Raw genomic sequence first — 144,179 nt, forward strand, 5'->3', positions numbered from 1 at the left:
AAATTGAGGACGACACAACGAGCTATGGAAAGAAGAATGATAGGTGTAACGTTAAGGGATAAGAAAAGAGCAGATTGGGTGAGGGAACAATCGCGAGTTAATGACATCTTAGTTGAAATCAAGAAAAAGAAATGGGCATGGGCAGGACATGTAATGAGGAGGGAAGATAACCGATGGTCATTAAGGGTTACCGACTGGATCCCAAGGGAAGGGAAGCGTAGCAGGGGGCGGCAGAAAGTTAGGTGGGCGGATGAGATTAAGAAGTTTGCAGCGACGGCATGGCCGCAATTAGTACATGACCGGGGTTGTTGGAGAAGTATGGGAGAGGCCTTTTCCCTGCAGTGGGCGTAACCAGGCTGATGATGATGATGATGACTTCGGCTCTACCGTCCTCCTGAAGGACGAAGCCCAGTATTTTGATGTTAGATTGCTGCGGTATTTGGGTGTTTGCCAAGAGTGCCACGATGTTCCCAGTGCCGGAGGTTCGGGCATGTCGACGCCCAGTGCGTCGGCTCGTATGCCAGGGTAACGGGGAGCGCGTCTAGGGAGACGCTGAGCGAGTACTTCATGGACGCCAGTGAGTCGTAAGACGCAGCTGATGGCATTGAAAACGTGACGGTGTCAGTGATAACGGCAGTGGTGTCTTCTCCATTAGAACAACAGCACCCGGTAACCGAAGAGCACATTGAATTAGCACATCAGGGCGGAGTAGTTAACTCTTTGAAAAACAGTGAAGTTGTCATGTAGCAGATATCTCTGCGGAGGCCGAGACCATGAACGAAGGCACGCTGGCTGATGGTGCCGCTGGCAGTGCCGGCGTTGTCGTGCAGCCTCGAGACGTTCCGGCAAGTGCGGGAGACGGGACAGTCGTAAAGGAGCTTGAGGGACTGCTAGCCAAGGCACCTTCAGGCAGGTGCGCTGTCTTCAAGACAAACCCTCATGCCCCACTTGTAAGGAGGCGTGGACAGGCTACCCCCGCGGAGCTCCTAAGGCTGTCCATCGGACGGCACTCGAGGCGTCCAGCAGCTTGCTAGGCGCGGAAGGTGAGCGCCATGCTTCGGGCCTGCTTATTCCTTTGGTTAGAATTGCGTCCACTTTCTCAATTATCGTGGGTACACTAAACGTTCGATTTAAATTCGCCAGGAAAAAACAGGCTGAGGTGCATCCGTTATAGGGCGAGCGTGACCTCGATGTCATGACAGTCCAGGAAACGAAGACTGAAAACGAGGAGCAGGTCGCTGGCATGGTGATCAGGTTCACTCCCCGGTACTATGCTGTAGGGAGTCAGTCATGCCATTGGGGAATCATGGGGGTGTCTTTTAATTATCAGAAAGGGTGAGGGCCTTGCTGTTGAGAACGTGATTTCTTGTAGTTTAGGAAGATTGTTTTGTATGTAACGGTGTGTTCTGTGGTAAAATTTACCGCATCACTCTATACGCGCCAAATGTTGCCAACGAAAGAGTAAGTTTCTTTTTCTTTCGAGTGCTCAACAATATACAGTGATATCATATTAATCAGACGACAAAATAAAAGCTATAGAAAGAACTACTATGCTAGCGTATGACAAAGAAGAAATATGGCTCAAACAACGCTAGGAAAGTTGACTGTCTACAATGAAAAAAGCCGGGGATTTAGTTGAGAATATGGTAAAAATAATGCAGAAGCTTGAACTGCAGAATAAATTTTTCGAGGTGCGCTAGCGCGAGCAAGACCAGAAGCTTTGGCAGGTGGAAAGACACCCACTAAAATAGTTCTGAGTCTCCAACGAAATCACGCTTAGCGGAACAACATTAAATTTATCATCTATGACGGAGTCGAAATCACAGTATCGAGGATATTAGAAATGCGTTCCCTCCACATTACCAATTACTCCTAAGGTGAATGCCTTAGATCTCTATGTTTCAAGGTTGCGCCATGACAGACAGACATACAGACAGACAGACAGACAAAGAATTTCAATTAGAAGCGCCGCACTTGGGGCAGCACCGCGGGGCGCTCCCACGTGGGGACGGGGAGGCCTAGCCTCACCGAAGCTTCGTGGGCTCTCTGGACAGCCCGCAGTTGTGGGAGAAGCTCGGAACTCTTGATGGCAGAGCTTCATTCTTCCTCAGTGACTTGATTGGGTCCCCGTAACGATGGGCCCCGCGAGACTATGTGGTCTAAGCTGCTTACCAACCCGCAGACTTGGCAGGTAGACTCGAAAGCGTCCGGAGCAGTGATGCTGAGGAAAGCTAAACTGGGATATGACCTAGTCTGCAACATTCTAAGCGTGATTGCCCGAGACCTGGAGAGTTTACCGCGCGGAGGCGGAAAAGCACGCCTTCCCATTTTATAGTGCTTTTTTACTTCGCCAAAGGCGAATAAAATGTATTTAAATTCCCCAAATGCACCCTGCAGACTTGCGTCCTCCACGGCGAGGAGGGTAAGAGCGCAGCGCCCCAAAGTGAGCAGCAGCATTGAGGTTGCTGATGGAACCTAGTCAGAATCCAAGCACCAAATGTGCCGGAAAACAAGAAATGGTGTGCGGGGATATAATCATACTGCCGATAATTTTGGAGGCTTCGACGGAAATGGAGCAAGAAGAAAGGGCCCTAGCCGCCTATCTAGAGTCTGTGTTGACTAGCGATCTACTATCGTCCAGGAGGGCGAAAACTATAGCCGCCTTCTCGGCCTCCGAGGGAGTGGAATCTTTGAAAGATGCGGAATTGAGGATCGAATCCTTCTGATCGATGAATACGCTGATCGATGAATACGGCAGCGAACCTAGTCGATCGGCCCTACTGGGCGGAATCTACGAAGCAAGCCGAGCGAGGTTTGTCGGTAACGTGTCTGAGAAGCGCGACGGCCCTGGGCTTGCGCCTGCCGACGTTGTGCTGTCAATGAACGTTGCAAGGAAAATGAGACGCCTGAATGCTGCCCTCTTGGGCGTCAGAGAGATGATGGGGGGGGGGGGGGGGCATTCGGTAAGAGTCCACCTAGTGACTGTCTATTTCGGCCGCTGCTGATTGGCTAGGCCGCTTGTCGCCTCCTCTCTCGTACAGCTGCATCCAATCAGCAGCAGCCCAAACGGACAGTCCAACAGGTGGATTCTTACAGAACCCCCCCCTTATGTCGCCGCTCCGCAACGAGCGTGGCGTTGAGGCCGCGTGCGGCCAAAATCTTTCTTCCGGCTGGCGTAATCGACAGCCGAGCTACCTGGACCGATTCCTGCGCATCGATGATCTGTGAACCATTAGCTGCATGAGTTACTCGGTTCTGGCTTGCATAGGATTGCAGATACAGAAAATTGGAGCGCTCGTGCCGCTGCTCCCGCGTTGTCGTCGTATTATTAAACATCGCGGCCACATCGACTTTGCGCGGTCGCTGCCTCTGTAAAGCTGTTGTGGCCTGCTGGACGGCCTTGAGTTGTGTCTCTTTGTCATAGCTCCTCGTTGCAGCCTCTAGCTCCGGCGGGATCGTCGTCTTCTCGCTGGCTTCTCGTGGATTTATGAGAAGGGGGGCAGCACCCCGTGGAAGGGGGCGGCGGGCCTCTCGGACCCGCGGAAATAGCGAGGAACCAAGACCTCGAGGAGCACAGCGCACGAGACTGACGTAGTGGCCGCGTCGTGGTAAAAGCTTGTCTTCCCTGCGTGGAGGGAGCCTAACCAACTCTGCAAGCATTTTCAATAAAGTTGTTCTCTCTCTCTCTCTCTCTGGCACATCGATCGATGCCGCTAATCAAGCAAAGAAACGCATAGTTAATAAGGCACTCGAACCCACGACATTCGCTGAGAGTCGAACGCTCGACTTGTGGTGGGAGTCAAACCTACGATTTCTGGTGTTAATTAGGGCGAAGTTTATGAAGACGCAGGTAATTAAGGTAGCTTTAATTAAGGCACTCGAACCGACGACCTGTAGTGGGACAAAACAAGTAATAAGAAGAAACAACCTATTTGAATGAGTATCTCAAATCATTTAATATATGTATCTTGAGCGGGCAGGCTTTCCTTCGCCCTCTTTTACGTATGCCAAAGTGGCTGTCATTTTTTTCAGCTTGTCAAATGTGAAAGATATAATAGACTGTTTCTTTATAGCATTCCGAGGATTCCAGAGGAAGTGAAAACTGTACTTTAGGCAGAAGAAAAAAAATGAAGTGGAACAGACGATCAAAGACTTGAATCCCGGAAAGTATCCCGGTCCGGATGTCCCTTCTGATGTCCACAACAAAAGGGTGGCGCTGCATTGTCACGAACATTCACAAAAAGCGGTTGCTGTGACGCCATGCAAGCTGCAGTTGCTGCCCCTCCACCCCTCTACTAAACCTCGTAAACGGCCTTTGACTGAGTATATCATGATAGTGTTGAATTATGTTAATCCACGTACTATCATAATTGAGGGGTTGTGCATGGTGTATCGTAATAGTAGCACGAGAACAATAGTCGACCAGACATTGACAGCCCCCATAATTGTAAACCCTGCTGTATGCCAGGAATGTCCTCTCAACCCACTATGGCTTAGCATATATATATATATATATATATATATATATATATATACGTGTTGTATGTTGCACGGATAAAGAGAGCATCCAAACAACGATCAGTATCGTCGACAGCTTTTCGGAGGTCACGGGCAACTATGCAAACTGGGCGAAGTGCCTGGGATCCGAGCACGGTGAATGGCAGTGAATCCCTGACACCTTCGCCAGCGTAAAGTTGGCCAGAATGCTAGGTGTTGCTCTCGAGCCTTACAGAGAAAATGAAGAATACTTGCAAAAGGAAACAGGAGCAACAAAAGAAGCGGGTAAGTTGATGTCAGGCCATCTGTACACATATTCTGGCCCCATTATATGTGGGCTGTTCATTGTATCGAAGCTATGGTACACATTGCAAGTGCTGCGCTGCTCTCGGATTAATGCGGGGAAGATGCATCGCGTCTCCGCCACGTGTGCGTGGGTTTCTATCTTGGAGCTCTGTAGTCGCACGAATTGATTTAATAGTGGGAAGGACGGGACTGGGCTTGCGACACACTTGTTTTCGCGATAGGTGGTAAACCGTTTTTTTTTCCGAGGTGTAGCTGAGATTGAAATGATTAAATGATTAAAATGATTAAAGATTCAAATGAGGCTCAAATGTGCGCTAACCGCGTTTGTAACGGGCGTGGATGCCAGATGTGGTCCCCCCTCCCCCATTCCCGGTAATTTAAAATCAGTGGTAACAAGTGTACCGTTTTCGGATGCAAGGTTTGTGAACGAATATTTGTTTAGTGCTACTAAAAAAAAGATGTATGGGATGTATGTGATCCATGTATGACTGTCCCTATGTATATGACTATTGGGAGCGCAGGCCAAGATATGGATGCGTTAAAGCGAGTGAAAAGCATTCACGTTCGCACCGACCAAAGGCTGCTTACTTTATCTTGCACACAGATACATTGTCAGGGAGAACATTTTCAAAAGAACGCCGTTCTTTTTTCTACCGTGGAGCTCACATTGTCTTATCTGTAAGAAACAGGAGACTGATGGGTGGAATTCACCAAGGGAACTTACGAACAAATATACTCATTACAGGCTTAGAAGAAGTATTCATGCTATTAGTCTGGGAAGGTTTAAAAACAATTATCAACGGCGAATATCTCAAAAACCTTGACGTTCCCGGTGGCATTGTCCTGTTCAGCAACGCTGTTGACACATCGCAACAATTGAATAAGAACCTTAAAAGGTAAAATGTAAGAGTAGGCTGAAGAATTCTATGCAAAAATAAAGGCAATGTTGCATAACGTTTCAAGCGAACAAGAATTCATGATCTGCAATCAGCCTCTAGAGCTTGTAGAAGACTAAGATCACCGAGGTCAGTTAGACACACGGAGCCCTGATCATACGACGTAAATTTACAGAAGAACGAATATGGGTCGTAGTGCATACCGTGGGCATCACCAAATACTCACCGGCAGCTCACAACAGTAGTTGGAAAGAAGAGTACAATCACTCCATTCTTCAAGTACTATAATACGGGGCAGGAACTTAAATGTCGGCAGTGAAGCTTGGGAATAAGTGAAAGACCGCTCAGACAAGCGCTGGTATAAAAAAACCTTAAGCCCAACCTTAAGAGAGAGGAAGAGACCGGTGTGGATCAGAGAGCAAGCGGGCGTAGCATGTATTTGAAATCAAGAGGAAGAACAGGAGCTGGGCAGGCCACGTAACTCATAGGACAGACATCATCATCCTCGGTGGCGGCAGCGGCGGCAGCGACGGCAGCAGCAGCAGCCTGACTACGTTCACTGCAGGGCAAAGGCCTCTCCCATACTTCTCCAACTACTACCCTGCGCATGTGCTAATTGTGGCCATGTTGTCCCTGCACACTTCTTAATCTCATGTGTCCACCTAACTTTCTGCCACCCCCTGCTACCCTTCCATTCACTTGGAATTCACCGGTTATCTTCCCTCCTCATTACATGCCCTGCCCTTGCCCATTTATTTTTCAGTCGTGTACTACAATTACAGAGTGGGGCAAGGAAAAGAAAGCTCAGTCGTGGACGGCTGTAAATTACTTGGAGTAATGAAATCTCGAAACTGGCACTCAATAGATGTAATAAGCTAGCGAAGGTTATGGGTAACTAGAGATCACTGGGAGCGAAATTCGTGCTGCAGTGAATGCAAGAGGGCGCTGATGACGTTTTACAGCACGCGAAATTCCTCCAGAATTTAATGGGACGGTGGCTCTTCAGTGGCAGTTCGCTTTGAATTACGAAGCCGCATTCGCATTGTTACAGAACGGCGTCAAGCGGCGCTTGGATAACACCATACCCACCTTGGCCGCGTACTATACGTGCAGCGATGCTCCTGAACAAATTGCGTCGCTGTCACAAGATCTACGACTTGAATCGATTTAATCCAAAATCAGCTATAACGCTGAACTGTTGTGTGTTTCTTCTACGTTGCTGGGCCGTATTCTGACATGCACTTGAGCGCGTGTTCTTACGAGTCTGGTAAATTTATGGCAACGTTGACGCTGAGAATCGTGGTGATGTTGACAGATGAGCTTGATTTCCCTGAGGTGCCATTTGGGCTATGGCAGACAGTGTAGTTAGGATCTTCAGACACTGACATCACCAACCTGCGATTTATTACCGGTATACAAAATTGATGTGCACGGGCCTTTGTGCATTTGGCCTCTGTCTTAATGCGGCCTCCTGAACCTGCAAAACAAACTCCTAACTTGGTGCCAGGCACCGTCGTGCTTTATCAGCTGTGGAGAAGCCAAGAAGGAGCAATGGACGCTGATACGATGTCAAAGCGTGATTGGCAGCGAAACTCGCAAGTCTGGATGCTGCGTAGGGAAGTTTTCTGTAATAAATCGTAAGTGTAGGTATTCACGGATTATTTCTGGATTTCTCTTTAGGGCTGCCTAAATAGTTCTGCGTGCACTCGACAGTCATCCTATGCGAACGGAGCGCGTCCTTCTTCCTCGGTTGGCGCTCGACCACATGGTTGACCAGCACCCTATACGGTAGCGGCTGCTGACGGAGCTGATATTCAGCATATGCGCGGCGTTCGAACCGCTGCTGCAACTCTGTGCAGCGTGATCCCATACCATGTCATTGAACACACGGGTGCTGGGCTCCTTGCGTTGAAGCCATGCCGACTATATTGTCACGTGGTGGTGACGTTGAATAACACAGTAGGAAATACTGTGAAAGACAGAACTAACATTTATTGGGCGAACCTGTGCCCACAAAAACAGGCTACACTTACAGCACAACGATAGCGGCGAACATGGTCGGCGATCGTCGAAAATCTGATCAGTGGGTCAAGTGCGTCGGCTTTTATACAGCAGTCATCGAATGTTCCAGATTAATCGTTGGGACCCGCATGCCTTCCACAAAGTTCTACAACATTCGAGTCACGCGATGAAATCAGATAACACAAGGTTCGGCGACAACAGACAGCGGATAGAAGCATCGATAACTTTCCAGAAACTTCAGATACATGCAGGCGCGTCCCGCACTGTGCGATAACATTTGTTAGGCGGCGAAACGTGGTTTCCCGATAAATATAAGTACACGTGTCAATACCCCCCTCTTAAGAAGCATCGACCCGATGCTGCAAACAAACTAAAGAAATAAAGAAGCACTCGTAGCAAAGAAAACAACAAAATAAGGAAAGTTCGTCAGCGTCCAAAAAAGGGTTTAAGACGAACCACGTGGACCACTTCAGATCGTGCGCGGCGCCGCAGTGAATGCGAAATGCCGTCTGGCACGACCTCATAGTCCAGTGCGCCAATACGTCGGATGACTTTGTAAGGACTGAAATGGCGTCGCAATAGTTTCTCACTCAGTCCTCGTCGGCGTATCGGGGTCCATACGCAAACAGGGTCGCCGGGCTGGTACTCGATGAAGCGTCGTCGGAGGTTGTAGTGTCGGCTGTCGGTACGCTGCTGGTTCTTGATACGTAGGCGGGCGAGCTGTCGGGCTTCTTCGGCGTGCTGGAGATAGGTAGCGACGTCAAGATTCTCCTCGTCAGTGACGTGCGGCAGCATGGCGTCGAGCGTCGTCGTCGGGTTCCAGCCGTAAACCAACTTGAACGGTGTGATCTGTGTTGTTTCTTGCACCGCCGTGTTGTAAGCGAATGTTGCGTACGGCAGGATGGCATCCAAGGTCTTGTGTTCGACGTCGACGTCGTACATCGCTAGCATGTCGGCTAGGGTCTTATTCAGCCGCTCCATAAGACCATTCGTCTGCGGGTGGTAGGCCGTTGTCCTCCTGTGCCTTCACTGACTGTTTTTCAGAATTGCTTGGATGAGCTCCACTGTAAAGGCTGTTCCTCTGTCGGTGATGAGGACTTCTGGGGCGCCATGTCGCAGCAGGATGTTTTCGACAAAGAATTTCGTCACTTCGGCTGCGCTACCTTTCGGCAGTGCTTTTGTTTCAGCGAAGCGGGTGAGGTAGTTCGTCGCCACGACGATCCACTTATTTCCGGTTATTGACGTCGGAAAGGGTCCCAGCAATTCCATCCCGATCTGCTGTACTGGTCGGCAAGGAGGCTCGATTGGCTGTAGTAATCCGGCTGGCCTTGTCGGCGGTATCTTGCGTCGCTGACAGCCTCGGCATGTTCTGACATAACGGGCGACGTCGGCGGTCAGGCGCGGCCAATAATACTTTTCTTGTATCCTCGATAGTGTCCGGGAAAATCCGAGGTGTCCAGCGGTCGGATAGTCATGTAGGGCATGCAATACTTCTGGACGAAGTCCTGACGGGACAACAAGAAGGTAATTGGCGCGGACTGGTGAGAAGTTCTTCTTCACGAGTAGATTGTTTTGTAGCGTGAGGGAAGATAATCCGCGCTTAAATGCTCTGGGGACAAGGTCGGTGTGCCCTTCCAAATATTCGACGAGGCCTTTTAGCTCCGGGTCTGCCCGTTGCTGTTCAGCGAAGTCTTCCGCGCTTATAATTCCAAGGAAGGCGTCGTCATTCTCGTCATCTTGCGGCGGCGGGTCAATGGGTGCGGGTGATAGGCAATCGGCATCGGAGTGTTTTCGTCCGGACTTGTAGGTTACAGTGATGTCGTATTCTTGTAGTCTGAGGCTCAACCGCGCCAGTCGTCCTGAAGGATCCTTTATATTCGCTAGCCAACACAACGCGTGATGGTCACTGACGACTTTGAATGGCCTGCCATAAAGATAAGGGCGAAATTTAGCTGTAGCCCGAACGATGGCGAGGCATTCCTTTTCGGTGGTAGAGTAGTTGCCTTCCGCTTTTGACAGCGACCGGCTAGCGTAAGCTATCACCTGTTCGACTCCGTTTCTTCTCTGGACTAGAACGGCACCGAGGCCTAGGCTACTGGCGTCAGTATGGATTTCTGTATCGGCGTACTCGTCGAAGTGCGCAAGTACCGGCGGCGACTGCATGCGTCGTTTGAGTTCTTCAAATGCGTCGGCCTGCGGCGTTTCCCGCTTGAAGTCAACATCACATTTAGTTAGACGTGTCAAAGCCTCGGCGATGCGTGAAAAGTTCTTGACAAAGCGCCTTTAATAGGCACACATGCCAAGGAATCTACGCACTGCCTTCTTGTTGATGGGTTGCGGGAACTGTGCGATGGCAGCTGTATTTTGCGGGTCGGGACGGACACCAGATTTGCTGATTACGTGACCTAGGAACAGAAGCTCATCGTAAGCGAAGCGGCATTTTCCGGCTTCAGAGTAAGCCCTGACGACTTGATGGCCTCTAGTACTGTCGCAAGCCGCCTGAGGTGATCGTCGAAATTTCCAGCGAAGACGACAACGTCATCCAAATAAACGACACAGGTCTGCCACTTCAATCCTGCTAACACCGTGTCTCTGACGTGCTGGAACGTTGCAGGCGCCGACCACAGTCCGAATGGCATAACCTTGAACTCGTAGAGGCCGTCTGGGGTGATGAAGGCCGTCTTTTCGCGATCTCTTTCGTCGATTTCTATTTGCCAATAGCCAGACTTGAGGTCCATCGACTAGAAGTACTTAGCGTTGCAGAGCTGATCCAATGCGTCGTCTATTCGTGGGAGAGGGTATACGTCCTTCTTCGTGATCTTGTTCAGACGACGATAATCGACGCAGAAACGTAGGGTTCCGTCCTTTTTCTTTACCAGGACAACAGGGGATGCCCACGGGCTTTTCGACGGCTGGATGATGTCGTTGCGCAGCATTTCGTCGACTTGTTTTCTTATAGCTGCACGTTCTCGCGGCGAAACTCTGTAAGGGCTCTGGCGGAGTGGTCGAGCGCACTCCTCGGTGATAATGCGATGCTTGGCGACTAGTGTTTGTTGAATCCTCGATGTCGTCGAAAAGCAGCCTTTGTATCGTCGGAGCAGACTTCTGAGCTGCTGTTGCTTAATCACGGGGAGACTTGTATTAATGTCGTAGTCTGGTTCGGGAACCATCGTCGTCAGGGTAGATGCGGCGGAATCCGAGAGGACAAACGATTACTAGTTTCCAGAATTTCCTCGATGTACGCGATCGTCGCGCCCTGTTGATGTGCTTGAACTCTTGGCTGAAGTTTGTCAGCAACACTTCGGTTTTCCCTCCATTCAGTCGAGCGATCTCTCTTGCGACGCAAATTTCATGGTCTAGCAGTCGACCTTGGTCGCCTTCGATGACGCCTTCTACGTCAGCGTGTTCGGTGCCAACCGAAATAACAATGCTCGAGAGAGGCGGGATGCTCACTTGATCTTCGAGAACACGCAAGGCGTGGTGACTGCGAAAACTCTCCGGCGGTATCGCTTGATCTTCCCACAGCGTTATCGATTTTGACTTCAGGACTATGATTGCGCCGTGATGGTTCAGGAAGTCCATGCCGAAAATGACGTCTCGTGAACACTGTTGGAGGATAACGAAGGTGGCAGGGTAAATCCTGTCATGAACTGTTATTCTTGCCGTGCAGATTCCAGACGGCGTAATGAGGTGTCCTCCAGCGGTCCGAATTTGGGGGCCCTCCCATGCAGTCTTAACCTTCCTCAACTGGGCGGCGATGTGTCCACTCATTACGGAGTAATCGGCCCCTGTGTCGGCTAAGGCCGGGACTGCGTGGCCGTCGAGAAGTACGTCGAGGTCGGTGGTTCTTTGTCTGGCATTGCAGTTGGGTCTTGGCGTCGGATCACGCCTGCGTCGTGTTGGACTGAAGCTGGAACGTCGCGCCGTCAAGCAGTCTTTCATCGGTGTAGTCTTGGCTTCCTGACTTCGTCGGGACGGCGGCGTGTCGTCATTAGGTCGTCGAGATGGTTTCTTTGTCGTCTTCGTCGGCGGCGGAGGATCTTCGTCAGTTCGACGAACAGCAACCGCACCACCATCGGTTCCTGCTTTTAGTTTTCCGGATATGGGTTCGCTGACCGGGCCCGGGCTGGGCCAGTGTATGGTGGGCGCTGCGCCGAGAGGTAGCGGCCTGGTGATGGCGAACGCGACGGTCGTCGAGAGCTCCACTGAGTAGCGGCGAGGTAGTCGGCGATATCGCGAGGGCGTTCACCTTGCTGCGGGCGCGGAGCGTTGACGGCGAAACCTCGCAGTCCCATCTCCCGGTATGAGCATCGGCGATACACATGGCCGGCTTCTCTGCAGTGATAGCAGGGCGGGCGGTGGTCGGGGGCTCGCCAAATGGCTGTCTTCCTCGCGTAGGTGCGCTGGGCGACGGGTGGGCGTGCTGGCGGCGGCGGCAGCGGACGACAGATTTGCGTCGTTGCAGGGCCCTGGCGTGGTCGCGGAGGGGGACTTTGACGGCGTGCGACGGCGGCGTATGTCATCGCTTCTGGTTGGGGCTGCGGTAATTGTGGTTGCAGCTGGGCAACTCCAAGCGATCGGTGCACCTCTTCTCTCACCATGTCGGCGATCGCAGCCACTTGGGGCTGCGACGAAGGCAGGACATTGCGCAGTTCTTCGCGCACAATGGCCCTGATGGTCTCCTGAAGGTCGCCAGAATCCAGTCCTTGGATGGTGTACTGCGGCGTGAGCCCCTGGCGGTTATATTGCCGGGTGCGCATCTCCAGAGTTTTCTCGATCGTTGATGCCTCTGCAGAAAACTCAGCTACGGTCTTCGGCGGGTTGCGAATAAGTCCTGCGAAAAGTTCTTGCTTGACGCCCCGCATCAGGAAGCGGACTTTTTTCTCCTCTGACATTTCCGGGTCGGCGTGCCGGAAAAGACGGGCTATTTCCTCCGTGAAGATCGCGATCGTCTCGTTTGGCAGCTGCACTCTGGTTTCTAGTAGTGCTTGGGCTCGCTCTTTTCGCATGACGCTTGGAAACGTTTGCAAGAAGCCGCTTCGGAACAGGTCCCAAGTCGTTAAGGTGGCTTCTCGGTTCTCGAACCAGGTCCTGGCGGCGTCTTCCAGTGCGAAATAGACATGCCGCAGCTTGTCGTCGCTGTCCCAACTGTTAAACGTAGCGACCCTCTCATACGTCTCGAGCCAGGTTTCCGGGTCCTCGAATGTTGATCCGCGGAACGTCGGAGGTTCCCTGGGCTGCTGCAGCACGATGGGGGACGCTGGGGCTGCCATTGGGGTTGCCTTGTCCACAATCTTCTTGATCTTCTCAGGTAGAAGTCCGTGCTCCGGGGGCAGCTGTTGAAGACGGCGGCTTGCTCGATGCTCCGGGACTACGTTGGTGTTCTCTTTGCGGTCCGGGCTTGGATCAGGGCTTGTCGGGGGCGTCCGGTACATGAGCGAAAAGCACCTCCACCAGATGTCAGGTGGTGGTGCCGTTGAAGAACACAGTAGCAAATACTGTGAAAGACAAAACTAACTTTTATTGGGCGAACCTGTGCCCAGAAAAACAGGCTACACTTATAGCACAACGATAGCGGCGAACACGGTCGGCGATCGTCGAAAATCTGATCAGCGGGTCAAGTGCGTCGGCTTTTATACAGCAGTCATCGAATGTTCCAGATTCATCGTTGGGACCCGCATGCCTTCCACAAAGTTCTACAACATTCGAGTCACGCGATGAAATCAGATAACAAAAGGTTCGGCGAGAACAGACAGCGGATAGCAGCATCGATAACTTTCCAGAAACTTCGGATGCATGCAGGCGCGTCCCGCACTGTGTGATAACATTTGTTAGGCGGCGAAACGTGGTTTCCCGATAGATATAAGTACACGTGTCAATATTTTGTGCAGCTTTCTTTTTGATTTGCGTAATTAGTATCGAAATACAGGCATTTAGTCGCGTTCTATCACCGCTTTCTAATACGGTGCGGTCAACGGGCGAGCGCGGTTGCGCTTGTCGGTGCTGTAGCAGACACCCGGAAAAGGAAGCTGTCCAATAGGGTTGTGCAGTTAATTTGACGTAGGAATATAGCCTCAACTACATATGCATGATGTGCGATCATGCATCAGTTGACCGCGCTTATTTGTTGTTTCTGACCAAACATTTCGGACCATTATAGAGTAATAGCATAGCGTATTGTATAGTTGCGTACGCTATACACTGTAGTACAGCGCACGCTAAGCAGCGCACGTTAATGACAGTTTCACTTGACCTGTTAGATCTAACGATCTCAGAGGCCATATGTCATCGCTGCGGCTATTTCCGGACTTTACCGATACGTGTCGCTGACATCTCGAAGCCATAGAGTTACTATACTCGTAGAGTTTCCTACAAAATTACTAGAGGGAACTCTGGCGCTGCAGTCGTTGTCCTACCATGGGAATGATGGGAAGTACATGGATTTGTCTGATCTTCGTGCTTGTGGCTTTAAACGTACTTGTGGCTTCGTTTATAGCTCTTTCTGGGCTTTTCATCGTAGAGTTACCATACTGACTATACTACTCTATGCTCTAGACGCCGGTAGCGTCTGCATAGACCTGTGGTAGCGTCTGCGCTTCCATGCAGACGCTACCGCGGGTTACATTCAAAACGTCACACCGGACACAGTTTCCAATACAATTAAAGACATTACAAAGATATTTCATTTGGAAATTATTTTTTTAATGCAAGCTGCTTTGTGCAACGGGACACGCTGGTTAACGAATGACATACACGCAAAGAGCATGTTAACATATAGGGCGCAATCGCACGCGCTTGTATAGTGTTTTAAGCGTGGACAAAAAATAAAACATGGACACATGTAATTTTTCGCGTAATTGCAGCTTATTGCGCTAACTGATTCCTTACTCTGTCAGATGCTACAGTAGAATTTTTTGTAGGAAACTCTATGACAGTAGACGCAACGGCACGTAGCACGACGCACGGCCTATGCGGTAGCAGACGATGTTTGTAGCAGACGAAGTCGTTTTTTTCCCCCGCTCTGACGGCACAAGAAATAGTTGGCAGAATTCGTATGCGTTATTTTAACGCGTAGTAGCTGTAGTCGCAACCTACACATAATGCCATTTATCGGTGTGTCCTGTTGTGCATGCTACATATCAAAGTATTTCTAAACCGACAGACATTATAAAATTGGGAGTGGGGGGGAGGGAAAGACTATTGCACTTCACGCAGCCTTTCAGCATAATTTATTAAATGCATCTCGTGTGACTCACACCACTGCATAATAGCAGAGGTGCTCACTTCACAACTTTATTAGCACAATCTTTTATACGTCGAACTAAACTAGAGAAACGGAAATATTGCCTATTCCCATTATTTCCATCGTCCCTTTCCACCCCTCCTTTACCCCAAAGCTGTGAGCCATAGTCCATAAATATGTAGTAGCCCACTTGGCCTGCGCAAAAATAAGCAAACGCGTACTCATTAGTTACTAATGATGTGTTTATGCTCTCTTACCTGCTTAAGCACACTAGTACGGCACCATCACTTACAAAAATGAAGCGTCATATCTGAAAAATAATTTCTATCTGGCACTGCATTTTTCAAATTCTTGCTAAATCTAGTTACCAGTCACAAAGGCAACACTGGTACTACAAGCTTTTTTTCTCCTAATCTTTTGGCGTTCGCATTTTTCTAAGCGCGTGCTGTCAATTAATTTCAGTATTTTTACATAATAATTGTGAATTGTCGCATTCACTAAGCAATATGTTGCTCAATACGATCAATTTGCAAAGCTACAAAGCCGTTTGAAGCCGGAAGGACGAAGTTTAGGCAAATCCATGCACTTCCCATAATTCCCATGCTAGGACAACCGCTCCCATTGTAGCTCACGTAGACACTAGCGCCACAGTTCCCTCTAGTAATTTTGTAGGAAACTCGATGACTATACTAGCTCTAAAGCACAAGCTACCCATAGGGTCCATGCATTGAAATCGGGAACCGCAAGAGCGCCGCCATGTTGCTACGCGCCGAGGTTGCCAGCTCCTGAGACGCGCGCTAGACTTGGTGACAGTAGTCAGTTTTATTCCGGCAACAGTAGCAGCGTAGCAGCTCGGCGTCTCACTTGTAGTGTCGTGATGTGTGCGTGCAGCCGTGTGTTTGGGCTTTATAAGTTGGTTCTTTATTCTATGTTGCGGGACGGTGTGGGTATGGTCCATGTTGGCCGTACAGGTGGCAGTTATGCAACCGAGGGATGATCCTGTTGAAGTGTACGGCGGTATGAGGTTTTCAGCGGTCACGCCTGTTGCAGGAGTGTCACTCGACGAGGTTACGAGCTCGAAGCTGTGGTCAGATTCCTCGCGGGCGTTCCGTAATTCTCTTCGCACGGGCGCGGTATGTTGCAAAAGCCGCTTTCGCGATCTATCGTCGCGACGCTAGAAAGGGTTTTTTTTATTATTATTATTACTGATCCAGCTGTATGGCACATGTAACCGACAAACGGAAGTCTCAAGAGAGCACCTGAGATTATAATAAAGCAGGCGGCACAGGAACTCCACAGGGCACCAAAGGGACAGTGGGGAGATCAATGCTCGAAGCAGAACGGTACGTAGGTTGGGGCCGCCGAGGCAAGTGTGTACCAGGGAGTGTTCGCACGGACAGCTCCCCTGGCACGCGCAGCAGTGCCTCGCAAGGCCGAGATACTTTAAAGGTACCTGCGCCCATGATCTTTCTTTTGCCTCGGTGCAGTGAGCACGATTAACGAGAATAATATGGAGGGCATCCGGTGCAGTCGCGAATCCGTCATGACAAATGTAGCTCGCGTCGCCTGGCGTGTGTAGTAATATCAGAGTTGGTTGTATGAACTTTATGCATAATACGCTTTGTTACAGTACCTTAACGGAATGGGTCTAGAGGACGGTGTTGGTACATTTTTTCGTACCGCCCTAATCCTATACCCCCCACTACAAACACACACATATCCCCTTTTTTTATGTATGCATACAATTCCTTGCCATGACGGATCATAGCCTCCTTTATTTCTGAAAAATAGAGGAGGCTATCGACCGATTGTCCAGTTCAAGTTGTCAACTTGTCAGTAACCGTCATAGGAATCACTGTAATAAACACAATTCCACGATCCGATTGTTTACTTTCATTTTTTTGTTGTAACACTGAGAACTACATAGAACTTTGTTTTGTATATGTGAGAGAAGTATGTGGATATCACGAGCTTAAGCCAATGTGCGATACACAGACAAAGCAGCTGCTACAACATGAACTGCATTGAGGGCCACACAACACATACGTAATTAAAGGTACAAAATATAGGGGGAAGCTTCAAAATACGCTCTGTAGCACTGCAAAGTATAACATATATTGTATGTGTACAATAAATGTTGAAAAATACAATGCATCAATGTCCCATTTGCCTTCAAGTTTATTATCAAGTTCAAGTTTACTGAAGTTTATTATGAGCATATGTACAACAGGAATCTACTGACACACCCGCAGTCAAGGTGGCTGTTCGAGGTGTGCTGGCTGCCTCAGTGTAAGAAAAAGAAATTGGGTGAATGTCGACACCAGTGCCACTGCTTCTTTCCTCTGACCTGCACGTGCCTCCGTGGCATCTTTGTGCACAAGTGTGCTGGCTTGGCGAGGCGTAGGAGTCATCCGAGAGAAAGAGTATCGTTTACATGGAGAAGTGGTCGTTCACGTTGCCTGTCGCTTTCCCTCAAATGTTTCCTTGGCGACTAGGGTGACACACCTGCAGTCAAGGTTGCTGTTCGAGGTGTGCTGTCTGCCTAAACGAAAGAAAAAGCAAGAAATTAGATGAATGTCGATACCAGTGCTATTGCTTCTTGCCTCTTACCTGCAATTGCCTCCACGGCCTCTTGGCTTGCGGATTCTGTATGAGGGAGATGCTGTTGCTAGGCGTAGGCATTGTCTAAGCAAAAAGAAAAGGCCATTCAAATGGGGAATTATGGAAATAAATGCAGTTATATCTGCTTCTTGCACTCTTCTTGCCTAAATGTTTTCAAACATAGTGTCCAGTATGCACCAGCACTTTGACTGCTTCTGCTTTTTACCTGCAGGTGTTGCTGTGAGATCCTTAGTATGGCTGCGTGCAGCATTGTAACACTTGGTGGAGGCATTTGAAGTGGTAGCCAAAAATATAAAGAATCATCCTTGTCTGCACGAATGCTTTCAATTACTAAATGCAGTGGTAACTATCACTATTAGTGCAAGGCCCCCCACATCTATGCGGCAAGTGCCATAGCTCGAAACTGAATTTTTCCTTTAGTGTTTCACAAGGCATCTGATATGTCCACATTAGATGTGATGTGTTTGTTTTTATTTATCCCAGTGTGGAGAGAGCATCATTAAATTGTTTTTTATTTTTGCGTGTCTTGTGTTTTGGTTTATTTCTCAATTTATCAAGCAGAAGTCTCACGATGCTAAAGTGACTTATGTAATGGCAATCAGCTTTTGTTTTGCAGAAAAACAACGCATTTTCTGACCCATTGTTTGACATCCCCTCGCTCGCATAATATTGCAGTGTATTCTACCTATATTGACTTGCTTGACGTCAACTAAAGAGTCTTGCATTCGACACTTCTCATAATTTCTGTACCTTGGGCTTCTGATACTCTGCATTCACCATTTTTGCTTGTTTCTGACTAGAAATGTCTTCTTTAATTTAGAGCTTAAATTTTACCTTTGGAACACACGGAAGGGCTTGCCATTGCATATCTGCATAAAAGGGAAACATGTTTCATTAAACATTTGCAAAATACAATTGAAGATTGATGAATGCAGCTTGCACTGTGATTTGACTGAATGAGTCATAAAAGTAACTCATCTCACTTGGTAAATTAAAGCACATCTTAGTGTGACGTACAAGATACGTTACACTAACGTGGTGGGTTCTCTTGCTTATACAGCAAAATAATCGGTATGCGAGAAAAAAATTATTTTTGCATACCCTTTGTACACACTGATTTAAGGAAAATGAGCTGGAGCTGTCCACATGATGTACTTATTTTACCTGCGAGTATGGTCAACAAAATGTGTCCCAGCCGCTTAGTGGTATTCGGGATTATGCGAGTATTGCATATGTGCCTGTTGTCTAAAATAATTGAATTTTGAAAATGCTCGCAGGGATCTGATGTGCATATCTGCAGTTTATGGATACATGTAAAATACTCAGCATCAAGTGCAAGTGAACGCTCCCACAGGCCCGGCTCGATCATGCAAATAGATTCGCTGCACAAATTTGTGACCAGAAAAGACATTCCACTTGAAATGACATGCAAGGAAGTGTTGAAAATATTGCACAGTTAATAAAACGCCTACGCTATTAATATGTGGGTTGATGCACTCGTTATGCTAAACGGAGGTGAGGCGTGCCGACAGGACACAAGAGTAGAGTATTTACAAGCAAACAACACGAGCGCCGGCCACTTCTCTACTCTTGTGTCCTGTCTGCACGCCTCACCTCTGTTTTGCATAATGAATCCTTACCAACTAGCTCAGCTTTCTGTCGTTCTAAGTCTCGATGCACTAGATTTCGTCCGCATTAGGCACTTGCCTCTTTATTACTTCGTGGCACAGAAATACTCGGCATCAGGCTGTTTTTCTGCTGTGGCCTTTCTAGAAGCATGATTGTTCAAAGTGCAACAATTAAACAGATTCTTTGAGTTGCTTGTGGCTTCGCCAGTACAATTCCGGTGCGCTGGTCCGCCTGTCCAGCAATTTCCTACTGAAGGGAAACCTGCAAATAAAAACACCGCTCCGCATGCAGAAAAATGCTCTACTGTGACGCTTCTCAAACGATTGTGATGCACCACAAGTGCTGCCTACTCGCGTGATATTCTCAACAAGGAGATACATTCGTTTACTTACATGTGAAGGTATATGCCAGAGCACTTCGGGGCTTCGGTGGCACATAAGGCACGAGTTTGCCATAGCGTCCGATGTCAACGCGCGATCGCATGTCAAACCTAAACTGTACGAAACTGCTGCGCATCCAAAAAATAGATTCGAAACCGAAATTCGCGTCATCCTTTATTGCATGAATGCGTACATTGTGATTTACATAAGTCACGGACTTAACGATCGCTTTGTGTAAACTTAATATTAATGTACCACCTTCATAAAGCCATCAGGTATGCGTTTTTAGATGACAAAGCATAAGGTGACCTGTACTCCTTTTCAGCTCTTTCAATAGTAATTGCGCTGGCCACATTGACCAGTAGCAACAGGGCGGCGCCCTAGAGGTTCCAACTTTTCCGGCCCAGCTTTTCCTCTAGAGTTGTTCTAGTAACTCTATGCTCGAAGCTTTCTTTCTTTAGGCTTCGAGCCATTCGAAACGATAAGCGATCTCGAAAACTCCACAGGGCTATCCATAAAACTCAGTCGCCGAAAAGAAGTGAAACGAAGCGAAAGCCGTTTAGACAGTCATCTGCTACAAACGAAGTGCATTTTACAGAAGCAACGACGAATACATTTCGAAGCGTTCAGCAAGGACCGCCGCCATGTTTTACGCAAACTACGTAAAGAACGCAAGTATGCTTACGCTAAATCTGTGAAATAGCGTGCGTACGCTACACGCTATGAGTTGTTTAGCGTTCTGCGCATGCACAGTGACGATCCGCTACGTTATACTGTATGCAATGGCATAGCGTACGATAAAATAAAATTGTCTATTAGCAGCGACGAAGGAGTACCCTACGACTTCTTGACTGGCATGCACTGTCTACATCCTTAGGCAAAGTTACACCCTTTGAGGTGTATCTCTGCCAAACAGCGATAATCGTCATCTGCCTTGCTTGCGTTTCCTTTCTTGAAAGCGCCGCGCCCGCTATTCTCCTGTCGGAAATGCTATGTCATGCTGACAACGTGCATGCAGTTCGTTACTGGAAAGTACCGGGCTCGCCGTGCTAAAGAAAATAAATGCGGACAAGACAGATGATGATTATTCTTTTGTTACAAAAGGGTCTAATTTTGCTTAAGCGTGTATGGCGCGCATACATGGTGGGGTTCCACTGTCAGTCCGAGCACACGACCTGCCAGGCTGTCGTTCCGCGAGTGGGTGATAGTTTTTGTTGAGATTCAAAGGCTGCATACGTATGTTCCTGAGTGGATGTCGAGGGTAGAGTCCTCGGAGAATTTTGACGGACAATACCAGCCTAGCTGTACTAATGGTTCACATTGTCATCTGGTGTCATATTCTTCACCATACAATTTTCGTTTTGCATGTTTTGTTACACGTGTTTGAATGTGACCGTCGATAAAATAGAGCGACCGTGGCCTAATGGTTTTGACATCGGTAACAATTTTATTAGTGTTCATTGAACTACTAACATTATATATATATATATATATATATATATATATATATATATACTGAATATTATGATGTGATGAAATAGGTAGCGCACCTGCCGAGTTGGCACCATAAACGGTACCCAGTGTCAAGGCGTGCTGGCGGGAGTGAACCTTGCACGTTGTTGTGCACTCGCTCGACCGTGGAATTGCGAAATGACCAGTGCCGCACGTGAAGTGAAGAAAAAGAAGCAAAACGCCGACGAATCTGCAAGTATATTTCAAGCAGAATTATTAGCGATTATATTAGCGTTACGAAAACTTCCCCAAAACGACCCATTAGCTGTTATTGTGACCGACTCGCTATCTGTATGTGCAGCACTGACTGCATCTTTAGGTACAAGAATTCAAAGAACCTTTCGTTCGATGGTACCTCCGTACTTACGGAAAGTATGTTTGCTTTGGGTACCGGGACATCATGGGTTACACTTGAATGAAATGGCCGACTTACTCGCACGAGCATCCCTCAACGGCCCTATCATATCTGTTTTGCCGTCATCAGCTTATGTCACCGCGGCTAGGTACAGAAATTTCGCTATATCTCAAAACTCTGCAACATCCATACTAACACCGTCCTCTGATTTCCACCATCCTGGCTTCCCATGGAATAACAATTGGCGTCCTTCAAGACAATTGGAAGTTTCCTTTACAAAATTGAGATGTCGTATACCTCCTCTAAATTTTTACTTACACAGGTCTGGTCTCGCTATGTCCCCCCTATGTTCTTTTTGCAGTGCACCTGAAACTATCGAACATAATTTTCTCTCCTGCCGCCGCTTTATAAGACAAAGAAAATTATTAGTACACTCATTCACCAAACTTGGGCTATTGCCAACCTCACCAACCATTCTTTCTTTTGGTGCGACCTCACTGGGATCAAGCCACAGGGATGCTTTTCTTGCAATTTACAATTTCATTACAGATACAAAAAGAGTACCTTGCTGACTTTCTAAAATTATAAATATTGTCTATTATGTCACTTATTTACGTTAACTTATTTTATCAAAATTCTTCACAATATTTTCATCATACGTCTAAATTACAGTTCTAGTCTCACAATCCACAATTTAAATCTAGTTTGGCTTTACTACTAAGCATACGAAAAATCGCCTGCTTCTTGGCCAAGACCCAAGACTCTCTCTCTCTTGGCCAATCCCCCATAGTGGGTATGCGCCACTGTCTGGGACAAAAGACAAGACAAGACAAGTGCACGAACATAGCGCTCAGTGAATCGACAAGGAATGCGTGGCTCAGGCAGCCTAGAGAAGGCGAAGCGTCCCCGTCGGCGGGGAGACGGAGCTGAGAGGAGGAGCCAGGAAGACGCGTTGGCTTGTGCCGGACGTCTAAGTTCTGGAGGCCAACCGCTGTCGGAGGGTCCCGGTCGAGTGGCCACGCACGAGGGGTCCTCTAATCGACAGGTCTTCCGCTCCCGTTAACCAGCCCACCAACCTGCCCTCAAGAGCCCACCTGCCGCCTCGGCTCTTACCGTTCGTCGAGCGACGCAACGTCAACCAAGCTCTGACTGCGCAGAGGTAGTTGCTATAAACGCTGTGTAGGGACGGTTGATCTTGCTTGCCTCCATGCCCTGGGCCTGTGTTTTGTCTTTTGGATGTTTGAATATATGTTTATGTGTGGTGATTTGTTGCCGTTCGTCCCTTGCTGCCTTAGGAAGTGTTTCTGACTCAGAATTTTAAACCTGCTCCCCGAGCCACATCTTAACAAATATATATTGTATATAACCATTACAACATGATAAAGGCACAACACTGTACACGCAGCAACTTCCGCAGCGTGCTGCCGTAATGTGCTTGCTTAAGGGATGGCAAAAAATTGTCGCGCACAAGAAAGGGAGAAAAATGACGAGAAGGTTTGCGGAATCCCGCAAATATAAGGAATTAAAGTTACGTAGCGTCACCAGTAAAATTCACATACGGATTTTTATCGTCAGAAGCAGTCGTCGTCTGCGTCCATTTTTTTTCTACATTTGCACTTATATTCGATTTTGCGTATTTTCGTTTGTGTCCCTAGATCACGAACGTGTATTCACGACTGCTATATTGCAAGTATTGCAAGTGTGGCGGCAGTCCGCCAATATATACCTCCGCTTAATATATTATATGAATATATTAGGTTATATGGTGGCATTTATATGATGTTTGTAAAAGATTTAGCTTGTACATGACTTGTAAGAATGAACAGAACTAAAAACGGTGCCAGACAAAAACAAGCCGGCGCACTATCGCCTTCTTGTTCGCAGGCCAGATTTGTTCTAGCCCATGTAACATGCAGACAACCGTTTTCCAGCCAGACCTTCTAGTGAGTGGTATGGCCACGGCTACCTACGAAAGAGGGCGGGCACTATTTTGCCTGTCACTTATCACTTAATCACGCTTTCGGCATTGTGGGCATGCTTTAATATTCCATATTTCTAAATACAGGAGCTAAGTTTGAACTAGAACTTCAATAGTATCAGATGATGCAAGTTTCATTCACGTTAGGAGGCCTGCTGTCCGGCTTGTTTGTTTGAAGAAATCTGTGGAAGTAACTTGCGATCGTGGTACTGTAGTGATCGCGCGACACATATTGTCTCGTTGTAGTTACCACCAAGAACACAGCTGGAAAACTTTGAATGGCGAAAGTAACTTTTATTAGGCGAACTTGTGCCCACAAAAGCAAGTGACAGTGAAGCCACAACCAAACCGGTAAACGCAGTCGGTGATCGTCGGAAATCTTATAGGGTCGAGCGCGTCGGCTTTTATGTATCGACTCATCGAAGGTTCCAGAGAAAGTGCTGGTGCCCGCGCTTCTTACAGAAAGTACCACACTACTTGCGTCCCGCTTATATGCAAATCAGATTACACAAGGTTCGGTGATGACAGCCGATAGAATCATTGATAGTACTCAAGAAACTTCCGATACATGCAGGCGCGTCCTGCGCTGAGCAATAACATCTGTTAAACCGCGAAACGCGGTCACCCAAAGAAAGAAACAAGTACACGTGCCAATACCCCCCCCCCCCCCCCTCTTCAAAAGCATCGTCCCGATGCTGGAAACAAATGCAAACGCGAATAACGAAAATACCACCGCCCAAACACTCCGTACAGATGGTTAACCAGCGAAGCTGAAGCATGCGGCCCCGGTATTTATCTCTGGGTTGATCCTGACGACTCAATTAACGACTGCTTGGTAGGCTGCTGGATCCTCAGTACGCAGTTGCGGTTTGCGCTGGGCTGCCCGAGCCTATTCTTGTGCCACAGCTGCCGCATCGGCACCGCGTAGACGAGCTCGCTCTCTTTCCGGCTCGCAGCGTGGCTGGTCGAAAGCTGCCTGGCCCTCAGGCGTACGTATGACGCGTGACCTACCCATATCGGAGCCGGAGTGAAACTGCTGCGCGCGCGATCGGCTACGTTGGAGAGCAACGACTTCACTACTGGCGCAGCTAATCCAACACCACCTAAATAGCACAAGGTCTCTTCACTCCGATACTTGACGTCATGTTATCTGGCAGGACTTCCATAGAATCTAATGGAGATGCTCCCGAGCAGGCAACAGTGATTTTGACGTACGTATGGAAATTCCGGCCTAGGTAGCGTGACGTTATGGTTGGCAGTAAACAGACCTTGTGCTGTCTAGGTGGTGATGGCTAATCGCGCACCTCTCTTTTTTTCGCGCATGCGCATGAGGTTGTGCGGACGGACGGACGGACGAATCGGCTAGGCATATACAGCTTCGCCGTAAAAACTCTTCCCGACTAGGTATCTGTCATTTCCATACAGGCGTGTCTGTAATTTCCATTAGAAGCACGGTATGTTGTGTTGGTGTCGCAGAACACACGGGAAGCAAGACATTAAAACATTGTAAAAGCAACTCTTGCGTTTTTTTTTACTACATAACGTCCAGGTGTGACATCCAGGTGCAGGACAAAACCGTGTCGGTTCAGTTGCATCTTCTAACGCCTTTGAACTCCTGGCAGATCCATTTTATCAGGGTGAAAGCGTCGGCCCCGCACTTCTTCTTTACGTCCCCAAGGTGCACGTTGAACAGCATCAGTGCCGCTCGTCTACGCAGGGAGCCAAGCTTCTTCAGTGCCAGGGCGATCTGCGGGTGAACGCCAACCGCTCGGTTAGGTCTAAAATTTGCCACAAATGAGCGCCGACTTCATTCGAAACGTAGGCAGTGCACTACCATTTAGCTCTCGGTTTAAATAGAATGACAGCTCCTTATTCCAGCGAAGCTGTTAAAGGCTAGTTCCCCAAAGATCGTGTCCATATGTAGACACAAAACTATCATCAGCATTAGATCGTCTTCGTCTTCCAGAGCTGGCTCGTTAGCGCCTCTCGGCGCTACCGCGCGAATGCGCTCTTGCAACTGCACCCAGGTTCGTCTTCGTAATTAATTAATGATTTAATTAATTAGATACCACCATGGACGTAGCCCATTTTACAACGAAGCTGTTAAGGACTCGTTCCCACAGGATCGTGTCCGCGTGTAGACACAAAACTCCTCATACATGAGCCGGTCCCCAATATAGTGCAATACTGGGCCCACCCTCATCGGAGGGGAAGTAGGTGTAAGCATTCTCCATACGTGCGCCGACCGCGAAGATACCGGGCCGACCGGCTGCGGAGGTTCAGTTCGCCATTAATGGACCCCATACCAGGTCTGGTCATTTTGAACTGAGAAGCGCAGAGAATACATAGCGCGATCACGATCGTGTCTGCAAAGTATTACATCGCTACGCGCCGCGGAAAGATCTGAAATTCAAACTGAATGCCGTTTTCCCTTCTCCACGCGGCCGCCGCACTCCAAGCCAGACGGTGACGTAGTCGTGCCTACGTAGTCGTGTCCGCAGTGTGATGTCGCTCATGGTGACACGTGACTTTGAGAATTCTTCAAGACAACATCTGTTATCGGTGCGATCTGTTGCATGAATGGACGAATTGAATATTAGTGAAATAATAAAATACACAAACGAAATGTCTGCCTGCTTTATGTTTTACTTCGCACCGAATTATGAGAGATGTACTTGCGCTTCGTCTGCTTGTACCTGCGGTCGTGCGGTGACGTGCGCAGGTGCCGAAACTATGCCACTTTCTGCCGCATTCCAGCGCCGTGATCATGCTCTGCGATCCGCTTGTTCTGCCTCAGTTTTCGTGTAGCACTGAATCATACCCCTAGCCACCTTTCCTTGTGTACAGCGAGCAGAATCGTGCGCAGCGCGAACGAGACAACGGAAGTGCGTAGCGTTGAAAAGAAAAGCAAGGAGAAAAAAGAAAATGAAGGTGGGGCCTGTGACGTATGCGTCACGCGATCCTCGAGGTCCGGTATGAGAGAACGCAGGGAAGGAGTTTGACTTGCGTACGCTAGACGGAGTGAGGGGCGAGAGTGTCTTGCTTGGCAGTGGAGCCCGCCTGCTGAAATCATGGGTTCGCGGCACTGAAATATTTCTACCTCGGCTATTAATGAGCCGATTTGAAACATTTTTGCAGCAGAACGCTCTCTAGAGGACATGTAACAACTTGCAGCATATAACTAAAATTGGCTTTGGGACCTGGCGAGGGGTCTTTTAAAGGGCCCACATACAGCGATTCGCTGGTTAGTCAAAGTCAAAATGGAGTTTTTTTACATCGCCAATAATTAACGATGCGGGTAGGCCCGGGAAGAAAGTGAACAAAATCACGTGAGGGACGCCTGAGCCCCCCCTTGTACAAGGCATACAGCGAAAACGCACAGCGTAAATGATGTGGTATTGTTCTGGCTAATTAACGAGATCAAAAACATCTCGTATTCACATGAGTTTGTGAACAAAGCATAAAAACAAAGAAAGAGCAAAGCATAATACACGAAAAACAAAAAAATACAGTAATTCATCGCAGCAAGATAAGAAAAAATACATAATCGCGGCTTTCAAGAAGAAGATATGAGTCAAACAATGCACTTCTCAGGTCAACTAGTGAACATGTTTCCGGAATAATACCCCTTGACAATAATTTATTCAAAACAGCGGGCAGGGTGAGTCGAGCATCTGTTGCCCGTACATTATACGGGAGAATGGAATGTGCCAAATTTCTTTCTTGCGGAAGGAGTATTCTGAAATATTTCGTCTGAGGCAGGGTAATTGATGAAAACTAACCTGGTTATTTTGGGTACATCGCTTAAATTTAATGCTAAGTAATATTCGTACATGGTATTGATTGGCACTATTCGGCAACGAGCAAACTGTTCCTGGGTGTGAGCAAAGTAGTCTACATTTCCAAGGTAGCGTACAGCCTTCTTTTGAAGCATATATAGTTTATTAATGTTTTTTTAGTGGTGGTACCCCGAAAGAAGAAACGATAATTTAGGTGGGATACAAAAAGCACATTGTAAGAGATTAATTTTATATGTTCGGCAGGAAATGCCTAAATTTTGCGTGAATTCCGGTGCACTTTGCCAGTTTAATCAGAATGAACTGAGCTTCAGTGTCCGAGCTCATTGTCTTGTTAAAGATTGCTCCTAAAATGTTGACAGTGTCTACAAACTTTACCTGTGAACTGCCTATGTACATATGTATATCCGGTTGAGTGGAAAACTGTCTTGTACTGAATAGAACAGCTTTAGTTTTTTTGTGTGTGTTGACGAGTAATCAGTTTGCGCCATGTTCGTTCGTCTTCAGCCGTCTTCACAGACCGGAAAGGCATTGAGTTTTTCAAAAATATCTGTCTTTGCACGCCTAGCTCTATTTAAGGAAACCGTTAGAGCTCCCTGCCCGATGAGCGCGCACTCTGCCCGGGACATTGATGACTTTGTTCGAATCTGTACTATTCCGTTAAGTGAAACTACTGTTGCAACACAGATCCCACCTAAATGCACAACTTCTAATTTAGCGTTCACTTTGTTCGCTCTGTTATAACTGTTGTAGTGCTGACATCTTTTTCAAAATGCGGCTGCCTCGCTATATTTAATTCCGTTTTGGAGAGTTCTAGTACGCCTTCAAGAATGTAAATTGACTCAGCTCAGGCGCAAGCAAAGGAAACGTTAGAGTGCACAGTAACACTTAAAACAGAATGATTAAAATGACGAAAAGTACTTGCTGTAAGGGGAAGTTATAGGAGTGCCTTTACTATCTGTGCGTATGCCGAGATGTAGCTGAGAAATTAGAGCTTCAAGGTATTCGGAACGTCTTGCTGCTAAATGCAAGCTAGGATGGCATATTTTCGAGAGTGAGCAAGCTCTTTTTTTTATTGCGTTGTCATTTCTATGTTTACTCAACGAGAAAACTGTCCGTCTGGCCCGTAATACGATCATTTCCGAGATAGCGCCCGCAGCAGCAAGACAATCACCTTCGTGTGGCCTCTCGCTTAAACACGACCTACTAAGGCGTGAACACAGAGCGCACTAAGTGGTCAGCACTCGCCGCACTGAGCCCCCATTGCAGATCGCTTTCGAGATTGGCGCCCGCACGTCTCTCTGCAACGCGAGCTCAGCGGCGCGAACACAGATCACACGAGGCTCTCAGCTATCGGCGCTCTCTGTCGCCATTACATATCACTTTCGAGATTGGCCCCTGCGCTCTTTCTGCAACGCGAGCTCAGCGGCGCGAACACAGAATACACTAGGCTCTCAGCTATCGGCGCTCTCTGTCGCCATTACAGATCACTTTCGAGATTGGCCCCTGCGCTCTTTTTGCAACGCGAGCGCAGCGGCGAGAACACAGATTACACGAGGCTCTCAGCTATCCGCGCTCTCTGTCGCCATTACAGATCGCCTTCGAGATTGGCACCCGCGCGTCTCTGCAACGCGAGCTCAGCGGCGAGAATACAGATTACATGAGCCTGTCAGCTATCGGCGCTCTCTATCGGCATTGGAGATCGCTTTCAAGATACGGCTCTCGCGACCGCGCCAGACGCTGCCACCACCGGAATGCGGTTTATTACAGCTCATAATGGTCTAACGCCCATGGATAAGGTTTTCAAGAGCGATAACGGCTTATAACGATCGGGACATAATCAGCACACCTGGCGCCGCCACCTGCAGTAGTTTGCTTGCGTCATCAATTCACCTTGCGTCGCCGTCGGCAGCAGTTCGTGTCGGCGTAGCGCTGTCGTTTGTACTGTTCGGATCAAGTTTCATACCATTGATAATGAGACCGGGTTGGGTGGAGGAGAGTAAGTGGCGCAATGCTTACGCATACTTAGACAACTCCCAGAGGAGTTTCTCCGTATTCTTTTTCTTACTTTGAATGGGTGTGCAAAGTCAGTAGCCAGAAAACAAAACTGATAATGCGTAAGTGCTGAAATTTGAGCCGTTCTGTTGGGGGTGATAGCAGTAAGTGCAGCACCCTGGAGTTGAGACCGACCGTAAAGCAAACTCGCGATATGCTATGACTCTATATCCCTACCAGGTAAAGCCAAGAAACATAGAAACCAAACACTTGAAATATGAGGAAAATGTAACGTCAATGGCATGTGTACCAACACCAGGCATGTTTCCGTCGTTGTCCACAGATACTGAGTAGGCACGTGCTAAAAGATAAAATGCAATGGGCAGAAACGCTCACAAATGGAGGCAAGGTCATGCCGCCTAACCGATCATTCACAATATGTGGATGTACACCATATTATTTAACGACATCGAGCGAAACTATCGGGAGAAATCATCGATGCCTTTAGATTAAAGAGGAAGGATGGGTCACCCAACCGTACATTGTACATTCCTATAGTGTCCGAGTACTGGGTCAGCAAGTGCTGCAGAGCTGGATACACAGGTCTGGCTTTCAAATGCATGTCCTTAGTCGGTGTCTGAATTAATATGAAACGTATTTGGATAATACTTCTGTTTTGGTTAGCCACTGCAAGTGTAGGTGTCTTTTAGCTGTACTTTGCAATGATAGTCAGTTGGGAGCTAATTTATGTCCCATGTCGTTCCTTCTGACCACCGTCTCTTCTGCGAGCGTTGCACAGATAACTGAATTGTCACGTGGGGACGACGTTCAGCAATGAGACTGGTATTGAACGCCAACTGTGAACAGTTATCCGGTGATCTTATGCCCTCTAAACAAAAATGCCACTCAGCGGTGGCGCTGGCACCCCGCAGTCCGTGGCCATAGAAAGGAATGACGCGTCATCGTACTCTTCCCTATCTTTGCGTCCCTGTGCCATCTGGGACGTCGTGCTCCTCTATATTCGCCTCAAGATTGAACTATGGGTGGCAGTATCATCGCCGCGTTAGTGCCCATGGACATTCGGCGGCAAGAATACGGATGTACACGGCGGCGCTCCACTGCGAGCGCTTTGGGCTAATTGTGCGCTAATGAGGCATGCTCACTGCCGTGAATTTATATATATTGCCCTGAAATGCCCATTTTCCTCCGAATTTCACAGAAAATTTCTGTGAGTCCTTCAAGACGCGCCAAATGTCATTCAACAACAGGCGGAGGCGGTGCGGAGGAAGGAGGTTGACAGTTCTCCATCGCGGCCTGTGTTTTCCTAGCTTATTAGTGCTTTTTATGTGAGTTTTTCTGCTTGGCTTAATATAGCATTGTCTAAAAACATTACGCTGTCGATTATCCAAGCTAGCGTGTGCTCTACTTCGACGCTTCCCTGCGACTTCTGGCTTTGTATTTTTTTACTGTCCGCAGTGGTGTTGTACCTTTCGCGTTGCGTCGTTAAGCTCGAGGGCGTAGGAGCAAATTCCGGCTGCGACGGCTCGCACTTAGACATGATCGATATACATAAACGCCCATGTGCCGAGCATTCAGGCTCGTTACCGAAATTCATGTGGTCAAAATAAATTCGGAACCGCCCCTTTACGGCATGCCTCATAATTTTATTGCTGATTACGAAGGTAAGACCGCAAAATGTATTTTATTTCCTTTTTGTTTAAATTTTTATTATGTGCAACATGGCAACTGAGATAGGTTAAACAAGCGACGTCACTATTAGTGACGGTGCATTCTCACGATCACGATGTTTCTTTAAAAATGGCTATTTTGAACGCACTAAAAGTAAAAATTTTGCCGGCGCAAACCTGCGTTTGTACGATTACGCGTAAGACGGTGCACCGAATAAGTTGTAATTATTTGAAGGAGCAAAATTATTTTTACCACGAAAGTGTTTTATGCGGGCGCCCACGATTAGCTTCCTGTAACGGAAGTGATATCGGCGCGATTGCGTAACATGTGATTTTTCTTAATAGGGATCGCGCCGCCGTCTAGGAGACGTGAAGCGAAGAACTACACCACGGCACTAACGAACACCGCAGGGAGCGCTTCGGTAGTGTCAATGTAGTGGAGGCTCCAACGCTGTGTAGCCTAGTGTGGGCGGTGTGTGCCTTCTGATGAGGTGACGATGCACTTCCCCCACATGCTTAGTTTTTCGCGCCCCATTCATCAGTGAGAGACAGCAATCTACAGAATGAAATAACGCTTGATTCTGCAGCCCCTAAGGGAGCACAGCGAAGCGCGTAGCCTGTGACACCTCGCAGCTTACGGAGTACAGCTTCAACACGCTTCAGCAGTGCTTACACACCGCCTACTGCTGCCCTTGCGATGGCACCAGCTAACAAAACTGCTGTACTAAGCGGCGCGGGAAGGCAACGACGTCGGCTGGCGAGTCTCATTTTGAACCGGCGAGACACGCAAGCATAAACTAAAGCTCATCGCGCGTTCCCGGCGCAAGGTACGAACTGTGCCACTCGCATTCCTAATGCTGAGCGCGTCGTAACTCAACTGGCGGCTCAAGAAACTACGGAGCCGGACGAAAATGTTCGTGCTTTTCCGAAGCGACTCAGCGGCAGGACGCCGCGCGCCAAACAAGCCTGCAACACTGTCGCCGGCCCTCAAATCATTCGCCTTTCGCTGGAGCGGACCGCGAGTTCACGAGCCAAACATGCAACAGCTCCTGTGAAGACACGTTTCACTTTCGTGTTTTACTGATTCCTATGAAAGAGGCATCGACAGTATATATACTTTTTTTTTAATTTGTAGGCATTCCTATAGCCATCCAACGAGGAAGCCCGTCCATCCGTCAGGTAAGACAACCGCTTTCAAAATAGGGCCCGCAGCTGGGAGCTGATTGGCCTTCATGCCGACTCTTGCTTCAACGCGAGGCAAGCGGTGAGAACGCAGCGCACACGAAGCTATCAGAACTCAGCGCACCCTGTCCCCATTGCAGTACGTTTTCAAGGCCCCGCGCAGCCGCGCCATACGCGGCCGCCGCCGGAGTACGTTTGATAATGGTTCGCATCGAGAGCAGGCAGCGTCGTCGACCACGTCTGCGTACGAGGTCTACCGAAGGTGATACTGTTCAGTTACCTCACGTACTACAGCAGGCATCTGACATTGCTCATCTTTGACGAAGCAGGGGCATTATCCAAACGCATCATCATCAAATTTCAAGTAAAGAAGAAACGCAACAAAAAGAACCAAAGAAGCGACGGTGTCATAATAAATGTATATCTTTTCTTTATTTATAAAATCTTGCTCGACATCTTATCCCACGTGCACATTCTCTGGAAGTCATCTATCACCTGAGTAAACATTGCTACTACTCGCGTCTTCTTCGTCGTCTCATGCTGCCCCCACTTAACATTTTGGTGTTCCAACCGCGCTTCTCCGTTTCACGATTGTTATACCAAGCATTATTATGCCAAACACAGCAGTATATGACTACGAAACAGCAGCGGATAAGTAGCAAATGCTTACTTCATTTATACAACTACCACAGGATATTCTGCGTGTAATTTCTTTCCTTGTTTCTTTTTGTCAAAATACCTAAGCGTTATTATGTTTTCTTTCATTACTTGAGATAATGGTGGACTCTAGCTTCCCGTATTTCTTCGGGTATGAAATGTAAACGTCTGTGTACCATGCATTAGGTGCACCTAATGAACCCCTTGGGGTAAAAAAATAATTCACAGTCCTGAAATACGGTCTTACTCTCATACCGTGGTTTAGGCACTTGGAATCCCAACATTTTTTTTTCCTTCCTACGAATAGACATGGAATTCATGCAGAAAGTCATCTGGGAGTTGTCTAAGTGTCCATGAACACTGTGCCACTTCCTTATCTCCATGTAGCCCGTTGTCATTGTTAATGTTATGAAACCTGATTCCATAAGTATAAAGCTTATGAACCCGTATCAGTTCTTATCAACCTTATCGAACTAGATACCGACCCTTATGAACCCTTATCAGTTGTTGCCAACTTTTATCAGACATGATGCGACCCTTATCATCTCTTATCGGTTCTTATCAATATTATAGGATTGATCCGACCATTATCAACCATTAAGAGTGCTTGTTAACATTACCAGAATTGCTCTGACCACTATAAGCCCTTATCGCTCTCTATCACCTTATCCATCCACGTCGAACTGCTATCAGCCATGATTAAATCCATGTTACCCCTCAGAGCTCCTTATCCTCCTTATCTAGTGATTGAATGCTTATATGTATGTTGCACGACGTGAAGCCCATGAGCCCTCATAGATCGGTGGCATCGGAAGGTGCATCCAACGGAACGCACATCCTGCGACCACCGAAATGCAACGGGTAGTGGTGCGTTCGGAATTTTCGCAAAATAAAGCCTTTGTGGGTGTGGAGATGGCTTTTTCAACAATCACCAAACATTTTACCAGAACATTGACTGAAACAATGCTCATTATTTTCTTTAAAGTGATTCATCTCATGTAACGGACAGGTTTCCTCGTTGGGTAGGCATAGAAATTCTTAGCCATTCAAAATTATAGTTTACGACAGATTAGGTTTGACGAACTTTGACTAGACAAGCAGTGCCACATTGTACATCATTAGGTGACGCACGCCTAATGATGAATTCCGTGAGCTTATCGAATTTCTAAGCTGGTAGTGGTGCGTGGTAGGGCAATAAACGTTCTCGCTGTCAATTACAAGTTGTCTAAGCACACACATGGACAACTAATGTCCCATCTTTGTTTTCATTTTCTGCCAGCAACCACAAGCAGCATCGCCTGTTACTTCATGCGTCGTCATCCGCATGCTGGTGAGCTCTTTTTAATAAAAACAAATATTGTGCCATACCAAAATGCTAAGGTGGCATCCACGAAGCTTTAGTAGTCAGCAACAAAAATAATCATTAGAGGGAAAGTGATGGTGATAGTTTACATCCCTTGAAGAATTCCCGTAACTACGGATGTGTGCTGTGGAGGAAACATAGATGATTTCCGTGTTGGTTTTCTTTTTCTGGCAGTCAGCTGGTGGCCAAATTTCCCTTAGGCTTTATATGGAAGCGTTGGCACATTAGAGAGTTTTAGAATAGGGGCCCCAATAGTTTGGGGCCCCAAAATGCTTTGCGGGTGTTAGCGTTGGGGCACGCAGGCGTGAAAAGTTTTAGAACAGGGTTTTACGTTTGCGGATAGCGTCTTGCGCTAAAAGCGCTACTACGGCGTCAAGTAAAAGCTATTAGAAATAATTAAATAAAATATACCATTTTATGATAGGAATAGTAATTTTCACTTGCGTGTCTTCGCGTTTAATTAGAATTCAGAGGTTATTCTGTAAGCAGCAAACAATTGGTTGCGCTTAGTTTTGAGCAAACAAACTTTACGTGCCTTCACCAGCCAAGCTTAGCCTTGTTATGCCTACGAGCCATAAAATCCACAATCGAATTCGGAATCAGCGGCATCTAATGAATCTATCTTCATAACACACGCTAGTTGAGAGAAAGCGATACCCGCAGTCACTCCTAGCTTGCGAAATTCACGCGTTACCACGAATCGAACCCAGTTTAGTACTAGGTTAGAGCCGTTGCTACGATTGGTGCCACCACGTTTGCTGACGCAAAGCCTTTGGGGCCGCTATTTGGGCTCTCGCCAAATAGAAGAAATAGCGTTCCCAACGCAAAACCCAAACGCACTTTGCGTCTCACGCATGCGCAGTCGCTTCGACGCTGTTTCTTTGGGGCTCCAAAACGTTTGGGGCCTCTATACTAAAGCTCTCTATTGTTCTGATGCGTGGCAGCAGATCTCTAAGTAGGTTCGTCTATCTCAAATATCACCCTTCTCTTCCCAGCTCCTCCCCACCCGGAAGCAAATCTCCTTGCACAGCGAATGATAACGGATTTAAGATGTACATACGATTATACCCGAGTTCAAAGGCGGCTGGAAATGCAACATTGAAGCAGCCATTGCACATCACAACTAACAGGTCACATACAGCAGGCCTGGGATGCAGCCTACATTTTACAGCACTTGGCACGCGCTCATGGCTGCCAGCGGATCATGAATTCGGCTTAGTGAAACAAACTGATCTAAAGGAACATGCCAGCACTTTTCATCAGCGACAAAAATATAGAGCGACCGTGAACGAAAATTTTGATCGCAGACACTGCACAAAGATGCCAGAAATTGAAGCAGATTCGTTGATTCGGGTCCGGAGCGGACATGATTCGAAAACGTCGTTTAGAGGACCTTGCTATCTCGTCAACACAGCTAGACAGTAGGGACTGCTCTAGACAATACACTACCATCTTCATCATCACTCTGGCTACGCCCACTGCAGGGCAAAGGTATCTCCCATACTTCTCCAACCACCCTGGTCATGTGCTAATTGTGGTCATATTGTCCCTGCAAACTTCTTAATCTCATCCGCCCACTTAACTTTCTGCCGTCCACTGCTACAATTCCGTTCTCTTAAAATCCAGTCCGTAATCCTAATTGACCATCGGCTATCTTCCCTCCTCATTACATGTCCTGCCCATGCCCATTTCTTTTTCTTGATTTAAACTAAGATGTCATTAACTCACGTTTGTTCCCTCACCCAATCTTCTTTTTTATTATCCCTTAACGTTGCACCCATCATTCTTCTTTCCATAGCTCGTTGCGTCGTCCTCAATTTAAGTAGAACCCTTTTCACTAGCCTCCAGGTTCCTGCCCCATAGGTGAGTACTGGTAAGATACAGCTGTTCAGCACTTTTCTATTGAGTATAATGGCAACCTGCTGTTCATGATCCGAGAATGCCTGCCAAACGCACCCAAGCCCATTCTTATTCTTCTGATGATTTGTCTCATGATCCGCATCCGCGGTCACTAAGTGCTCTAAGTAGATGTATTCCCTTACCACTTCCAGCGCCTCGCTACCTTTCGTAAACTGCCGTTCTATTCCGAGACTGTTAAACATTACTTTAGTTTTCTGTAGATTAATTTTAGACCCACCCTTCTGCTTTGCCTCTCCAGGTCAGTGAGCATGCATTGCAATTGGTCCCCTGAGGTATTAAGGAAGGCAATACCATCAACGAATCGCCAGTTACTTCGGTATTCTCCATTAACTCTTATCCCCAATTCTTCCTAATCCAGGTCTCTGAATGTCTCCCGTAAACACGTGTGATTAGATTGGAGAGATCGTATTTCCCTGCCTGACACCTTTCTTTATTGGGATTTTGTTGCTTTCTTTATGGAGGACTACGGTGGCTGTGGAGCCGCTATAGGTATGTTTCAGTATTTTTACATACGCCTTGTCTACAGCCTCATTCCGTAATGCCTCCATGACTGCTGAGGTTTCGACTGAATCAAGCGCTGTCTCGTAATCAATGAAAGCTATATGTGAGGGATCGTTATATTCCGCCCATTTCTCTATCACCTCATTGATAGTGTGAATATGGTCTATTGTTGAAGAGCCTTTACGAAATCCTGCTTGGTCCTTTGGTTGACAAAAGTCTAAGGTACCCTTATTCTATTTGCGATTACCTTAGTAAATACTTTGTAGGCGACGGACAGTAAACTGATCAGTCTATAATTTTTCAAGTCTCGGCGTCCCCTTTCTTATGGATTAGGATTATGTTAGCGTTCTTCCAACATTCGGGTACGCTCGAAGCCATGAGGCATTGCGTATACAGGGTAGCCAGTTTTTCTAGAACAATCTGTCCACCATCCTTCAACAAATCTGCTCTTACCTGATCCTCCCCAGCTGCCTTCCCCCTTTGCATATCTCCCAAGGCTTTCGTTAATTCTTTCGGCCTTACTTGTGGGATTTCAATATCCTCTAGGCTATCCTCTCTACCATTATCGTCGTGGGTTCCACTGGCACTCTATAATCTCAATAGAACTCCTCATCCACTTGAACTACCTCATCCATATTTGTAATGATATTCCCGGCATTGTCTCTTAACGCATACATTTGATTCTTGCCTATTCCTAGTTTTTTACTTCGCTGCTTTTAAGCTTCCTCCGTTCCTTAGAGCGTGTTAAATTCCATCCATATTATACTTCCTTATGTCAACTGTCTGACGATTGTTGAATAACTTGGAAAGTTCTGGCACTTCTATACTAGCTGTAGGGCTAGACGCTTTCATACATTGGCGTTTCTTGATCAGATCTTTCGTCTCCTGCGATAGCTTATTGGCATCCTGTCTAACCAAGTTACCACCGACTTCTATGGTACACTCCTTAATGGTGCCCATAAGATTGTCGTGCATTACTTCAACACTAAGGTCCTCTTCTTGAGTTAAATCCGAATACCTGGTCTGTAGCTTGATCCAGAATTCCTCTATTGTCCCTCTTACTGCTAACTCATTGACCGGCTTCTTATGTACCAGTTTCTTCCGTTCCCTGCTTAATTCTAGGCTAATTGGAGTTCTTACGATCCTATGGTCACTACAGCGCACCTTGCCGAGCACGTCCACATCTTGTATGAGGCTAGGGTATGAGGTCTATTTCATTTCTTGTCTCGCCATTCCGGCTGCTCCACGTCCACTTTCAGCTATCCCGCTTGCGGAAGAAGGTATCCACTATCCCCATATGATTCCGTTCTTCAAACTCTACTAATAACTATCCCCTGCTATTCCTAGGACCTATTCTATATTCCCCTACTGGCTTGTGTCCAGCCTGCTCCTTGCCTACCCTGGCATTGCAGTCGCCCATCAGTATGGTGTATTTTGTTTTGACTTTACCCATTGCCGATTCCACGTCTTCATAGAAGCTTTCGACTTCCTGGTCATCATGACAGGATGTTGGGGCGTAGGCCTGTACGACCTTCAATTTGTACCTCTTATTAGGTTTCATAACAACATCTGCCAGCCTCTCGTTAATGCTATAGAATTCTTTTATGCTACCACTTCTTCTAGCTATATCCTTATTTATCAGGAATCCGACTTCTAGTCCTCGTCTCTCCGCTAAGCCCAGGCAGCACAGGACGTGCCCGCTTTTTAGAATTGTATATGCTTCTTTTGTCCTCCTAACTTCGCTGAGCCCTATTATATCTCATGTACTGCCCGCTAATTCCTCCAACAGCACTGCTAGACTCGCCTCAGTAGATAACATTCTAGCGGTAAACGTTGCCAGGTTCAAATTCCAATGGCGGCCTGTCCGAACCCAAAGATTCTTAGCACCCTCTGCTGTATCACAGGTCTGACCGCCGCCGTGGCCAGTTGCTTCGCAGCTGCTGGGGACTGAGGGCCGGTGTTTGATTGTTGTATTCATATAACAGGTTCTGGCGAAGTACTGCGCCAGGGTGGGCAATTCTGTTCTGGTGAGAGAGTGCGTAACCGGTTCTGGTCACCGGGTTCAGGCCGCACTCCAGGCCTGTTTGGGCAATTTTATCAAAACGCGGATTCCTTTTTATCCGGTGGAAAATGCTCAACTCTACACCACCACTGCCCCTTACTGTACCAAGCACTTAAGTTTACTTCAGTGTACCAGGCCCATTGAAATAGTTGAGAAGGCTTCAATTGGGAACGTGCTACGATATTATCATCGTGGGGGCCAAGGCAGCCGCTTGAGAGTGTGTGGCGGTAATGAGGAAGAAAAGAAGGCGAGGTTAGCCGGAAGAATGTAGGTATAAATGGGTTCTACCTACAGGACCCTAGTGAAATATTTACACAAGTATAGCTAGCAATATTTGTTTGCCATGAAGTTGTAAAAATTATCGATGACGCAACGTGGGCAGCCAAACGCATAGCTCGAGCGACTGCCGTAACACGCGCCGGTTGCGTAGATTGTAACGGGACGGCTGAACGCTCAAGGAGAGTGGTGCCGCTGTGATCGGTGAAGGCGAAAATTTTTAGAACATTATAATAAATTACAGGCTTTGCATTCAGTGGTTCAATGTGTCACTTAATGACCAGAACGAGTCTGCACATTATCACAATATCCTCAAAATCGTTTCAGGGTTTATTTGGATGTGCGATTTGCATAAGGAATTGATTCGATGGAAACACTGATCACGGATAAGCACAATGTCGGTCCACTGACCTTCTCTCGAGCGCTGGTGTAGTACTCGGCAAAGGCGACGTGCCGCTTCGTGCTTTCGGTGATGAATGTGCCATATATAATATACGGTTCCTGCAGGAACTGCTCCTCTTGGCTAAGAGATTTTCTTGGACCGCAAATCTGTAACGAATATACAGTATGTATAACTATTTATCTACGAGATCCACAGTAACTATCAAATGCAGAGCCCATTCTCTTGACAGAGTCGAAACAAAATACATCACAAAACTCCGCAAGTTTGTGCAGTCTACATGCTGCACGTACTACAATTTATAAATGCCTTCAGCAATTTTTAAGCTCTTTTATATGTATTTTCAGTGAACGAGTTAACATGTACTCTGCAATATCACTATAATAAATACAGAGGTGGTTTGAGCGATGATTGGAAGTGACTGTTTGGGTAACAGTGCAATACAAATAATTTTTTTTTCGCCGACACACAATTTCTTACTAAGTGTTTTAATATATTACTTTATGCAACATCTCAAATCTGTGAAACTGTTGCCTCTTAGTACTCAGGCACGTATATTGCGTTTTGCATTACGTGATTACGCGAAGTTCGGATAAACACTCGCAAACTTAGAGCAGGATGCATTGGCGAGCTTAGAGGACCCCTCACCAATCTTGGGCCACTTGGCTTGAGTGGGCAGGGAGGGGTAGGTGGATAAAGGCAGGAGTGTGTGACGCAAATGTGAAGGGGTCCATCGTCTGTGCTATGGCAGAAAGCAGGCGAGGAACGTCGCGTGCGAAAACTCGCGGAGGAAAATGTGCAAATGCACATTGCGTTTATCTAGGCAACGAAGCTGACGTCCTCGCAGCAATGAGAGGCGAAATTTAAATGTCTGCTTGCCGTTCTGACAACGAACCAATTCGATAAATTTTTGGGGTAGAGAACGTTCTAGTGGCCGCTTCACAACTACCAGTGTACAACTAGAAGTTACAATAGGCAAGCTAGTTTAATATATATTCTAATTATTTCAATACATTATCGCAGAATTCGAGAGAACAGACTGTTGGACTTGTTGGTGCTGCATAACTTGAGGCAAAGCGCGAAATAGCACGTAGGACAACAGGAGGGTTCGTTCCCATCGTGCGTCTTCGTTCCCATCTGTTGTCCTACGTGCCATTTTGCGCTTTGCATCAAGTTATCACAAAATTATACAGCCGAAAATAAGTGTGTGCCTCGTTGCCGCATTCAGAGACGCTTAAGGATTCCACCCTTGTGAATTGTAACGCACTTTGCCAAGGTTAAATCGTGAAATTGGTTTAGTCGTGAAAATTATTTCTAAGTTAAGATGCGGCGCCAACTCACCCGCTGCAATTCGCAATGTATAGGTAACGCATTATGAATTCTATACAATGAAGTAATTATTTAGCAAGTTGAAAAGCAAAATTGGTAATTATTTGAATATGTTCCTCAATTTGTCCCACAAATTATGTCCACCTCGTTGAATAATCCAGCTCAAGGGGTACATTGAGATAGCTGCAACATGAGATTTCTAATAATTATGCTCAAGTTAATCACGTGGTATACGCACACGCGCGCCACGCGGTGACCTTACTGCGCCGTCGCTAGATGGCCTAGCGTGCCCAGAGCGATAGAGGATCCCGGCTGCATTCACGCCGAAAGGCACTACGTATAACATGGCACCTTTCGGTGGCTCCAATATTGCAGAATCTGAAAGATTTTCCTGCCATGCGTTGCTATAGGTTAAATATTCAGTCGAAGTTTCCTGCCTCACCTATGTCGGCGTCAGTGTTGCCGGACGGTTTAAGAAACCCAAGCCGCGCACAAAAAGAAATAGAAATAGAAAATAGAAAACGCTAACCGATTCAATCACTGTTGGTTCATCGTACGCGGGCCTTTAAACCGGGGTTTCATATGCACGAAGAAGTAGACGCAGCCCTATGCGCGAGCCAATCACAGGCGTCCCCTCCCTGTGGAGGAGGGACGTTCCCGGACACTCGAAGCGAGCGGTCGCATCGCCCCTCGCTCCGACGACTACGGCTCGCCCGCCACTACTCGCGCGCGCACGTCTCCGCCTTCGACCGCGCTCATGAGTGCAGCCCTTTTCAGGGCTCGCACGGCAGCTGGCACGACCTACTGAGCCACGCTTCCGCACGGAGGCCCCATCTCTTATGGGTGACCCTCCGAAGAAGCAGCAGAGGAAGAGGCCGAAGAAGCCATCTCCTGGCTTCGACGACTCGGAGTCCCGACGAGCCCTGCAGCACCAACTGCGTGGACGGCAGCCGAGCACCGGCAGATCGCCTCCTGCCTTGCGATGGAAGCGCGGGCTGAAGGCACGTACGCTGCGTGCACTGTCGGCCGACTCGGCGAGCTCCACGCCGTCGTGCCCACCTTCGCAGGGGAGTGCGACGCCATCCGCGCGCGTTCCAATACCCCCGGATACTTCCTTCCACGCGTTTCCTTTTGATGCGCCGAAGACTGCTCCTAGCGGCCACCACGCCGCACAGTCCGCCTCAACGGACACCACCTCAAGGCCCCCACTTCGGCTGCCTCCACCGACGACGGTGCCAGCTGCCCGTCGACCGGCGACACCGACGAGAGTGCCGGCACCTTCTTCATGCCAACCGCAAGCATGATTGGTGACACTATACGTCCTCCCGCACGGATGCGACCACCTCGCCCGAGGCAAGTCCTGTCCGGCCGGATATTTTCCATCATTGTCGTCGCCGACGGCCTACTCGTCGCCCCCGCTCACCAACACCAAGCCCACCGCACCTGCGGCGGACGCGGGAGCGCTCCCGGCGGCGGTGGCCGCTCCTGTCGATGACGACCCAGCTGACGGCCCCTCGTCCAGCAAGAGCCGGCCGAGAGCGCCTACCCCTGCCCCAGTACCTGAGGGAACAGGGGAGCTCAACCCGCGGAACTCCCCGCAGCTGCTCGAGGCAGCCAAAAACGCCCAACCCTGCCAACCCGCAGCGTTACAGCCGGAGACGCCCGGAAGAAGGAGACGCCGTTTTCGACGGTTCGTCGACTTCGAGCCGCATTCCCCACCCGCTGACGGCGGTGTCGCTCACGATACCTCAGTCACGGTTCTATACCGTCCCACCGGGAGCAAAGCAACCTTCCTGGCACTCTCGCGGGATACTACCGCGTCCCAACTCTCCTGTGTTCCAGGTGTGAGATGCGTTCGCGTGAACTTTCGTCGCAATGTGGTGGCTGCGGATGTGACGCGCGGTGCCGACTTGGCGCCCCTCCTCGCAGTGTGCGACATCAGTGACGTGGCGGTGCGCTCGAAGGCACTGCACAGCAACTCCTGTGTAGGTGTCATTTATGGGGTCGACCCATCCTTCGACGCCCGCACTGTGAAAGAAAACATCGAAGGCCCCGTCACGGTGCTGTCATGTTCACGGAGTGGCGCTAGCGTCACTGTTAAGGCCAAGATATAGTCCGGCGTTCCCGGCGCGCCAGGCCGCGGCAGGCGAAGTCGGATACGCTGCGCTAGCGACGCCAGGGGTGCAAGAACTTTGCTTCCTCTAGAGTTCGGCGTGCGCGCGCAGCTCGAGGCTGGCGCCATCTGTGCCTCCGGGAGCGCAACTTCACCGCCGCGGCGAACAGCTGTTTACATGGCGCATGCGCGTCTTGCATATACCCTCGCCGTTCGGGTAGCGCGCGCGCTTCTCTTTCCGCGCGGTTTGTGCGCTAAAATGAAAACTTTTGCGGGATGGCGTTAACTTGTCCTCACAGCCAGAAAAAAACAACATAAGATTTTACGTGCGAAAACCACTTTCTTTCTGACCTGGGGTTCTTTAACGTGTACCTAAATCTAAGCACACGGGTGTTTTCCGCATTTCGCCCCCATCGAAATGCGGCCGCCGTGCCTGACAGCCAGAACATCGCACTCATATTGCTAGTATTTCGGCTACGTCAAAAACGGAAGCGGACCATGCATGTACATGCGAAAGCTATTCGACAAGCGCCCTCAACTCGGCGACTACCACCAGCTAGTACAGGAGCTGCGAAATGCAGCTTACCTGTGGCGAGACCACACTGCTTTCGTATAGCTTCCCACGCGTTGTTCTTGCGCTCTGTGTCGCGGTAGCCCATGCGTTTCACATCGTATACACATGGAAGGTTGCAAATCGCTTCAAGCAGGCGTCCTCACTCGCGCTGTCATCCCGCACGGATGTTGAAAAAAACACAGCCGCACTGTCAGTACGCGCACCGCAGGCCGCCATTCTGCCTTCTGCTCGCTGCCGCTGCAGCGCGCAGTGCATTCTGGTCTAGCGGCAGCCGCGTGAAATAGAACACGCTCTATGTCCGCGCCGGCGGCGTTGTGCTCGCCAAGCGCGCCTGGGCACGCCGGCTACGCCGTGACGCCGGACTGTAGAGTGCGCGCTTTTCACCGACGTCGCTTAACCGCGCCGCGCGTGGCCGCGCGCGCGCGTTACGCGCTTTACCTTCGCCGGGAGCGTCGTACCCACAAACGTGCAACTCTTCAAGCAGCTCCGCGCGGTTCGTGCCCATCTGCCTCGACCACTACAATGTGACCGCTGCGGCGTTTTCGGCCACGCTGGCGCCACCTGCTTCCGCGACGCCCGCTGCCTTCGCTGCGGTGAGTCGCACGCCGCAGGAGACTGCCCCGCCGAAAAGCCACGCTGCGTAAATTGCGGTGGCCGTCACCCCTCAACCGAACCGAGCTGTCCTGAGTGGCAGCGCGAGAGAAGGGCGGCCGTGTTGCTTTCTTCCTCTCAGCGGCCCCTATCGCGCAAAAAAGCGCTTGAACTAGCCGGTGCCGCACCGACCGAGCCGCGTACGGCCGCTCCGTCTACGTCAGCTAGCTCCCCGCAGGGCCGATCGTACAGTGACGCCCTGCGCGGCCGCAACAACCAGAAAGCCGCAGCTGAGCCGTCATGCAGCCCTCCAACCGCTGCGAACAGCGACCCCAGAGACGCGCTAATAGCCGCTCTCGCTGTTGCACTCCGGGCCCTGCTCGTCCAGTGCCCAGCCATCGACGGCAACGTTCGTCAAATGTGTGACGCGGCTCTCGCTGCGCACGAAGCACTGCTCCGTCACGACTAGGCGCGTCACCGCGCCTCATAGGCGAAGGCCACCGACTTGCCCGCGCACGGCGTTCTAGCCGCCGCCGCCCCTCTTTCACCCCTCTATCTATTCCCCTTCCTCCCTGTGCAGCGCGGTTAAGGTGCCCTCAACTGAGAGGCACTTACTGCGCTGCACTTTGCCCCAATTTTCTCCTTCCTTAAACAAGAATCTCTATCTCTCTCTCTAGAGAAGGAGACGTTCTCGGACACTGGAAGCGAGCGGTCGCATCGCCCCTCGCTCCGACGACCACGGCTCGCCCGCCACCTCTCGCGCGCGCAGGCCTCCTCCTTCGGCCGCGCTCATGAGCGCAGCCCTTTTCAGGGCTCGCACGGCAGCTGGCACTATCTCCTGAGCCACGCTAGCGCACGGAGACCCCATCTCATGGGTGACCCTCCGAAGAAGCAGCATAGGAAGAGGCCGAAGTTCCGGGCTCCAACGACGGCTCGGAGTACCAACGAGCCCTGCAGCACCACGCACGTGGACGGCAACCACTCACCGGCAGACCGCCTCCTGCCTTGCGATGGAAGCGCAGGCTGCAAGCACGTTCGCTACGGGCACTGTCGGCTGACTCAACGAGCTCCATGCCGTCATGCCCGCCTACGCAAGTGAGTGCGACGCCATCCGCGCGCGCCCCATTTGCCCTGGATACCTCCTTCCGCGCATTTCTCTTTGATGCGCCGACGACAGATTCCAGCGGCCACCACGCCGCACCGTCCGCTTCAACGGACACAACCTCAGAGGCCCCACTTCGGCTGCCTCCACCGACGATGGTGCCAGCTGCTCGTCGACCGGCGACACCGACGAGAGTGCCGGCACCTTCTTCTTGCCAACCGCAAGCATGATTGGTGCCGACACTACGTCCTCCCGCACGGACGCGAGCACCTCGCCCGAGGCAATTCCTGTCCGGCCGGTTTCTCCATCACTGTCGTCGCCGGCGGCCTGCTCGTCGCCCCCGCTCACCAACACCGAACCCACTGCACCTGCGGCGGAGAAGGGCTCGGGCTCGGCGGCGGTGGCTGCTCCCGTCGACGACGATGACCCAGCTGACGGCCCCTCGTACAACGAGAGCCAGCCGAGAGCGCCCACCCCTGCCCCAACTGCTGAGGGAACAGGGGTGCTCATCCAGAGAAACTCTCCGCTGCTGCTCGCGGCCGTCGAGGAGTAGTAGTAGTGATTTTTAAGATGAAAGGAAGAGAAAAGTGCAGTGCCGTAACTGTCTCTAAAGGGAGGGAACCTCAACAGCACTGCACGGGGTAAGGGGAGTGGGGAGAAAAAGATTAGAGAGAGAATGAAAGAGAGCGAAAAAAAAAACCAAGAAGGTTAAAGAAGAAGCAAAGCGGGGCTTACAACCGCGCTCTCAGCTGAGTCTCGTCACAAAAGCCAAGGAGGGCAGCAAGCGGTCTCTTGGCGATGGAGGCGGGGGCTGCGGGAAATAGGAGATCACCCTCCGTGCTGCACGGTAGTCCTACTCGGCGATATGAAGCACAGCGCGGTGCGCCAACGTCGAAGGATGGGCAACGCAGGAGAAGGTGTTCCAGTGTCTCATCCTCGGCGCATTCCGCACACGCGGGGCTGCCTGTTCCGTGCAGTTCTGTAGCAGCCGACGTGCAGCCGCAGGAGAAAACAGCGATCCCAGCGGGAGAGGCCGGCGCGGGGGAGGAGGCGAGGGGGCGTCCCCGCAGCAACACGTGAGTCAGCGTGATGCGCGCGGAGGGTGCGCAGTTTGGCCGTCTTGGCCACGTCGAAGCGAGTGACGGAGATGGCGAGGGGGAAGCGAGCCGCGAGAGCTTGCTTCGCAAGGGCGTCGGCGGCTTCGTTTCCGGGCAGGCCAATGTGCGCAGGGACCCACTGCAAAACCAAGGCGCAGCCCTGATTTACGACGTGGCGCAGTTTCGATCCCACGCGCTGCACAAGTGGGACACCGGCATAGTCTTTCCGCAGCATGCACAGAGCCGCGCGCGAGTCACTCAGGATCGCAGCAGACGAGACACCGCACTGGTAAAGAAGGTCAGCCGCAAGGTCGATGGCCGCGAGTTCGGCGACTGTCGATGTGGCAGGGAAACGGAGACGGCACTGCCGGGACGCAGAAATGTCCGGTGCCGTGCACGCAGCAGCAGCGGAGCCGTCACTGGAGACAGAGCCGTCAGTGTAGACTAGGAGGCGGTCGCGTAGGTGTTCGTGAAGCAGTGCAGCCGTCTCCTGCTGCATGGCACATAGTGCTGTTCGGCGCTTGCTCGTGACGCCCGGGACGCTGATGTTAACGTCAAGCAGCGGGGAAGCGTGCGGTGATGGCGGCAAGGGAAGGAGTTGCGGCAGAGACGCGATGCGGGCGCTGAAGTCGGTGGCATGCTGACCCATGCCCGAGCCCTCGAGGGTGTGGAGGCGGCACACGAGAGACTGGCCCTGTGGCGACCGTTGCAGGCGCTCGATGTGGTGAAGCGCCTGTTTCCTCACACGAAGTGAGGGCGGCCAGTTTCCCGCTTCGGCGAGAGTTGCCCCCACTTGCGAGAAGCGGGGAAGCGCGTACATCTGGCGAACTGCAGTGCGGTGTTCGACGTCAACGGCCCTCCAGTTGGCTGCACTGGCGTTGGTGAGCGGGAGTGCGTAGAGCGCTCGCGAAGTAGCGATCGAGTTATAAACTCGGAGCGCAAGATGCGGTGTGCAGCCGCGGCCACGGGCGAGCAGGGAGCGTGCGGCGCCTGCAACTTTCCTGGCGTCCCTGCAGAGCTGTGTGGTTGCCGCATTAAAGTTCAGGCGGCAGTCGATGTGAAGGCCCAGGTAGCGAACTTTTCTCTGCCATGGGAGGGGGCTTCCGCGCAGCGAGAGCGTGGGCACTTCGGAGCGAGCACGGCTAGCACGGGGGTGGATCATTAGCGCCTAGGTTTTAGACGCCGAGAGCTGAAGCCCCACGCTGGTGAGGTATTCGTCCACGGCGTTGATAGCAGACTGCAGTGATTGCCGCACTTGCTAGCCATAGTCCGTGGGCCCGGAAGCGAAAAGAGCGATGTCGTCGGCGTAAATCGCCACGCGGACTTCGAAGGCTGTCAGCTTCGGGATGAAATCGGGGAGCCTTGCAAGCGCCAAGTTGAATAGAAAGGGGCTAAGAACACTGCCCTGAGGAACACCAGCGGTCACGCTACGGGGGTGCTGAGCGCGTCGCCAACACGCACTCTGAGTGTTCGGTCGCTAAGAAAGGCCGACACATAGTCCAGTAGGCGGCCGGTGATGCGCAGCTCGCGAAGCGCTTGGATGATGGTGCCGTGCGGGAGTCCGTCAAACGCGCGTTCGACATCGAGCAGCACCAGGTATGCGGCTTCGTGGCGGCTTGCAGCGTGCTCGAGAGTGGCGACAACGTCCGCGATGGAATCAGCTGTCGAGCGGAGTCGGCGGAAGCCACTCTGTTCCGGGGCAAGAGCGTCGAGGGCGGAGGCGATCCATTCGAGTCGGTTCAAAGCCATCGACTCCATCGTTTTGCCGGGTACCGAGGTCAGCGATACTGGGCGATAGGAGCTGATGTTCGAGGCTGGTTTGCCGCGCTTCAGAATGGGAACGACGATCGCCTCTTTCCAGTTGGCGGGGACGATGCCGCTGCGCCAGACGGAGTTGAAAACCTCGAGAAGTGAGGGAAGTTGAGCTACGTCGATGTTCCTGAGCACTTGATGAGTAACGCCGTCGGAAACTGGAGCGGAGCAGCGTTTGTGCTTGTTCAAGACGATGCGCAACTCGCTGATCGTGAACTCAGCAGAACACAACACTTCTACATGCTCCATAATTGCGCTCGTTGGGAAATAGCGCAAAGGAGCGAGGCGTTCAACCATGTTGTGCGGCGGAAGTTCGACGGCGGCTGTGACAGGGCACACAGACGGCGGGGCGAACGTATCCGCGAACAGTTCGGCCAACTGCTCGGCACTCAAGCCCTGAGCCACTGCGATGGAGAGTGCAGGGCGGCGGGGGATCTTGGGACTGAGCAGGGCGGCGAGGATGCGCCAGGGGCGGGCTTTATCGCGAGTGTCGTCCAAGGAGAGGCAGAGACTTTGCCAGCTCTGATTGCGGCGCTGCCTGGCATGACGACGGCACGCGGCGTCAAGGCGGTTGGAAAGAGTCCAGTGCTCCACCTTGTCGCTTTTGATGGCGCGGCGTTCGGCGCGTCGTCGTACCGCGCGTAAGTTCAAAAGTTTCATGTCGGGCGCCGGCGTTGCAGCGGGCACCGTACATGACTTGGTCGCGGCGGCAACGCAGCTTGAGATGTGCGAAAGGAAGTCAGTGTTGACAGGAGGAGGCGTGGCACACAGCGTCCTGAAGAGAGACCAGTCCGTGATGCGGTAGGTGCGGATCCGGTCGCGGCAGAGGCCGAGAGGGTCAAGCGAGATCGGATAATGATCCGATCCTTGCGTGTCAGGGCTGCGTACCCACTCGTAATGGCACCGTTCGCTCACCAGCGATAAGTCTATCACACTCCCGCGCACATTCCGACGCACGAAAGTGGGACTGCCGGTGTTGATGATCAGCAGACCAGAGGAGTTGATAGAGTTCAGCAGGTTCCTGCCGTTAGGCTCACAGCGGCTGCTGCCCCATGCCGTGTGGTGAGAGTTAAAGTCGCCGCACACAACACAGTCACCGTCGATGTGCGCGGTGAGGCTCTCCACGAAAGAGGTATCCCATCGCTGCACGGGCTGGACGTACACGCTGGCTACACAAGTGTCGACCCCCCCCCCCCCCCAACGCGCACAGTCACAGCCACGCACTCCACGGAGGTGGGAACGATGTCGCACACAGAGACGGCGGCTTGACCAAGGCGCGCACGCAGATAAACAGACGCTCGAGAGCGTTCGGGAGGGTGGAGTGGATCGCGGCACGGAACGTCGGCACAAGACTGAAGTTCGCACGTGACGGCACTGTGGTAGGCGACGAAGCCCGGAAGGTAGTACTCCCCGTCGCGTACGTGTGTCTCCTGCAACGCGAGCACATCATACTCGTGCAGGAGAAGAAGCTGGCAAAGCTCCGGGTGCCGGCGGCGCATCGAGCGGACATTCCACTGCAGTATGCGCGGTCGACGTTTCGCTGCTCGGCTAGCCATGACGAGGCAGGGACTGCTGTGCGGCCAGGGCCGCGGTGCACATCTGTCGCACCGTGTCGTCCATGTGCGGGGGGGTCTCCATGAGTGCCCGCAGAGCTGCGGCGAGCGCCGCGATCAGGGCGTCCCTCGGGTTGCCAACAGGGGCAACTGCGGGAGGCGGCGTGGTTTCCGGCGCGGCGGGATTGACGCTGCGGCCACGTAAAGCATCGCTGAACGACACGCCAGCTTGTACCGTCGCTGAAGGGCGGGGCACGATCTGCTGATGCTGACGATGCTCAGGTTGCGCGGCGCGAGCTTAGGCCAGCTCGAGCGCCTTCTTCCGAGTCATGGGCTGCTCGGAGGAGGCTAGCAGGATGGCTGCTTTTCTTTCGAGCTGCCAGTGTGGGCAGCGCGGCTCGGTTGCTGCATGGCGGCCTTTGCAGTTTATGCACGCGGGGTGCTGCGCGGCGCAGTCGCTTGTCGCGTGACCACCTCCGCAGCGGAGGCAACGGGCGTCGTAGGAGCAAGTGCCGCCGGCATGGCCGTACACACCGAAGCGGTCGCACTGGAGTGGGCGTGGCAGACGAGGTCGCACGAGCCGTCGTTGCTTGAAGAGAAGTACGTCCGTGGGGACGACGTTGCCGGCAAAGGTGACGCTCACGTTTGCGCCGTTGCGGGAACAGGAGAGAACGGGAAGGGGAGCCTCTATGTCGTCCCTCAGTGTGTCGTTGTCAAAGGAGCTGTCAACGCCGAAAAGGACGCCGACGCAAGAGTGCTTGCCGAGAGCTTTCGCCTTCACTGGTATGTCCGCGATGGCCCGTACATCCAGCAAGCGGGACAGGTCCGCACCGGGCACAGAGTCTGCCGCAACCACGTTACGGCGAAAGTTGACGCGCACGCGTTTGACGCCATCAATGCGGCAAAGTTGGGCGGCGATAAGGTCACTAGACAGCTTCAAAAAGTTGTTTTTGCGGCCGATGGGACGGAAGAGCACAGTGTCGGCGGCATTGTCAGGGGAGGCATGTGCGTTTTGCGACGCATCCGTGATGAGCTCGGCAAACTGGCGGAAGCGTCGCTTCCTTTTTGGGCCGGGCTTAGACGGGGCTGAACGCTCAGAGAGCACTGCGGCGGCGTTTTCGTCTGCGGCAGCTGGCGTCTGTGACAGTTGGGGTGCAACGACGGGGAGTGGTGCATTAGAGACGACGGCTGTTACACGGGTGGCAGGGCCGGATGGAAGTTGGAGCTCGGAGACGGCGCAGGGGGGAACGCTCGGCGGCTGCTTGCGTAGCCCGGCAGGTTCGCCATCCTCGCTCTCGCGGGCGCGTTTCCGAGAACTGGTCAAGTCCATTTCTTCGTCGTCCGAGAGGGGAAGCGGCACCTCAGCGTGGGTTTCCTGCACGCAAGGGCCGTTCTCGGATGGCGCCGAAGTTGCCGCTGGGGCTGCCGGTGCGGTCGTAGGCACGGGGGGAACTGCAGGGATCTTCAACGAGGGGGCCCGTACGCGTAGCCACTCGCCCAGCATGCGAGTGGCGCGACGCTCGAGGTCCTCCCTTGCCCGGAGCTCATCGAGGGTCGCGGGGCCGATTATCACCCGGCTCAAGCTGGCATGGCGTCGATGGCGGACGCGTGGCGGCGGCTCGCCGGGTGGCCGAAACTCCATATTGTGCTGCCGAGGCCTCTTCTCGCGTGCGGGAAGAAAGCCGAAAGCAGCGAAAAGCGCGGCAACGTGCTCCTAAGCGGGCGCAAACATGGGCGACGCCGAAACACGTGGTGGCAATCGAGGCGAAGTCGTCAGAGCGAGGAGCAACGTGACCTTCTCCGATCGCAGCTCAGACGCGACTGCGGCCGTCGAGGACGCTCAAGCCTGCCAGCCGGCAGTGGTACAGCTAAAGCACGCCGCAAGAAGGAGACGCCGTTACCGACGGTTCGTCGACTTGGAGCCGCACACCCCACCCGTTGACGACGGCGTCGCTCGCGATACCGCCGTCACGGTCCTCTACCGTCCCATCGGGCGCAAAGCGACTTTCCTCGCACTCTCAAGAGGCAGTATCGCTGCCCAGCTCTCCTCTGTGCCAGGCGTGAGACGCGTTCGCGTGAACTTCCGCCGGAATGTGGTGGCTGCTGACGTGACACGCGGTGCCGACTTGGCGCCCCTCCTCGAAGTGTGCGACATCGGCGGCGTGGCGGTGCGCCCCAAGGCGCTACACAGCAACTCCTGTGTGGGTGTCATCCATGAGGTCGACGCTTCTTTCGACGCCCTCACAGTTCGAGAAAACCTTGAGGCGCCCGTCGCGGTGCTGTCATGTTCACGGAGTGCCGCGAGCGTCACCGTCACCTTCGTAGGGAGCGTCGTGCCGACAAATGTGCGGCTCTTCAAACAGCTGCGCGCCGTACGTGCTCGTCTGCCCCGACCACTTCAATGCGACCGCTGCGGCGTCTTCGGCCACGCCGGCACCACCTGCTTTCGCTACGCCCGCTGCCTCCGCTGTGGTGAGTCGCATGCCACAGGAGGCTGCCCCACAGAGAAGCCCCGCTGCATTAATTGCGGCGGCCGTCACCCGTCGACCGAACCGAGCTGTCCCGAGTGGCAGCGCGAGAGAAAGGCGGCCGTGTCGCTGTCATCGTCTCAGCGGCCTCTTTCGCGTAAAAAAGCGCTTGAGCTAGCCGGCGCCGCACCGACCGAGCCGCGTAGAGCCGCTTCGTCTACGTCTGCTCGCTCCCCGCAGGGCCGGTCTTACAGTGACGCCCTGCGCGGCCGCAGCACCCAGACAGCCGCAGCTGAGCCGTCACACGGCCCTCCAACCGCTGCGAACAGCGACTCCAGAGACGCGCTCATAGCCGCTCTCGCTGCTGCACTCCGTGCGCTGCTCGCCCAGTGCCCAGCCATCGACGGCAACGTTCGTCAAATGTGTGACGCGGCTCTCGCCGCGCAAGAAGCACTGCTTCATCACGACTGCGCGCGTTACCGCGCCACATAAGCGAACGCCACCAACTTGCCCGCGCACGCCGTTTTTGCCACCGCCGCTGCGTCTCTTTCACCCTTCTTTCAATTCCCTCTAGCTCTTGTGCAGCGCGGTTGAGGTGTCCTCATCTGAGAGACGGTTACTGCGCTGCATTTTACCCCAATTTTTTCCTTCCCAAACCAAGAATCTCTATCTCCCTGGAGGAGTGAAAGGATGTCATCGCGTCTTGGCTCGCCTCACGCCCGCCGTTTCTCGCCAGTTCAGGCCCGGCAGTCAGATGGGGAGGCCTCATTTCGTCCGTTCTGCAGAAGAGCAGGCTGCGTTGAAGGAACGGCCGCGCGTCGTGCTTTCGACCGAGGAACACGCGACGCTTGATGAACGCCGTCGGGAACGCGCTCGAGGAAGGGCTCGTCGTAGACGTGCCTACCTCACCGTGAGGGAGCGTGAAGCTGAGGCGTTACGACATCGAACAGCCGCGGAACCCGAGCTTCGCTTGTCCCCGTCTTTACAATAGCGGAAGGGCCGGTCAATATTTGATATTCACTGCTTCCTTACGTAGATGCCGCTTTTTCGGCCGCAGACCAATTAGTGATACATGGTTTCGCGCGAATTTATTTTCCTTCAAAATATTATTTGCAAGGTTACACTGCAGCTCTTGTTTCTGGCTGGGCGGCGCATACGAATAACGTGTCTGGGTGGCACGTACTCCTCCCGTCGCCGTCGGCCCTTACACTGCGAAACTGCAAACCTTATCCTACGTTCGACCCAGTGACACAGACGAACCACTGACGACAAAAAACTGACGCTCCGCCATTTATAGCTAACATATAGCTAACATTTCCGAGGAAAGATTCCGCATATATCAGACTCTAGTAACCTGCCTGCAAAGAACCGTGCCCGTGAACTGACGCATCATGTGGTACAGGTAGGCTGTAGCGGTCCCCAAAAAACGGCTGTCTTTGTCGTCGACCACTGTGCGCCATGCTTTACAATATGTTCCCCTCCTTGCTTGTGTTCACTCGTCGTGAATGGGCGCTTGCTACCCCTACATCAGCATCGGAAGCGCGGGAAATGATCCCGGCTGCATACAAGCCACATACACGACGAGTTTCGCCGGCAGCATTGCGGTCTTTCACGCACTGCTTCAATGCTGGTCGCCTTTACCGTCAACATTCGTCATGAGATAAGGCCAGCCGGAATGTTTTACTAAAAAGATTCCGGCACCTTTGATATGTCATGTTGTTCAAAAACTGCAAGAATCCAGCGTTGATTTCATTATTGAAGGGTGCCTTTTTGCGAATATTCGTATTTAGTTCGTATATTCAGCTATTCTAACGCACCTAATTACGACCGTAAAATTTATTTTACGGTAGACATTTGAGGTACACTGATAATGTGCGAATCTCGCAAACCTCAGATTTGAAGTAAACTAGACATTCACGCAGTCTATCTTTTTACTATAAAAGGTTACAATTATTCGTTATATTCTATAATTGCTATATTTTTTTTCTCTGTAGAATAACATTGGTGGATTTATAATAATCTTTATTTTTCTTATAGCTGGAGTGAAATAATCATACCCCAAATCAAAAGCAGCTCCATTAAGTAAATAAACTCTTTGCAACATCAAGCAGGACTTTCTCATCTATCAGCGATTGCGGCAATACACGCACTAATACGTTAATAATACGGCATCTTATTCTTTTTAGGCTTAATATGCCATGCCTCGAAAAAAAAAAAACGACTCCTTCCCGCAACTGTTTAACATCATGGATTACAAATCGTTACGTTGTACAATGAGCACGGGAAATCAGTATAATTGATCTATGTCACTGTGACTGTTGCTCTGCGACTGTTCTCTACTTCCACTTCTTTGGTATTTTCGACAGTAATGTAAATAATTTGATGCCGCTTAACAGGGTGTTGCTACTTTTCAAGTGGACTTTAATTGTTTGCAGGAGAATACAAAAGGGAAATTTGGTGGAGTACGGACCTCATATCCATCGAAAGGGACACGTCACAAATATGATATCAATCCGCATTAGTGCGCTACACGACGGAAACAGTAAATATATTATGTTTACCACGTTCGAACCTACAGCGAGAAAGAGCAAGATAAGGAAAGGCGGTGGCGGTCATCGTGCCGTTATACAATTAGGCGATGTCTGCTCTTGAAATACAGCTGAAAGGAATTTCAGTAAAATGTCAATTTTTGTCTGTCCAGCGCGTTCAATTCCGCGATACTACACAAGAATCGGTGATAAAGTTCAGAAATGAATTTTGGTCCACACTGCTACGCCACAAATTGGCAATCTCGCGTCAAGTCAAACGAAACGCAAGCATTTAAGAACATTATAGGTACACAATATATTTTTTTTTCGGTAATAAGCCTGCCCAGTATGCGTATGATAAGAATTTTCTACATATATATGGCCGTCGCCTGGTGCCGCATGATCGCGAATATCCGACGAAATTTGGTGATACTTAAGCTTACCGCGTCCCGACTCGTCATGCCGACGCTGGTGCACTTGGCGTAAGCGCTGCCGTTCAAGTCGGGGGCGTCCTGTTTGAGGACGTAGATCATGGTCCCCATCTCGAACGACACGCCGACCAACGTTTTGGCTCTGGTGTACGTCGCGTTGGAGCGTATGAGCGGCCAATGGGTCTCCTGCACGAGAATACGCACAAGGTTTGAAGGACAGAGATTGGGCACAAAAGTCCATAATTGGCGTTACTGCAGTTTAGAGGTGCGTCGAGTCTAAACGTTTCAAATCCTAGCGAAAACAAATACAGTCAGACCTCGTTACAGAAACTCACGATGTAGAATGTTTCTCTTTAGAATAAAGAACATCGCCGGTAAGAGCTGAAATGTTTTATACATGCGGCGAAAACAACTACGGTACAGTAAACCGAAATCCCGCAGTATTAGGTAAACACTGGCCCAGCTTGGGCTGTCCTTTTTACCGCAGGAACATGCCCTCTCGGAGCCATCAGTATTATACCGCAGCTGTACGTGTAAGATGACCATCCGCCGATAAGTTAGTTCGAGGGAAACATTACCCAATCATCTACCAAATTATCTCCCACATGCGATCTCCACATCGCCTACGTCACCACATGTGGTTTCCTGTAAACGCTAATAAAGCTTCTGTAACGACGTTCTGTATACCGGGAAGCGATTGCATGGTCCTAGGGTTTTGACGCCGGATGATGGCCCAATAAGCTTTCTGAGTGTTTGGACAGAATTTCTTTGGCTGCGCCAAGACAGACAAGTGAAGACTATTTGTAGTGAAGTTATGCCCAGTACAAATCAACAATGGCGTTCTCAATCCGGTAAAAAAGAAAGATCTCCGACGGTTACGATACCCCACAAATGCGAAATTCGAGCGCAACATCATACGTGTGTTCATTTCGTGATAGCTTGGCTTGCGCGCACAATCCGTCTAGTACGGCACTTTGTGAATGGGACGAAGTGCGCCGCGACTGGCTCGCTATCTGGAGATGGCGACAGGCACATGCGTAGACGACGCGTTTGAGCGATTCACAGCAGCAGCCGCCGCCACCGCCGACAGACCCCAGAGACGACGCGCGCTAATCTGGCGCCATCTCGTAGCCACCGTCGCTGCACGACGCTTTTCTTCTCACGCTTTCGTCAAACCTTCCTCCATTTATCGCCTCATGGCTCCGCTGCGCCCTCCTTACCGCTTTCCTTCTCGCGTCTTTCATCCTCTGCTACACTCCGCGTTCGTTTTTATCTTTCGCTATTCTCGTTCGCTTGCTTACGCCGCCACCTACGCATGAACGGGCGCCTAAGCGCTGCGCTTTGAAAGCTTGAAATCGAACATGCCATAAAATCTCGTAGTTGATTTCGTCTAAGAAATGCAGAACTGTGGGTGAACTTTGCGCACGGGAGGCAGGCCCTACAACGACGAGCCCGTTCTCGAGCCAACACTCGCTTATACTCGCGGTAGGGAGCTTCTTCTTCAGGAGTACGCATTATCGTGGCCTTCCCATAGTTGTGGCTGGGATGGAATGTGCGGAACCGCTAAGTCAAAGCTTCGTACATTGAGCACGAGGCCCGCCAGTGGAGTGCAGGCGCTGCAATCCTTTCGACGGTTGGTTGAATTGGTTTGACAATTGACGTCTTTGTTTCTGAATGAGATTAGACACACGTTCGACTGCGAAGGAGAGAACAACGTCAGTCGCGGTATGCCCGCACTCTGCCGTTGTCGCTTGCGTTCGATATCTCTAGTTTGTTTGGGGGCGCAGTTAGCAGCATCCGCCTGCCATTGCTGCTTGAGATTCTTCAAAATTTAATCTGTCCGTCATGTCAGACAACGAATCACTCATACGCCCTTAAGCAATGGCTCATACCCCCGTAAACGCGGCCTCCCCATTACGACGGCAGAAGTGAAATTCTAGGCCAGAATGACAAGCGGCAACTGAGCCAGCTTTGGAAGAAGACGACTATGACCACGAACGCGGGAGCAGTGGCACGAGCGCGTTCGCGCGGTAGCGCCGAGGGGCGCCAACGAGCCGGCTGTGGAAGAAGACGACGCTCGAGCCGTTGCCAATTGTGATGGTTTTGGCGAACCCCGACACCACCGCGCAGGGTCAGCATAAACAGTTTGGCTATAACAAAAGATCAACAAAGATTTGAACAGCACACCAGCAATAGCGCACAGTACATGGCAGAGAACAGGCATCGAACCGAAAGCACAGCGCCTATGTTCGGCGTTCTGCCGCTGTACTCAACTGTAAAACCCGTGGGTTCTTTACCTTTTCATTCAGTGGTTCTTTCCTATTATATGTTGTAATACATTTAAATTCTCGGATTTTACGTGCCAAAACCAGAATGCGTGCTATGCGAGTGCTTGTGTGTTGAGAACGGCAAGGTGAGGGCACAACGGCGACGGCAATACAACAGGTGTTTGTGCGCCTGTGACGAAACGTTACAACTTGTTCCAGGCTATATTGTGAAGTCTTTTTTTTTTTAAATTAGCTTATTTCTTCAGGTATTCATAAACTTCTAAGGCAAAATTCGCTGAGAAAAAATACGCATCAACAGAGAGTGACCGATAATACCTAATAGGCGGCACATCGATTTTATTAACAATCTAAGGTATAAACAAACTTTTAAAAAAGCTGATAACACTATACACCGGCAGCAGTAACAAATCTACTTTTGTCATGGCATGTTCGTTTCGGTCGCCCAGGACGCGTTGAGCTTACCAACATGTAACCGTAAACGGTCCCTCACCAGACTCAGTCGAACTTTTGCTTTTTAGTCGTAATGTGCCGTGTATAGGGGAGTGATCTAGCCAGTGAGCTATTGTCCTCTCAGAAAAATCGGTCTTTCCATTTCACCGTTCACATCCCAAGAAGTCCTGGTTATCACCCAGAAAGGTCAAGGAGCAAATTACGACTGGAACCATATCTATCTCCGAATTGAAAATTAATTCCAAGACGCAAACAATTCGTATTATCGGATTCCACATACAAGGCCATGGCAAGGCCGACGCTTGGACGCAACAACAAAAAAAAAACTGCACCAAAAATCATAAACCTCAAGGACTGCAATACGGCATCACATAGAGAAACAAAATAATTCGCGCACATTGTACTCAGACTATTTACAGCTTGCAGTACCCATCATGCTATACCAGCTTTCATACATCCACATTAGAAAAACGCATTGTAAGAAGCTGGACAGGAACTACAGACGCTCACCGGCAACGCTCTGCTGCTTCCAATATATCTATCACATCACAAAGTATGGCAAATGCACAGTTCCCAATCACTGCAAATCTTAGACGTCCACACACAATACCAAATAGATTGGAATGGTCCCAACAAGGTGAAAGACTGCTACAGAAATCTTCGACCACCCCAAGACAACCTGCCTCTAATAAGACTCCAACGTCAGGTGTGGCAAACGCTTCAGAACATTCACATTCTGACGACCCCCCCGCAAGATGGACCCGGAAACAGAGAGAGTAATTAAACGTGTACGTACACATGGCCAACAAAACCCCAGGTATGCAACTGTGTATTACGCAGACGCATCCCAGGGTACAGACCCTACAGTACACTGCACGACAACATAACACGTCATAACGAATGTATAAGACCTCCACACAGGCCTGGCAGTACAGATAGGAGCTGAAACAGTGGGAATACCTGAAACAATCATAGCACCACTACACGCACGCAACAGCTCTCTCATTCGCACAGACGGTCAATTAGCATACCGTGCGTTCATCACAGAAAACTTGCCATGAAACGCTACATCAATATATACGACCGACAACCCGCTACATCATATCAGTGTTAGATGGGTACCTAGGCACTCTAACATCCACAGACACGAAAAGGCACAGGCAAGGTCCCGCGCAAACATTCCGAGTTCTTCTCTCCAGTAGATAGACGCACTCACTCCTATAGAATTAAGATAAGTTCCCTCTAGCTTGCAACGCCTAAACGCACAGAAGTGACGTGAACAAGAAATTATTCTCCCAGCTCCAAAACACGCAAGGCCGTTGACACTTATCGCCAACCCCATACCCACTGTCTACCTACACGGAACATCAAGCACTATACAGCAGCCGGGAAAGACGCCCGAAATGCACACAATGCACAGGATAATCCAATACTCCCCATATACTCTGCGATTGCCAAGAAAGTCAACACGCACTTCCTTGTATACTAAAGACCGTATCAACAAGACCATATACACACTTGTGGAGTGACTGGCTGACCCAGCACTACCTAACTGGCCGCGTTAACGGAGCTTACAACGACGCTTGGGCTCACTGCAGCACAAGACGCGGACGAAGCCCAGCCTAGAGTCGACGCAACAGATGCCGCACACTCATCCCTGTTTCCCGTAGCCTCTCACCCCCCCCCCCTCCCTGTAATGCCCCAAGCACACGGGGCCAAACTGAAAGAAATCTTCTTTCCATCTCTCCGCAGCAGCGTGCTCTTCTCGTTGTCTCAACGCCCGTAGCTTCGAAACATTTCCTCCCTTCTTCAGCGTCGTAGCCGAGCGACCACGTCACGTATACGTCCCCCAAACTCCGGCCTCATTTTCGCCACTCCCTTTCTCTGTTACGCGGCGCAGTTCTCTAGGTGTTATTGACAGGGTATCGAACCTACAAAAATAAACATAGCGGTTTGGTTCAGGTTGAGCGCTCCGATTATTTCAGCTCACCTGGAGTCCGGATAATATGGTCGAAACGGTTGTTTAACCAGTTCGTAACACTGACCCAGTTCACGACCCGGTTCGCCGTAGTCCATTTTACACTGGCTAATGGTGACATGCGTAGTTGTCGACTCCACTGCAAGGCGCATGCGCACTTTTCCCCAGGAAGAGGCACAAGTGAGCGCCATGTAATGTGGGAGACACCCGTTATTGCAGCTATACTGCAGCCACATGCACATAGAGAGAGCCATCCCAGGCAGTGGCCTCGTATGGAGTTTGCAAAACGCGGTGCAGCGCCTCGACGAGTCGACCCAACACTTCCCTTGTCCCGTGTTTCATATTATTATCAACCCTATTGAGTACGTGTAAACTGCATCTGAAACAGTGGGAATACCTGAAACAATCATAGCACCACTACACGCACGCAACAGCTTTCTCATTCGCACAGACGGTCAATTAGCATACCGTGCGTGCATCACAGAAAACTTGCCATGAAACGCTACATAAGAGCGTGTATTTCGGTATTTCTAAAAGCAGAATATCATGATCGCACCGCAATCATCAAGCGCTGTTCTTATATCGGCCACTTTAATTTATTCGCACACAATTATAGACAAAAAAAAGGTGTCATTACCATATTCGGAAATTCAAAGACAACAATATTTTGATACAGGATACCGCATTCAGGGGGACAGTAAGTGTCAATATTCAAGAAATATGCAGTAAATTAGTCGAACATACAAAAATTCACCTGCATATTTCCTGTATGACAACGTCTACACATTAAAGCATATAATGAGCATGTAATGTGCAAGCAGCGCTATCATGGAATCCAGAGCTGGAAATACCTCACAGAGAAAAAGATATATCTGCGAAGATCGAGAAGTGAAGAAAACAAGATTCAAATTGTAGACGCCCAATTGTTATTAGGTGATTTGCTGAAGCTACGCGGCATGCTGAACAAAATTGCCTCGTAAGCAAAATTGGATACCAAAGAAGGTCTTCATATAAAAACAAAGCTAAATAAACATAGGACAGAATTCCCTAAGCGAATTTACGAACAAAGTTAGGCGTGAGAAAAAGATATCGCAGAAAGCGTATTCATACAGCTAAAGCTGTTCATAAGATCAGCGAGCTTGCGATGCCGGCTACTGCAAAGCTGAGCTTTGTAATACAAAAAATGCAAACATCTAAGGGTAGCACAGGTGGAAACATCAGTACTTGAACTAACAGTAAGCGTAAGTCAATTTACGAACCTAAAATAAGCGAGGATGGTGCGTGCCTATATATTTGGCAAGGATGGTACGTGCCTCAAATTGCATTGAGCTGTTTCAGTGCATAATTGCATTGAGCTTGTGCTGCTTTGGAAGGCAGTAACAATAATGATGTGCGGCGAACTGCCTCCTAACTTATAATAGGCTATGTTTACGTATGCGCGCAATAGCCTGGTTTTTACTACTAGTCATGGCACTCTATCGGGTGTTAGCAAATACAAGTGTACTGCTCGGTCCTGAAAACCGTCAGGTTTGTTACTGATGTGTTTTGAGCACTTCTATCGCATCTTTTTTCTTGTTTGAGCTTCGTCTTGCTTATAGTGTTGCGGATAATCACTTTTTCTGAAGCTTTGAGGCTATTTTCTGCATGCGAGATGCAACAATGACAAAAAACCCTAAACGTTAGAAATTATCAAAACTTGTTGCTGCTGCTGCACAATTCCATGGCGCCTTCCGCGCTGTTAACCTCAGTATTCTATTCAATAGCTCATAGTTTTCACTTAAGCACTAAATCGAGGTGACGTAGAGTGTCTGCCCACGGTTTGGCTACTTCTGTGGCCTGTGCCGTGAACCAGCGTATGCGTACGACAGATGGTAACCCTGCCTAGGATATTGTCACGTAGTAATGACGGGGAAGAATGCAGGAGCAAAACTGTGAGTAAGTTAACAAACGTTTTATTGGTCCAGCCTGTGCCCACAAAAGCAAGTATACACTCAAAGCACAAGGATAGCAGCGAACACGGTCGGCGATCGTAGAAATCTGATGAGCGGGCCAAGCGCGTCGGCTTTTATAGATCAGTCGTCGATAGTTTCAGAGCAATCGCTGGTGTCCGCGTGTCTCCTAGAAACTACTACACAATTCGCGTTGCACATACAATCAAATTACGCAAGTTTCGGTTATGACAGACAACGGTTAGCACAATCGATAAAATTAAAAAAACTTCCGATACATGCGGGCCCGTCTTGCGCTGAGCGATAACGTTTTAAAAACACTTGTTAGCCGGCGAAAAGCGCCCCTTCACCCCCCCCCCCCCCCGAGAAAGATGAATAAGTACACGTGTGAATATGAAGCGCGACGTCAATACCATGTTGTATATAAACATACTAATGTAGAATAAATTCACGTACTACTATTGATACCAAAATCATTTGGACTGAGTGATGGCCTGAAATAAAAAAAAAATAGCTGGCTCTCCTGTAATCGAGAGAAGACGTAAAAATCGAATGACAACTGGCAAAGTAAATTGGTTGGAGATGATACTAGCCACAATCTCAAAAGAGGTGTAGTATATGTTTGCAATAGCACACCCCACTACACTACACCACACCACACCACGTCATACTGTGCGCTGTTACGTAAGCTAGCACTATATAAAAAGATACAAAGGAAATCTAGAAGAACAAAACCGGTAGAAGGCCGCAAGAAAGGCAGCAAACTATGCTACGGAGAAAGGGCGAACTGCGCAGCTAGTAGAAGAATGAATTGATTTCTGGAGTTTTACTCGCCAAAACCAAGATTTCATAATAAGGCATGCCGTAGTGATGGACTCCGGATTACTTTTAGCCTCCAGAGGATCTATGACATACCTTCAAAACACGGACACGGTCGGTCCTGCACTTCGCCTCCTGTGGCCGCTGCGATGTGGATTTGATCTTGCGACCTCGTGCTTAGCGCAACCGCTAAGCTACCGCGGCGGGTAGAAGCACCTGAAGGAGTCGCGACGCACCGTGGCGCATTCTCTTGAGACGACGCAAAACCTGCGCCGCCGAACTCGCAGGACCGCTGGCGTTCCACGTGCAGCGCCAAAAGATGACAAGGTAGTGTATAGTGCCCTGTGTGTGCCTTTTGAACGAAGCTATTGGAAATGGCAAATAGAACTTCAGCGTACTAGAAGCTACAGCTTGAGTGATATTATGCACACATTTTAGGAAGAACTCGCAAGCAATATTCTTTGTAACGTGCTAGCGCGCTTACTAGTCTAAGTAATGCGGTCCTGTACAATGGGTTGGGGGTCAGAGACCGCATTTTGTTTTGACTTGTTGCCCGGATGATCGCGTTTTGTTCTCGCAACTTGTCTGTGTTTTTTTCGTGTGTATCACCAGCCTTGGCACCACGCATTGCGTCGTGGTTGCTTAGGTGAATCAGCTATGGACAAACCAGCGCCTGCTCAGCGTCCAATGAAAGCCCAGGGCTTTCTCTTCAATGTACCGGTTTCGACGCCGGTTGACGCTATCATCGACTCCATCGAAGAAGTCGTAGGTGCCGGAGGGTTGCAGTATTTGCAACATCACGGCGGCAACAAGTTCTTGGCAGCTGTCCGCTCCGCGGCTCAGGCAGCCAAGATGGCGGCAAAAGGCTCCCTGCTGCTCGCGAACAAGGTCGTACCGCTGGAACGCATGGGCACTCCAGTGGTTTATGTGACGGTCTATCGTCTTCCACCCTGTGTCAGTGACGACGCCCTGATTGCTGCATTTGCACCGTATGGGAAGTGCCGAGGCATTTCCGACGTTGTTTTCAAGGACAGGACGGACATCAGCAACGGCAGCCGACTGGTCAAGCTCGAGATGGTAAAACCCCCACCGAATTTCATCATGGTGACTGGCTTTCGGGTAATGCTGGAATACAAAGGAATGAAGAGAGTGTGCTCCAAGTGCAGAGCAGAAGGTCATTTTGGGGCCACCTGCACATCAGCTCGATGAGCCCGATGTGCCATTTTCGGCCATGCGACTGCAACGTGCAACGCGCCTTGCAGACGTTGTAATGGCGAGCACGCCACTGTTGACTGTGTGTTGTCACGCTCGTATGCTGCTGCAGTGACACCAGTGACTCCCGCCCAGCCACGACTGAGAGAGAATACATCTGAAGAGACAGCACAGACGCAAGCCACAGATCAACCAGGAAAACAAAGTGCCCAAGGGGCGCCGACGCCAGCGTCCCCCGATGCCAGCGACGCTGCGTCTTCTCCCTCTACTGACCAAGAGAGCAACGAGACGCCAACTGCCACAATGGCGTCGTCTGCCACGGAACACGACGAGGAGCCTACGTTAGACGCCCAGTCTACGCTTTCACAGCGGGAACTGCTCCTTGCATGTGCTACAACACCGAACGCTAGCGAGGATGCGGATGGACGCCATCGCGGCCTCCCCGAAGTCTCGGCCGGTCCGTCGAGCATCGCGCCGGTTGTCAAGACAACGACCGCGTTTGCAAGTGGTATTAGTACAGCGGTGAATGAGAGACGCACACGCTCGAAAACAGCGTCTGAAGAAGCCAAGAGAATGCTCTCTTCAGAGAGCTCTACGTCATGAGAACCAATGGCGACACCCTCCAAGAAATGCAAGAAAATGCCACGAGACACCACTACCATGGACGTTGTCTCCGATTCGGAGACGTACTAACAATGGCGCCTTACACTGCTTTTGCTGCCCGCATAGAGTTTCTCACTACATTACCTAGAGGGAAATCTGGCGCTGCTGCGCTGTGGTATGCATGGGAATGCCGGTATATTGTGACTTCGGATTGGTATCGTTCTCGGAGAGACAGGACACCTTGAAGACGCGCTTGGCAAGCACCGTTTCGTCTGTCACAATGAGTCATTTTCTACTAAAACAGCACGTCAAAAGTTGTTTTGGTTTTAATATCACGCAAAATTATGTTTTGTTTAACTATGAGAACTTGTTATTGCGTGTACCATTATATGTTACGTAAAAAGTATCAGCGGGCCGCTAAAGTTGGAGGACAGACGACACGGTTCGCGCTCGCTTTGAAACAGTTTGTCGTCTGTTCTTCCTTTTCTTCCCTTGGTCATGCATTGTAGGTGAGTAAAGATGTAATAAGCGTGAATGGAAACATTTTATGAAGCTTTTACTCTGAGAACGCGTTATTTGTGTAGCCATATCCACGTTTTAGACGAAGCCTCGTAAAACACCAGCCAACACGAGCCTCGCAGACACATATACCGTCATTCCCATGACGGCACGGTGCCCCCTTAAGAAACTCCCATAGACGGTGGCGCCAGATTTCCCTCTAGGTGTTAGAGTGAGAAACTCTATGGCTGCCCGTAAGGGCTGCTTTTCCTATACTCTCCGCTACGAAGCTCAGGTAGCGTTGACGGAACGGTGTTTGGCGCAGACATCGCGTTCCCGTCCCTGTGCGAGTGTCTTCAGCCTCGGTATTTTAGTAATCAGCTTGCTTCCGGCTAACTTGTGTGAAGAACATGAACAGTGCCCGTTTCGCGTACGCCGCTGTGATACTCCTATTTCATTGCTGACTTTGCCGTGTTCTGGCTGTTGCACTGATGTAGGACGCCGATTCAGTTCGCAACTAGCTTGTGGTAAGCCATTTGTCTTAGTCTATTTCTGTACGCAACTAACTCACCATGTATTTGCACATAATGACACTTAACGCACAAGGATTTCGTAGCAGAGATAAGCAGAGGAAAGTAATTCATTTCGCTCGCGAGAAAAAAGTCGACCTCCTCTTTCTTCAGGAGTGTAACTTGAGAAACAAGCAGGAAGTTAAAAGATTTTGCGATGTATTTTCTGTTAAAGCTCATTTTTCATATAGCCCCGGGAGATGTCGTGGTGTAGGAGTGGTGGTTTTTCTTAGGGTGCTTCTACATGGAAGTCACCGCCTTTTTGACTTGGAAGGTCGTGTAATAGCTTTTGATTTTTTCTAGGGTGAGAGCAAAGTTCGGGCATTGAATGTCTATGGACCCGCCGTACGGTCAGACCGCAATGACTTTTTTGCGACTCTCCCCTTTTTTGTTAGACAACCACCCATTCTTTATCGTTGGCGATTTTAACTGTGTGCTCGACCCCATGCGCGACTCACGAGGGCCAAGACAATACGCTTCCAATACGCACGCAACTGAATTATCTCGTATAGTGAAAGAATACAATTTATCGGATGCCTGGGTCCATATGCATGGCGGAAGTTTTGGCGCCACATGGCAGCAAAGGCAGTCGCAATGTCGTCTAGATCAAATGTATTTACCCCCTGAATTAACAACGCAGATTGTCCAGTGCAGCATCCTCGATCTCCCGGCGGACGCCGGGTACATTGCAGATCATCGGCCTTTCGCTGTCATATTGAACTTCGAAGGAAGGCCAGGTGAACGCACTGATATGTGGAGACTAGACATTGCTTCTTTGCGTGACCAGGCGACTCTAACCGAACTAAAAGCGTCAGTAGCTCCAACAGTTTGCGATTATGAATGCAATATCGAAGCGTGGGATACTTTAAAGGAAAGGTAGAGGTCAGTATGCATAGCAGCTAGCAGGAAACGAAAAAGAAAAGAGACCGAACAGCTGTCCGAGTGCCTGAGAAGGATAAGAATAGTACGAGACGGTGACTCCCAAACACAGTTAATGCGCGAATACCTAAATCATCAGCGTGAACGCTACCATAGACTTATGAGCTGGTAGCACCTCTGCAAATGCGTGGATGACCGACAGGCCAATTTCCGACCCTGACGTACTGCGGCTGGCTCGTGTGTCCAGCAGGAGGCAAAATGGCAGCTCTTTCATTGAAAGGGTTATAATAGAAGATGGCACAGAGAGCGGTACGAGGCGAGATATCGAAAGAATTTTTTGGAACTGGTTCTCAGACGCATTTTCATCGGAAAAGATTTACAATGCAGATCTATTGAGTGAAGAAATTTCCGACTTTTGCGCTAACCTACTACAAGGAGGCTTACGAAAAGGGTTCTACTCAAATTGAGGACGACGCAACGAGCTATGGAAAGAAGAATGATAGGTGTAACGTTAAGAGATAAGAAAAGAGCAGATTGGGTGAGGGAACAAACGCGAGTTAATGACATCTTAGTTGAAATCAAGAAAAAGAAATGGGCATGGGCAGGACATGTAATGAGGAGGGAAGAGAACCGATGGTCATTAAGGGTTACGGACTGGATCCCAAGGGAAGGGAAGCGTGGCAGGGTCGGCAGACAGTTAGGTGGGCGGATGAGATTAAGAAGTTTGCAGGCATGGCATGGCCACAATTAGTACATGACCGGGGTTGTTGGAGAAGTATGGGAGAGGCCTTTGCCCTGCAGTGGGCGTAACCAGGCTGATGATGATGATGATGATGACCTCAAGTAGAAGATAGAGAAGGCCAGAATTTATTGTCTCCAATAAATCTGCAACAAGTTTTTGGTGTTATACGATCTATGAACAGCGGATCAACACCCGGTCCAGATGGCTTACCAGTCGAATTTTACCGGTCTTGCTGGGAGGAAGTAGGCACTGCCTTAGTACCGCTCCTTAACGGCATTCTTGCACGGGAAGGTATTCCTAAATCGTTTAATTGGGGCCGCGTAATGCTCTTGCTAAAGCCAGACTCCAACCTTGCAGAACCCTCATCCTGGAGGCCTATAGCGCTGCTCAACACAGACTATAAAATATTGACAACCCTTCTTGTAAATCGCATGAAGATATTATTGCCGAAAATACTCAGTGTACATCAAACATCTTCCATACCGGGTCGGAGTATATTTTCGTCTCTCAACTTAACACGTGGTATCATACAATACACAACAGCGCGTGAAGCTTCAGGAGTATTAGTAAGCTTGGCCCAAGCCAAAGCGTTCGACCGCTTAGAACACCAGTACTTATTTGAGGTTTTACGATGTTATAACTTCCCTGAAGAGTTTGTAGACATCCTGCGGATGTTGTATTCGCGAACACCTGAGCTACTGCTTAACAGCATTTTAACACCTAGATTTGATGTGACAAGGGGAGTGCGGCAGGGTTGTCCTTTGTCACCCATATTGTTTGTGCTTGCGATTGACCCGTTGTTAAGGCGGTTTAGCGAGAGCCCGCTCGTAAGAGGTCTTCCTGTGACGAGAACCGGGTGCATAAAAGTATCAGCGTATGCGGATGACATCACTTTGTTTTTACGGGATGGGGACAGTCTTGTAGAGGTATTTCGTATTTATAATCAATATGCTTCAATGTCAGGGGGCAAAATAAATATCAGAAAATGTGAAGAATTAAATTTTGGTCGCGGCGAAATAACGCTACCAGGGGACAATAAACAGATCGAGAATATACAAATACTAGGTATCAAATTTTGTACAAGTGGTGTTTCACCTCACACGTGGAGAGACATTGTCAGCTCCATTAAAGAACAGTCGGAAGCAGTGACTGCGTCGCCACTGCCGCTGGCAGAAAGGGCTTTCTTCATTAAGAACGTATTGTGCAGTAAACTGTGGTTTGCTGCAAGTGTAGCTCTCCCGCCGTCACCAACAGTACCAGTAGTAAACTCACTTATTTTCTCATGGTTCTCGCTAAACAAGTCGCAATATGTAGCGCAGCATTTTTTGCGTCTGCCAAAATCCAGCGGAGGATGGAGCTTGCCGTGCATAGTTACATTCGGTAGGCTGTTGTGCACTAAGAGTACATGTGATCTACTTGATGATGATCAGTACCCTGGTAGGCCACTGCTCCTTTATTGGCTGGGTCATTACCGTGGAACGCTTATGCCGCAGAGTACAGGCAACTTGCTTCCGACGGCGGTAACGCCAGCACCGCAGTATGCGGCGGCTGCGCGCTTGCAAAGCCAGCTTGTACAACTAAGAATTACAAAGTGGCGTGCGACACCAGTTTCCAGGCTTTGTGAAATGTTGTGTGAGACAGCTGTACCTCCACGGACAGCTACTACACAAACATGGACAGCCGTGCTTTCACCTGATTTGCCCTCTCAAGTGTAGGATTTTCATTGGCAACATCAGTGGGGCATTCTACCTACAAGAGACAGGCTTGAACGCTGGCATATGGTAGCGAACGATAAATGCATATATTGCGCACAAACAGAGACCAACGCGCATGTAGTAAAGGACTGCGTTGTAGCACGCAGCTTCTGGAAGCTAGTTGCAAGAATGTTTGGAATATCCATCGTACGGCCACCGCAACATCGCAGAACGATCTCGGCAGTCAAATAGAGCAATGTACCCCAGAATGCGAAAACTACGGGTGATAGTATGGGGTCATCTTGAAGAATAGTTGTTAAAACTCTGGCGAAGCCGAGTTTCTTCGCCGCTGGTCTACGCGGTACATAACCGTCTCCCGAGGCAAAGTCTTTCTACAGCCAGAATAATGGTCAATTCTGTCACCTGAGTTCGGACTGTATCTGCATGTGGCCCGGGTACCTTTCATAAATTCGAGGCTGACAATAATGCTTTTGCGTGGATGCGGTAATGAGTTTTGTTGTTGCTGTTGTCGGTGTGTGGCAAAGCCAGTGTCAAGAAGGCACCATTTATTATTTCATTGGTAATCTGTTTTGTTTACATCAAATATGATGTATTACATGTGATGTGCCTTATATTGTACTTTTTTTTTCATACCACAGTTGTAAGCGTGCCTACGGGTGAATAAATTTCCTTGTCAGCTTGAATGCACAGATAACAGCTCTGAATATGGGCTCAAGGTCATCTGAAGGTCGCCAATAAAACGAGCTAAAAGCATACTTTGCTTAAAATCACAGTTGTAAGCGTGCCTACCGGTGAATAAATTTCCTTGTCAGCAACTAGCGCGGATGTTCTCGTTCGAGTGCCCGAATAACAGGTCTGACTTCTGGCCCAAGATCACTTGAAGGTCGCCGAGAACGGAAGTTAAAGTATTTCATGCGTAATGCGTAATACACCTCACGAACAAAGCGAAGAATTGCCGCATGAGTCTACACACACACACACACAAGCAATATACTCATATATATATATATATATATATATATATATATATATATATATATATATATATATATATATATATATATATATATATACACGGTGTCCCAGCTAACTTGGACCAAGAGTTTGAAAAAAATCTATTTGTTCTTCAAGACAGAAATCGCGTGGATGTTGTTCGCGTTTATGTAAACTTACAGTACCATTTCTTGTCTTTTTTTGAGTAATTAGCCGAGATAAATTATTTATCTTCTTAAATGTAGCTTCAAACCTTCATGCGTCAATAGGAAAGTTGTAGAGCTCCACAAATATTGCCGAACCCAGGCACTTCCAACGAGACAGACTTAGCGTGGTCGTTTTTATTCGGGAAAACGAAAGCCGGCGGAGTTTAAAAAATATAATGCGACAGCGGGCGCTGTGCGCCCGAATGCGCCACGATTACAGCGCTCTCAACTGTGCTTTGTAAAAAACATCGCTCGCTTCGCAACTTTTGTGCTGCCCACAACATAGCCTGGCGTTGTGCTTAGTTCCAAGATAAACGACAACGGGTTCGGGCGGCAGTTGAAATACAGCGTGGCTCCAGTTTCTTCGGCGATAATTGCACTCTCACGCTAGCAGAATGCATGCGGAGAAAAAATGGCAAGCTCATGAGTTAAAATTTGGGAGCAAGGCGCCAACAAGCAAACACGCATTATAACAAGCTTAATACCGTCGTATGAATTACGCTGGTTGCGACAAAAGGGAGAATTGTAAACTGACACGGAAGGTTGCTTTAACTTCCTGTCCATTCCTTGTCGGCAGAGAATTTGTAATTTCCTGTTGCTTACGTGCCTTTAAGTTTCACACAGATGGCTCTTTTAAAGGATAATGGCTGTAGAGGTTTATTCGCTGTGATGTCTAAGAATGTGTTCAATCATGTCGCCATCTGCCATAATGCAGTATTGGCACGTCCGATGTAGGTTTTTTGATGACGCAAGACGTTATCTTGCTGCAGAACTCAGTAATCTCAGCCTTTAGCACTTCTGGTGTAGTTATAGGTTTGCGGTGCACTCAGTCTTTCACATGTCCCCACAAGAAGAAGAGGTGTCAAGTGCGGTGCCCGTGCAGGCCATGCCACTGGTCCATGCGGCCCGACCCACTGGCGTTTGAAGGCTTCGTCAACCCATGCTCGGGCAAGGCTGCTGCTGTGAGCTGGTGCACCGTCATGCTGATACCAAGTTCGCTTTAATAACGCAAGAGGAAGATCACTGCGAAAATCTTCGACAGGGCATTCCAAGATATCGTTCACGTACCGATGAGCAGTGACCATGTGGTAAAAAAATATGGAGCCAATTATTCTTACGTCACTGATACCGCACCACACATTGAATGACCATTGGTACTGGTGTCTGGTATGCGCCACCCAATGCGGGTTCGTATCGCTCCAGTAATGCGCATGATGGATGTGGATTTGTGAATTTCTGGAGAAGGTTGCCTCATCTGTCCAGAGCACTTTGTCAACAAAATCCGCTATTTCGTCACTGACGCTGTTCACAGCGATTCAATTTAAGAAATCAAGCCGTCATGGAAAGTCTATTTCTTGCAGCTTTTGATGCAGTTGGAGGTCATATGGATGCATTTCAGCCTTTGTAAGAACTCTTGACACTGAAGACTTTCATATGCCGACCTCTCAGCTCACATGACGCACGCTGGAATGAGGGCTTGCAGTCATGAAAGCCTAAATATCTCCTTAATAGGAAGCTCTAGCTCGGGCCAAACTCCGACGCGGCCTATTAAAATGCATGTAAAACGAAAAAAAAAACATTTTTCTGAGATAACCCCAGGACTGATTTTAATGAAATGTGTTTCATTTGAGAGAGAAAGTTAAATTCTAGTGACTGTTGGAAGCAGAATTCTGATTTGTGGCTTCAATTTTGTTTAAAAAATTTCCAAATATTCGACCGTCTGAAAAAAGTAGAAGCAGAAAGTTTGCAAATTCATAGCTCTGCATCAAGAACAGATATCGCGGTTCTGTAAACGGTATACTTGAGATCACTCAAAGCGGACAAATTTGATGTCATTTTACATCTTACCTCGATTTGTCACGTTCGTTACAAGGGTTCTGCAAAAGCTGTATTTCCTTATTACTAATTTTTTTATTTTCATATGTAACATATCAATTTTTTCCGCTTTAGATGTACTATTAGATGCAATTCAAAGAATTGTATTATCATTTTTCGTTGTTGAGTTACAGAGCTGTAAACCTGATAATTTCATTATTTGAGACTTTTCGATTTTCGTCAATTTTAATTAAAAGATTGACGACCTAACTTTAATATTCGAAACAAACAGTCACTAGATTTTAGGTTTTGCTTTTAAATGCATCAAACCTCGTCAAATTTGGTGCAGTGGTGGCCGAGAAAAACGAATTCTCCTTTTCCATGTATTTAGATAGGGGCACCCTTGCTAAAGCTTCCTCTTAACCTCTTCACTGATGGTCTCCTTTCTGTGACGAGTCTTGAAGCTATCTGTTTATCTCAGCGTCAAGTAACTCCTCATAACTGTGTTCGCACTAGGTCTTACCCAACATTGCCAAAGTTTGTATACCTCGGCAGCTTTCCTCTGGTCGCCCCGTGCCGCTCCTAAGGCTAAGACTATGTTCGCCTTCTGCTCGCTTGAGTACCGCATGCTCTAGGCACTGCAAACAATTTCTTCGAAACGGTTGCGCGGCACGACAGTAATAAACAGTCGAGCCCACATGCATCTAGCCGCTGGCACAGCTTGAAAGAAAAGCGGCGTTGTAACAAATGATGCTCTCGCACAGCTTCCAGATGTATGGTGCATGTTTTATGTCTATTTTTTCCATTCCGCATCGACTTGAACGCTAAAAAAATGCTCTTCTCGTCATATCGGAATAACCGGATGATGACAGCGCGTTCTTCGGCGACAGGCGCGAGCGGCTGCTGACGAAGCGCTTTTTCGGGGAGCCGTCGCCAGCCGCTGCCGGTAACGTCAGAGCCGAGCAAAGGCTGAAGCCCTTTCTCGTAAATGAAGGAAAGGCGCGGCCCTGGCGTTGTTTTTACAAATCACTTACGAGAGCGTTGAAATCGCGGCGCATTCGGGCACGCAGAGCGCGCTGTCACGTGGTATTTTCTTAACTCCGCGGGCTTTCCTTTTTTCCGAATAAACACGGCCACACTAAGTCTATCCCGGTGGAAGTACCTGGTTTGGGCAATATTTGTGAAGCTCCACAACTTTCCTATTGACGCCTGAACGTTTCAAGCTATATTTAAAAGGTTAATAAATTTATCTCGGCTAATTATTCAACAAAATGGTACTGTAAGTTTAAACAAACGCTGACAACATCTACGCGATTTCTGTTCTGAACAACGCAGAGGCAACATCTTGATCCACGGTAGCTGGGACAACCTCTGCGTTTGTGTGTATATATATATATATATATATATATAATACTCAAAGACGCGACTAAATTCTTGCTTTGCATGCAAAAATCGGGTAGCAGGCAACAGGCCATGGCAAGGCAAGACGACAAAGTAAACCGACAGCAGACAATAGCCATCATTGTCTTCTGATTGTCTGAAGATGCTTAATGTAGACGGCAGACTACGATCCGTCCTGGGCGAAATGACGTCACTCGCGTCTTTCAGTCCCTTCGTGCGGTATTCTTTCTATATTTCCCTCCTATGACTTAAGAAACCCTTCATAAGCGTTTGTGAATTCAGCGCAAGAATATTCTTCCAGCCGGTGACAGTCTTACGGTGCTTCGCTTCTGCTGCGCAGTAGTCAGGTCCGAATGACGGCATACAAAACTCGGCTATCGTGGCCTGGTATTGCGAAGTGAACAATGTGAAGCGTGCATGGCGCTAAGCGCGGTCACTAAAACGCAACGTATCAGCAAAATCAGCATCGGCATCGGTCGATTTATGCTGCCTTGTGCACTCTAAATTGATCACCTAATTCAGTGCGTTCCGACGAAGCCACGACATTTGCGGGCAATTCGCGGCGTAAGTGCATAGCTTATAAATTACACTGAGGTGCTGAACGAACATTACATGAAGACAATTGTGCTTTCCGCATCTGGCTCACAATTCAATATTTATTTTTCATTTATGTGTAACTTCCATATTTACGTTCAGCGACAGCGCACGTATCCGCTACTTCTCAGGCTTCGACTCTACCTCAGTGATATTTCCGTCTTGACATTCTTTAATTATCCGCAAAAAAAGTAAAAACACCTATTCAGAAAACGCTCAGACAAGAAGACGCAATTTCTCCAATTATATTCATTGCATGCTTAGAATAATTATTCAAGACCCTAGACTTGGAAGATGGAGGGCGATGATCAACGGCGAATGTATCAACAATATTCAGCTTGCCGATGACATTGTCTTTACCAGCAACGTCGGGGATACGTTGCAACAATTGATTGGAGATCTTAACAGGGAAAGCATATGACTAGGTTGAACAAGAATTATTTATCGGTAACACACCTCTAAAGTATGTACAGAAGCAACATTATGTAGGTCAATTACTCAAGGGGAGCCTTGATCATTAGACAAAATTACTGAAGAATGAAATTAAGTCGGAATGCCTTACCAAATTGTGACCAGGAGCTCACCGCTGCCATTGAAAAGGAAAGTGTACAATCATGCCCCTTCAAGTATTATCATATGAGGCAGAAACTCGGACGTCAGCAGTGAAGCTTCATAATAAGTTAAGGACCGCTCAAAGAATGAATGGAACGAAAACCTTAAGCCAAACGCTAAGAGAGATGTAGGGAGCGGTGGTATCAGAGAGCATACGTGTATACTGGTAGTTTAAGAGGAAAAATGGGAGCTAGGCAGGCTGCCTACTTCATAGGGCAAGTAATCGGTGGCCCATTCGAAATATTGAGTGGGTACCAGAGGAAACGAGGTGCTGTCGAGGATGGCGGGAAATTAGGTGGCGTAATGAAATCAGGAAATTTCTAGGCACAACTTGGCCTTTGCTTGCCTTAGGCGGGGGCTGATGTTCTGTAGCTGCAGTCCGCTTCCTACTGCGAGGCCGCATTCGCCTTTCTACAGAACAGCGTCGGGCACCGCTATGTTACCACCACCCCTACCTTGGCATGTTAGTGCAGTGACTGCTCCGAACAAAGTGCAAGATTGACGACTTCGACCGATTTGATCTGCAACCAACTAGAATGTTGAACCCCTATGACCTTCGCGTATGGTGCTCTGCAGTATTCTTACGTGCACATAAGTGTGTGTTCTTATGAGGCTGGTAAATTTATGGCGACGTTGGCGCTGAATATCGTGATGATGTGGGCTGATTAGCGTTGACTTCTATGAGGTGCCACTTATGAGGTGCCAACGTAGTTAGGAGCTCCAGGCACTCACATCGCCAACCTATGATTCATTACCAGTCTCCTAAATATATGTACACATGCCTTTGAGCATTTGGCCTCTCTCGGAATGCGGCCACCTGAACCTGCAAAAGAAACTCTGGATCTTGCGCGATGTGCCGTCGTGTACACATGCCTTTGAGCATTTGGCCTCTCTCGGAATGCGGCCACCTGAACCTGCAAAAGAAACTCTGGATCTTGCGCGATGTGCCGTCGTGTACACATGCCTTTGAGCATTTGGCCTCTCTCGGAATGCGGCCACCTGAACCTGCAAAAGAAACTCTGGATCTTGCGCGATGTGCCGTCGTGTACACATGCCTTTGAGCATTTGGCCTCTCTCGGAATGCGGCCACCTGAACCTGCAAAAGAAACTCTGGATCTTGCGCGATGTGCCGTCGTGTACACATGCCTTTGAGCATTTGGCCTCTCTCGGAATGCGGCCACCTGAACCTGCAAAAGAAACTCTGGATCTTGCGCGATGTGCCGTCGTGTACACATGCCTTTGAGCATTTGGCCTCTCTCGGAATGCGGCCACCTGAACCTGCAAAAGAAACTCTGGATCTTGCGCGATGTGCCGTCGTGTACACATGCCTTTGAGCATTTGGCCTCTCTCGGAATGCGGCCACCTGAACCTGCAAAAGAAACTCTGGATCTTGCGCGATGTGCCGTCGTGTACACATGCCTTTGAGCATTTGGCCTCTCTCGGAATGCGGCCACCTGAACCTGCAAAAAAAACTCTGGATCTTGCGCGATGTGCCGTCGTGTACACATGCCTTTGAGCATTTGGCCTCTCTCGGAATGCGGCCACCTGAACCTGCAAAAGAAACTCTGGATGTTGCGCGATGTGCCGTCGTGTACACATGCCTTTGAGCATTTGGCCTCTCTCGGAATGCGGCCACCTGAACCTGCAAAAGAAACTCTGGATCTTGCGCGATGTGCCGTCGTGCTTTATGAGCTGAGGAGAAGCCAAGAAGAAGAGATCAACACTGATACTAAGTCAAAGTGTAATTGGCAGCAAAACTTGCAGGTGTGGATGCTACGTAGGGAAGTTTTCTGTCATAAATCGGGAGTGTAGGTATCCACGAAGTCTTTCTGAATTTCTTTTTTAGGGTGCTTAAGTAGTTCTGCGTGCACTCGACAGTCACCCTATGTGAACGGAGCTCGTGTTTTTTTGTCGGTTGGCGCTCGACGACATGGTAGACCAGCATCTCAGACGGTACAGGCTGCTGGGGGAGCTGATATTCAGCATATGTGCTGCTTTATAGCCACTCCTGCAACTATATGTAGCGCTGTCACTTGCCATGTCGGTGAACGCACGGGTGCTTGGCTCCTTGCGTTGAGGCCATACGACCTATATAATATGGAGCTTTCTTTCTTTTTGATTTGTGTGATTATTATCGAAATAAAGACACTTAGTTGCTTGATAATGCAGAGGTGGTGGCGGTGGGGATCTTTACAGGCTGGGTTAGCCTTGCAGACCTTGCCCGCAATTGCTCCGACTGAGTGTCCTCCTGCGCCAATTATGTCACCATGTGTCCATTAGCGCTATCACTCGCAGAAATGCGAGAACAACGCGTAATATATCTTAAAATACATATGCAAGATGCGCAGTCATACCATCAGTTGACCGTGCTTCTTTGATTTCTTGTCGTTTATGCCAGCTTTGCTTCCTCTACGCTTTCACACGACGCCGTAAGTTGATGCGCTGTCACTTCAGTTGCATCTTTATCTCAGCGTAACAACATTGTGGCTAAGAAATTGCGTGCGAAAACCGCCCTTCGTGAAATCCGACCTTGGTTTATAACTCTGATACAAGAAAGCACCACTGAGTCTTGGCCATCTCGTCGTTCTCGAAGGTAGCGCAAGATACTACAACTTTTGATTGATGGCATGCTTCATTAAAGTGACAGCAGCACCCGTCATCATACAAAATGCAAGAAGCGAAGATACGAAACACAGTCGTGGCAATGATATTTGCTGTCAGACGCGTTTAACGCCACCACAGCAACCATGAAATATAAGTGTGCCGACGCTCACTTCATGCAGCACGCACGTTACGACGAAATAACAGTAGGCAAGGGTTAACCGAACACTGAGCAGGAACGAAAACTCATCCAAGCAAACACGGCACTCGACTCGGCGTTGAGCTCCCTCGCTAATCAAGACGCCGCCAAACAGCAGGGCCTGGTGATGTCTAAGCTTTATCGCAAACGAAAGCTTAAAGAATACACTACATAATGAGCACGGCACCCAATTCTTCGAGTTTCACAGCAAGTTTTTCCCGTCCTTTCCTCCCAAATCCGCGCTATCTAGTGGAAAAGGCACGATCAGTCCACAAAGGCTCAGGAGGAAAACAAGAACAGCAGCAGGAACAGCGCTAGGGGACCGGAAGGGCGTCACACCATGGTGCTCTGGATCCTAGACTGAGCAGTGCATGCTGTCTTTGCCGGCGCTGCTATGGCTTGTTGGCTTACGCTCCAGCCGCTGCAAGGGTTAGCAGCGAACATGTAGATGGCACACACACGCGAATATATATATATATATATATATATATATATATATATATATATATATATATATATATATATATATATATATATATATATATATTACGGTAAGAAAAGGGAACAAGGTCACCGACGGTGAAGACGACGGAGGGGCAACAGCCTCTCTGGATTCTCGGCTGCTGTTTATAAACGTCTTGTAAATACATCGAGTAAATAGTTTTATACTAGTGACATTTTGGTGGGGCATGTGCAGTACGCGTCTTCGCCACAGAACTCCGCAGCGGACGTCTCACCAAGCTTGGGACCATACTTCCAGTGAAAGGAACCGCATCTGCAGTTGCAATGCTGACTACGTATACCTAAAGCCCCTTGATAATTTGAAAGTAGCGCCATTCTGTGAACTTTGCCGCCACGCCGCCAACCCTCGCACATCCTCCTCGCCCGCCTCTCCACTCGGCACTTTTCTGACCGATGATTGGCCGCTCCGGCCGGTCCCAGCCATCGCCTTGGAAACGCGCGCGAAAGCGTCGCTTTGCTTGTGTTGTTGTTTTTCTTCGGCGCCATGCGCAGGCCGTGTTCCTTTGTCGCGGGTCGAGCTTTATTCAGCTAATTCGAACTCTGCATTTCGCACCGCGTTATGCCCGGTTGCTGCGCATTTCAGTGCACAAGCCGGCGTGAAAATGGCTTCATGCTTTTCACGATTCCTCGAGGGAAGAACGACATTAGTCGCAGAAGAAAGTGGATTCACAACATCGGACGTAAGGACTTCACTCCGACGAATCACACCGTCCTCTGCGAGGTACTGTGCATTGATTGGTGCATAAACTTAAGAGTGCGAATGCAAATATTTGTTCGAACTGAGGCTTCTGTAAGGGCACTTACCGTTACCAGTAGCAATTGTGGAAGCAAAAGTGTCGGCATGCATGCTGCGGTATCCGGATTACGGTAAAATATTTGAACCTTTCCTGCTGGTGCAGATGGCAGCAATACAGCGCGTGTCATCAGCCCAGGCTTCTACAAGTAATAAAGGCAACATCTACAAGGATTTACGCGCATTCGCTGTCCTTGGGCCGATTCGTTGCATTTCTACTTTAAGGGACCTAATATTCATATGACGCGTTCATTTCTTCACCGACTTGAATGCTTTTCTGTGTCGCCTGATTGTATTCTAGTAATGTATGTCGTATTTGTATATATATTCTAATTTTTTGCATGATAATCTTGTTAATTCCGTTGCTGTACATGAGTGTTATCGCGCGGATTTTTGTTGTACCACCTGCCCAAAAATTTGTGAGCATACAAACCAGCTGCTTCGTTTCCTTCAGTTATGTTAGGTTGTAAAATTTTAATGTTGCATCTGGTGCACCACTCTGAATAATATTTGTTCCTTTTTCACGCATATCGTCTGGAGGCTAACACCATGCAATGTTTCATGTTACTGGGTTCGAGCTTATGCTACTTCTAGCGGGCGGTTTATATAAATATTTTTATTTTCCAAAGTGTGTGCCATCCTGGATGTTTTGTGTGTTTTCCGTGTAACGTTTCAGGAGTCACCTGCAATAAAAATTGCATCTGGCCAGATATGTGCTAGTGTGTCACAGCGGCTGTGTATTCTATGCTCCAGACCTGTACTCTGCGTCTGAAATTTGTGTTGGGGTGGCACGATGTTTTCAGTAAGTAGCTGAAAAAGCTGGCAAAACCCTGCCGCCCTCTCAGACCCATGGTAATGGCTGCAGCTGGCAGCTTTTCCAGCTCTTACGAAACAGCTTTATTGGCAAATTGCAAAAGGAATGACATCTGAGAGAGTCATTAATGTCACAGATTGGAAGAATAATGTGCAAAGGAGGGCCAAAACTTCGCGCAAATAAGCTTTGAGCATCTTCTTGCCTGCTATGGATCTTTAGAGCGATGAAGGCCTTCGTGTGACCGCCGCGACTGTGAAAGTCTACCGCGATTCCGAGCTCTAGCGGCACGTGAGGAGCGAGTCAGCAGAGATGTTTTTTAAGGCTGACTTTCATTCGCCATAGGTGAAATCTTTACATTTTATATTTAGTTATGCTATCAAAATAACGTCAGATTCTTAAGCTCTGTGTTTATAAAATAGTACGAATTGTTTTCTTGAAACCGACCCAGTCACAGAATGGCTAAATCCTTTCTTATCGTCCTTTACAGCGCTGAATATTGCATCACCACGGGCGTCTGAGGCACTAATTGAATGCATTCGATGGGCTACACTGAATAAGTCACAGAGACAGCATCACCTTCCCATCTCTTAATCTACTCGTCCGTTGCCGTCAGCAATCATTCATAAATTTCAAGCCAACCCTTGGCTACGCTCACTTCTACAGTAGTCAATAAAAATATATCTCTCTTGAGAGCACGAAAAACTAGAAAAAATTGTTCTCTTTAAAGCAGGAATGAAATTTCTATAGCCCAGGTATTAAATGCGCGGCATATGCATTACACCGAGACCCCAAGCCTTTTAGGACTGAACCCCTCCTCCCCTGCCCCCCCCCCCCAAAAAAAAAGATCCATAATCACGTTAAAGCAAATTTCGCATCATTTTTGCTGCCACTGTCCTGCTTCTGAAGCTTCACGCACGCAATGACGTCCAACTAAATTACCGAAATCTCTGCCTGGCTCGACTGCAAAAAGATCGTGTCATAAAAAGTACTTCCGCGAAAATGCAGCGCTAGTAGAAATTGCATTTAACGGAGCGTCACTGTGTCGAAAAATATTAAAGAATGTACAAATTTAAATTAAATACTGCCCTAATTAAAGCTCTGCCCTGTTGAACTGACCAATATAAAGATATCAAAGCCCATGTGGGCTATATACAGTACTCTGCGATTGTTAATTCATGCCGCAAACGCGCACGTTTAGCGCTTTCATTGCTCAAACGAGGTGATAAATGTGGGTCATGGTAGAGTCAAGCACATTGCATCCCTTTCTAGTGCTTTCTTTTAATAATAGAGCGAGAAAAAAATCCCGAAGTTAGGTGTGATCATGGGTGCCAGCTAATGCATCGGGCCGGCGAGCGCGCGATGGCCTGCGAAGCGTGCCGAGCGCAGTGCGCACAGCCGGTGGGCGAGGAGAATCGAGGAGGAAAGCGCAGGAGTGGAGCAGAGTGTCGCTACTTTACGTATACCCAGTACGTTGCTGTATCTCAGCCGCAAGACCCCGGCAAGTTCACCGGCCCCGATGGTGTTGACGTAGAAGAATGGCTGAAGAAGTATGAGCGCGTCAGCAAGATGAGGAGGTGGGATCCGACCATAATGCTGGCCAATGTCCTCGTGTTCTACCTCGACGGAATACCGCGAACGCGGTTTTATACACACGAGGAAGAGCAAACCAGCTGGGACTTGTTCAAAGAAAAGTTGCCTGACGTTTTTGGCAATCCGACCGGTCAAAAACTAGCCGTCAAGCAACAACTCGTCACGCGTTCCCAAACTGCTACCGAGTCGTATGTCTCCTACATTGAGGACGTCCTAGCCCTCTGTCATAAAATCGACACGTCCATGCCGGAGGTGGACAAGGTTGGACACATTATCAAAGGCATCGCGGACGACGCATTCAACCTTCTGGTCTTTAGAAACTTATCGACTTTCGACGTCATCATGAAGGAATGCCGCCGTTTCGAGCAGGCAAAGAGTCGCCTCGCCGTATGTACAATCAGTTTACACGGCTTCCAAATACTGTAGCGACCCCTTCTCCTGTACCGACCAATCTTGCTCGCCGCCACCAAGAAAAACTTGACTCCAATTGTACGCCGCGAACACGAGGCAGCGCTTCCTGCCTCGCCTCAACAGACGCCTTGAAACAACTCTGCTGAAACGATATCGCTGATTCAGTCAGTGGTTCGCTAGGAAATCGCTAATATGGGTCTTCCCAGCACCTGCTCCTTGAGTCGCCCTGACATCCGCCCTGCTCCTATGCCTTGGTCATATCGCCGTCCACCTCACAATGTCCGTTATACATACACTACTAGGAATCCCTCGGACTGGCGTACACCTGACGACTGCCGGAGCCGTAGGCCGTCCCCTCCTGGAAAGACCTTCCGGAATTCAAGTTCGGCCCGAAGTTCCTCACCCCGTCGCTTCTACGACGCTTCCGACGCCACTACCTCGACTGGCCGCTATGCTCGCTCGCCCTCACCTCAACGTGTGTACATTTACAGGTGTTTCCAAGCTACAGGGCGCGGCGCTTTATGGCCTCTGAGATTTGCGCGCGCCCCTACAAACCTGCCACTAGATTCCCGCCGCCACAAACTGGACCACTCGAAAATTAAGACGTTGTCGCTAAATGCAGCGATTTTACAAAGCTGAAGTTTGCAAAAGCAGCGTCTGCAGCTTTATTTACATCTGCGTTTCAGGTGTGGCACATCGAATACTGAGCTATGCGTTTGGGTCGTGCTGAAATGTGCGACTTGGACAGCGCCGAATGGACGTCTCAACGCCAAGTTGCTAAGTGAGTTATTCAGGCTTCGCAAGTTCCTGTATGATAACAGAGAAGTATGTTCCTGTGGAAATCATCACTGCCGTCACATATTCGTAGGCTGATCCGCCGCGCTTGCTGTAGGACTGTTTGATGCGAAGGGGATGCGACGAAATATGTGATGACTATGTGAATAAGGCCATAGCTTTCGTTTTTCCATCCAGTGAGAGTAAGTTTCCCATTCCCCGCTGTACCTCTGAGTGGCGCTGGCTCTATTACAAGGGCTAGACACAAATGCCCAGCAATGTTGATGGAAGAACAGCCACCGTTGTAACTCAGGGGTAGCACATCACACGCTTAATGTGGATTATGTGCGTCCGGCTGCCACTGGCGACATGTCCTATTATTTGCACATTTGAATTTATTGGAATTAATTTTCATATAACTTCCTAGGGTGTCACTGCTCGTTGGCATATGTGGTCTCTCTTTATCGAGTTGGAAAACTACTACTTTTAAAATGCCCAGCATATCCTTTACAAAGAACAAGATCATGAGCCCCAGAAAGCGGGCCATCATTTCAGCGAAGGCGATCTTGTGGGAAACGACGCACAGACCAAATCAAAACGAAATTCTGTCTTTGGGAGGTATTCCGTGCGTTAGTATGACTTGCCAAAACTTGAACATCCGTGTTATGTACTATTAACCACGATAAAACTTAGTAGGAATCCAAGGAACATGTATTGCTAAGCTATGGAGCTATCTGTGTGCCTCAGCTGCACTTCAGTCCAGTAGCTTTAGAAGTACTTGTCTTTGGAAGCTCTCTTTAGAATTCATTACTGATTTCAATGAATTTATGCTACCGACTTTCATCTTTTAGTCGCGGTCTCAAATAAATTTTCATGGAACTTGAATAATGGTTTCCACTTTTGTTGCTGCTGTCCGGAAAATTTATCATCGAATTCTTGAGTAGGTATTCTAACTTCTATTATTTATTTTTGTAATTTCCCTGTTTACTGATTGCTGGTTTTCTCACTGTCTTTATTTACGCTCTTACCGTTGTGACCTGTAATGTTCTTTTGTCACTATTGTACACTGTTTAATACTAACGCGCGTATTCTACTTAGAAGACAACGACGATGGGGGCATTAACGGACTCCGCCTAGTGGGTGGCTCAGATTGGGGAAGGACGAAGAAGACGTGCCTCTGTTCCGTTTGTTTTTGAACAGGTTGTCCTGTTGTTCTTGCATGTCTCCCTGTGTTCTGTCCGCGTTGTACCATGACACTGGTGGAGGGGCTGGGTACTTAGTTCGCCTGATGCGCCGGAGTCCTTCTGGAAGCCGTTCATCTAGCCCGGAGGCATTGTCACCAGTTACGACACCCGTGCATCGCTTTAGTCGCCGACTTCTAGGCCTTGCCCCGGAGTTCTGCCCTCTTCAACCACCTCTTTCCAGGAGCTGCACACATCTCGCAATGGCCGAAACCAGCTCACCGCAAGCACGCCAAAGCAGCTGGTTTCCCAGTCCACAACAGCTAACCGTTCTGCTTCCGCTGGTTCCCGATCGCTATCGCGGTGCAGTCTTCGAAGACATTGAAGACTGGATTGACAAGTATGAACGCGTCTCACAGATTAACTAGTGGACTGAGCAGCAAAAGCTTTCCCACGTCTATTTCGCCCTTGACGACAGTCGCCGTACTTGGTACGCGAACCGTGAATCACGCTTGATGAAAGCTAGCTTCACGGTTCAAACGCCCAAAAAGCCCTTCACGGAATGACTTTCGGCAGAATATCACGGATACTTTTGCAAGTGCCGACCGACGCGACCGCGTCCAGCAGATGATGGAGCTACGGGTGCAACAACCTAACGAGTCGGTCACAATGTTCGCCTAGGACATGGCCCGCCTCTTTCGTCGAGCCGACCCGAACATGACCGAAGATAGGAAATTGCGCTACCTCATGCGAGGTGTCAAAGAGCAGTTGTTCGCGGGGCTTGTGCGGAATCCACCAGTCACCGTCGCTCACTTTGTCAAAGAGGCTACGGCTATTGAGCGGGCCCTTCATCAACGGTGCAGACAGTACGATCGACTGTCCACCAGCACTGCAATCAATGCCGCCGCCGGGACTGCCGAGTATCAGAATTCCTTGTGTGAATTGATCAGGGAGCTTGGCAGAGAGGACGTGCAAAAGATTCTGACGCCGACATTAGATAGACCCATAGCATCAATCGCCGAAGTGGTGCGAGACGAAATAAGGCAGGCGTTACCGGCAGCCGATCTTCAAGTTCACCAGCGTGTGATGACTTACGCCGCCGCTGTCCGATGTCCACCACCCGTCACAACCACACCGCCGTACCACCAGCCTCCGACAGCCGCTCCTTGGTCGCCGCCGCAAGAGGATGCTTCGAGGCGCGCACCCCTTATGCCGCTGCAGTCACACCAGCAGCCGTCGTTCGCCGGCCCTTGGTCAACGCCGCAAAACGACGCTACGGGACGGCCGCAATTTCGGAGAACCGACGTATGGCGCACCGTCGATAGGCGACCACTTTGTTTTCACTGCGGAGGCGCCGGCCATATTTCGCGTAATTGATGGCATCGCGACACGTCATTTCGATCTCATCGTCCGTGGTCCTCTGGTCGACGTGCAAATGACGATACCATGCTCCCACGCGACGACGCTATTTTTCGGGAACCACCAATAGCGCACCCGAATGATGAATCCGGGCCGAACGATAGGTCCGATTTCGGCCGTCGGTCGCGTTCTCCAACTGCTCCACGTCAGATGGCGTCACCTGCTGGACGTACTTTTGCTGACCTCCGAGGACGAAGGTCGCCCAGCCGACGCCGGGGAAACTGAAGGCGGTGACCTCTGGGGGTAAGGTTGCAGGTCCGCCGCAAGACAATAACAAGCCCTAAACACTCCCGCTGCAGAACGCTGTGACGCCGATAAACACCGAAGAAATTGTGAGCGCCGATATTGATGTTTTGGTGGATGGACAGCCAGTGACAGCGTTAGTCGACACTGGTGCCGACTTCTCTATAATGAGTCAGGAACTCGTCCTCCGCTTGAAAACAGTAAAGACGCCATGGACGGGACCTCACATAAGGACGGCAGGCGGCCAATTACTGATGCCTACTGGAAGATGTACTTCTAGAATTAATATCGGGGATTCTTCTTTCGTAGCCGCTTTTATCGTTCTGCCTGTGTGCTGTAAAGATTTGATTATTGGAATGAATTTTCTGAAAGAAGATGGCGCCGTAATTAAAACTCCGGATCGCATGGTGACGTTTCAAAAGAGTCCTGGTTTAGTATATTGCTTATCGCCGCAACACCACTCCTTTCGTCTAACAGAAGACGACGTTGTCATCCCACCTCGATCCTGTACCCTTGTTTCGGTAACATGTGACGCACCGCTTCATTGCGAAGGCGTTGCCGACCAAATAACCACGTTGTTGGTCACTCATGATATCTCGGTCACACGAGGAATCGTAAATGTCACCGACGGGCGCACGAACCTGTTGCTAACAAATTTTAGCACAGAGCGACGGCGCCTCCCTAAGGGTGCGGCTGTGGCTTACTTTGACGGTGTTGCGGATGTCCGTGGCTGCTGTTCACTACTCGCTACGCAAGACCCAGCTCGTGTACTTGACGTCAGCACTGCTTTGTCGCCGCACGAACAAGAACGGCTTCTTACGCTACTGGCCAAATTCAGCGACTGCTTTGCGTCGACGTCCAGCGTCGGTCGGACACCTCTAACAAAGCACCGAATAATTACAGAGGATACGGCAAGACCAATTCACCAAAATCCTTATCGTGTTGCTCCCAGAGAACGTAAAGCCATACAACAACAAGTGACAAAAATGCTTAAAGACGACGTGATCCAACCATCAACGAGTCCCTGGGCATCTCCTGTAGTTCTAGTGAAGAAAAATAACGGCAGCTTGCGTTTCTGTGTGGACTACCGAAAACTATATCAGGTGACAAAGAAAGACGTGTACTAGCTTCCCCGTATAGACGATTTCCTCGACAGGCTTCGACACTCCCGTTATTTCTCTTCAATGGATTTAAAAAGCGGATATTGGCAAATCAAGGTAGACACGAGACACCGTGAAAAAACTGCTTTTGTGACACCAGACGGCCTATACGAATTTAAGGTCTTGCCTTTCGGCTTGTGCTCTGCCCCTGCTACGTTCCAACGCCTCATGGACACTGTGCTTTCAGGCCTGAAGTGTAAAACCTACTTACTGTACCTCGACGAGGTCATCGTGTTCTCCGCAACATTTGAAGAACATCTCGAACGGCTCGAAATGGTTCTGAGGTCCATCCGGTCCGCCGGCCTTACACTGAAACCGGAGAAGTGCCACTTTGGCTTTAAGAAACTACAATTTCTTGGTCACGTCGTCAGCCACACAGGTGTCCGCCCGGATCCCGAAAAAATTGCCGCCGTTTCACAGTTTCCCGTACCACCCGATAAAAAGGCTGTCAGGCGCTTCCTCGGCCTCTGTGCCTATTACCGACGGTTTATTGCAGAGTTTGCTCGTATTGCGTCGCCGTTGACTCGTCTGACGAGAGACGACGTTGCTTTTGTGTGGGGCAACGAACAGCAAGATGCATTCAACGACTTGCGGGAACGTCTCCAGACACCTCCAGTGCTAGCTGACTTTGATGAGACCGCTCCTACATTGCTCCACACTGATGCAAGCAATGTTGGCTTGGGAGCTGTTCTTGTACAGCAGCAGGAGGGAACGGAAAGAGTACTTGCCTATGCAAGTAGAACACTCTCACGCACAGAGGCTAATTACTCCACGACTGAGAAAGAATGCCTCGCCGTAGTATGGGCGGTTATGAAATTTCGCCCATATTTGTACGGCCGCCACTTAACAATTATCAGCGACCACCCCTCACTGTGTTGGTTGACAAACCTTCAAGATCCTTCAGGACGACTGGCGCATTGGAGCCTACGGTTGCAAGAATCTGACATGAGTCACTGTCAAGTACAAGTCGGGGAAACGACATACGGATGCTGACTGCGTGTCTCGATCGCCGATAGAGTCGCCTGCTCCATCCGAAGAAGACTGGGCATTTCTTTGTGTTCTGCACACATCCACCATCGCACAACAACAACGGGACGTCCTTGAGTTGCTTGAACTCATCAATTACTTAGAGGGCAGATCTACGAAACCACCTAGAGTTTTCGCAAGAGGGCTGTTGTTTTCTTTGCGGGCGGAAGTACTTTACAAACCAAACTTTTCTTCGATCGGGTCCCCCTATCTGCTCGTCATTCCTGCAGCTCTTCGTACGGAAGTACTCGAAGCCTGTCACAACGAGGTGACTTCTGGTCACTTAGGCTACACGAGAACGCTAGCAAGAGTGCAGCAGAGGTACTACTGGCCGAGACTTACCACCACTGTGAAACATCACGTTCGCACTTGTCTCGACTGCCAGAGGCGCACGTCGCATCCGTCGAAACCAGCCGGCCTCCTACAACCCGTCCAGGTTCCGCGAAGACCATTTGACCAAATCGAAATGGATATATTGGGCCCACTTCCTACTTCTACTGCAGGCAATCGCTTTGTTATCGTCGTAAACAACTATCTCACACGTTACGCTGAAACAAAGGCAATCCAGAGAAGCACAGCAGCTGAGGTGGCGCGCTTTTCCATTGAGCATGTTGTGTTGCGACACGGCGCACCAACCGTCGTAATAACTTTTAGATCGCGTCTTGCTGCTATGTGGACCGTCTCATCTGAAGTCAACCGCCTACCATCCCCAAACCAACGAATTAACAGAACGCCTAAACAAAACAATTGAAGACATGCTCTCCATGTACGTGGATGTTGAACAGAAAAATTGGGACGACATCCTTCCTACCTTATATCACCATTTGCATATGACACGGCGAAACAAGAGAAAACGCGTATGACTCCGTTCACCCTTGTTCACGGACGGCATGTTGGATGCAATGCTTCCACATGACTTTGACGACACTGATACGGACGCCGCTGTGTTTACGCAATGCGCAGAAGAAGCTCGGCAGCTCGCGCGCTTGCGGATCTGCCGGCAGCAAGACTACGACGCAGGGCGCTGTGATCTTAACCGTCGAATGGTTGGCGACAGAGTGTGGGTTTGGATACCCATACGGAAACGAGCCTCTCGGAGAAGCTGTTAAGACGATACTTCGGACCGTATCGAGTATTGCGCCGACTCAGTGATGTCCCGTACGAGGTCGTCCCCGATAGTCCCATTTGTACGCGGCGCCGCACGCATTGTCCTGAACTTGTGCACGTTGTCCGCATGAAGCCGTATGTGAGCGAATAACTACTCGAGAGACTCTTACTTCCGCGAGTGACATTTCTGGTTTAGCATTGGGGCGATGCTCTTTTAGGGAGGGACAAATGACGCGCGTATTCTACTTAGAAGGCAACGACGATGGGAGCATTAACGGACGCCACCTAGTGGGTGGCTGAGATTGGGGAAGGACGAAAAGACGTGCCTATGTTCCGTTTGTTTTTGAACAGGTTGTCCTGTTGTTCTTGAACGTCTCCCAGTCTTCTGTCCGCGTTGTACCGCGACAATACCCAGTCAACTTGTATACTAATGATGCACACTACTCAACTAGAACATTCTTGTGTGAAGTTTCTCTGGCGGTTTATCTTTCGGGACCTTCTTCTGTAAAACACCTAGTTTTCTGTACTGTATTGTACCGATTAATTCAAATAAATCCTTCATATCTGGAAAATGGCAGTTCTTCCTCAGGCTATGGATTTTCGCCGTGAGTGTCGCAAAGAAGACGAACGTCGCCGCACGTTATGCGTTTGAATGGAGCGTCACCGATGTCGCCAACCTCGCTGTTGGTCGCGCCCCTACACTTTTGTGCCTCTTACATGGTAATGGCAGAACATGCACTTAAGTGACTTAAATATGTCTTAAAGAAGGATTACCAAAAACAAATCGAACACTGAGTGTGGCATATTTGGCTACAGGGAAGTACGATCGGAAAGTTACAACGTAACCAATGCGCGGATTTATGGAGAGTTGTACTGCCTGTTTGCATCACGTCACCCAATGGTAAAAACGTAGACTCGAGGAGAAGCGTGCGCGGTTACCACCTGTGACCATCAATTCAATCATATGACGCAGAAATATTTTAAACATGGTGTTCTTAACTGTTGCATTGAGGAGCCATTAGCGGAGGTGTGAATGCGCATGCAGTTACATCGATGATATTATAGCCATCTAAGGCAAATATCTTTTGCGCACTGTCGGAAATAAGCAAGACATTTTGTAATGGCGTTTTTCGCGGTGCTAGGTACTCGCGTACTGCACAAGTTTCACACGTCAATTTTCACCCGACATTTGTAGATTCGACACTGCTTGAATGCATACGTTTCTGCGTCCATCAGTTATCTATGCCTTCTGTCCATCCGTGCCATTACCTACAATGGATGCACAGTTATCCGCCCGACTTACGTGCGTCTATATGAGATGTATATACATATGTATGCGTGTCTGTCTGTCTGATCTCTCCGTCCCTCGATGCAACGTGGGAAGCCAAACAACTTTGCTTAAATTCAAGGCAACGGAGCGGTGCAACCACTAGTGGCACCAATAATGACAGCGATGGATACCTACCAGGCTAGGGAACCTCCGCATTGGTGAGGTGAAGACAGTTGGCGGGGCGGCATAGCAGTTGGCCTCGTTCTCCATTGATCCGACCGACGAGATAGCGATGACTGTGTCGGCCTCGAATGTACTGCAGCAGGAGATGACACGCGCACATTGCCGCGTCTTCCCATACGATTGGTGCGCACGTTTACAAATGGGCCATAAAAGTACTCAAGGCGGATGCAAAGCGACCGCTCCTGTACCCACATTAGCTTGTTCATTGTGAGACTGATTACTTGCTGAATATTTATTAGACGTATACCCTTGGGGTCAATCAGAACAATTTCTACCACCTGAATTCAGCCAAAGAGCATCTTGAAGCTGTTACACAAGCGTTTCTCCATTTATTTCCAGTAGAAGTAAGGCTGTTAACGGAGCATGCATTATTTTCCGCAGAATGTCATTGTTGATGTGCACCCGAGACAGTTCGGTCTACTGTCACGTTCTTCCATAAGACAGTCACCTGCAGAAGACTCGGGAATGAAAATTTGCCCTCAACCGCTTTCACCGCCATGACCGTTACCACCTTGGCCCCAACTCAGACCAAGCAGAGGTTAGTTACAATCCAAGCTTAGTTTTATGCTTGCATTATGACTGGTATAAAATGTTTTAATTATACATTGTCGTGGCTAAGACGCTACGACGAGTGAGTAATAACCAATAAACGATACATGAACAATAGAGGCAAGACACACCAGTGCTGACTTTCAACGAATGAATATTTGAAAAAGGGCAGTGAATTTATCGCAATCGTTTGACAACAGGCTCGCACAACACACAGCAATAACTTCAAAAACTTATGCTGTCTAAAATTGTCCGAAGAAAGGCAGTTTCATTTTCATACAGATAGCAAGCTGACGCATCCCGTGCGCAGTCTGTCAACCATTCCAGCTTCATTATCTCTGTTGATTCCCACAACGCCACTGGCATTGCGGGAATCTCATCTCAGAATGAAGGAATGAAGCATGCGCCACAGGATGAGGCATATGTGTGTGGCAAAGAAAGGCCGAAAACTACTCAGCACATCGTGATTGAATGCCAAGATATTCACCTAGCGATATCCGTAGGGAGCGCCCACCTCTCAAAAACGTGGGATTAAAATAAGATGAAAGGATAAAATAGATTTGAGTATTGGCGAAAGAAAAGTAGGGAAGAAATAATTATTCGCGCATGCATTTGAAGCCCAGGTAATGGTATACTATCGTGATATAGATTTTAGATACAAAAATAAAGATCGCGATCAGATAAGCTAAAGCCTACATAGCGGTAAATGAAGCAAAAGCTGAGTAAATCGAGGAATCTAGAGATGTCTTTCCCCCACTCCGTTTAAAAAAATTCGAGAAAACTTATTATCCCTATCATCCATATGGTGCACGATTTAACCTTAAAAGACAGGAAGAGAGCAGTATGAACAAGAGCTAATGGGGATCGCCGATATTCGAATTGACATGAATATAACAAAGAAAAATGTAGCTGGACCGACCGCGTGATGCGTAAGATAGATAGCCGATGGACCATTAGAGTTACAGAATGGGTGGCAAGAGAAGAGAAGCCAAGTCACGGACGGCAGAAGACTAGACGGGGTGATGAAATTGGGAAATTGGCAGGTGCAAGGTTGAAATCGGTTGACACAGGAAGGACAGGGGTAATTGGAGATCGCAGAGAGAGGCCTTCGTCCTAAATTGGACATAAGATAGGCTGATGGTGATGATTACGATTTAAACGCCGGTAAATCAAATGGCGTTTTTCAGGGCCCCATAAAAGCACCATATAAACTTATTTCGAGGCTTATTGTCTGTTCTGTGGCTGCTTCACGGTGTCCTGTGCACACACCTGTTCAGCAGGAACGCTAGCGTGTTTGCGCACAACGCTCATGCGAGCGGTAGGAGGTAGAATGCTTCCCCGTCTCTCCGGCAGGGTTCATTGAGCGGAATGTCCAAGTGTGTCCACTTGACTTCGATTATATGCCGCATTTACATACAAACGCATTGCGCACCGTTCACGTCGTTAGGGTGACCTTCAATCTCCCCCTGCGTGGGCCCTGCACGTGCGGTCGACACCTTGGCGGTATGGTGCCGACGATGGCAAAATGGCGCCTCGAGCGTCGTATATTTCCTTTCACCAGGTGAGTAGATCCAATGAATATTGTACAGAAGTAAAAAAAAAAACACATTGCTAAATTATACTTTGGTAAATGAAAAAGCGTCAGACTATTTCTTAGTGTAGGCACTCACATGCCAGTATACCGACGCAAAAGGAAACAAAAATATTATTGCAAATTTTTATACCGGCGCCCCGTGGCCCAATAATATTGGGAGCTTCTACGGAGGGACTCGGCTTTCTTTTTTACCTTTAAAAATTTTTAAGAATTGTGGGGTTTTACGTGCGAAAACGAAATTCTGATGATGAGGCACGCTGTAGTAGAGGAATTCGAAAATTTCGACCACCTGGGGTTCCTTAACATGCACCTACGTCTGAGTACACGGGTGTTTTCCTCCCCACCGAAATGCGGCTGCCGTCGCCGGGATTCGATCGCGCGACCTTGTGCTCAGCAGCCTAACACCATAGCCACTGAGCAACCACGGCGGGTCTTTCTTGGCCTTTATTGGCTTGCGGTCATATATATAAATCAATAATCTCTACTTTAGGGGGATGGACACCGCATCGAGCGCCCTCGACTGAAGCCTTCACATGCCCTGAACCGGAAGTCGGCGCTTCGCTACTTTGCAGAGACACTTGGATAGCACTGAAGCTCGGCATTTTTTATTATTCCCCTAAAGCAAAGAGCTTGTGGGAAAAACTAGGGCCATAAATACTTTTCTGTTGAGGCCTGAGCTATCCGTGTAGGTCGGAGAAGGATTTCTGGTGGATATCCACAATTGGTTATCACCGCGCAAACAGAGTCTAGTACGACTTGCGCGAGCTGCGAACACTGACGGTTGAGAAAATAATTTACCTAAAATAAAAAACAAAAAAGTAACAGCGTATACAGGCTGACATTATCTTTAGAGCCCTTGTCAGAGATAAATAGAGTACAAAAAAAAAAGAACGAGGATTACCACGACGAAAGAACAGTTACGGCTGAAATATCGTTCGACAAAACGCGCTAACCAAAGTGTAGTGTACGCCCTACTTTTGGGATAAGCCGCAGAACGACGCCACACTTCAGCTGGCTTCACCTGCGCCAGCCTCAGCGAGCGGCGAAGCGCCCTCCGTAAGACGTAGACAGCACAGGTCAGTGAGATAAAAGCGCCCTCGCATCAACTTTTGAACCAGGCAGTCGCTTACTTAGAGAAACAAAAGGTGATTACGGAGATTTACACACCATTAGCAACAATGATTATTTGTATTGCGATAGCAATTATATGGACACTTGAAGCACGCTGTGGCGTCCATGTCAGAATGCTTTGTCAAATTCAATAGCGCATGCGCGGTTCGTCTGCCGAGTTCTGTGCGTCACGTGTTCAACCGCGGGTGCCAGAAGCGGCACGAGCGAGAGGGCAAGAATGTAAGGCGTTAAGGTACGCGTTGTCCTGTACATGTGCTTCAGTCTGTCATTCTTCTCGTGGTATTTAGTTTGCTCGTTCTCCAAGTTAAGGCGACAAGGCGGTCGTTGTCCCAATGAGCGCATAATCATCTTTTGGATTAACTAAGCGCGACACAATCAAATGATAGAGCGGCAAGACGGAAAGTTCGCTTTGGGACAAATATGCGCGCTTTGTGCTGCTGGCGTTCCTCCATCAAGTCAGCGTTGCGACTGCGACACACTCTGTTGATGTGTCATTGCGCGCCTGACGCACTCGTGTGTAATTACCGAATGTTTATTGCAACTTATCCAGCATATAAAATGACAAGCCTTTCTTCGTGAAACCGTCTAAAGTACTTAGCCATTACCGTAGACGATTCACCCTTCAAGCAAAATTGATAGTTTTTCGCTTGCGCAAGAAATACTACAATTAGAAAAGTATCTCAAAATCCACATTTTCAAGGTGACGTAGTCAGTACATTATTGTGGGCGTGAAATTTAGAACGGAGAGGCTAGATTTTATTTTTCCCCGAAATAAAGGCCAACCTTCTTGAAGCTGCGTTACAGAAAAAAACAAAATATGCAATTGCTTCTGTGTCTGTCATCAGTGGCCATATTAGGTTTGGCAATCGGTGCGAGACGTTCCATCTCATTGGTTCACGATTGTTACGTGAAACCAACCAATATCTGATGCACATTCCTTGCAGTAGTGTATTTCACGCAGGAGTATAAAACCGCATTTTGCGAATACAGTTTCTCCTGCTTAGCATAATGGTGTCGAAGCTACATTCACACTACAACAAATTCAGTTCTGTCGTAGCGTAAACAGTTTAAAGCTTTCATATACTGCCTGGATATCTTGGCTGCATGACTCGGCTGGTTATATGATGGCCACTGAAGAAAACAATGTTGCGTAGACGTTAGTTTTACGATAAATGTGTTGCATTATGACCTTTCAGATGGGACTAACCCACCCGAGCCATATTGGCCGCACCGCTATATAATGGCGACACCCCGGAAAATGTGTTGTAGCTAGGACGTTTGCTGCGTCGCGATGCCAAAATGAGACACTCACTTGACCACCTCTGCAAATATCTTCTTGTACTGCGTCATAAATCCCGAACCACTGTAGTCGTACGATCCAAATGCAATCACGGTCCTCTTTTCTGGAGCGCTGCCTTGGATTCCCTTGAGTGCCTGTTGCACAAGGGAAAGTCATGGTATCCCACGTTAGCTTTTGAAGAAAGGGTAATGAAGTTTTCGGAGTACTTGTTGTGCATTGGTTTTGCATTTAACAAATAAATAGAGTAAAAGGGAGAAGAGAAAGATATTGGGGATGCCGAGTCATATCATTGCGTCTTTCCACCTTCCTCAGGCGTGGCTAAAGAAAAAAAAAAGTGGGTTTAATGTGACAAATACTATAAAGAGTGAAAAAGAAAAAGATTGAGCGCACACAATGGGTCAACAGAGCTGCAATGCATACTATCACTCACAACTTTGAATTCCATTAGCGCAGGCATTATTTTTGTAGCGACGACTGACGTTTTGACGGTACCAAATTTGTTCTCGGAATGTTTGGTGATATGTGGCTTTCTGACTTTCTTTTTTTCCTTTTTTTTCGCGAGAGCCAGTCGTCGTAAGAAAGTACAGCAACACTCTAACTTACACTCTCGGGAGCACCGATCATCCGCGGAATGTTAGAATGTTCGAAAAGCGGTGTTCCGGCTACGTTCTGATGGTTCTACGTATCGCTCGATTTCTAGTGGCAGCGGCGATGGGATTGCCTCATCAGTTAACTCATTTCAAGACATCCGAGGTAAAGAGACCAGGTTGATAGAATTTGGTTAAGTGATATGAAATGCGACGTCATTCATAAGTCCTAATATCGCGTTAATCTAAAAAGAGCTCTTTCCCAAGAAAAAAAAAAGAAGTCGTGTGCAATGGCTGCAAAGCGACCGAGAAATGTCCTTTTTGCTTAAATTTGAATTCCAACACATGGCACTATTAGAAGTGCCATAGTGATAATTTTTACGCATCTGTCACGGGTGGGTGGTTCGCTATCATTATGAATAAATGATTACGTCCAAAATATATGCTTAATTATTACGGTGTCTGCGGATGGTTCTTCGAGGGGTCCAGAGCACTCCGAAAGGGTGATCTCGTTCGCGTGTTTAAAAAAGGGGTCTCCCGGCTACGTCCTAATGGTTCTTTCCGAACACTCGATTTCCGATGTAAGCGGCGATGAGAGCGGCTCGGGGGTTAACTCATTTCACGCCGACTTCTGTTACTGGGTATGTGCCTCTGCTTATGTGCCCCTCTTCAACAAACCTCTTTCTCTACAACGTGGATTACTGCACATGGTGAGCTCGTTACGTGCCACACTTCGATGTACCACTTTGATGTCAGTTTGGGTCACTGGGCATGTGCTACTGCCTGTGTGCCACTCTTCAATGAACCTCTTTAACAACGGGTGCTTCTATCTCTCACACTGCATCGGCCGCTCTTCGATAATCCTGCTTTGCGCTAACCGGGGCTGCTTGATTCGTGTCGCTTGATGTGCGCCGCTTTTCAATGAACCTCTTTGACGCCAACTTCGGTCATTGGGTAGGCGCCACTGGGCACGTGCCAATTTTCGTGGACAAAAAAAACATTGATAAAAAAATCTCGTCTTAATTCATATTCACGCGAACGCCCCTCGTGGATTTCGCGGCCGCCCCGCTTGGTGCCACGGCGTGCGCAGAGGGAAACGCTCGAGAGGAACCCGGCCGCATCGCGCCGTATAGCATGACTCGCATCGGAGGTTGCAATGCGGTGGGTCGACACATTGCCTCATTGGTAATCGAATTGACGTCGTCATTGACTGGGAGATGCCGGATTTTATTTTTTCGAACGAATTAACCAATGACTATCGGCGACCGTTACGCAATTCGGACTTTTCATGTGGTTTGTCAGTGGAGGAGCACATTACTCGAAGGTCAACTAGGAAAAAATTGACCTCCATGTAGCTAACTTAAGACACCGGCACACGAACATTTACAATTATTTGCTTCAGCGCTGGTGTTGTAATTGTCAATTCAAACGTGGGAAGTAAAAGAAAGGCCCTCCTTCCCCCATTACCTAGCCTGAAGCTGTAGCTTACACTGAAGTTCTGGTTGACAGTCTCAAAACTAACTGCAACGGTACTGAATTTTTTTAGGGGAGTCTGTTAGAAAGATGCACGTTATTTGATGCCTCCATTATTACTCGGCTTCATTCCTGCAATTGCAGCATGAAATGGAAAACTAGAATATTTGTTGTAATGCGTAATCTGTTATTTAATACCTCAACAAAAGCGAAATACTGCGCATGAAATGGTAGCTGTCTGCAGTAATCTCTTTAAACAGGACCGACGGCACAATGGTATGCACGCACTGTTTTTTCTTTCTGTGCATAACAGTAAATGGCGCACAACAACAACACGACGAACAAGACAGGACACACAAATGCGCTCCTAATGTGCTTTTCCGTGGCGTGTACATGTGTGCGCTGCGCCATATGCAATTATGAACCCATACCAATTCCCCAATTCTAGAAATATTATGCAGCAGTTTTACACAGATCCATTACTTTATTTATCACTGGATAGTCACAGTATGTGTATAATTATTGTGTGTTTCGCGTATCGTTAGTCGGCACAGTGTCAAGCGTCAATAAAAGAAGTCAGACCCATCCTAAGCAGAGATAAAGCCGCATCGAAAACCTGCGTAGGCAGCCCTAAAATGGTGCTTAAGGCCTATTTTCTATACAGCATTGTGTCTGTGGCCCGACCATGCCTTGCAGAGCGATTTATTTATTTATTTCATCATCATCATCATCATCATCATCATCAGCCTGGTTACGCCCACTGCAGGGCAAAGGCCTCTCCCATACTTCTCCAACAACCCCGGTCATGTACTAATTGTGGCCATGCCCTCCCTGCAAACTTCTTAATCTCATCCGCCCACCTAACTTTCTGCCGCCCCCTGCTACGCTTCCCTTCCCTTGGGATCCAGTCCGTAACCCTTAATGACCATCGGTTATCTTCCCTCCTCATTACATGTCCTGCCCATGCCCATTTCTTTTTCTTGATTTCAACTAAGATGTCATTAACTCGCGTTTGTTCCCTCACCCAATCTGCTCTTTTCTTATCCCTTAACGTTACACCTATCATTCTTCTTTCCATAGCTCGTTGTGTCGTCCTCAATTTGAGTAGAACCCTTTTAGTAAGCCTCCAGGTTTCTGCCCCGTAGGTGAGTACTGGTAAGACACAGCTATTATATACTTTTCTCTTGAGGGATAATGGCAACCTGCTGTTCATGATTTGGGAATGCCTGCCAAACGCACCCCAGCCCATTCTTATTCTTCTGATTATTTCCGTCTCATGATCCCGATCCGCCGTCACTACCTGCCCTAAGTAGATGTATTCCCTTACGACTTCCAGTGCCTCGCTGCCTATTGTAAATTGCTGTTCTCTCCCGAGACTGTTAAGCACATTAAGTTATTCTTTTATTAAATTTTGAGCTGCCAGGCAAATTAGAAGGCCCTATGCAGGAGCAGGTTCTGCAAAAGTACGTAACGCGTAGTACGAAGCACAAAATTAGAGCGTATACAATACCGAAATATGTCGGAAAAAAGAAGAGCATGCAGGCAATTAAGAAAAAGCTACATAGCAGGAGCGTAGCAGGGGGGGGGGGGGGGGGAGGGGGGGAGACTTATAGGGCTGCAGCCCCCGCCCCCGAAATTTTTTCGTGCTACCAAACAACCACCGGCCCAGGAATCATTCTGAATTTTATCTAGAATGTCCTTTACACGCTCGACAACTCAGTTCTGTGCGAAAATTGTGAAATCGGGCTGAATTTCGCAGCAAGGCCCATGCGGCGGGAGTCGCAGAACGCAAGCAGCCCCATCCGACCACGAAGTTTCAAGGGCGTTTTGATGGCGAGTGGGCTCGTCCAGGCCTCTCGCGGAGGCCGCGGAATCTACGGAGCGCATGGATTTCAATTGTGAAACTTTATGGGTATAAAATTCTCATAAACTTATCATGCGAAAGTTGCATTCACATTTCCAAAGTCGTGCTTTATATTTGCAATTCCGGACCTATGTGGGTTTAATGTTGTTATAAACATTTGACGGCAAAGGTGCATTGACTTTTCTAAAGTCGTACATCAGACAATACAACGAGACAAGCCAAATCAACACACTATCAAATAAGTTGACAAAGCACGCAGCGAGGTCCGATCAGACGAAACTCCGTGGTGGTTCAATTTAGCCGTGATGTCACAGAAAATAATATCACCATTTTTTTTCAACTGCTCCAAAGTATCCATGTCAAGACGCTCAAGCCAGCCAAAGTGAATATGTTCTGATTTATTTTTCTATTTAGTCTTGTATTAGTGAGGGCACATTGAGCCTCTTCAATTTGTTTTGTTTTCGTTACCCACGGGCTTCCGGAGCCAGCCAGAGCGCATACGTTTTTCTCATGTTGTCGTGACCACAGCACGGCGCACTTCGATGGGCGTTCGTTTTTCACTGGCAGAGTGGATTTTCGCCTGGCACAAATTTGTACGCTTTCCGGCTAGCAGACGACAAAAGGAAACAATTCATTGTCGTTCGCCGCCATCCCTGCGGGGACTTGACGGAATGCAACGCGTTCGCTTGGGCGTAACCTCTCCGGAAAACTCCGGAAACCTCTTCGGTTCACCCCATATTTCATGAACACCTCGATTATTGGCTCTTGTGTGCGCAATGGATGCCCAAGATTTCGAACCATCGCCAGAAGGCGAAGACGATCGGCGCCGCCTTGACTCATCTAATCCCGTATCACAACGAGGGTAACAAGTTCCTATCTGCAGTTGTGACCGGAGATGAATCTTGGTGCCACTACCACGAGCCTGAAACACGACGCCAAAGCTTACATTGGAAACATCTGAATTCACCACTCCCCAAAAAAGCAAAGACCGTTATTTCTGCCGGAAAAGCTTTGTTGACGTTTTTTTTTTGAACGTCAAGGGCCATTATTGATCCTTTTTGCTAAACCTGGAGAGCCTATCGACCATTTCTGCTATTGTAAAAACCCCGATCGGCACACCTGCTGCAATCAAGAACGAACGAAGTGAACTAGGGTGGTTGCTTGAGCTAGTAGGTAATTCATGATAAAATCGACGTACAGCGCAAAGGACGAGGACTGCGAGAGACGACACACACTGAGCTGACTTCCAATAATTGTTGGAAGTCAGCGCAGTGTATGCCGTCTCTCGCAGTCCTTTTCCTTCGCGCTGCACGTCGTTTTCATCGAGAACAAACGAGGTAGAAAACTGAGGACTCTGGTCATCCTGCTCCACAAAAATGCCCGTAACTACGTCGCGAATGTGGTTAACACAAAACTGCCAAAGTTCAAGTGGGAGACGCTGCAAGATCCTCCATACACCCCAGACCTGTCGCCTTGCGACTTTCACATCTTAGCGCATTTGAAAAAAAAAAAGCAGCTCAAGAGAACCAGATTCGTGTCGGAACATGACGTGAAAGTTTAAGTTACAGACATTTTGAAGCAGCAACGAAGCAGTTTTATAAGACGGGAATCACACGTTAGTCAGTGGGACACTCGTTAGTCAGTGGGACAAATGTTTAAATGCTCATGGAGACTACTTTAATATGAGGTACCCCGTTTGTCATATATTCGTATTGGCTCACTTTCATTTGACTCGCCCTCGTATCTCCTGCAGAACTCCTGCTTTTTATATGTGCTCTCTGTTGCGGCTATAATTTAGGTGCAATTATATTACACGACCGGTGAAAAATGCTCCTGCTCAATACATTGTAACACAGGACAGCGTCATTGAGATTTCTCCCTGGCCGTTGCATATGTGCAAAAATGTTAACAAGGTCCATCGGTGACAAAGTTTGATTAAAATATTTGTCCTCAACCTGTTCATAACATGGCCTTTACATTTTTCATATGAACGGCATGCACTGCATTGTAGGTTTCAAACTGATATATTTGTAAAGTTTGTGTGATATTTTCTTTACTTAATAAATAGACAGAAGACATGTAAGGATTGATATCAATTACTTCGGGCGCAATTTCTGAGACATACGAGTATGTTCTTTCACGAAACAATATGCATTTTACTTGTCTTGTCAGTGAGTAGCGCTTAAGAATTTATTTGCACCATCCTTGGCAATGACAGTGCAGTTATTATTAATGTATTTGATCCCTAGAAAAATTCTACAACGAGGAGGTCGAGCTATACCGTGAGCCGAACCACCCCCCCTTCCCGCCAAACCAAATTTCTGGCCATACGCCACTGCTACATAGGATATCAAAATTGCAAATGGCAAAAAATTCAAAAGTCCAAGCAGAAACAACGGCATAGTACAAACGCCATGAAAGTAAAACAACGACGGCAAGTAGAAATCTTCGTTACAAAGGAGCACAAAGCACTAAAATCACAAATAGCGCATAGGCCTAGCGCACATGCACGTCTACGATGTTTATCAATATCGTACACCATCCGGTAGGCAGCAAATTCTTCGAGAAACAGTTTCACTCATAGGTTTGCCAGTGCATCAAAAAATGAAGATGTCATTCGACTTTCGAGTGCAGTACCAGGAGCGGCATTCCATTAAAGAATGGATCATGGGAAAAAGATTGTTTTCGATCTTTTGCAAAGTCATCATCATCATCATCATCAGCCTAGTTACGCCCACTGCAGGGCAAAGGCCTCTCCCATACTTCTCCAACTACCCCGGTCATGTACTAATTGTGGCCATGTTGTCCCTGCAAACGTCTTAATGTCATCCGCCCACCTAACTTTCTGCCGCCCCCTGCTACGCATCCCTTCCCTTGGAATCCAGTCCGTAACCCTTAGTGACCATCGTTTATCTTCCCTCCTCATTACATGTCCGGCCCATGCCCATTTCTTTTTCTTGATTTCAACTAAGATGTCGTTTACCCGCGTTTGTTGCCTCACCCAATCTGCTCTTTTCTTATCCCTTAACGTCACACCCATCATTCTTCTTTCCATAGCTCGTTGCGTCGTCCTCAATTTCAGCAGAACCCTTTTCGTAAGCCTCCAGGTTTCTGCCCCATATGTGAGTACTGGTAACACACAGCTGTTATACACTTTCCTTTTGAGGGATAGTGGCAACCTGCTGTTCATGATTTGAGAATGCCTGCCAAACGCACCCCAGCCCATTCTTATTCTTCTGGTTATTTCAGTCTCATGATCCGGATCCGTGGTCACTACCTGGAGATGTATCCCCTTACCACTTCCAGTGCTTCGCTGCCTATCGTAAACTGCTGTTCTCTTCCGAGACTGTTAAACAATACTTTAGTTTTCTGCAGATTAATTTTCAGACCCACCCTTCTGCTTTGCCTCTCCAGGTCAGTGAGCATGCATTGCAATTGGTCTCCTGAGTTACTAAGCAAGATGCTAAGGTATTCTCCATCAATTTTTATCCCCAATTCTTCCCACTCCAGGCCTCTGAATACCTCCTGTAAACATGCTGTGAATAGCATTGGAGATATCGTATCTCCCTGTCTGACGCCTTTCTTTATAGGGATTTTGTTGCTTTCTTTGTGGAGGACTACGGTGGCTGTGGAGCCGCTATAGATATCTTCCAGTATCTTTACATATGGCTCATCTACACCCTGATTGCGTAATGCCTCCGTGACTGCTGAGGTTTCGACTGAGTGAAACGCTTTCTCGTAATCAATGAAAGCTATATATAAGGGTTGGTTATATTCGGCACATTTCTCTATCACTTGATTGATAGTGTGAATATGGTCTATTGTTGAGTAGCCTTTACGGAATCCTGCCTGGTCCTTTGGTTGACAGAAGTCTAAGGTGTTCCTGATTCTATTTGCGATTACCTTAGTAAATACTTTGTAGGCAACGGACAGTAAGCTGATCGGTCTATAATTTTTCAAGTCTCTCGCGTCCCCTTTCTTATGGATTAGGATTATGTTAGCGTTCTTCCAAGATTGCGGTACGCTCGAGGTTATGAGGCATTGCGTATATAGGGTGGCCAGTTTCTCTAGAACAATCTGACCACCATCCTTCAAAAAATCTGCTGTTACCTGATCCTCCCCAGCTGCCTTCCCCCTTTGCATAGCTCCTAAGGCTTTCTTTACTTCTTCTGGCGTTACCTGTGGGATTTCGAATTCCTCTAGGCTATTCTCCCTTCCACTATCGTCGTGGGTGCCACTGGTACTGTATAAATCTCTATAGAACTCCTCAGCCACTTGAACTATCTCATCCATATTAGTAACGATATTGCCGGCTTTGTCTCTTAACGCACACATCTGATTCTTGCCTATTCCTAGTTTCTTCTTCACTGTTTTTAGGCTTCCTCCGTTCCTGAGAGCCTGTTCAATTCTATCCATATTATAGTTCCTGATGTCCGCAGTCTTACGCTTGTCGATTAACTTAGAAAGTTCTGCCAGTTCTACTCTAGCTGTAGGGTTAGAGGCTTTCATACATTGGCGTTTCTTGATCAGATCTTTCGTCTCCTGCGATAGCTTACTGGTTTCCTCTCTAACGGCGTTACCACCGACTTCTATTGCGCACTCCTTAATGATGCCCATGAGATAGTCGTTCATTGCTTCAACACTAAGGTCCTCTTCCTGAGTTAAAGCCGAATACCTGTTCTGTAGCTTGATCCGGAATTCCTCTAGTTTCCCTCTTACCGTTAACTCATTGATTGGCTTCTTGTTTACCAGTTTCTTCCGTTCCCTCCTCAAGTCTAGGCTAATTCGAGTTCTTACCATCCTATGGTCACTGCAGCGTACCTTGCCGAGCACGTCTACATCTTGTATGATGCCAGGGTTCGCGCAGAGTATGAAGTCGATTTCATTTCTAGTCTCACCATTCGGGCTCCTCCACGTCCACTTTCGACTAACCCGCTTGCGGAAAAAGGTGTTCATTATCCGCATATTATTCTGTTCTGCAAACTCTACTAATAATTCTCCTCTGCTATTCCTAGAGCCTATGCCATATTCCCCCACTGACTTGTCTCCAGCCTGCTTCTTGCCTACCCTGGCATTGAAGTCGCCCATCAGTATAGTGTATTTTGTTTTGACTTTACCCATCGCCGATTCCACGTCTTCATAAAAGCTTTCGACTTCCTGGTCATCATGATTGCATGTAGGGGCATAACCTTGTACCACCTGCAATTTGTACCTCTTATTAAGTTTCACAACAAGACCTGCCACCCTCTCGTTAATGCTATAGAATTCCTGTATGTTACCAGCTATTTCCTTGTTAATCAGGAATCCGACTCCTAGTTCTCGTCTCTCCGATAAGCCCCGGTAACACAGTACATGCCCGCTTTTTAGCACTGTATATGCTTCTTTTGTCCTCCTAACCTCCCTGAGCCCTATTATATCCCATTTAGTACCCTCTAATTCCTCCAATAACACTGCTAGACTCGCCTCACTAGATAGCGTTCTAACGTTAAACGTTGCCAGGTTCAGATTCCAATGGCGGCCTGTCCGGAGCCAGGTATTCTTAGCACCCTCTGCAGCGTCACAGATCCGACCGCCGCCGTGGTCAGTTGCTTCGCGGCTGCTGGGGACTGAGGGCCGGGGTTTTATTGTTGTATTCATATAGGAGGTTGTGGCAAAGTACTGCACCAGGGTGGCCAACCCTGCTCTGGTGAGAGAGTGCGTTACCGGTTCTGGTCACCGGGATCAGGCCGCACTCCAGGCCTGTTTCTGCAATTTTCTCAACACACGGTTTTTTTTTGTATCTTCCGGTGGAGAATTGCGCGGCACCGGGATTTGAATCACGGTCCTCTTGCACTGGAGACGGATACTCTACCGTCCCCGCAGGAGTTAAATTAAAAATTGAATTATGGGGTTTTGCGTGACAAAACCATTTTCTGATTATGCACGCCGTAGGGGAGGACTCCAAAAATTTCGACCACCTGGGGTTCTTTAACGTGCACCTAATTCTAAGTACACGGGTGTTTTCGCATTTCGCCACCATTGAAATGCGGCCGCCGTGGCCGGGGTCCGATCCCGCGACCTCGTGCTCAGAAGTCTAACACCATAACCACTGAGCAACCACGGCGGGTCCCGCAGGAGTTGTACGCCTCATTTAACCTACAGTGGTGCCCTATTTGATCAGTCAAGCTGGACCAATCTCAGCTCGGTTATACCGCATGGATGGCACTCGGCTAGAGAACCTGGTATTTATGACCTGCACATGTGTGGCCACACAAAATTGAGGACATATAATTTTTTTAGGAGTGTTTCCGTACAGTGATAAAATGAAGGAAAATACATTTAAAAGAAAGAAAAAACAAAAAGGAGGGAGAAAGGAACATAATATGTGATTTGAACACGTGATCCTTCAATGTTGCCCGGAAAGGTAGCTCAGTCGGTTGGTTCATCAAGCCAACGGTTACTTTCAAGCGCCATAGCTCCTGCTCCGAGCCTCATACTTATGTGGAAAGTTACTGATATTGTCCGCGACAGTCGAGTTGAGGGGGGAAATATGCACTCACCGAGAGGGCATCGTCAGCACGAGACCACCACCAGGCACCTTACTGAGATGTAGAGAGCTTCGCGGCCGGAACGAAGTCTCCCCTCTCCGCCGGCCAAGAATGGAAAACGCGCTTTCCGATCGCTCAAGGTTGCGCGGACATTGTATAGCTCTAGCGTCTAGCAAAAAGCTTAAACAGGTGCGAGGGCGGCCCGCATAGCGTGGGAAGCTAGCCGCCCGAATAGCTATCTCAAGTACTGCTGCTGGCGAGGGCGAAATACCTTCGTGTAATTATAATAACCCTAATAGGACTTCTTTCAAAGAAAAGAAAAAGAAAAAAAAAGGAAACGGCTCAGAAGGCCATACTACGAGAGCTATGACTGATACTTTGTTATATATATGTATTCATCCCATCTATGGGATCGCATGCGCGCGCTGTTGCTTTTCTCTCTGCCTGTAGTAGTTAAGAGAGCCAGTTTAAGGGCGGAGAAGAAGCAAGGAGAGGAAAGCAGTATTGCAGCGCCGTGATTTTAAAGCGCAACCGTGGTAGGGAAACGGAAGGCGATATAAGCATGCGTGTCCATGATACGCAGACGACAAACTGCCTTACAATATTTAGACTTGAGGGGAAGCTTCGTTAACAAACTATAACACGGCAATCAGCACTCGAATATAATTATAACCCTAATAATAATTGCAAATATTCATCTCATCTATTAGGATCTACAGCGCGCGCTGCTGCTTTGTCTGTGCGTGTAGTAGTTAAGAGAGCCAGTTTAAGGGCGGAGAAGAGGGAAGGAAAGGAAAATCTCTGAAGCAATCTTGCAGCGCCGTGGTTTTAAAGCGCGACCGTTGTAAGGAAACGGAAAGGCGGTATAAGCATGCGTGGCCATGATACGCACACGACAAACTGCCTTACAATATTTAGACTTGAGGGAAAGTTTCGTTAACTATAACACGGCAATCAGCACTCGAATACGACGAGAGAAATTATTGAGAGGTGGAAAATTCCTTCGAAATAAATCCGGTTTGCGAGACAAATGCTTGTATGTATTGAATCTCTTAAAAGATGAGGGGGAAATATGCGCTCACCGAGAGGGCATCGTCAGCATGAGACCACCCACCAGGCACCTTACTGAGATATAGAGAGCTTCGCGGCCGGAACGTAGTCTCCCCTCTCCGCCGGCCAAGAATGGAAAACGCGCTTTCCGATCGCTCAAGGTTGCGCGGACATTGTATAGCTCTAGCGTCTAGGAAAAAGCTTGAAGAGGTGCGAGGGCGGCACGCACAGCGTGGGAAGCTAGCCGCCGGAATAGCTATCTCAAGTACTGCTGCTGGCGAGGGCGAAATACCTTCGTGTAATTATAATAACCCTAATAGGACTTCTTTCAAAGAAAAGAAAAAGAAAAAAAAAGGAAACGGCTCAGAAGGCCATACTACGAGAGCTATGACTGATACTTTTATATATATATATGTATTCATCCCATCTATGGGATCGCATGCGCGCGCTGTTGCTTTTGTCTCTGCGTGTAGTAGTTAAGAGAGCCAGTTTAAGGGCGGAGAAGAAGTAAGGAGAGGAAAGCAATATTGCAGCGCCGTGGTTTTAAAGCGCAACCGTGGTAGGGAAACGGAAGGCGATATAAGCATGCGTGTCCATGATACGCACACGACAAACTGCCTTACAATATTTAGACTTGAGGGGAAGCTTCGTTAACAAACTATAACACGGCAATCAGCACTCGAATACAATTATAACCCTAATAATAATTGTAAATATTCATCTCATCTATTAGGATCTACAGCGCGCGCTGTTGCTTTGTCTGTGCGTGTAGTAGTTAAGAGAGGCAGTTTAAGGGCGGAGAAGAGGGAAGGAAAGGAAAATCTCTGAAGCAAACTTGCAGCGCCGTGGTTTTAAAGCGCGACCGTGGTAGAGAAACGGAAAGGCGGTATAAGCATGCGTGGCCATGATACGCACACGACAAACTGCCTTACAATATTTAGACTTGAGGGGAAGTTTCGTTAACAAACTATAACACGGCAATCAGCACTCGAATACGACGAGAGAAATTATTGAGAGGTGGAAAATTCCCTTGAAATAAATCCGGTTTGCGAGACAAATGCTTGTATGTATTGAATCTCTTAAAAGATGAGGGGGGAAATATGCGCTCACCGAGAGGGCATCGTCAGCACGAGACCACCACCAGGCACCTTACTGAGATGTAGAGAGCTTCGCGGCCGGAATGAAGTCTCCCCTCTCCGCCGGCCAAGAATGGAAAACGCGCTTTCCGATCGCTCAAGGTTGCGCGGACATTGTATAGCTCTAGCGTCTAGGAAAAAGCTTAAACAGGTGCGAGGGCGTCACGCATAGCGTGGGAAGCTAGCCGCCGGAATAGCTATCTCAAGTACGGCTGCTGGCGAGGGCGAAATACCTTCGTGTAATTATAATAACCCTAATAGGACTTCTTTCAAAGGAAAGAAAGAAAAAAAAGGAAACGGCTCAGAAGGCCATACTACGAGAGCTATGACTGATACTTTTTTATATATATGTATTCATCCCATCTATGGGATCGCATGCGTGCGCTGTTGCTTTTGTCTCTGCTTGTAGTAGTTAAGAGAGCCAGTTTAAGGGCGGAGAAGAAGCAAGGAGAGGAAAGCAATATTGCAGCGCCGTGGTTTTAAAGCGCAACCGTGGTAGGGAAACGGAAGGTGATATAAGCATGCGTGTCCATGATACGCACACGACAAACTGCCTTACAATATTTAGACTTGAGGGGAAGCTTCGTTAACAAACTATAACACGGCAATCAGCACTCGAATATAATTATAACCCTAATAATAATTGTAAATATTTATGTCATCCATTAGGATCTACAGCGTGCGCTCTTGCTTTGTCTGTGCGTGTAGTAGTTAAGAGAGCCAGTTTAAGGGCGGAGAAGAGGGAAGGAAAGGAAAACCTCTGAAGCAAACTTGCAGCGCCGTGATTTTAAAGCGCGACCGTGGTAGAGAAACGGAAAGGCGGTGTAAGCATGCGTGGCCATGATACGCACACGACAAACTGCCTTACAATATTTAGACTTGAGGGGAAGTTTCGTTAACAAACTATAACACGGCAATCAGCACTCGAATACGACGAGAGAAATTATTGAGAGGTGGAAAATTCCCTTGAAATAAATCCGGTTTGCGAGACAAATGCTTGTATGTATTGAATCTCTTAAAAGATGAGGGGGGAAATATGCGCTCACCGAGAGGGCATCGTCAGCACGAGACCACCACCAGGCACCTTACTGAGATGTAGAGAGCTTCGCGGCCGGAACGAAGTCTCCCCTCTCCGCCGGCCAAGAATGGAAAACGCGCTTTCCGATCGCTCAAGGTTGCGCGGACATTGTATAGCTCTAGCGTCTAGGAAAAAGCTTAAACAGGTGCGAGGGCGTCACGCATAGCGTGGGAAGCTAGCCGCCGGAATAGCTATCTCAAGTACGGCTGCTGGCGAGGGCGAAATACCTTCGTGTAATTATAATAACCCTAATAGGACTTCTTTCAAAGAAAAGAAAAAGAAAAAAAAGGAAACGGCTCAGAAGGCCATACTGCGAGAATATGACTGATGCTTTTTTTATATATATGTATTCATCCCATCTATGGGATCGCATGCGCGCGCTGTTGCTTTTGTCTCTGCGTGTAGTAGTTAAGAGATCCAGTTTGAGGGCGGAGAAGAAGCAAGGAGAGGAAAGCAATATTGCAGCGCCGTGGTTTTAAAGCGCAACCGTGGTAGGGAAATGGAAGGCGATATAAGCATGCGTGTCCATGATACGCACACGACAAACTGCCTTACAATATTTAGACTTGAGGGGAAGCTTCGTTAACAAACTATAACACGGCAATCAGCACTCGAATATAATTATAACCCTAATAATAATTGTAAATATTCATCTCATCTATTAGGATCTACAGCGCGCGCTGTTGCTTTGTCTGTGCGTGTAGTAGTTAAGAGAGCCAGTTTAAGGGCGGAGAAGAGGGAAGGAAAGGAAAACCTCAGAAGCAAATTAGCAGCGCCGTGGTTTTAAAGCGCGACCGTGGTAGAGAAACGGAAAGGCGGTATAAGCATGCGTGGCCATGATACGCACACGACAAACTGCCTTAAAATATTTAGACTGGAGGGGAAGTTTCGTTAACAAACTATAACACGGCAATCAGCACTCGAATACGAGAGAAATTATTGAGAGGTGGAAAATTCCCTTGAAATAAATCCGGTTTGCGAGACAAATGCTTGTATGTATTGAATCTCTTAAAAGATGAGGGGGGAAATATGCGCTGACCGAGAGGGCATCGTCAGCACGAGACCACCACCAGGCACCTTACTGAGATGTAGAGAGCTTCGCGGCCGGAACGAAGTCTCCCCTCTCCGCCGGCCAAGAATGGAAAACACGCTTTCCGATCGCTCAAGGTTGCGCGGACATTGTATAGCTCTAGCGTCTAGGAAAAAGCTTAAACAGGTGCGAGGGCGGCACGCATAGCGTGGGAAGCTAGCCGCCGGAATAGCTATCTCAAGTACTGCTGCTGGCGAGGGCGAAATACCTTCGTGTAATTATAATAACCCTAATAGGACTTCTTGCAAAGAAAAGAAAAATAAAAAAAAGGAAACGGCTCAGAAGGCCATACTACGAGAGCTATGACTGATACTTTTTTATATATATGTATTCATCCCATCTATGGGATCGGATGTGCGCGCTGTTGCTTTTGTGTCTGCGTGTAGTAGTTAAGAGAGCCAGTTTAAGGGCGGAGAAGAAGCAAGGAGACGAAAGCAATATTGCAGCGCCGTGGTTTTAAAGCGCAACCGTGGTAGGGAAACGGAAGGCGATATAAGCATGCGTGTCCATGATACGCACACGACAAACTGCCTTACAATAGTTTACAGTAGTTACAGTAGTTTCGATCAAATTGAAGTGAGAATAACACTAAGAATTAGGGGCACTTCCTCGCGTTTTTGACAAGTGATTGGCATCTTCACGTGCTCTGGTAATACACTAAGTGCAAATTTTGATCTTGAAATCACGTTGCGGCCTAATGTATGGGTCTTCACACTTACTGCTATAACTGACTTCAGGGACTGCAGAACTCGCCGAAGTTCGTTGGGCTGCCTGATGATATTCAGTAAGCCGTAGCTCTGTATCCTCCTCGTTGCCAGCCTATTGATGTCGTTCCTTGCACGAAATATCAGCTTCACTGTGATGTACCTGCAGTGAAGTAGAAACCGCACGTGAGATAAGTTACAGAGCTTTCTACAAAGGTGTAAAGCATTCGCCAGCTTTCTTATCCAGCTGTCAATACTGTTTGTACTTCATTCCACTATTCCACGTTGCGAAGCAAAATGCTGTACGTGTAATTTTGCTTGACTGCCGCTTTCTTGCTGTTTTTATTGTGCCATGATTATCACCAATGTCGAACGCTGCAGGTACTAATTGGTCATGATGGAGATAACATTCCTTTGAGCGCTATCTTTCGATAAAGGAGCAGCAGTCAATCGTTTTGAACGCCGCTGCCTACTTCCTCAAAATAATTTTTGCACAATACGTAAGCATTCGACCGTCCCTGAGGTGGTGAGGGTCTCTGGTCGAGTCAGAAATTTTCAATTGAATGATCAATTCTACTGTGGAGCCAGAAGCCCTATATTCACTATCAACTAGGTTTCTAACGTCTAATAGGTATGGTCGATATCTGCGGCATGTTGAGAACTTACGTCGCCATTTTCAATAGCTCCCCTAAACGCTTTCCCAAACCAATGACAATAGGGAAAAAACCCATGTTTTACTACAGTTTACCTAACTGTTGAACATCAAAGCGCAATTCAGAACTCAGTTGACTAAAGGAGCGCTTGTCGGGTATTCGTATCTAATTTCGACAATCTTCGCGTGCACATCTATCACCTCTTACGTAGATTTCGTCTACCCCGCTGCTCCAAGAACAGCAATACCCTACTTCTAATAGTAGCACGAAAGCTCTCCAAAATGCACTTACAAGTGTCCAAAGCGCTTTAACACTTTCAACTGCCGGCGCTACCTTAGTTATTGAAGTGAAAGAGCTCCAGAGTGCGCTACAGTGGTAATATCTACACTTGGCTTTAACTATAGGCTGCGTAAATTTCATTTCACGCTGCGCGATAACCGCGTCGTATAGTATTCGTTGCCGAAGTGGATGCTGTGGTATACCAGCTGGAATTCGCAGACATCCAGGTCACGATAACAGCGCGGAAATCTCCCTGTTTGAGAGGTACATGCCAACGCCGGGCGACAACTCGCCGAAGGTGCCTTAAAAAATTCGCTCACTGCGACCTTTGGCTTCTCACCTGTAGTCCAAAGCAATGCCGGATTCGACCTTCTTATATTTCATGGTTTTCACTTGGAATAGCTCCCAGCTGGCCTGCTCTAATGAGGCTACTATCTTCCTGTCCACGATGACAACGTCGACATAGAACAGGTATTTGCAGATACCATCGGGCGGGTACATGTTCTTCGTGACGGCAGAGTGACCCACGGTGCACATAATTTCCGTTACTGCAATGAGATCGAAACGTTTATCACGATCATACACTAGACGACTTCTAACCCAAAAACATTTTTCCCCTCTGATGCAGGCTTTTGAGCTCAGAGATTTTACCGAAAAAGATACTGAACTAAAATAACGGTTCGATGTGTAATGGAGTGGTAAATTACGCTAATGATACACGCCAGTGCGCCAGCGCAAGCAAGTTGCGTGTCTCAGGACGCCAGAGAGGGCGTGGAAAGTCAAGTTGGGGGGTGAAACTATTTTGCGATGCTCACATAAAATCCCAGTGACGTCATAAATATGAGCTTTGTCAGGCTATTTAAGCCCTTGTCATAATGAAAGATAATACAGTCTAAGAAAACGGTGTCCATTGTAACTTTTCGGATGCCCCAATTTTGTTAAAAAATCTGCCTAGCACTCCCCGCAGGCACGTACACAGGATTATTTTTCGGCGGGGGGCCCAACCCAAGCTAACTTTTCCAATCAAATGAGGGGGAGGATACCTTTACTAGTACAAATGTGAATAATGCCTACCATTTGCCATAAAGACGCGTAAAGCCGCAAAAGAACATTGAAATAGCGTGTATCTCACAGGTACGCCTGTGAGATACCTCTTCCTTACTTGGCAAACAAAGAACCACACCAAATGGACTTGCGCATGAAAGATGCGCAGGAAGAACCTTGCCAAGAACAAGTTAACAAGCGAAAGTGCAAAATAAAGATTTCTAGTAACGTTTTTTGAATTAGCTTTGGAAGAATGATAGAGAAATGTATATTTGCGGAACAATCACAGTTCCTTTAGATCCCTCGTTTACTGCTATACCAAGTAGCAAAACCGACTCGTGTTGTTATTGGGAACTTCCCTAACGATGCGTGGTCGCCAGTCCCGTACAACCGCGTAGAGTGCAGGACGCGGCGGTTATATACGTACTGCGCCCAACGCGGAAGGTTAGAACCCCCCCATTAGCACAGCAGGGAAGTGGCTACGTCAGGCGGCTCAATTGATAACTGTAGAAGCGTCATTCAAAACTCACGGAATTATTCTTAACTTCCTGCGGCGTTTTCTTTACTTCCTTCTTAAATCAAAAGATGGTGATCCAGAAATATTTCCACAAACAATTTTCGCTTTTCCTCCCTGTTTGGATGTTGCCTTGGCTTTCTCCTTTAGTAGATCGCTTAATTTCTCATCCTTTGACTCTTGTTTCCAGTTACCAATTTTGCACGAGAAATGTTCTACAATAAGGAAGAACCAGACGACGTAACGGGTGACAATCATATCGCGGATATATGGTTCCGAGGATCTGCCAGCATCGCTGCGAGCTGTCACTCGAGGAAATGATGAAGCAAAAGTGAAAGTCAAACGCACTCGCATTTGCTCCGGCCACAACACGTTCCACGAGCGTACAGACAAGCCGACTATGAACCGAATTTCTTTCATGGCCCCTGGACCAGTCTAAACAATGAAGGTTGAACTAACGAAGCAACAGGGATGCACGTTATCGTTATATTTACGGTGACATAAAAATTCTGTTGGGCATTATAAATAAACTAATAATTGCAATTAAAACAATAAATTACGCCCTGCCTGCTGCAATAGATGGTGACAACTGAATTCATCTTGAGTTAATCGCGCAGGCACAGAATCGATGAGAAAACTGGCCTCCACACCCGAGGAGACGCCGATAAGTACTGCCGTCCAAAAGGAGTGAAAAAATTGACAATCATTCCACTATGTGAAGATGGGACGGCAGCGAAAACTGACGACAGTCAAAGCCCTCAAACGAAAACCAACGTGTTTCACTTCCGCTACGGGTCGGCCTGAAGATAGTGCAATATCGGGCCGACCCGTGGCGGAGGTGAAGCAGGCGTTAAGCATCCCCATACGTGGCCAGCTCCCGAAGATAGTGCAACACCGGCCGACCCTCGGCGGAGGTGAATCAGACGTAAAGTACACTACATACGTCGGTCCGATCCCGAAAGTAGTGCAATATCGGGCCGACCCGTGGCGGAGGTGATTCAGGCGTTAAGCACCCCCCATAAGAGGGCCGCTACCGAGGATAGTGCAACAGTGGCCTGCACTCGGCGGAGGTGAATCAGGCGTTAAGCACCCCGCCAACGTGGGCCAATCCCGAAGATAGTGCAACACCGGCCGACCCTCGGTGGATAGGAATCAGGCGTTAAGCACCCAGCATACGTGGGCCAATCCCGAAGATAGTGCAACACCGGCCGACCCTCGGCGAAGGTGAAGCATGCGTTAAGCACCCCGCATACGTAGGCCAATCCCGAAAGTAGTGCAACGGTGGGCCGACCCGCGGCAAAGGTGACGCAGGCGTTAAGCACACGCCACACGTGGGCCGATCCCAAAGATGGTGCAACAGCGGGCCGACCCCCGGCGGAGGTGAAGCAGCCATTAAGAACTCCCCATACGTAGTCCAATCCCGAAGATATTGCAATACGGCTCCACCCTTGGAGGAGGTGAAGCAGGCGTTATGCGCTCCCCACACGTGGGTCCATCCTGAAGATTCCGAAGGGCGCCTTATAGGTTCCCGAGTCCACAGGGGTATGCGCCATTGATTTTGGACCCTTTTTGCACTATCACCAGGATCGACCCACATGATGTTTTTTTCTAACTGACGCCAAAAAAACTAGAGTAGTCATACACTGTTTTCGCTGTAAAGGGCGGCAAAATGTTGACCGCCGACTAGATTGATTCGTCGACGCTTTAGGAATGTGTGTGAGGGGTGGTGCCTTGGAGTTGGATGGGGGTGGGGGGGGGGTATGCCACCTAATTTCGTGGCGGGGGGGGTCGCCCCCCCCCCCTCTGGGTACGTGCCTGACCCTACATCTAAATGATAAAGATGCGCTTAAGGTGTGCCAAAAGAGGCGCTGTTTAAGCGCATATTTAAAGCGAAATTGGGTTTGGACACCACTTTTCCTTCCCTCTGGTACTCAATCTGCTCCGTGCGATAAATATTCTTTGCTAGGAAGAAATGCTTCAGGAGTTTCAAACGACGAAGGTTTTCTCTTTAGCGTCCTTTTAAGGGGTCGAACACCAGATTTAGCCTGTTTAACGGACTAGCACAGCGCATAATTCACGCGCTGACGATCATGTACGTCTGCCTAGCATAACAGCGCTGCACGCCGATGAAAACAACTGAAATTTGAAACCAGATGCCTTCGTACTCCCTCTTGTGAAAGCGACGCATACAGCCAGAGAGTAGAGAAAACACGCGCAAACGCCGTGACGTAAAACGCAGTCCTGGCAAGGTCACTCACCATGACACGTAATTTGGTAAATCTTCCACCGCGGAACACGCAAAGCAAACGCACTGCTCGGAAACAAAAAAGGAGGTGGCGAAGAAAAAATTATCGAAGATTACGGCACTTCCTAATGCGAAATTCGAGCGCAGCTCTTCATTTTTCGATTTTTCCATTTATTGAGGCGAAGCATTCGAGCAAGACATGTATGTGCAGTTACAGGCAACTTTTTATTCTGCACGTATATTCGTTCTTCAAGAAACACTGCACTGCCAATTCTTGATTGTCACAAAGAAAGATTCGTGGTCGGAGAACTAGATGGATACATGCTCAAATTGCTGCACTAATGCCAGTTTGGCGTAGTGCACCTCTGGATTCCGGCGGCGACGGCGCTGGGCCTCTGCTCGGACAGCTTGTTTAGCCGCAGAGGCAGACGAAGGACTTCCACCGGTTGTCTCGCTCATGGCACAGAAAGAACTGGTTGAGAATAAACTATTAAGCCGTCTGCGAGCCTCGGACACTTCGTCTCGTGCGGGACATTTCGCGCCAGCCGCCGCAAACGGAGCGTAGCTTCGCGCAACTATAAAAGAGATGGCAGCGACTGACTCCCCTGGTTGAAGCCGCTGACGGTGCTAGCCAGTCAACTGAAGGTGGCTCTGTGTTTCGGCTTGGGAAGTGCGCACCGCGATCTGTTGATACATGGCTGGCCATGGTGGCTGGCGCTTCGGCAACCGGAGAACACCACGCGCTCTCGCGCGGTCGTCGGCATGGGGGAGGGTGGGAGGGAGAGGGGGAAGGAATACGCGCATGGGCGAACGGCAGCGACTATGCGTTTCAGCTCGGGCAGAACATCGACATCACCCGCCACCGAGCCGGCGTTCTCATCGCCGGCGCCATGGAAGAAGGAAACTGAGGTCCTACCATGCCCCGCACACTCTCAAGTTCAACAAATGGCCACAGAGGGCGAAAAATCAATCGAGGCGTGTTTCAGCGTAAGCGCGCAAGTGAAGCTACTGTAATTTGGTCGCAAACTTTAATTTGTGCTTTTTCTGCTAGGGCCGCTGAACATGCTGAATTTTTTACTTTACACAAACCATTGACATAAACAATCGAGGTGTCTAAGGATGTTTTACCTCAGGCAAATAGGCAGTTGATTTTTTTTAATTTGATTGTTGAAGCTGCTTTTTATTCATAGTGTTACGTCCAAGCGCGTAAAAGGGACGCGTGGATCAAGAAGAGGAAGAAAGAGGAGAACGAAGACTGTGCAGCGGCCATTCCTGTTGTTCGTAGCCTGCCGTTCCTGCTCTCGCACGCCTAAATAAACCCCTTTTCCCCGTGCTTGTAACAAATTGGTGGAGGTGCTGGGTACACCTCGTAACCACGGAGCCTACGCTGCCACAACTTCGCCGAAGCCGTCGACTTGCCGGACTTCCGCCACCATCACCTGACATGACTGAATACGCCTGCCAGATTCCCGAAGGTTCTGACGCGGCTTCAAGGCCAGCACCTGGCGTTCCGTGGCAATACTACCGGGTGCCACTCACTTTCGGAGGAAAAGCCGGAGAAGATGTCGACGAGTGGCTCACAAACTACCGAAGGGTGAGCCGATCTAACGGTTGGAACTCGACCGCACAGTTGTCAAATGTTGTGTTTTCCCTTACCGACACAGCACTCGTCTGGTATGAGAATCACGAAGACACGCTCACTTCATGGGAGCTTTTCGTAGAGGAGCTCAGAGCGTGTTTTGGAGACTCTAGCGCAAAAAAGAAACGCGCCGAAGAGACGCTTTCGCAAAGAGCTCAGATTCCCGGCGAGACCTGTACGACTTATATCGAAGAAGTGCTGAAACTGTGCAAAATAGTGAACTCTCAAATGTCTGAAGAGGACAAAGTTGGACATTTGTTGAAAGGGATAGCCGAAGACGTCTACAATTTTTTGATCGGCAAAGAAAGCTTGGATTCCGTGTCTGACGTCATTCGCCACTGCAGGACCTTTGAGACGCTGAAGATGCGACGAATAATACCGAAGTTTGGTCGCCTGGCTAATGTCACAACGGTGGCAAGTGTAGACCCGAGTTCGTGTGTTGACCTTCCATCAACAATACGGCTAATTGTTCGCGAAGAGTTGCTCCATCGGGAAGAGTTGTACCGTTGCACTCCCGGCATCGCTGGTGCGTACTTACCACACGAGATGCGAAACACGGCCGTTTCGACCGCATGGCAACCCACGGTTCACTCAGCGACCGTCGAGTATAGGTCTACCCCACAAACGAGAGGGACCCGAAGCTATCAAGATCATGACTACGACCAACGCCCTCGCCGCACGCACGCCTCCGGGCGGCCGATGCCTAGCCATGATGAATGGGACCCACCTGCTGGCTATGCAGTCGACAGCAACATGCGTGACTACGTGCAAGAACATCGAAATTTGCGGCATCTGCCGGTGTGTTTCCAATGCGGTGTCGCGGGCCACATAGCGAGATTTTGCAATCGTCGCCCAACAACGTGGAATCGTCGATCGGGGTCTTCAACAACGACCACACCTCCTACGAGGACAACTCAACAGCCATGCACCACCTCTTGGTCAGCTGGCGTCCCTCCTGGCAACGATTACTGGCAGAGAAGCTTCCGGAGCCGCTCGCCGGCATCTGACAGGAGTTTGACGCCACCGCCAACTTCTCGTGCACCGCGTTTACGTCAATCTCCATCGCCAGTGCGCCGCTCAGCCTCGCCTTCACAACCGGAAAACTAGCTAGCGCGGCCGATGGGGGTGAGGTCGCTCGACACGTGCTATCGACAGAAATGCCCCCTGCAGTTGCTATGATTAAGAACAAAGTGCATGTACTTGTTGATGGTGTTCCTACAATGGCTTTAGTGGATACCGGGGCAACTGTATCCGTAATGAGTCTCGGTTTTAAAGGTCGGTTGGGGCGCAAAGTTGTATTTCCGTGGAACCAGGCTGCAACATTTTGTGGAGTGAGCGGCGAGTCGTTGCGCCCTGTTTGTGTGTGCACTGCTGAAGTGTCCCTGGCTGGTGGAGTTTTCGCGACGGAGTTTGTAGTTATTCCCCGATCGACGCACGAAGTGATTTTGGGCATCGACTTTTTGCGGCAGTGTGGTGCGACCGTTGATTGTCGCACGGGGGAAGTTTGCGTCGATGACCATGTTTCGTCCGGGCTCTTAGAGGAGACTTGCAGTCAAGGTGAACTTTGTGTGTCTGCAGATACTGTTGTGCCTGCGTCCACCTCGGTGTGCGTGCCGGTTGTATGTCGCGGTGAAGTTCCAGGCAGTTTCGATGCCTCCGTAGAGCCAATGCATCTAAATTGTGTGAAGAAGAACGTTTTTGTCCCTCATTGTGTGGTATCCATCGACAACGGGCGTGCTGGCTTGTGGACGGCCAACTGCTCGGCAGAACCCGTCCTGCTTCCAGACGGCTTGAAACTCGCCTACTTTACAGAATACACGTCTTCGTCCATAGCCGTACTAACAGACTCGCCGTGCGAACCTGCTGACGCTCGCCAAGTCTCAGACAAAAAGCTTCTGTCGATGATAAACAAGTCGCTCAGCACAAGGGAGCGCCATACCTTGGTGGAGACGCTTTCTAAGCACCTGTCAGTGTTTGACTTTGCGCAGCCGGACAAAGCGTTCGCGATTCCCGAGTCACGAACGCGCCATACTATCGATACGGGATCTGCGCGCCCGATCAGGCAAAAGCCTTATCGCGTGTCGCCTAACGAGCGCAAGATAATCGGGGAACAAGTGAGTGACATGATGAAAAATGGAATAATACAAGAGTCCTCGAGTCCTTGGGCAGCTCCGGTCATACTCGTCAGAAAGAAAGATGGTAACTGGAGATTTTGCGTCGATTATCGAAGATTAAACGCCGTGACTAAGAAGGATGTCTACCCGCTGCCCCGGATTGATGATGCAATTGATTGTCTTCATTCGGCCTCTTATTTTTCTTCAGTGGACCTGCGCTCAGGATATTGGCAAATCCCGATACACCCGACAGACAGAGAGAAAACAGCCTTCATAACCCCGGATGGATTATTCGAATTCAATGTGATGCCATTTGGGTTGTGCAACGCTCCAGCAACCTTTGAAAGGTTCATGGACACCATTCTGCGTGGGTTAAAATGGAACATCTGTATGTGCTATCTTGACGACGTTGTTATATTCGGGCGCACATTCAATGAGCACAATACGCGCCTGGATATTGTCCTCGACTGCATCAAAAACGCCGGCCTGGTTCTGAACTCCAAGAAATGTAAATTTGGTGACCGTCAAACCCTTGTGCTGGGTCATCTTGTTGACAAAGACGGTATCAGGCCTGATCCCCTCAAGACGGCAGCTGTTGAGGCATTCAGTGCGCAGCAGTCAGTGAAGCAACTTCGTAGTTTTCTGGGTCTTTGCTCTTACTTTCGCCGATTTATTCCTGGTTTTGCTGACGTCGCTTATCCTCTGACAAATCTGCTACATAAAGACGCACGGTTTGAGTGGACACCCGAGTGCGAGTCTGCATTTCGTCAGCTGAAGTTCCTGCTGACCTCCCGACCTATCCTTCGCCACTTCAATCCTACTGCGCCGACAGAAATCCACACAGATGCTAGTGGCGTCGGCTTGGGTGCCGTCTTGGTCCAACGTTATGACGACCGTCAGCACGTGATTGCTTATGCAAGCCGCTCATTAAGCAAACCTGAACGAAATTACACGGTGACAGAGCAAGAATGCCTCGCTGTAATCTTTGCAGTTCAGCGATTTCGCTCGTACTTGTACGGACGCCCATTCCTAGTCGTCACAGACCACCATTCCCTGTGCTGGCTCGTGAATCTTCGCGACCCTTGTGGTCGCCTTGCGCGCTGGGCTTTGAGGTTGCAGGAATATAACTTCACTGTTGCCTACAAGAGTGGCCGAAAACATGCTGACGCAGACTGCCTTTCCCGTATGCCGCTTACTACGACGGACTGCGACGCAGACGATTTTGATCACCTCGTCGCTTCTGTGACATCCGCGTTTCCAGAAATCGATGCGTTCAAAGCAGAACAACGGACAGACTCCAAATTGGAGCCACTCTTCACTTCTGCCCATTCAAGTGCAACAAGCAGCTACTGTCTACGTGACGGGCTCCTGTACAAAAGGAACTACTCAAGCACGGGTGCACGCTTCCTTCTAGTGGTGCCGGAGCGTCTCCGGCCAGCAATCCTTCAGGCTATGCACGATGACCCTACCTCCGGTCACTTAGGCACTGTGCGCACCCTTTATCGCATTCAAGAACGCTTTTACTGGCCCCGGATGCGACATTCGGTTGAGTTGTATGTCGCCAGCTGCATACAGTGCCAACGTCGGAAACGCCCAACCACTGCCCCATCTGGTCTGCTTCAACCTGTGCCACCTCCCAGTTCACCCTTTCGGCAAGTTGGAATTGATCTGCTAGGCCCTTTTCCAAAGTCATCTAAGGGGAACCGCTGGATAATTGTCTGCGCCGACTATTTCACGCGCTATTGCGAGACAGCGGCTATACCATCAGCCACCGCCACCGAAGTATCGCTCTTCTTACTTCACGCTATTGTTCTGCGACATGGACCGCCTGGTGTTATTATAAGCGACCGGGGACGTCAATTCACGGCGGATATCGTGGAAGAGCTTGTGCGTTTATGTAACTCGCACCTCAGGCACTCGACGCCGTATCATCCGCAAACGAACGGCCTCACTGAGCGCACTAATCGGACAATCACAAATATGCTTTCCATGTATGTTGCGTCCGATCACAAGAATTGGGATGAAGTTCTACCGTTTATTACTTACGCCTACAACACCGCCAAGCACGAGACAACCGGCTACAGCCCCTTCTTCCTTCTATATGCTCGGCCGCCCCGGTATACGCTCGACACTGTCCTCCCTTTTTACCACCACGACAATCCTACGGTCGCCGATACGCTATGCCTTGCTGAAGAGGCTCGGAGACTTGCGCGTCTGCGGACTTTGGCATCACAAGAAAACTCCAAAGCCCGCTACGACGCACGACATCGGCCTGTTGCATATCACCCTGGTGATCTCGTTTGGCTTTGGACTCCTACAAGGAAGCGCGGTTTGTGCCAAAAGCTGCTGGCAAACTACGATGGACCGTATGTTGTCGTCGACAAAGTCAGCGAAGTGAACTATACTCTCGCGCGCCTCACGAACAATGGTAGACGTTCTGCTAGGACACAAGTCGCGCATGTAGCACGGTTGAAATCATGCACGCCACGACAAGCTTGTTGACTCGCCCAGAGGGCTTTGTCTGCGAGGAGAGGTATATGTTACGTCCAAGCGCGTAAAAGGGACGCGTGGATCAAGAAGAGGAAGAAAGAGGAGAACGAAGACTGTGCAGCGGCCATTCCTGTTGTTCGTAGCCTGCCGTTCCTGCTCTCGCACGCCTAAATAAACCCCTTTTCCCCGTGCTTGTAACAATAGCGTCAAGGTTTTCGTACTTGATTAGCCACCAACAGCCGACAGCCTATTGGTATCGATGTGTTTCCTGGCCGTTGGCGTTTGAATACTACGGCAGTAAAACATCTTCGAAAGCATGCTGGTTTCGTCTGCGAGTCATTGCATTGACTTGCTGTAAAGAGGTCTACTCTTGGCAAAAAATAGTGCCTCATTTTGTTTAGGCGTTGATTATCATAATGAATGCGGCGTAGGTTGAGGGAGTACGCTTGAAGGTACGTTCTTATGCCGTTGATCTCAATAACACCGTAAGTACGCAAACCGATGTCACAGAACACCCAATGCATCATTGTCTGTTCTCCGTCATCGCTTGTTTGCTGTACGCCTATAATTCTTTCATTTCTTCAAGTGTTGTATCCTCCTTTTGTCCTTATTCTCTTGTGCTTCACTTACAGTATGTCGTTCTGTCAGCTGTAATGCGCATTTGCAAAACCAATACGTTTGATAAGACGCATTGGTTATCATAATTTCACTACACATGTATTAAGCTGGCACATATGGCTCAGTTACAGATACCTGTATGCGGACTTGCACGACGTTGATGCGGAGATTAGGATAATTATGACACCCGTAAGGAAGAGGCAGCTGACGGCCGTAAGCTGTTGCGTTCTTTCCGCCAAACTACCCGGCCTGGTGACACGCGGCGACGGGAAAATTATTATACTTAGCAGCCGACCATACGTTTCGTAGCCTAGGTCTTCTTTCTTGTGCGTTTGTGCTACCCTTATTAATGAGCCTTTCCTTGACTATGTTCTTGACTATGTAACCGCGTTTGTGTGGATGCGTAGAAGTGTGCTTTTTGTTGTGCTTGTAAAATGCAAATAAAATATTTTCAGGCTTACTCAATCTTTGGTGTCGTGTGCGTTTATTCCAGTCGAGGCCATCGTGCCATCTGGAAACCGCATTCTGTCAGTAGGCCTACACGAAATGCAACAGCTGGAGCGCGGCGGCACAACTCGGTGCAACGGCGGCGTAATAAACGAAAAACCGCTCGGGATGCTCTTAAAAGTCAGTTCAGAGTGTGCCTTAACTCGATATCACTCCGCGCTACATGTATTCTGGTGCGCCTCGATCGTGCTCCCGCCAGTTTGGTTGCTGTGTGGCAAACGTAGCGCCTACATATATATGTAGGCGCTACGTTTGGCACACAGCAACTAAACTGGCGGGAGCACGATCGAGGCGCAGCAGCCAGACACCCAGTAAAGCCACAGAACACCTGGTAAAGCGGTCATACTGTGCAAAACCCCGTTTCCGTTTCCTGTTGTACAGCGCCATCTGTGGTCGCATACTTTAGTTCACGACGCCACCGCTACGCTTATTTCCGTAGCACTGTGGAAGGTACAGTTTTCCTTCTCTAAGTTTGTATAGGTGTTCTGTGGTCCTACCCCCTCGCGAATTAGGAGAAAAGTGTGGAGGAAATGACGCGGCGGGTTCTCCCTTTCTTGGCTGTTTTTTTTTTATTTCTTTGCTGTAGCCGCAACGCCTTTCGGGCCGCAATAGCTTCTTTTTTATGGTTCTGTGCGCTCACACGTGTGGGCTCCGTAGGTTTCGTGCCGTGGAAAAGACACCGTGCGGGTACGTTTTCGTTGGTCTCCGTGTTTTGTTGCGCTGCGTTATCTGGACCGCGCTCTCCCGGACGTTGCTGTGGCCATGTGGGATAGGAGAAACTAAAGTTCGTGATATGAACGCGCATGCAAAGCTGTACACAATGTACTCAAGTCACGGCAATGGCAACGGACGATCGAAGGAATATCAGCGGGAAATTTTGCCCTCTTTGGCGGAATCATGCTAACGTGCCATCGTGCCATCAGAACCTGTGCAATGAACGCCTTGCAGGTAAGTGATTCCTGCTTTTGACAGCGCATATGGTGCATTTGCGGCACGTAGAAGGTACGTTATGAATGCATAGTTCGTGTTCAGTAACAACTTGCTTTTGTGCATATTAAAACACATGTTGCTTAACAGTTGCTTGTTCCTCGCAGTACTCGCGACAGCACGAAGTCTTTTAAGCAGAGCGCGTTCGAAGATCATGCACACCTGCACAGCTGTGTACCTCAATACACGTGCTGATAGAGCGTTACGCAGAATATGTGCATTTTGCTGCCCTCAGCACCGTGCGCTGGTCAGCCCACGCTTCATCCTGGAAGATGGGAAAGAAGCGGCTGCTTTGACTTAAGGAACGAATCCTCCCTACCGGAGGCGCATCTTATCTGTGCGCGCGAGAAACGCAGGGAAGTAAAGATTAGTGGATGCGCTGCAAGAGTCGGCCAGGCTCCACAGCACACGCGCCTGCGAACACATCAAACGGCTGTTCCATAATCGCACGTAGGCCGGGTCTACGTGCGTACTGTTCTCCACCGTGCGCCGGCTATCGCAAAACTTTGGTTCCGTGATGCTTATCTTACCGTGGGAAGAAGGCAACTCAGGCCGCAGTCAATGAATCTAAAGCCGGAGCCAGAAATAGCATTCTGCCTCCTCGCTGGCGCGCTGTCGTAGTGATGCGCGGCCACCCGAACTGTGTTCAATAAAGCACGACGATTCCTCAAGCGAGAATGTGTTTATGCTCATAAACTCCAAATGGATCGCAAATGGGTCGATGTGTCGTACGTGTCTCCAGTGCGTTCTTGTAGTGCAGCGACGCCAGACGTCTAGCTCGTAAGACCGTCTGAAAAAGCAAGTTGAACGCAGCGATAAAGGTGACCTTTTTCAAAAAAAAAAAAACACGCAAGAACTGGGCAGCGGCCGGTACCTGCGGCTCATGAAAACAGTTTAGTTGGCTGGCTTTATAAGGCATGTTTACGTTCATAAAATCCGGTTAAAGTACGCGATTCAACCTCACGGTCCAATTTGCGAAGTTCATTAAGAACTTCTTTCAACATGACTTCGGCAACGGTAGCGCAATGAAACGTCGTGATAGTCTAGTATTGCTGCGGAGCGAGCGCGTCTGAGTAGCCCGGTTTCGCGCAGCGCGGCGTGGTTTCGCGCGAAATGTGAACAAGAGAGGAGAGCTGGCCCGATAGGCGGATCAACGCCATGAGCAGCGCCAACTTCCGGCTTCATTTAGCTTCGCAAAGAGTGACGTCAGGGCCTCTCCTGAGTTTCCTCTCTCCATGGCCGGCGCACAGGGATAGCATTGGGCGTGCGTCTATTTGTCGTACGAAAATCCCTCACGTGACCTGATCCTAGGTGCCTAAGGACAGCATCGCTTAGGGATTTTTGAGAACACACGATGGTGGCGCCGAGCGATGCCGTGGCATGTTTGTCCTCGGCGTGATCGTTCTCTGGACCACGCGTTGTACAATATTGCTCATGTGATCGTGCGTGCTTTGCTTGTGTGTTGATTGTAGGTTGTGCGTTACTTGGCGGAAAGCCGTGAGTAGTGGCGGTGCGGCAGCGCGGCTTTGGCCTCGGTGAGCTATGGCACTACAGAATCTGTGTTGTGTGACCCGTGCTTTCTTGAGAACCCGGCGGCGGTGACAATTGAAATATCGAAGTGGCCTAGCGCCTCGGCAGCGAAGTTCTGCGAATCGCGATGTGGTGTCGCCGTGTCCGACTTTGCTTAACGGACATCGAGGGATGTGCTGCTCGCTGCAAGTCATGTAAATGCGTCTGCGTCGACCGCCCACTGTTCAGGGCTGAATGAGTGTTTGGTGAGCTGTGCTTGAAATGAGTGCTGCAGCCGTGCAGCGGGGGTGGCGGAGGAGCAGAGTGACTTAGGGTTTGCGCGTTCACAGACATGTGCTCCCGTCTTGGTCTCATTAGCGGCTGTCGCGGGACTGTGGTGTGCTAGCTCCTTGCCTAGTATGAAGCTTACGACGCTAACACACAGCATGTTCACGTTTTTCCGCGCTATATGTCATTTGCATGACGGCCGAGTTGAAAACGAGACATATGTCTGTGTTTCTTGCATTTGTGTGTTGTATATTACTTTCTATTGTGCAAGTTCTGGGAGTCTTATTACGCAAGGAGTGCGAACGTAAACATGAACACATATATGTGTCTGAAATTTTGAATTACCCATAATACCCTTTACGACTGATAAGTGGGCTACACGGCCTGTGTGAATCAGCTACCGTATGTTGCGACGCTCTTCCGTGTGGTAGACTGATGCATGGTGCGCGTTTATTTCTGTACTGTTGTAAAAACTATTTGTTTATTCACTCAATATAAATGTACGGCTTCTTCGCCGCTGTACATTTCAGTTACGCGGTGAAGCATACCAAAGTGGGAGGAGGCCGCTATTAGCCAGCATAGTATGTCCACTTAGCCGACCTGAGAGGCGGCGGGTTCGCGAGTGTATGATTAAAAAACTCTTATTATGTTCAGTAACGGTGGCCCCTTTTCACTTTTAGTATGCTTCACCGCAGTACATTGCTTAGGCTTCACCGCGAAATATTAGTGTATTGCGAGAAAGATAATCCTAAAAAGCCTAACTATGCATAGTTTCTTTTGTAGCTTGCTACACCGCAATACAGGGGTGTAAATAAGCATCGTGCAGTAAAGGATACTAAGAGTAGAAAGGGCACATAAGTCTACACTGTGCTCATTATTTGCAATTGTGACATAACTTGCAAGTGCATCTGTGCTCGTGGTAAGCTTCATTGACAATTCTTTGTACATTACAAATTTATATTGCAGGGAAGCTTACTAAAGCACATTCGCCATTATGGTACGTGTTATTCAACTTCAATGCAGGAGCACAATGCGGATTCTTGCCCCTGCTTTTGCTTGCTTCATTGTTCATAAGTGCACTGGTACTTAACTCTAAACTGGAGGGCTCAAGTTAATATGGAAGCACAATTTTTATTAAAGGGACAAGATGTTGCCGAGATGGTTGCAGCACAGCTTTTTTTTTCTTCCAGGCACCTTTTCTACTTGAAGCTTCCATTGCAGTGTTTCGAACCTCTTTGAACCAGCACATATTGTATATAAAAATTGGACACTGATTGGTAACATCACCTAAGTTCATGCCTATCTATAGTAGAAAGATGTAGCACGGCCAGATAAAATAAAAGAAGGGGGTGGACTGTAACAATACTAAGTGTTAAATGGTGCTTTATCCTTTCCCTTGAGTTTTCTGTTTTTGTGTTTTTATGGATCCTCCGCAGTAACCATGCGAGTGCCGAACTAGAGCTTGTTGGTTTCAAGTCTCGTGGTTGTTACTAACAGAACAGTGTGATAAACGAACAAGGCCTTGGAGGCATCCGTTCACCATACTTGCTTCATGCTGCTGCTTCATAAGCACCGTGAGCATCCAGGCCAACAAGAAAGCGAGGTTGGTTGCAATTGCTTCTGAACTTTATTGCCACCAAACCAACAGTGCTCTCAATGACAGCTTTTGGACAGTAGAATGCTAGCACCCAGCAAAGTGTTAAGAAGGAAGCATTCAGGATGTGCAAAATGCGCTTTCGAAGCTGACAGCATTACTGAAAAGGCTTTGCCCATCTGCCCTTTTTATGGATACACAAAGATGATTTCCTCTTTAAGGGGGATTGTTTCAGACGTCGTTACATGGCAACAGTGTTGGGTGTTTAGTAGCTTGTCTTTGCCCACTGTTAATAACCTGTTCCTTCTCCAGTGCCCCTGTGAAATGCCTACTTTTTGGACACAATGTGCTCTCCATGCATGCATGCATTTTTAGCTTGTAAAGACGTCTATTACCCCTTGCCTCAAGCTAGTCCTTGCTGATCTCACCCAAGAAGGCATTGGGGAGTATGGCAATGTACACTTCCAAAACACTGTTGATACCAGTGAAACCAAATTAATGGAGCTGCTGTTCTTTTTTGTCCACTCCGTTCTTGTTAGTTACAATGAGGAATGTCCGAACAGAAGGCATATGTAGTTGGTCGTGCATAGCCTGCGCACTAAGACTTGTTGGCATGGTATGACCTTAGCACAGTGTTTATATGTAAAAACCCTCTGATGTGTTGATGACTTCCTTCTCTTTATCGTAATTTGCCTGATGGAGCCAGCAAGTGGGTCAACCAGATGTTCAACAGGCTTCCCACTAGTTTTCCCAGTCTCCTTTACCAGGGTGCTGCTCATAATATCTGTTTTCTTGACCTTGCACTGCACTTAAACTATGGCCACACCTGCTAAACCTATAGCATGCGATCAAAAAAGTGTATACATCATGTTGTTCCAAACTCGTGACATGTGCTACAAGGCCTTGAGGAACACCCTCATTTATTTACGCCCTCATCATACTGTACGAAGCCTCGCATGATAAGTGCGAGAATTAACATCTGCTGGTTTTTCAGTGTTATTTCTATCCAGCTTGCTGAAAGCTATCCTGAGTGTTTTAAAAGCAAACGACCGCTGCTGGACAAGAAGTGCTTAAAACAAGGGTCGCTACAACCACATATGTCACACAACATGAAGGAGGCCACTAAGTATACAGGCCGTTTACTTCATAACCAACAAGCTTGGTTCTCCCTTTGCTAGTGAGTGAACTCAACTTGCCCCGAATACATGGCCTGTGACAAATTATGTGCCAGATGCTGTGTCCCCTACAAATGTTAAGATGGGTATGAGATCCTGACACCCTGCAGTGGCTTCTACACTGGGCAAACAGGCTACTATAAGAACGACTGCCTTTACTAATATGCTAATAACATGAAAACGGGCAGAAATTTGGCTATTCATTGGACCGAACTGCAGGTGCAAGCCACTCTTCCACCAGATGTCTGTTGTTCACAGAAACTGGAGCTATACAAATGCAGATAAAAACAATGATGTTTCAAAGTAGTAGAGTTGAACTATATTCTGCACAAGCAGTGCTATCTGCAGCGCTGGTATCTTATAGCCACAATTCATGGCTGCACCACCATACAAAGGTACTATTCTTGAATTATTACCTTCTATTATATTTATGGGGACCATATATTGCAATTACATATCATCCACATTGTGTGCAATATGGTTAAATGTCAATTATGATAGCCATTCCTAATCTGAAATGCAACAAAGAGCAAATATAGGCAACAAATTGCAATTCAAAAAGACGAAAGACAACCAGTGCATAGGATAAGCGACATACTTTCTTTTATTGAAAAAGAAATGTGACATGGTGTCATGCCACAAGCAGTGGGTAGCAATCTTTCAAGCTTGGGTGACAGAGGCAAAACTTAGCAAAATGCTACGATCACGCTGTAAAACAGCCTCGGACACAGAAAAACGACATCATATCGTACAGAATGAAAGGGCAAGACTCTATCTAAGAACAATCTATGGCACCACATACATGAAATGGTGTGAAAAATGTTGACATGCCCTACCCATAAAGAAAAAGCAACAAACACAGAAAACACGCCTTAAAATGCAATGTGCAGAGTCTGAAACCAAGAAAAAACAACTTGAAAAAGGTTTCGCTAAGCGTTTCAACGATTAAAATTGTCAAACTGTATCACCACTTCTTAATGAACCTGCACAGCTGAAAAGGAAGGAAGGAAAGCCCAATAGCAGGGCTGCAGAAAATGTCAGCGAATAAATATACTTTGCTTACCAACGATACCTGTGGTTTAGTTGTGGTCTGTGTATGAGCTAATTGTGTATAAACTTTTCTTGTTTAGAATGGTTTAGCAGATAGGGAAAAAATGACCATACGAGCACCAGGTTTATGCATAGCCTACGCACAAAAAGCCACTGCTTTCTTACTTTTTTTCTCTCTACTACTATTCGCAAGTATTTAAGTGCCTTAATAGCAATTTAACATCTTACTGCAAAACACAAAATTGGGCAAGTTGTGGCATAACAAAAATTGTAGTTTCACTCATAATGTGAAACAATGATGCAGTAGCTGGTGAAATATGCGCAGGAAGCTTACTTCATGCAGTGTTTCTTGAAGTGAACACTTGCCAATGCAAGTCTGTAATCTCCTTAAAAAAGTAAAATACGAAAGAGTCGTATTTATTTGTGGGAGTTGTGCCTCAAAGTGTTGAAGTGCAAAGACTTGGCTTTTCTTCCTCCTCTTTCATATTCGGACTTAGCCACTATTCTACACCAAAACAATCCTTTAGCTTCTTACTGCTGAATTTGTTTTGGTTTTCTCATATCTCTATTTGGGCTATCCATTGCTAGGTCTCGCGCTTTGCTTGAGGAAAACAAGACACCAACAGCTCCATCCAGTAAATCTGAGAAGCCAGGCACCAGAAGATTAATGAAGCAGATGCACCCAATCATTTTCATCACATGGAAGAAGAAAATTTAACATATGACTGCCTTCACAAGTGGGAAGGTGATGTGTAAGAACTTGAAGGTGTGGATGCCAGCTCTATATACAGTACGCAGACACTGAGCCGGTGTTAGCCAATCATGACACCTATTGGCTAGATCACGCTCTGCGGGATCAGTATTCACCACGACTGTACCTTCAGCAGAGTGGCTGAAATGTAGAATTGTGGACTGCCAATCTTTTGATCGTATGTTTGAATCCTCGCAGAACAATGAGAACTTTATTTGCAATATTCTAGCAAGAAATTCGGGAATTCCAGTGACAACACCAGTATACATCAGAACAACCAGGTGAGTTAGCCCATAGCAGCTATTGCTGTAGAAAAGAAGACTGGCATAAGCACAAGAATTGAGATGGGCATACTACATGCCTTTGTTCTTGTAGTGGTCCACTACTTTGGTGCTACAGTTAATGATCTCCACTGTCACTGGACATAATAAGAGTTCTTTAATTATACAATCGCGCACCTGCCGCCTCTCAGGTCGCCTAAGTGGACATACTGTGCTGGCTGATAGCGGCCCCCTCCCGCTTTTAGTATGCTTCGCCGCGTAACTGAGTTGTACTACGGCGAAGAAGCCAAACATTTGTATTGAGTGAATAAAGAAATGGTTTTTACAACAGTACAGAAATAAACGCGCACCATGCATCATTCTACCACAGGAAAGAGCGTCGCAACATACGGTAGCTGATTCACACAGGCCGTGTAGCCCACTTATCAGTCGTAAAGGGTATTATGGGTAATTCAAAATTTCAGACACATATATGTGTTCATGTTTACGTTCGCACTCCTTGCGTAATAAGACTCCCAGAACTTGCACAATAGAAAGTAATTTACAACACACAAATGCAGAAAACACAGACATATGTCTCGTTTTCAACTCGGCCGTCATGCAAATGACATATAGCGCGGAAAAACGTGAACATGCTGTGTGTTAGCGTCGTAAGTTTCATACTAGGCAAGGAGCTAGCACGCCACAGTCCCGCGACAGCCGCTAATGAGACCAAGACGGGAGCACATGTCTGTGAACGCGCAAACCCTAAGCCACTCTGCTCCTCCACCACCCCCCGCTGCACGGCTGCACCACTCGTTTCAAGCACAGCACACCAAACACACATTCAGCCCTGAACAGTGGGCGGTCGACGCAGTTGCATTTACATGAATTGCAGCGAGCAGCAAATCCCTCGATGTCCGTTAAGCAAAGTCGGACACGGCGTAGCCACATCGCGGTTCACAGAACTTCGCTGCCGAGGCGCTAGGCGACATCGATATTTCAATTGTCACCACCGCCGGGTTCTCAAGAAAGCACGGGTCACACAACACAGATTCTGTAGTGCCATAGCTCACCGAGGCCAAAGCCGCGCTGCCGCACCGCCACTACTCACGGCTTTCCGCCAAGTAACACAGAACCTACAACCAACACACAAGGAACGCACGCAAGATCACATGAGCAATGTTGAACAACGCGCGGTCCAGAGAACGATCACGCCGAGGACGAACACGCCACGGCATGGAGGAAGGAAACTGAGGAGAGGCCCTACCCCCTCCGCGGCTAGGAGAAAAGTGTGGAGCGAATGACGCAGTAGGTTCTTTTTTGTTGTGCTGTTTTTTATTTCTTCGCCGTAGTGGCCCCGCCTTTCGGGCCACAATGGCGGCTTTGTTATTGTTCTGTGCGCTCACACGTGTTGCTCCGTAGGTCTCATACCGTGGCAAAGGCGCCGTGCGGGCAGGTATGCGTTGGGCTCCGTGTTTTGTTGCGCAGCGTTATCTGGACCGTGCTGTACCGGATGTTGCTGTGGCCAGGTGAGACAGGAGGAACTAAAGTTCGTGAAATGAACGCGCATGCAACGCTGTACGCAATGTACCGCGCCACGGCAATGGCAACGGACGAAGGAATATCCGCGGGAATTTTGCTCTCTTTGGCGGAATCGTGCTAAGGTGCTAACGATTTATTAGTATTGCTACGGAGCGCGCGGGTCCGAGCAGCACGGTTGCGCGCAGCACGGCGTGGTTTCGAGAGAAATGTAAACAAGAGAGGAGAGCTGGCCCGATAGGCGCAGCAAAGCCATCAGCAACGCCAACTCCCGGCTTCACTTTTGCTTCACAAAGAGTGATGTCAGGGCCTCTCCTGAGTTTCCTTCCTCCGTGCGCCACGGCGTCGCTCGGCGCCAGCATCGCGCCTTCTCAAAAATCCCTACACGATGCTGTCCCTAGGCACCTAGGATCAGGTCACGTGAGGGATTTTTGTACGACAAATAGACGCACGCTAGCAGGAGGAGGAGCGCAGAGAGCGAGGCTCGCGCCGTGCGCGAGAGATGGCGCCTGGAGCACGCGCAGCTTAAAACCCCTTAAACTTCGTAATGTAGCGACACCCTTCAAAGAATGCCGCTCCTCCTCGCGAAGTCTGACTGCTGCCGACGCCGCGTCGCTATTGGCGTAATAGCATCACGTGGGCCCTCGCGCCGTGCATCAGCGCCGTTATTGCTCGAGGAGCGTCTACGGAGTGGCGAGGAGCCCATGTTGGCGCCGTTGGTACGCTCGAGCAGTATAGGCGGTGCCACGGTGGAGGAGGGAGCGTGAAAGAGAGGAGACACGAGGAGGAGTAAAGGCGGAGGAGGAGAGTGTCGCTACTTTACGAAGTTTAAAGTGCTTTCACGCAGCTAGAGCAGCACGCTGGCCCCGGCTATGGAGCTGGTCCAGGGACAATGGCGAGGCACGACGGCGACGCGAAACGCAGGACCGTGTGCCAAAGAGCTGCGCTCTAACAAGGGCGTGGGCTCCCTCACATGAACTCGACGCAGTCTGTCGGCTCCTCTATAAGAGGGCGGAGAAGGAACATCGCCTGCGCGTGCTACTCGAGGCAAATGGAAGAGCGTCGCTGTTGTCAGTAACGCTTGCTTTCTGGCCGGTGTGGTAACATGACAGTTAATGTCTTCTATCTCCTGTAATATTGAACCAACAGGAAAAATTATTTAAGTGAAACCATCCCTGGACGGTGTATTGGAATTTCTATTGTATACTTGAAATTTCCACGGCGGACGGTTGAGGGGCGCTAGATGCTCGGATAGATTGGAAACACAGAATGGAAAGATTTCCAAAGTGGTGAACACACTTAGATAATGTTCGTTGGCAAAGTGAAACTCCAGCAATTATTGGAAGCAGCTTCTAGATTATAGGACTTCAATGTTGTTGCTTAAATTGCTAATAACAACGGAATATTAGAAAATAATTCCATAACGCCAAATTAAAGAAAGTGTCGCGCTTCAACGCAATTAAGAAAATTGAATGCACTACATTTAATAAGTGCATCTTTCTGGTACATTAGCGGAATTATTCTTTCTGGGACTGAATAAGAATCTCTCAGATGGCGTACTCACATGGGTTGTAAAGTGTTCACGCTTTTGTGGACTCATGGAAAAAAAGAGAAAGTGGAGGAAGGGATAAAATAGTCAAATTCACCAAGTCAACTTACCACTACACGACTTCGATACTTTGTCTGGAACCTACTTGTTAGGCAGGGAAAGTCAAAGGTTAATAAAAAAAACACAAACAACTATTTATTACTTTGTTGATGTCGTTATGATAACCAAAATGCGAGACAGAATCGGCAAGTTTTAGAGCTTTTAGTCTCACCTCTCCCTTTAGATTACTAAAAAAAACACGGCTTTAAAAAGATCTGCCTCTTATTTCCGCTCTTTCGATGGTGTTATTTTACTAAATAATTGTAAGCGACGTGCTACCATATTTATTAAAGTAGGCGGCTGGAGGCGCCAGTTGGTTCGGCTTTATTACGTAGGCTATCGTAGCCCGGAACAAAGGTAGATAAGGTCATGTTGTCACGCTACCCTTACAAAAAAAACTTTTGTGTTTTTGAAATTTATATTGATCTTTTTCACTAGTAATCGTGAGGGACACCGGATTAATTATGATAACACGGGTTCTCTCCCGTGGACCTAAATGTATATACGCGAGTGTTTGTCGCCTGTCCAAATGCGGCCGCCATGACCGGAATTTGATCCCGCGACTTCATGCTTAGCAGTGCTACACCAAAGCCACTAAGCAACCACGGTGGATTGTGTAGTTGCCTTTAAGGTCTACAGAACATCTTCTGCAGTTGCTTTTGAGACTCTAAATGCAAATGTTCATAGAACCTTACTATGGAGCTGCCTTAAATACCCCAAAGACAAATTTCTGCAGATTCCCTTCAAAACCCAAACGGAAATGTGTATAGAACCTGTGCCTTTGTGTGTAGAGTGCTTGCACTTTAGTGAGGTTCAAGAGAATAACACTGTACGCATTAACAACTACAGTAAATGCACTATAGTCGATAGTAAATGCACTGACAAAAAAAATTGTCACTGGAACTTCAAAGTGATCTGTTTAAATTTTTTATTTCACATCAGTCTACAAAGGTGTTACATATATGCAATATACTACAATATGCTGCATACATTCCTCAGAGTAGAACTTGCAACGATCGCACAAACTGTAGTTGCACACCAGCTGCCCCTGTGAAACCAATAGCGCTGACGTACTAAACAGGAAAAAAAAAAGAAATCAGACACACTCTACTGGAGTTGACACCTGACAAAACCACGCTTGACGAGGACAAGAAAGCATCGCACTTAAATTTCGGCAGGACCTTTTCTTCCAGCAGTGCACATTGAATGGTTCGATACGAAAACCCGAAAATAGTCATATCAATGTGCACAAAATATATGTGCATCCCAATGTTATGCGTCAGCCTTACAAAATGCCACGAAATGTAAAAATAGAGAGCACTTTGGTTTATGCTTAAGTGCAAAAAGAACACCGACAGTGTTCCTCTCATTTAAGTACACCAAATAATTTACGGAGTCTCAAAAGCTTTAATTTAGTTCTAAGGAAAAAAACTTGGACCCACTATTCTCAAATTAAGGCAAGAAATGCAAACCAGACTGACGCACACAATACTTAAGAAAACGGCTTAGCTCGGAAGCACCTGTCTACTGCATTTGAATAGTGAAATAGTTAACAACGGCATCCAGGGGACCGAAATTGATGAGCTTTGTTACATTACAAAATGCTAAAATCGTGATTTTTACATTTAGGTCATGAATGTTTATTGAGATTGTTAAAAATTTCAAAATAAAAAAAACGTATTTAGTTTAAAACTGTAACTCGCAAAAAAAAACTACCTGGAGTATGCGAATTCTGTAAAAAGTAGTTTGCTGACGGCCAACTAACGTATCCCTACTCAAATACAAGTGAAATGCAGAAATGCTTCTGAGACAACCACAGTACTAATACGAAATAAATTTGTAGAATTTCTAGTAGCTGTAGGAAGAAGACTCTTGATTTAGAGCCTGGAAGTAAATATTGTCGAAAATTTGCAGGTTTAAAAAGATCAAAGCGCGAAGTTTTTATTCTACAACTCTCCATCAAAACAAATTTCGCAGTTGTAAAGACTGCATTTGTTACGCCAAATGTCAAGAAATGTAATATATGATTTAGAGCTTACGTGAAATTTTACGTTTATGAGCGTTTGCCAAATCCTAGTCACAAATGAGTGATTATATTTTTAAAGCGTTGATTGACGCCTCACCGTCAATTTCGCCAACATTAGTTGGGTATTAGGTGCCAATAACACAATTATAATATCGTCTTTTTGTTTATGGGTTAGTGTTGGCAACTTTAGAGCCTCTTTTCTTGCAATTCAGAATTTTCGTAAATTTGTTTCAAAAGTTGACTGGGCTAAAAAGAAAAAAAGTTCATCATGCTTCTATGCTATGCGAATGACACTTTGTCTTGCTTTTTTTAATAATACGTTTACTCTGATGTAACAACGCTTCCCCATTTTACCCAATTCCTTCCTGGAAAAACGTAAGGTATCCATGGTAAATAAAGGAATCAATATAACGAAAGCAGTAAATTAACAAATAAATAACGTGGTTTGTTTTAACATTCTAGTGTCCACAATCAGCATGACCTCTATAGAACTTTGGCTACTGCTCACATGTTGCAAGTTCATTGTTACATCGTCACCCGCTATGTCACCTCGCGGGAGGGCAGCTCTTTAGCCTAATTGGCTCCGCCAGGCATTCTATGAAGGGGAAGCCTGCAAAAGACAATTGAAATTATTTTTAAATAGGTGTAATCCGTTCAGCCCTAATGAACTAGTAAACAGAGACATGCTACAAATGTGTATATATATATATATATATATATATATATATATATATATATATATATATATATATATATATATATATATATATCTTTATCCGTGTGTGTGTGTGTGTGTGTGTGTAGTTGTAGCACTAAGCTAAGTTTGATTTCAGTGTTTCAGAACAAATAATAAAATTTCACCTATGATTACATACTCCCTAATGCAAAATTTTCGCGCCCCTCGATGGCTGTTTTCGCGATATATTCGCAGGCACGGACAATCTTTCTCGTGCGGCAGGTTGCAAACGGCGCGAAGTTTGGAGCGACAGCGTCGCTAATCGGGAGGTCGCGAGAGGCAGTGCGTAGGTGGCGCGTGGGTGCGATTGAGCTCAGCGGCCGCTGGAAAACCTCCTCTCATGTAGTGCTTAGTTTCCATACATGGTATCGGTGGCGGCACCGACGAACAGACGACGCTCGCGACTCTGGCACTACCGCGCAGCCATCGTCGCCGAAGAGCCCGTCTTGTGCGGCACTACGCTTTTCTTCTGACGCTTTTGCCATGCCCTCCTACTCCACTTTCCTTCTCACGCTCGCTTCGGTATCGCCGTCTTTTATCCCCCGCTGCGCTCCTAATTCGCTCTTTCGTCCTTCGCTGCGCTCTATTGCTAGGTTACTAGGGACGTCGACGCTCGCCGCAGGAACAGGAGCCCAAGAGCTGGAGTCTAAAAAGCGACACAATGCCCCACCTCCCTGACCACTCTGCAGCGAAGAGAGGCAGTTCCTAGACAATCACTTGAGAATACTTTCACTTTCCCGAGATTTTGTGACACTAGCATTGGGCCATTGTGCCTGGCACTAGAATGTCCTTGCGCGTGACAAAAAAGCATCACCAAAAGACAGCAACCAAGTCACAAATTCATATCAGCCTTCAATGGCAAGATATTCCGGTTTAGAAGAAGCAAGCAGGAACACCCATGAAATAAGACTCCATACAAACACCACACTATGCATAGCAAACCAATTTTCGGAAGAAAAAGTGCCTAATGACCAACTTTTGTTCAGTGGGTGAGAAAACGAATATTCCATCTGCTAGTGACCATACTTGGTATGTGGTATGCTTAATTGTCGGTATTCGATTTGTCCCGTGGAGCTTGAGATTTCGGGCAATCATGATAACCATGCACGTAAATACACGTTGTATGGGGACCAAGAAGGCTGTTTTATAGTTTACCTGACAAAATATGTTGGACACCTGCCAATGTGTGGTATTTCGAGCATAGTCGCAGTGTCACTGTCAGATAGAACAGGCACAATATATTTGTGCTTTTTGAGCTATAGAAACAATTACCAATTTGTAATCTAGGATCAGTTTTTGTACATTGATGTGCATCCTGAGCTCTATGTGGAGAAATCTGATCTGCAATTGCGAAAAAAATAATTTAATTCTGCTTTGTAATTAAAAGACAGAAACGATTTTGAATACTCGGTACAAACGCACTGAGTCTTTAGGGTAGGTATCTCCGATTATTAATTCACGAATGTAAGTGCTGCGCGTGAAGCGTGTAATTTATTATAATGCTTTAAAAATTTACATCGCTGCCCATCGCATTAGGCTACTCTGCTGAGTTTTCAGCTGCCCCTGACCATGTGATGCGAGGAGGCATTTGAAGCAAGCAAGGCGAGCTATACGATTGGCTGTCCAGCGCACGTCATCGATATTCTGTCCAAGTTAATGGCCAACAGATTTTGTTCATAATAGTTCTAATGTTTCTATAAAGTGTAGTTCTAACTTGTTTCTATAAAGAGAAAGTAACAGAAAGAGAATTTACGAGGATCACTACACTCAAACACAGCAAGTATCGTCTGCTTGTCTTACGACGGTGTTGACAAGTCAATCGCGCGGCAGTTTGGGCGAGTTGTTATGTCATTACTTTTTTTAGGCTTGTAGCACAGCTAAGAACGAGCAAAATGTAATCTGGAAGGGGGTGATGAAAAGGAACGGAGAACAGAGTCATCGGCGCTAACCTCCAACTGATGGTTTATTTCGTGACATAGAAGGCTATTTATACACTGAGGCAGCTGAGTGTATAAATGAGCGTACGTCTAGGCTAAAGCTCCTTTATGAGAACACTTGTAGTAGGAAGAGGCTTCAGTTCACGCATCCGCCTACCGTCGAAATACCTAGCTCCCCAGTGGTTACCGGAATACCGGACACGATTGACGCTGCGAAAGAATGCTTGCGATGCATGCTGCTTCGACAGATATCGATTGGGATCGACTGCCAGGTGGCAGGTCAATCGGTTGGAGAGGCTTCGCCCCCTGACTCCAAGGCAATCAGAAGAAGGCGACACGAGGTCCCATATTGACGCAGAGAAGGCGAAGGCGGACCTTAGTCCGGATCACTCGGGAAATGAATTGAGCAGAAAATGCATGTCTATGGAGGAGGGTAACTTGTAATCGTCAGTAGCTCTCTTACTATGAGACGCGTCACACAGATTGTGGCGCGAATGATTTACTGTAGCTGCACCCTACGCGTCTACAAAATTTGTCTAAACCGTTTCAGGGACCCTTTAAGAATGACCTCCTTGCAATATAATATGTGAAAAACAGAAAACAGATTACCTTCAGGAATTATGGAAACTTGAATGCTCGCTGCATTGAAGCTCTATAGGTCAGGCAGAAGATTTGGCAACAACTAAGGTGCCTGGATCTAGTCGCAACAAACAAATGTTTCAATACTGGAGGTTCCGGAGAATTAAGTAAATAGATTGTGACCCATATTATTTATGTGGTGTTCCTCGTTGATTTTGTTTATCGATTGCTAGCCATAAGTGAGCAAAACAGATGAACAATCTAAATTCATCATGGAGCCCTACTGGCATCAAAGCATGGTCAAGCCGGAGGTACCTCCTCGTCCCTTGAGTGAATTATGGAGCTCTGTTAGGCGCAGGTTAAGGCTCCTACCAGTCTGCCCCATGTACATTTGACCAAACATACAAACGATCACAGTAATGGACAGCTGACAGGCACAGTGCAAACATAACGCTATCTTTAAATCAGCAAGCCTCCGCTGACACTGAGCCTTTCACAATTCGCTTATACACTGCTATGTACACATATTTCCCGCGAAAAATAAAGAAGGCAAGATATGCATCACAGTCTGCAAGCGAATTCAGAAAGGCAAGCAGGCAAGGGAGGTGTGTACAGTCATAGGTATACCACGAAATTTGTCCAGTGTGTGTCACAGGCAGTGTACGGAATTCATTTCACATGTGGTCAAATATACGTAGGACAAACTGGCCGGTGCCTCAACATGTGCCTAAGAGATCACCATATTTCACTCAAAAGACCGGTATGCTCGTCCGACTCGCCTTGCATTGCCGCGATGGGGCTTCATGCTGGATTAACCCATTAAGGCGCACGAAAAATCTGCCAGTTACATTTCGTTGATTTTTCGTATCAGACGACCTTTTCACAGTGTAAATACATTGTGGAACCTTTGTGAGGAAAGCTTTATTCTTTGAAGCGCTACGATAGTGCACATTATAAAGTACGCTGGACCTTTATGGGAGCAAAACCCGATCTAAGTCATGAAATGTGTGTGGTATATCTTGGAGCTTCAAAAAAGAAAAAAGGCTTGCAGCGAATATTCGAACAAAATTTTGCGCAAGCCCGCACAGCATTCTGGTAGCCAAATTAGCATTTTATGGGAAATATTGTTTGTTATGGAGGTGTTTTTACTTATCAAGTATGTAACGCGACTTCATCAAGTAACAAGCAAGGGCTTTGCTGTTGCTTTCAGACGCGCACCCAACGCAAATATATTATTGACACAGACCTAGACGAGGTATTTGGCGATGAATACAGGCATTAAAACATAAGCATTCATCGTTTGCTTCAGTGGTATTTGAAACATTCAAGAGACTTGTGACATCTCTTCTAATGACAGTAGGTTCGTGCATTATAATCCTGTTGTATGTTTGCTAGGTGTCAGTTCCGTTACCATTTTCTGTCATTTCAAGAAGTGAGGTCTACGTTTGGTTAGGGTTGCCCTAACTTTATTGCAGAACTCATCTCGATCGGCATAGGAATATACATAGTCTTTGCTCTTTTCTGTTCGCTCCCATTCATTTTGTAACTCTTAATAAAGGATGCGTGAATCATCTTTCGTTTTATATATTCTTCATGTGATATCTAAATAGTTTCTATTTATCTAAATTTACTCTAACACAGCTCGATATTTTATTGACTGAGCAGACATGAGCAACGTCATCTTTGTCGGCAGCAAGAAAAGAACCAAGAGGAAAATGCTACTGTTGATTTAATTCTAAATACATTTCTTTCCTGAAACAGTGTCTGAGGTACTTTCAGCCAGCAAAAAAAAATTTGACGAAATACAGGTACAAAAACTATCGTTTGTGCTTCGAGATCAAGTACACACCTCTAGCATACACATAGGCCCAGCATACCTTACAAGGTACGCCTGCATTCATTTTCTTCCGACGGTATAAATTTGTTTTTACTAAAACTTATCCAAAAACTTCAGCTTCAAGGAGCGTATGCTATTCTTAGCAAAAAATAAACAAGCTGCATGTACAGCAGCATTTGCTATCTTCATAACTTTCCAAGTTTGGCGATGAATAGATGCAACACATCGTGCAGCTGACAAAAAACTACAATGCGGTCGTCCTTGCAAGACCATATTTAGCAAACTGGCGCACCAATGAAGAATGTTAGTTTTGTCTTTAATTATTTACAAATGAAAATGGTACTGCACTTTAGAAGTACCCTGGGCGCTAACGGGTTAAAATCCTTCATCTGTTTTCACCTACAGTGAAAAGTTGACCAGAGGAATCGGTGAGGCATGGCACATAAATAGCATGGTATGTGTGAAAGAGCGGTCATTACTAATGCATGAATAAAATTAGCCTTTTGAGATCACAAGGGATCGAAATCCGTTTGTGCCTATTTACTACTTAAGTGACTGCAGCACCGTGAATACATACGTTCACATTTATATTCAAGAAATTCAGGCTCATGGAATGTGCATTTGCCAGTGGCAGCTATTTGGGAGCAACACAAATACCTGTTAAGACATCAATAATAAACGATGGTGTGCACGCTGCATGCTTAGATCTGTCACTTATTTGAAGCACTGCACTTCAAACTATTACATGGAAAGAAAACTTCCCGAGCTCGTAGCATAAACAAAAAGAAAATACGGAAATAAAATTTACTGCAAAGGAAACAGATTTTAAACAAGAAAACTGGAATAAAAAGAGGCCAATATACTGTGTACTAAGCACAAATGAAATTTAGCGTGCAGGCAAGCGATGTGCGAAAGAAAAAAACACTAAACATCAGGACATGTTAGGCCTTCTTTTATACAGAACACGATAATATGTACGTAATATCTACGCACACAAGTAATCAGTAAGTTGAATAAAGTTTCAGAAATATCTAGCCTCCTTGGTAAGCTGGATTGAGTAATGTGTCGATAAACTAAACAAGGAATGATGTCCAGATCCTATTTTGGAACAAGTAAACTTGATACTTACGTGACATAACGATCCAGATAGCACGCCGTGTTGCTGCAGCGGTATCTATATATGCGGTCTGCATTCCTGGGACTCCTTCAATTTGCGGATCCTGTTGTGGATCACGGCCTCATCACTACAAAAATTATTACGCAATAACTTATAACAGTGGCACAATAAAGCGGCCATATCGTGAACACGTGCACGAAGCATATAAGTATTGTCACGAAAACATTTACTTGTGCTTGGTGACAAGAGAGCACAAGGTCGAAATCATTGGATGACGCGATAGGGGGGACCTCCTCATCAAAGTAAAATTTTGGAAACACCACAGCAGCACAATACAAAGTTATGTTCTTTTTCCGAAGGAACTTTCCCCTGACATGTTCAGTTATGTTAAAGTTATGTCAACGCACTTTATCTTGGAATAGTTCCAGGGCCCTATAACGTAAAACTATTCCAAACTATTCTATTCCAATTCTGCAATCAGCCCACCGCTATTGGTCAAAAATATATTGTGGACCACCCCCACTTCACCTGTCTGCCACGCGACATCACGAAAACCGAGACAGCTCCCCATCTGATATGACGTGCACACACTGATTATGCATAATTTGACCGAACAAAACAAGAATAGTTATCTCTCATTCAACGCCTTTTTGCCATTAGCCCTCGGCTATTGGTAAGACGTTTTTGGGCTGAACCCACTTTACCTGCCTCTCACGCGACGTCACAAAACCGCAAGAACTTACCGCGTCAAAGTGACGCGTACGCGTTAAAGATGCATTAATATGCCGAAAAAATGAATTTTCTTCTGAATAGCCGCAGGCTGCCCCGTTCCGAAAGGAATAAAAGACGGCTGCCGCCAGTTGCTAAGGCACTGGCTACTCGGCCCTGCCGGAGAGCATGGGTTTATTTGCGTGAAATAAAATTTTTTGCGTGGCTGTGAAACGTTTTCGAGAACTTTCGGCACGTTTACGACCTCCTTCCGCCAATTATTCTTTGCTGAGGATCCGTTTTAGCGTCATTCTTAAGCTTCCATTGCATGCCGCCGCGGTTGTCGACGAGCCACCGCAAGCTAAGAGAAAGCGGAGCAATCGCAGACGCCGGCACCACCCTCTTGATCCGGTTATCGATATTCAGTGCAGTGGCTCGGCCCAATCAAATCCCTCTCACTTGAGTATGCTCCTCGCCTCTTGTGAGCCAATTAGATAACACAAGCTGCTCAGTGCAGGCAATGTTATTCGTTTTTCGAGCAAACAAAAGTGACCTCCTATGAACGAGGGGAGCATTTGATTGGATTGTTCAGGCAACCCCGCTGGTGACCGCCCGATGCTTGCGTTGGCGGTTACACAAATTTGACGTCAGGAGATTGGAATAAAAACATATCGGAATAGTTTTACGTTATACGGCCCCTGTACTAGTAGTAATATGTGAGTGGCTTACATTTTTAGTGCTCGTAAACCTAAAACCACGTAAGCAGGGATTAGGCACAAGGTCAGACGCATTTAACAGCGAAGCAACCTCATTCAAAAAAGAATCGATGAACGGGCAGATTGGTCATTACTAGGCAACTTTAGCAAACAAGCGGAAGCTCATGCACAAGCGCACAAGATGAACACGATTACTCCCAAACGTAATCTTCTCCGCAGAAGAGGACGCTTATTACAATTATCAATTGCGCATTGCGGCAATATATTGGCGCAGCTGAATACTGAGAACCAGCGCGCAGCAAGCATCCGCACAGGTTTTACTGTTGTCGTGAGTGCTCTATTTAATTAAATTATGGGGTTTTACATACCAAAACCACTTACTGATTATGAGGCACGCCGTAGTGGAGGACTCCGGAAATTTCGACCACCTGCGCTTCTTTAACGCGCACCTAAATCTAAGCAAACGGGTGCTTCCACATTTCGCTCCCATCGATATGCGGCCGCTGTGGCCGGGATTTGAACCCGCGACCTCGTGCTCAGCAGCCTAACACCATAGCCACTGAGCAGCCACGGCAGGTGTGAGTGCTTTATTGCGTACGTTCGCAAGAAACTATATGCACGCACGACAGGCACGCACAACGAGCGCAAACACGCGTGTAGTTAGCAAGTACGAATGCTCACCTTTTTAACACGACGCGGTCGAAAAACGCTCCCCAAGTTGCCAGTGCTGCGTTAATGATGTTACTCCCAGCATACATGCCATTGTTTATCGGACGAGCTGAGGCACATTAATAAAAGGCATTATATGTTTGCAACGTCCGCCAAACATTCAACGACAACCACAGACGAAGGCGAAATCCAAGACATGAAAATCGTTGTCCGCACTTGCCTGTCTCGCCACGCATACGGCGAGTTTGCAGTGAAACACAGGCTATCTTCTTGCACTTTCGCACACGCGAACTAAGCCACATTTCAGCAGCAGATCCAAAAAGACACGATCAAAGAAACATATTGGGACAGCTCGCACCACCGGTGGGCACGTTTAAGATGGAGAAATTACAAGGTACCAGTTAGTTATTTTACCGGTCGCGAGAGACCGGCGCCGCCAGCGCCGAACAAGGAACAATAAAGGAGAGGCCCTGACGTCACACTTTGTGAAGCTTAGGGTGAAATCCTATGGCATATTCGGAGCAATTCCGGCAGAAGTTTTCTGCTCCTTGCGAAGCAAGTCTATTCCATTGCGAAATTGAGAGTGCCTCCCGCATCTTTCACTGGTGGACTGGGAGCAGCTCCGCCGCTAGATCGGCTCCACTGAGCAGCGCTCCACACTTCGAAAAAATTGACGGAGTCTACCGCAAGTCGCGCGATGTCGAACCACCCGCAGCCAACCTATTGCTATGGAGCGCGCGTCCGTGAATGCGAATCGCGGTCTCTCGATCTCTCGATTACGGTCTCTCTGAGTGGGGCTTGATATCGCTAACTTGCGCTGTTACGGCTTGCGGACAGCGATGATTCATCCAGCTCAAGTTCCAAATCGACCAGCGGGGGACTCAAGCGACGAAGGTTCGGAAGCTAGTGTAACAAAGCAAGCTTTGGGCATAATGTTTAAGGCGCCGGCCAAAAGAGACCGAAAGTGGGTCGTTTCGTCGACGATGTCATTCTCCAGTACTCGGATAAAAAGGTTACAATGGCTCCTTTTCGGAAGTTCGCATTTTAGCAGCCTTTACTTTTGTTCACTAAACGCAGTTCCGAAGGCTGTTGAGGCTGTCTCGACGTCTTGTCACCGAACTGACGGCAGGCCTCGCTGCGTCTCCGATCCGGACGAGGGAAGCCGACTGACATGCGTTATGACTTGCATTGGAGCGCAGTTGGCTAAAAAAAAAAAAAGACACACGAAACTTCTAAACACAACGCGCGCACGAGTTCAAGCCGAAAAGACCGAAAACGACGAAGAACGCAAGGAATGCTAGGTGCGTTC

The 144,179-nt window shown here is 48.2% G+C and overlaps 1 protein-coding gene across 1 annotated transcript; it reads right to left on the reverse strand.

Annotated features, from left to right (window-relative positions):
* Nucleotides 1-24,667: 24,667 nt before the first annotated feature.
* Nucleotides 24,668-89,619, reverse strand: LOC142574377 (uncharacterized). The gene is made up of 4 exons (XM_075683474.1): nt 89,508-89,619; nt 54,892-55,065; nt 39,293-39,430; nt 24,668-25,187 (listed from the first exon to the last, which is right to left on the reverse strand). The coding sequence occupies exons 1-4, from the start codon at nt 89,580-89,582 to the stop codon at nt 25,026-25,028; spliced, it is 549 nt and encodes a 182-aa protein (XP_075539589.1). The 5' UTR covers nt 89,583-89,619; the 3' UTR covers nt 24,668-25,025.
* Between the last annotated feature and the right edge of the window lie 54,560 nt (nt 89,620-144,179).

The sequence above is a fragment of the Dermacentor variabilis genome, chromosome 3 (assembly GCF_050947875.1).
Source record: "Dermacentor variabilis isolate Ectoservices chromosome 3, ASM5094787v1, whole genome shotgun sequence".
NCBI classification, from domain to species: domain Eukaryota; kingdom Metazoa; phylum Arthropoda; class Arachnida; order Ixodida; family Ixodidae; genus Dermacentor; species Dermacentor variabilis.

Coding starts and splice junctions, on each gene's coding strand:
- LOC142574377 (XM_075683474.1), bottom strand. CDS start 89,582: ATGGAGAACGAGGCCAACTGCTATGCCGCCCCGCCAACTGTCTTCACC. Junction 55,066..89,507: donor TGCGGAGGTTCCCTAGCCTG/GTAGGTATCCAT, acceptor ATTCTCGTGCAG/GAGACCCATTGGCCGCTCAT. Junction 39,431..54,891: donor GCATGACGAGTCGGGACGCG/GTAAGCTTAAGT, acceptor TATTCGTTACAG/ATTTGCGGTCCAAGAAAATC.